Source organism: Engystomops pustulosus, chromosome 8 (genome assembly GCF_040894005.1).
Source record: "Engystomops pustulosus chromosome 8, aEngPut4.maternal, whole genome shotgun sequence".
Taxonomy (NCBI): domain Eukaryota; kingdom Metazoa; phylum Chordata; class Amphibia; order Anura; family Leptodactylidae; genus Engystomops; species Engystomops pustulosus.
Window position 1 is genome coordinate 75,251,703 of NC_092418.1, and position 144,179 is coordinate 75,395,881.

The following is a 144,179-nucleotide window of genomic DNA, read 5'->3' on the forward strand; positions in this document are numbered from 1 at the left end:
TCTCCCAAATGAAAAAAAGTCTGCTTAAAACTTTGCAAAACAAACAAGAGAGAGCAAGTGCCTGGTGATCATAACTGTAAGCTGCGATATTAATGAAGATCCGACATGCTTCTGTAAGTGCCGACTGTGACCCCCAGCTCTGTGACGCCGACCGCTGTGACAGGGCGGCTGCATTAGCATACAGCGCGCCGCCCCGTCAGCGCGTACTAAGCCTCTTCTAATGACTGTGAGAGGCGGACTGCTGCGCATGCGCGGTGGTCCCAGGAAGCGGCTCTCTGCGCGCTGACGGGGAAAAAAAACACCTCACACAGTGCGGCCCCCGTATATCCGGCGTATAAGACGACCCCCCACTGTAGCCATTATTTTAAGGGGTTAAAAAGTAGTCTTATACGCCAGTATATACAGTAATTGGATCGGTATCTGACTGTCACTAGGTCTTAATTTCAGGGGAGGCCTTATATTTGCTAACCTACTCAAAACGGCAGTATGTCTTATTTTCGGGGAGACACTGTATATGTGGGTATTTAGTGCCACAATTTGGTGCTCAATCCCTACACAGCCATGGATATATTATATGTATATGTTATAGTTATCAACCAGCTGGCACATGGCACAAGATGTAAAAAGAAATAGATATATATATTTTTTTTTTATAACAACGAACAAGCATGATCAGAGCATGAATAGGCATTGAAGCATATTTCACACATACACATGCATCCATTTATTTATTTATCTATTTATTTATTTGTAGGAATGCATATACTTTTATGATATTCTGCACCAGAGTGTCTCATGTGATGTACGATCATTCCCTTATTTTTATACTAATGTAAATGTCTGTTTTTGTCATTTATTTTTGTGATAATCTATTTTGCATCCTGCACCTGATCATTTATGGACCTATATCTAAAAGGGTTGTATTATATAGATCCCCGAACATATAACGCCCGAAAGGATACGTCTCACCCTGCTGGGTCTAGACTGAGCAATAAGATGGACATGCTGCTCATCCTACGATAATGCGGATCCACTATACAGAGGCTCTGACGTGTTTCAGAGAGTGAAAATGAGGCTCTGTTTGTTAGTATAAAACAAAGCCGATTTTACTATTTGTTGTACGTACATTGGTTTTTAACCTGATGAAGGCATTGGCTCAATGCCTAAACGCATTGTTTTATATACCTTTGTAACAAAAATGATGCATTTTGTGTTATTGTATTCACTAAGAAGAACACTTTTATGACCCATGTATTACTGCACACTATTCACTGACAGGACCAACTTTATTATCAAGGTATGATTTATGATAATTTATGATTTTTCTGGAGCTTAATACTATACAGAGACTGGACCTTCAAGAACTTCCTGGGTGATGCAGTGAATGCTAATATTTCTGTCTGGTTTTCCAACTATTGCTGTATAATCCTCTATAATCATTAAGAATATCCCTGCACTATAGCAGCCTATGAGTAGCCTAACACATATCTTCAGAGTGGTTTTAATAAGGACAGTTATGTCCACCTGTTCATAATAACAGGGGCTTCCTCTACAGACCTAAGTGCCCTGAAAAGGGCAATTGCTGTTCAAAAGTCCTTCCCTATATGAATGACCCTATGACGAACAGCAATCTCTTCTTAGCTGTGTCTTGTGTGTAATGGTGTCCCTGCTCTTATATTGCAGGGTCACATGTCCAGTCTGGTCAATCACAGGCATGCCTACAGATGACATGCTTGTGATTGCCAAATAGCTGTAAGTAGCTGGGCACTTTTCTCCAAAAACATACAAGGATCCTGAACAGCAGAGCTTGTTCCGTCTTCTGGTCCGTGGGTGCTGAACCTGCCAAATTGTGCAGAACCTTTAATAGATGTGTAATGGTAAATTATCTTCCAATTATTACAGAAAATTTGAAATAAAGTGGCCAACCCCTTTAACAGAAAACAAATTCAATATGTAATGAAATGTATTTATATTAAAAATTTGCCACCCATGTTATTATGAGATAAAGAAAAAATAGAATGTCATGCAATGACAGCTACTAATGGGAAAATAAGTATTGACTTCCATTATCTACAAGTGTGTTACCAACATTATCCATTGGCAGCCTTGCCTCACAAACAAAAACTGAAGAAAAATTAAACAGCAGCTTGAATGTGTCACAAAATGTTCTTGTATTCAGCAAGAAATTACATGAATTACCAACCAGCACTTGAGTTTCCTCTTAAGATATTTAAAAAGGATAAAGTCTAGAGATGAGCGAGCACTAAAATGCTCGGGTACTCGTTATTCGAGACAAACTTTTCCCGATGCTCGAGTGCTCGTCTCGAATAACGAGCCCCATTGAAGTCAATGGGAGACTCGAGCATTTTTCAAGGGGACCAAGGCTCTGCACAGGGAAGCTTGGCCAAACACCTGGGAACCTCAGAAAAGGATGGAAACACCACGGAAATGGACAGGAAACAGCAGGGGCAGCATGCATGGATGCCTCTGAGGCTGCTTAATCACACCATTATGCCAAAATTATGGGCAACAGCATGGCCATGACAGAGTGACAGAATGAAGCAAGATAGCATCTAAAACATCCAATAATTGACCCTGACACTATAGGGGACGGCATGCAGAGGCAGCGGCAGCAGCTGTAGGCTAGAGAGTGGCATGGCGACATACCCTAAATGGACTCAGGCTTCAAACCAATGGGTGGCAGAGAGGAACCAAAGGAGGTGAGCAAGAAGCGCTCAAATAATATCGGTACATGATAAAAGTTTGCCAGTATATTTTGTGGATTACACAGCAGGGTGGCGACAAAGTTAACATGGAAGCCATGAAAACAACCCAAAATTCTGCCTGACACAGCTCGTTTGATAAGGGGACCATGTATGGAGGCAGTGAACTAGTAGTAGATTAAAGGTGCTGCAGTTAAAACTATGTTAGTTGGATCTTGGCATGGAGCTGGCGCTCCGCTGCCAGGCGAGCTTTCGCCAATCCAAGCCCCTGTCTCTAGGCTACTCCCCAAACAGCACTTCTAAGAACCTTTTGTATAAGATCAAGTGTAGTAGCGTTCTTATAAGTTTGGGATATGGCGGGTGAGGGGAATGTAAACAGATGCGCAAGAAGCGCTGAAATAATATCGGTAAATGATAAAAGTTTGACAGTATATTTTGTGGATTACACAGCAGGGTGGCGACAAAGTTAACAAGTTTGATGTGGAATGCCCTGTAATAGCTCTTGGGCGGTGTGCCTTTTATCGCCTAGGCTCAGCAGTTTGAGCACCGCCTGCTGTCGCTTAGCGACGGCACTGCTGCTGTGCCTAGAGCTACCGACTGATGGCGGCATGCCCACGGATGGTAGTTCGGAGGAGGAGGTGGAGGAGGGGTGGGAGGAGGAGGAGGTATACTAGGCCTTTGAGACCTGGACCGAGGTAGGCCCCGCAATCCTCTGCGTCGGCAGTATATGACCAGCCCCAGGGTCAGACTCGGTCCCAGCCTGCACCAAGTTAAGTGTAGTAGCGTTCTTATAAGTTTGGGATATGGCGGGTGAGGGGAATGTAAACAGATGCGCAAGAAGCGCATGATGCGCATGGAGCTGGCGCTCCGCTGCCAGGCGAGCTTTCGCCAATCCAAGCCCCTGTCTCTAGGCTACTCCCCAAACAGCACTTCTAAGAGAACCTTTTGTATAAGATCAAGTGTAGTAGCGTTCTTATAAGTTTAGGATATGGCGGGTGAGGGGAATGTAAACAGATGCGCAAGAAGCGCTGAAATAATATTGGTAAATGATAAAAGTTTGCCAGTATATTTTGTGGATAACACAGCAGGGTGGCGACAAAGTTAACAACTTTGATGTGGAATCCATGAAAACAACCCAAATTTCTGCCTGACACACCTCGTTTGATAAGGGGACGATGTATGGAGGCAGCTATATGGACGACTTTTGGAGGTAGCAATGGAGACAACGTGTGGAGGCTGCTATGGAGACAATTTAATTTGGATAGTGCCTGTATGTGGCAGTCCAAAAAAGTTTTCAAACCAGAGGAGCAGGTAGGTGGCCCTCCAGAAAAATGAAATAGATTGAGTGCCTGTATGTGGCAGTCCAAAAAAGTTTTCAAACCAGAGGAGCAGGTAGGTGGCCCTCCAGAAAAATGAAATAGATTGAGTGCCTGTATGTGGCAGTCTAAAAAAGTTTTCAAACCAGAGGAGCAGGTAGGTGGCCCTCCAGAAAAATGAAATAGATTGAGTGCCTGTATGTGGCAGTCCAAAAAAGTTTTCAAACCAGAGGAGCAGGTAGGTGGCCCTCCAGAAAAATGAAATAGATTGAGTGCCTGTATGTGGCAGTCCAAAAAGGTTTTCAAACCAGAGGAGCAGGTAGGTGGCCCTCCAGAAAAATGAAATAGATTGAGTGCCTGTATGTGGCAGTCCAAAAAAGTTTTCAAACCAGAGGAGCAGGTATGTGGCCCTCCAGAAAAATGAAATAGATTGAGTGCCTGTATGTGGCAGTCCAAAAAAGTTTTCAAACCAGAGGAGCAGGTAGGTGGCCCTCCAGAAAAATGAAATAGATTGAGTGCCTGTATGTGGCAGTCCAAAAAAGTTTTCAAACCAGAGGAGCAGGTAGGTGGCCCTCCAGAAAAATGAAATAGATTGAGTGCCTGTATGTGGCACTCCCAAAAATTGTTTAAAACAGAGGACCGGGTAGGTGGCCCTCCAGAAAAATTAAATGCATAAAGTACTATAGCTAGAGCCAGTGGGCCCTGTCAAAAAATAGCCAGTTTCCTCTGCTTTAGTGTACAAAGAGGAGGAGAAGGAGGAAAATGAGGAGGAGGAGGAGTGGATAAATTATTCAGGTTGAGCTTCCTTCACCTGGTGGAGATTGGAAATTATGAGAAATCCAGGCTTTATTCATCTTAATAAGCGTCAGCCTGTCAGCGCTGTCAGTCGACAGGCGTGTACGCTTATCGGTGATGATGCCACCAGCTGCACTGAAAACCCGCTCGGACAAGACGCTAGCGGCAGGGCAGGCAAGAACCTCCAAGGCGTACAGCGCCAGTTCGTGCCACATGTCCAGCTTTGAAACCCAGTAGTTGTAGGGAGCTGTGTGATCATTTAGGACGATGGTATGGTCAGCTACGTACTCCCTCACCATCTTTCTGTAAAGATCAGCCCTACTCTGCCGAGACTGGGGACAGGTGACAGTGTCTTGCTGGGGTGACATAAAGCTGGCAAAAGCCTTGTAAAGCGTACCCTTGCCAGTGCTGGACAAGCTGCCTGCTCGCCTACTCTCCCTCGCTACTTGTCCCGCAGAACTACGCACTCTGCCGCTAGCGCTGTCAGAAGGGAAATACTGTTTCAGCTTGTGCACCAGGGCCTGCTGGTATTCATGCATTCTCACACTCCTTTCCTCTCCAGGGATGAGAGTGGAAAGATTTTGCTTGTACCGTGGGTCCAGGAGAGTGAATACCCAGTAATCGGTGCTGGAATAAATTCTTTGAACGCGAGGGTCACGGGATAGGCAGCCTAGCATGAAATCTGCCATATGCGCCAGAGTACCAACGCGTAAGAATTCACTCCCCTCACTGGCCTGACTGTCCATTTCCTCCTCCTCCAACTCCTCCAACTCCTCTTCTTCTGCCCATACACGCTGAACAGTGGAGGACTCAACAATGGTCCCCTCTTGTGTCTCGCCAACATTCTCCTCCTCTTCCTCCTCATCCTCCTCCACCTCCACCTCCTCCGATATGCGCTGAGAAACAGACCTAAGGGTGCTTTGGCTATCAACAAGGGAATCTTCTTCCGACTTCATGCTGATCAGAGAGTTTTTCAACAGGCCAAGCAGCGGGATGGTGAGGCTGATGATGGCGGCATCGCCACTGACCATCTGTGTTGACTCCTCGAAGTTACTCAGCACCTGACAGATATCAGACATCCACGTCCACTCCTCATTGTAGACTTGAGGAAGCTGACTGACCTGACTACCAGTTCTGGTGGAAGTTGACATCTGGCAGTCTACAATCGCTCTGCGCTGCTGGTAAACTCTGGATAACATGGTTAATGTTGAATTCCACCTCGTGGGCACGTCGCACAACAGTCGGTGAGCGGGCAGTTGGAGGCGGCGCTGTGCTGCCCTGAGAGTGGCAGCATCTGTGCTGGACTTCCTGAAATGCGCACAGATGCGGCGCACCTTCGTGAGCAAATCAGACAGATTGGGGTATGTCTTGAGGAAACGCTGAACTATCAGATTTAACACATGGGCCAGGCATGGCACATGTGTCAGTCTGCCGAGTTGCAGAGCCGCCACCAGGTTACGGCTGTTGTCACACACAACCATGCCTGGCTTCAGGTTCAGCGGTGCCAGCCACAGATCAGTCTGCGCCGTGATGCCCTGTAATAGCTCTTGGGCGGTGTGCCTTTTATCGCCTAGGCTCAGCAGTTTGAGCACCGCCTGCTGTCGCTTAGCGACGGCACTGCTGCTGTGCCTAGAGCTACCGACTGATGGCGGCATGCCCACGGATGGTAGTTCGGAGGAGGAGGTGGAGGAGGGGTGGGAGGAGGAGGAGGCATAGTAGGCCTGAAAGACCTGGACCGAGGTAGGCCCCGCAATCCTCGGCGTCGGCAGTATATGACCAGCCGCAGGGTCAGACTCGGTCCCAGCCTCCACCAAGTTAACCCAATGTGCCGTCAGCGATATATAGTGGTCCTGCCCGGCAGCACTCGTCCACGTGTCTGTGGTCAGGTGGACCTTGTCAGAAACGGCGTTGGTCAGGGCATGGATGATGTTGTCTGACACGTGCTGGTGCAGGGCTGGGACGGCACATCGGGAAAAGTAGTGGCGGCTGGGGACCGAATACCGAGGGGCGGCCGCCGCCATGAGGTTGCGAAAGGCCTTGGTCTCTACTAGCCTATAGGGCAGCATCTCCAGGCTAAGCAATCTGGAGATGTGGACATTAAGGGCTTGGGCGTGCGGGTGGGTTGCACTATATTTCCGTTTCCGCTCCAGCGTCTGGGGTATGGAGAGCTGAACGCTGGTGGATGCTGTGGAGGATCGTGGAGGCGACGATGGGGTTTTTGTGCCAGGGTCCTGGGCAGTGCACGGCCGGAGGTGAACGGGCTTGGTGCCACTGAGTGGGGTGTTTAGCATTCATATGCCTGCGCATACTGGTGGTAGTTAAGCTAGTAGTGGTGGAACCCCTGCTGATCCTGGTTTGGCAAAGGTTGCACACCACAGTCCGTCGGTCATCCGGTGTTTCCTTAAAGAACCTCCAGACTTCTGAAAATCTAGCCCTCGCCGCGGGAGCCCTTGCCACGGGAGCTTCACTACGTGACACATTTGGCGCTGATGCACCTGCTCTGGCCCCACCACTGCCTCTTCCAACCTGTTCTGGTCGAGGACTCTCCTCCGTCTCAGAAGCACTGTGTTCACCCGGCCTCTCAACCCAGCTTCGGTCTGTCACCTCATCATCCTCCGATCCCTCAGTCTGCTCCCCCCTCAGACTTCCTGCCCTGACAACAACTTCACCACTGTCTGACAACCGTGTCTCCTCATCGTCGGACACCTCTTTACACACTTCTTCCACTACGTCAAGAAGGTCATCATCACCCACAGACTGCGACTGGTGGAAAACCTGGGCATCGGAAAATTGCTCAGCAGCAACCGGACAAGTGGTTTGTGACTGTGGGAAGGGTCCAGAAAACAGTTCCTCAGAGTATGCCAGTTCAAATGCCATATTTTCCTGGGAGGGGGCAGACTGGGGGGGAGGAGGCTGAGGTGCAGGAGCTGGAGGAGTGCCGATTTCGGTGACATGGGTGGACTGCGTGGAAGACTGACTGGTGGACAAATTGCTCGAAGCATTGTCGGCAATCCATGACATCACCTGTTTGCACTGTTCTGGCCTCAACAGTGCTCTACCACGAGTCCCAGTAACTTCAGACATGAACCTAGGGAGTGTAGCTCTGCGGCGTTCCCCTGCTCCCTCATCAGCAGGTGGTGTCTCACCCCGCCCAGGATCACGGCCTCTGACCCCTGCAGTAGTTGGACGCCCACGTCCCCGCCCTCGTCCTCTACCCCTAGCCCTCGGGTTAAACATTTTGAAAATGAAAGTTATAACTTTAATTTTTTTTTAACTTTTTTTTGTTTTTTTTTGTGTTTTTTAGTTTTTTTTTGTGTTTTTTAGTTTTTAAAGCCAAACAATGCTATCCTATTGCTATGGCTATTTTCTAGCCAAGTATGAAAGCACACTGCTATGCCAGATGAGATGACGCTGAGTTATGAAAAAATAAACGTAAAATAAAAAGGAAATGGCAGACTGTGCCTAATTGAAATCCAACCCCTAATAAATTTTCCCACTTCGGTCTTTGCGATGGATATGTGCGTCACTAAGCGCTAAACACAGCGGTCGCAAGTCTCACTCCAAATTCCTGACAATTGGCTAGTATATGCACTGCAGCAAGGACAGCCACCAGCAGATCAACCAGAAATAAAATATATATAACGCTATTGTAGGCGTAAGTAAGTCGTTTGGATTCTCCTTTGGCTATTTTCTAGCCAAGTATGAAAGCACACTGATGAGATGACGCTGAGTTATGAAAAAATAAACGTAAAATAAAAAGAAACTGCCAGACTGTGCCTAATTGAAATCAAACCCCTAATAAATTTTCCCACTTCGGTCTTTGCGATGGATATGTGCGTCACTAAGCGCTAAACACAGCGGTCGCAAGTCTCACTCCAAATTCCTGACAATTGGCTAGTATATGCACTGCAGCAAGGACAGCCACCAGCAGATCAACCAGAAATAAAATATATATAACGCTATTATAGGCGTAAGTAAGCCGTTTGGATTCTCCTTTGGCTATTTTCTAGCCAAGTAGGAAAGCACACTGATGAGATGACGCTGAGTTATGATAAAATAAACGTAAAATAAAAAGAAACTGCCAGACTGTGCCTATATGAAATCAAACCCCTAATAAATTTTCCCACTTCGGTCTTTGCGATGGATATGTGCGTCACTAAGCGCTAAACACAGCGGTCGCAAGTCTCACTCCAAATTCCTGACAATTGGCTAGTATATGCACTGCAGCAAGGACAGCCACCAGCAGATCAACCAGAAATAAAATATATATAACGCTATTGTAGGCGTAAGTAAGCCGTTTGGATTCTCCTTTGGCTATTTTCTAGCCAAGTATGAAAGCACACTGATGAGATGATGCTGAGTTATGAAAAAATAAACGTAAAATAAAAAGAAACTGCCAGACTGTGCCTAATTGAAATCAAACCCCTAATAATTTTTCCCACTTCGGTCTTTGCGATGGATATGTGCGTCACTAAGCGCTAAACACAGCGGTCGCAAGTCTCACTCCAAATTCCTGACAATTGGCTAGTATATGCACTGCAGCAAGGACAGCCACCAGCAGATCAACCAGAAATAAAATATATATAACGCTATTGTAGGCGTAAGTAAGCCGTTTGGATTCTCCTTTGGCTATTTTCTAGCCAAGTATGAAAGCACACTGATGAGATGACGCTGAGTTATGAAAAAATAAATGTAAAATAAAAATAAACTGGCAGACTGTGCCTAATTGAAATCCAACCCCTAATAAATTTTCCCACTTCGGTCTTTGCGATGGATATGTGCGTCACTAAGCGCTAAACACAGCGGTCACAAGTCTCACTCCAAATTCCTGACAATTGGCTAGTATATGCACTGCAGCAAGGACAGCCACCAGCAGATCAACCAGAAATAAAATATATATAACGCTATTGTAGGCGTAAGTAAGCCGTTTGGATTCTCCTTTGGCTATTTTCTAGCCAAGTATGAAAGCACACTGATGAGATGACGCTGAGTTATGAAAAAATAAACGTAAAATAAAAAGAAACTGGCAGACTGTGCCTAATTGAAATCAAACCCCTAATAAATTTTCCCACTTCGGTCTTTGCGATGGATATGTGCGTCACTAAGCGCTAAACACAGCGGTCGCAAGTCTCACTCCAAATTCCTGACAATTGGCTAGTATATGCACTGCAGCAAGGACAGCCACCAGCAGATCAACCAGAAATAAAATATATATAACGCTATTGTAGGCGTAAGTAAGCCGTTTGGATTCTCCTTTGGCTATTTTCTAGCCAAGTATGAAAGCACACTGATGAGATGACGCTGAGTTATGATAAAATAAACGTAAAATAAAAAGAAACTGGCAGACTGTGCCTAATTGAAATCAAACCCCTAATAAATTTTCCCACTTTGGTGTTTGAGGTGGATATGTGTGTCACTAAGAGCTAAACACAACGGTAGCAAGTCCCCCTGCAAATTCCTCACAATATGGTACTAGCTGCAAATAAAAAAAAAAAAAGGATAACGTTATTGTAGCCCTAAGAAGGGCTGTTGGGTTCTTTTAGAATCACTCCTGCCTAACACTATTCTAATAGAACACCCTAACGCTTTCCCTGACCAGCAGCAGCTCTCTCCCTAGCGGCATCCAGACACAGAATGATCCGAGCAGCGCGGGCAGCGGCTAGTCTATCCCAGGGTCACCTGATCTGGCCAGCCAACCACTGCTATCGACGTGTAAGGGTACCACGTCATGCTGGGTGGAGTGCAGAGTCTCCTGGCTTGTGATTGGCTCTGTTTCTGGCCGCCAAAAAGCAAAACGGCGGGAGCTGCCATTTTCTCGAGCGGGCGAAGTATTCGTCCGAGCAACGAGCAGTTTCGAGTACGCTAATGCTCGAACGAGCATCAAGCTCGGACGAGTATGTTCGCTCATCTCTAATAAAGTCCTTCTAATGGAAATGAAACATATTTTTTTTCAAAAAATGTCCTGTGCTTTATTTATTAGTAACTTTAGTATGTAGATTCAATCTGCCAGCAAATTTTTAAGTTTTGACTCAGAAGAGTATATTTTGACATGAAAGCAGCAATCTCCCAAACGCTCCTATACTTCATGGAGTTCATTATTTGACATACGGTTGTAGATCTAGCTCTGCACAATACCTGATGGTACCATGATTTGTGAAAATCATCTTTATGATTTCTGCAAATTGGAGCTTTTAGATGTCAAAACCATTCCCCTTGTTATTGCACAACTTCCCCTCTTCTAATTTTATGGGGTTTTTTTTAGCACTTAGCACTTCTAGCGATTATTGTCAGTTAAAGGGGTTGGCCTAATATGTGTGTGTGTCTAAGATATTAAGTCATTTACCAATACACAGCTATTAAGAGTTTTGAATTGCTTTCTTGATATAAAATGGCCGCAGATGGACACATAAGATTAATAATCCTCCATGAACAATCGCCATTGCCAGGACCTTACGATAGTATTTATGCCTAGTACTGGCAGGGCGATTTATCATGGACAGATAAGTTCACATCACCTTCCATCATTTTATGGTTTTATGTCTGGCTGATGAGGTAAAATACAGGAGGCTTCACTTTACATTTTAAGAAAGTTGTGCAGCGGTATTCTAGTAATTTCAATTTACTTCTATGGGAATTACAGAAACAACAGAGTACAGTAACCTTTCCACAACTCTGACCGTAGATAGGGCACTATGTATCATCCCAGCTCCTTCTGCTCTATAACATGCTTCCTACAAATAAGACACTATAAACAATCTGTCCAGCTCCTCCTGCTCTATAACATGATGTCTGCAGACAGTGCATTATATACAATCTACTGAACACTATCTGCTCTATAACATGTCACATTTACACAGGAAACTACGTACAATTTGCTAAGCACCTCCTGCTCGATAACATGCTGTCTGCAAATAGGGATCTATGTACAATCTGCTTAGCTCATTATGCTCTATAACATTCTGCCTGCAAATAGGGATCTTTGTACAATCTGCTTAGCTCCTCCTGCTCTATAACATGCTGTCTACAGATAAACACTAAGTATAACCTCCTCAGCTTCTGCTCCACAACATGCTGCCCGCAGATAGGGCACTATGTACAGTGTGCTCAGCTTATCCTGCTCTATAGCATGCTGTCTTATTATTTTTCTTAACCACTGAAAGCTGCATACAATGTTAAATTACTATGCACAATGATAAACTTTTATTCTAAACTAACCTACCATTTGGGCAGCGAGAATGTTTTATCGGTGAATGGTCCATATTGCATCACTTGCAGTGCTGGTAAATAAAGGAATGGTCCCTCAGATGCACTGCCAGATATAAAGTGCATTTGAGGGGGAATTTTTTTTTTTCATGGTTTGACACAGAGTTCATTAGTAGTGATGATCAGGCTAGATAGAATTCAAAAAGTTTAAAAACCCTCTTTGGGTCCAGGTTACATTTATAAAGGTGCCAGCGGCATTGCTCCCCACCAGCAACAAATACTGGCGTTAACGGGGGAAGGATGAGTCTTTACCTGGTTCGGATCTATGTAACACTATTCATTATGGCAAATGAAAATCTTAGTACTACAGCATTTTTTGACATTCTATAAAATTGTTCTCTTGCCATCATGACAATGTTTGTGTATATTTGTGTGCATTTTGAAGATCTATGCCCCCGTAGCATCCAGATCCTACTGAATAAACTGGAATACCAAGGCTAAATTCACATGACCATGTGCCCGCCGTACCGTAGCACGGCAGGTACACGTCAGCGCCCGGGAGTGCTCAACCCCCGCCTCTCTCCATAGAGAAACATGGCGTAAGTGTAATGCTCTTGTTAGTGGATTTGAATCTCAAAAGCCAAATTCCAAAATTGTGAGAAAAAAATCCTTAAAGGTCAATCTTGACATTAAAGAAGTATAGGTCAGCCTTATCAAAATACTCTTGATTTGAAACACGGATGTGATATTCAGTGGTCCGCATGTAGTGTATTTTAAGTCTAGAAAAAAAATGGTGACCTTTAGAGAAGTTTTTACATCTCCAGCTAATACCAGAATGATTATAAGTTATGATGATACACATTCGGAAGATGGCCAGCAGAGAGGCATTGTAGAATCGTCAATTGATGTCCAGTGGTAAGTGGTGAAGTCTGAGAGTATTGGTAAGTGGCCGCGTGTGTAATAGCTTAGCTCTTAGGAAAGACACAGCTGGGAAATTAAGCTGTAAGTGGGCGATTTCTGTAATAAATGCCAGACAAGAGCCGTGTACTAGGACTTATTTATATGGCAGAATGCAGTCAATGTTACTACTTTTATTTGAGGAACATTTTAAAAGCTGGAACATTTGATTACAAACATTAAATTATGACAATTCGGAGTTGTAAATATGCACGCCGTGGTTAAGTAATAAAGGCCTGGATTTCTCAAACTGGCTGCGCCAGTTTTCTGTCTGCACATGAAAGAAAGATGAATTGGCCTGCAATTTGGTTAGTCACAGTTTGCGACACATTTAATACAGGGACTCAAAAAACGCTGTATATTTAAGGTGCACCTAAAAAAAGATGGTGCACACTTTGCGGGCAGTACCTTGCATCTCCTTGCCATAGGACATCATGTTACCGGTAAAGCATGCATGCAAGTTATGGTTCCAGCTTGGTGAAATAGAAGAGGAGGCCTCCAAACTCAGAAAAATAGGGGGCAGAATACAAAACTGTAATACTGTTTAGGCAACACTGCATAATACTAGTAGTGTAAATTTAATAATGAGTCCCATATATGACTGCTGGACTGTACACACCAATATATTGACTCAATTAATCATTTGTATATCTCCTACACATACTATTATAAGGAGTCACCAAGAGGTCATGCAAGCTGTAACCAACCTCCTGGAGCCCCTTCTGCCATGAACATGGGCTTCCTCTTCACAGCAAATTTCTGCCAAGACCAGGAGTCTCTCAAAAAGTAGCTGTTCTTCTAGAGCCCAGACTAGGTCTGGGTGGTAATTCATTCATGGTGATTCATTCATAAATATTACCAAGGAAGTTTTTTTGATGGCAAATAGGTTGTTTATGTCGACTTCTCTACGGTCCCATAATGGATTTTAGTTCCAATAATTTAGCAGAAATGCTGTGTGCCTGATACAGCATAAAGGACAACTGTAAAGTTATAATGATTTTACCAAATTCTCATATGTGATTCTCACTATAAAAACAAACAGAACAATGCCAATATTGTGCTGCTCACCCTTTTCTTTCCAAAGTTTTGCCACTTTCTGTACTTAAAGTGTTTGATAAAAAAGTGGGCTTGGGCGGAGACTAATGTCTTCCTGTACCTGCCCTGAAGTCGAGTCCAATTCAATCTGCCCACAGATCCCATGATGCTTTGTGTTCTCCCACAAGTAAATCCACTGAACACTGCGCAGTGTACATACAGGCAAAGCGTTTTCGTCACAGGAAATCTATCTCTTGGTAGTGGTATTTTCCAGGTTGGTTATCGGCGCCAATAACTCCGCTTTAATTGTATTTTATAAAAATTTCTATTATGAATTTTTATTTATTGAATTTGGGTACATTAATTATTGGTTCTTCTATATGCTATGTTTCGTCCAATAGATTTGTATATATTTGTAATTATCCATGATATTGTATATGTACATATATAAGCTTTAACAAGTTAGAAAATTTTATGAATGAACTCCGCTACTACAATGTTTATGTTTACATCCCTGACGCCATAGTGACATACCGCATCTCGCGCCAACAATGACAACTTATAAACCCCGTGTGTTACTAGACATTTTTAAAGCTATATGTAACTGAAGAAGAGCCTAGTACAGGCTCGAAACGCATTTTACACAAGCTAATTAATAAAGGAATCGAAAGACCATCACTGTTATTGGAGCCGATAACCAACCTGGAAAATACCACTACCAAGAGCATGAGGTAAAGAGAGATACAGAGAAAGTTCTGCAGAATCCCAGACTGGGACAAAGGAACTGATAGGGGACAGAGGAGATCTTGTTCCTCACTATTCTGTGTAGGACACATCTGTATCCACACACAGTTGAACACACTCAGCTCTGCTACACAGAGAAAGCACAGTCACTTCCCTGTGAGTCTCTTGTGAGACCATAGATTTGTTTATCAGACAGACTACAGGGTTTGTCAGCACAGGCAGAAGAAGGAGCTACTTCAGCACTGAGATAATCTGAGGTGTATAGCAAAGAAACTGCTCGATATAGGTAAACAAACAGTGGCAAGGCAGTGATGGTTGGCAATGAAAGAGGTAAGCATAAGTTTTTCTTATTATTCATAAGTTTTTCTGTATAGTTTTTTAAAGACTGGACAACCTCTTTAAATAAAAAAGTGGAGTATTTGTCTTTGAGTGGAAGTTCTACATGTACGAAATACTGTATGGCGGATACAAAGTTGATGGAAAGATAGAGTTCAAAAGATACTTTTATTCTAATGTTTTTATTGTTAAATACATAAAAAATCTGTTGTTAATCCCAGCTGTTGCAGTGAAGAATAGCAAAATAAATACATTGATAATATTAAAATTAATACAATTTAAATATAAATTCATTGATTTACATATTATAAATATAACAATAAACATAATATCTAAAAGTAGCTTAGAGCAGTAAGTCACTTCAATAAACAACACATTACCCATTTAAAGGGAACCAGCCACATACTTTTACCCCACTAAACTAGCAGTTCCCTCAGGTGGGTGATAGCATATTCTATCTAGCATTGCCTCCTTTATGTGAAATCTCAGGAAAAAAATCTCCTCCAAAGTCTTGTGAAATTTAGCTTATTTTCCCAGATATAAGTTAGGCTCAGAGCCTGAAGGGGTCATTAATTTAGATGCCTATATCGTCAGCATCCACAGCAGCTAGAACCATGGTTCTGATATTGTAGTAAAGACATCGGATTAAAGATAAGAATTTGATCTTTCAAACCACAACTGACCTGTGAGCTACAGAACCAGAGATAAAGGCAGTTAAGGAAAAACTGTGGAATTGGATGTTTATCTGCAGCTCACATTTCCAACTATGTCTTTACCTGTCCATTTCTCTGGTTCCCTACATTATGGCACCACAAAAGAAAATTATTTTCTTTAGTCTGACACAAGAACCATGGTTTTAGCTTCAACAGACCCAAAGATATAAGCCTCTAAAGTGACACTCCTTAGACTGATTCATCTCTGGCAAAGGCTGACTCTTTTCTGCTCAGTGTCACATGACTCCGGGGGTGTTTTTTTTTATAGGTGAACAGTAGTGCCCCATTTAACGGTACTGCTAGTTTAGTGAGGTAAAATAGGTGACAGGTTACATTTAAGACAACAAGACAATGGCACCGGTAGTAACCTTATCAGTAAATAGCATTATTCCTAATCTGTCCTGTTAAACAGAATATACATAATCTGACATCCTAGGGTTTATTCACTCCAGTTCTTAGCCCTGGAAAACAAATAACATGCCACCAAGATACAAACAGATATAGGGTAGGGTATGAAGAAACATACATAGTGTATGTAAGCCGTTGCCATGAAGACTTGTGGAAAAACCTAAAGTAGTAGAATATTTTCAGAGCTATTTCTAAAGTGTATTATTTTAAATGCATGTAACCATACTAACACTTTACTAATACTAATACTTTAAATATTTCTTTGTAGAGCTATTCCTGGTATCACCTTGAAGAATGAACCACCATGCTTTGTTTCTGAGGTCGTCCACTTGATTTGAATGAACTCTACCATTTTATGACACGACTGGGACATAACTCTCCAACTATATTTAAACCTTGTGTAAAACTAATATTGGATTTTGTGAAGGTCACCGGATTTTACTTCTCAACTTTTTAAAAGGTCAAATAGATACACTTAAGACACGACGTGAGAAAGAACTGAAATATAACTTGTGTTATGTGTGAATATGTATTCTCTGGGGGCCGAAATGACACTTTATATGTAATCTCCAATTTTTCACTGTTAGCTGTATGGTCCTAAACTAATCTACAGTATGACAGCTAAGACAGCTCTAGTGTGACACAATTGGGACCTGCTATGTTTAAACCACACGTCAAAAAATATTGCCTTTCAGAAGGTCACTGGGCCATACCTCCCAGTATTTCAGAAGGTCACAAAGGGATACATAGGACTTGATGTAATAAAGACCCAAGACTTACTCTACGCAGCTTCAAAGCACATAAAGCTAAGACACATACAAATGCAAAGCTAAACTCTACATAGCTTATTATTCAATTTACTGTAGCTCCTATCCAACTAATATGAGAAAATGTTCATGAGGTGCAATGGAGTGGAAGAACTTGAGGTTACTGGAACCCAATCCAAAAAGTTTGCCCCACAATGTGCCATTAATGATGTTGCTGCTTCCTTATCTGATCTTATGGCTTGGAACCTACCTCTAACCCCCATGACAGTGGATGTGCGTTGATCATGACTTTTTATTGAACTAATTCCGGAGACGATAGACTTGTGGCTGCACATTCCTCATAGCCATTAAATCACAAGTCTTTTGAGCGGATACGTATAATTAGGAGACCTGCTTACCTCTTCTGAATAATGCATTACTGGGGAATTTTAAACAAGGATGACTAAGTGGATTCAGATAACATCACTGGCTTAGAAGAGGAGCATATAATTATCCAACATGCCTTTTTGTTGGAGTTTGACCCAAAATCAAACTTCAAAACCTGTTCTTGCTATAATATTAGCTTATTCTGCAATGGGCCTATAGAAACGTGCTCATATAGTACTTTAAATGGTTCACTTTCATTGTAGTTTTGGGGTTTTTTAAGGACTAAATTGAGTGGGCATCTTAAAGAAAAAACATTGAAAATTGAAAGTAATATTTATCTAAAGTTAGATGCTAGATATTGAGTGGAGCTCTGATAACTTAAAGGATTTATCAGCTAATAATTTCTATTGTTTACTTCATTACACTTTCTGCCTTAATTCTTCACTGTTTTCTAGATCTCTGCTTGCTGTCATTCCACAGAAACTTCATTGTTTACTTCCTGTGTATAGACACCAGAATTGTATAACTTTTCATTACACAAACAATGCCAATTAAAGGAACCCTACGATGAGGAATCTACCACCAAGTAGATATGATGGTAGATTCCTCCTGCCTGCCTCTGCCCTAATCTGTAATTTACTAATCCTGGAACCTAGCCTAAACATTATTTTAGTAATATGTAAATTAATTGCAGAACCACTGTTCCATTGTAATGGGGAACAATGCACCTTCATCCTCATGAATGCTGGGGATCCCATTCATCTTACCTATCTGATTGTTATCCACTATCCTCTGGATAAATCATTATGTGTATTTCCAGAATATCATATTCTCGTACGTTGTGATCCATAGAAAGTTGTTGCCATTGTTATGACCTGTAATACTGAAACAGTGGGCTCCAACTGATATGAATAGGACTAGTAGAATTTGTATAAAACTGTTTAAGAGGTATTCCGATCTGGGCATTGACATTTAATTTAATTCATCTACCAGGTGCCTCAATAATGCATGTGTGGCCACTGCTGCCAGGGTGCAGGAGTGGTTGTATCCAAGTACATTAGGGCCACATCTATAGGAAATCACACAGGTAATTTTTTTCAATAACATCCAATTGTATGTAAGGAATTGTATTTGTATAGCAGATGAAGTAAACTGAATGCCTAGATGGGAATACCACTTTATGTTATGTAACCATTAAGTGGTCCATTCAGCAGCTAACAACAGTAGTCATAGTATATCAGCCAATACATTCTTTTGAACTATATGGTACTTTTTTATGCCTATGATTTGTTAAGGAAGCATACAAAGGTTTGTTTTCTGTATTTCATTTCCAATAGAAAAAATGTAGCATGTTCCTAAAGATGCAGTATTAGCAATAGGGCTGTTATATACGTATATATGGAGCACCATATAATCTGAATGGCAGATCATGGCAGTTTGAAGCTTTCAACCAAAGCAACTACCCATAGTTCAGTCTTGGATTTCTTCTACTTGTTCCACAGTTAAAAAAAAATACAAGATTCTGATATATTGTTGGTCTGTGAACATACCATTATGATTAGTACACAAAGGAATGCAGCAAAATTAGCAGAAGTTATATTGTTCATTGTTTGCATTTAGCTATTGACTTCTGCACGCCCATTTAGTAGTTCATGTGTGATCAAAGTCTTACAATTTAATGTACACAAAGGTGTCATAACCCTGCCGTAGATTTCCAGGCTTTTATACACACTTCCTCCAATATTTAGTGGTAATGCTCCTCACATTCTAGAGGTTTGTTCGATATGTAGTTGATGGGGTCGATGGGTTGGAAGAGCAATATAAACTGCTCTTCCAACCCTGTTCTTCAAAACAGACTGAACTATTGTAGCTTTCCATGTATTCATAGAGTCCTCAGCTTTAGTACCCTTGCAGTTGGTTCCTTGGCACTGGAGTACATTATATAGGAGCCATTGTTGGTTTTAAATGCTTCCCAATCTCGACAGCCATAGGTAGGCAAGTAGTGGACAGCCACAAATCCCTCATAGCCCTGCCACCTGGAAATAAAGAAATGGGAATTAATTCTTGTGGTAATAAGCATTGTAATAACATGCCCACTATGTAATGACCATTGCTTGAATGGCCACACAGTTTTCTCGTCCAATTACTGGACACAATGTAATATAATCAAATTGTGGTAAACAGGTAATATTGTAGCTGCAAAATGGGATTTCCACAAGGTTCTTCAAAAATGAACATTCTTATAGGATTACATTTGATGGGTGTGTTTACAGTATTGTAACTTGGTGCACCTCCTTTAAATACTTAGGTTGGTCAGATACTTTAGATGAATGTTGGCCCATCCTATTGTTTTACTGGACTAGCAAACTAGGTTCTTCTGACTCTACTCCCAAATGTGGATGATAGGGGAGATAATTATTGGGCAGCTGGATTTCAACTGTCCCATCCATTTCTTCCAAATTTTGGCTAGGCTGAGTGTGCCTAGCTGTCCAACAAGCACATTCACCCTACAGTTATGGGGCTTTTCAACAGTGCAGAAGATCTGGTTATCTCTTCATATAAGGTTGGTGGCACTACCAAACAGAGAAGTCGGGGAGTCAACAGATGATACTTATTCAATAATACTTTAACTGGAGTTCATAACTTTGCTTACCTGTAAATAACACTGTTGACAGAGAATGAATTACCATCGTAAGAATTGGCCACCACAAGGAAATAGTCTTCGCCAACTGTGAAAAACTCCCAGTCAACAGCACTGAAAAAAGAGCAGATCTATTTATGGTACAAGATACAACAGGCAGCAGCGGTGGATAGTTCAATAGAGAAGACAGATAAGGCAATAAAAGGGAGAAGATTACACACGAAAAAAAACTCAAAGGAAATCTACCAAATCTATCAAAATCAAGTATGCATAAACCAGGACACTTACTCATATATGCATGCACTGTGACTGTGGTAATCTTCTTATATTTGTCATCCATGGCCTCCTTCCTTCTAAAATAAAATAATGCTAATGAGCCGGAAGGTGTACTGGTGTCCCTTTGCACCTCCATGCTTCAGATTCACAGCATGGTACTGTGTACAAGGAGCACTTCCCCTTCCAACTGTGTGCTGAAACTTCCTCTGCTACATCAGGCAGAGGGAGGGGGAAGTGACGAGCAGGAGTCACATGAGTGAGACAGTGTGACAGCCTGTGAAGCTGCAGTACAGAGTGGCTCTGTGAACTGCCCAAGTAGCCTTTTAGACTCATTAGTATAATTTTAAATATTGATTTTAGAAACAAACACCTTTGAGGAGGTTCACCAAAAATATAACATTCCTAAAGGCGAATTCCTCAGTTATAAAAAAATAGAATCATACTTAAAATCAGTGCAGGGAATAAATATAAAGGGGGAATTTCAATAGCATTCAAATAACAAACTAACCTATATGCTAAAGTGGGAACTGGACATAGGGAAGACTTTCCCTTTAAAAGTTTGGCTTTCTTCATTAAACAAAGTACTAAAAAGCCTAAACTGTCTGAATCACACCTAAGGTTGTTATAAGATTATTTCAAGATGGTATTTGGCCCCTAACAGGCTAGCAAATATTTATGATAACTATTTCAGCTTATGCTGGAGAGGGTGTGGAGAATCAGCTGCTTTTCTCCATTTATTATGGAGCTGACCATCTATTAAAAGTTTCTGGAGGCAGATAGCAAGCTTGTTTGAAGGACTCTGTAAAAAGAAGCTGCCCATTGTCCCTGAGCTGCTACTCCTTAATATTGGGGAGGAAAACATTTTTATAGATAAGAAACACAGGGAAATTTTCTTTAGGCTGTGTGCAACAGCCAGAACGGAAATTTTAAGGAAATGGAAAAGCGACAGCATACCCTCGATTGAAGATGTTATTTTGGGGATGAATAAACTAAAAGAATGTGAATTTTTTTATGTGCAATGGTGACGTAATAAGTAAAAAGATGCCATTAAAATGCTGGGATTTATGGTCTAGACATCTGTGACGAGGCTGTTCTAAACACTAGAGGAACATTTTATAGACCCTTTTTCTTTTTTTCTCAGCTCTTTTCTTTTTTTTTTCTTTTTTTATATTGCAGTCTTAAAGTATTGATTGACTTGTATGAAATATGTTTTTTTTCTTCTTTACACGTGATTTCTTCTGTTTTGTAAATAGAAATATAAATAAAATTTAAAAGGAAAAAAACATAAGAAGATCACCACAGTCACAGTCACTATGAGTAAGTGTCCCTTGTTTATTATGATATATTTCCTTTAAAATGGGTTAAAATTTAGCCAAGAGTATAATATCAGGCTTCTGGATGAGGGATTTATGTTTCTGGCCTGTGCGGTGCAGGGTGCATGTATTGTGTGAAGCCCAGCCATACTCTAAAGCCACTAGGACAGTGATGGCGAACCTTTTAGAGACCGAGTGCCCAGACTACAACAAAGACCCGCTTATCGCAAAGTGCCAACACAGAAATGTAATTTGTCAGTTTTCATTCATACCAGCACTCTGAGGACACCAATAAAGCAGAAAATAGTCCCAGGTCGAGCTGTCACTTTAAAATAGCTCTGTGCACAGCAAGTCCTGGGCTGTCTGGGACTACAGGAATATAACTGGAGTCATCTCTAGTGATGGCCTGAGTGCCCACAGAAAGGGCTCCGAGTGCCACCTCTGGCACCAGTGCCATAGGTTAGCCATCACTGCACTAGGATATAATGGTGGTCCCTAAATCCCCAGATTAGAAACAGACTTATATTCCACATATTGGTTCATCTACCTACTAGGAAAGGCTATGATGAACAACTACTACTGAACACATTGGAAAGGCATAAAAGGGTCTTCAATTAATAGGGGCATCACAGGATGTCCTGAGCGGGAAGTTTTCACCTAGAAACATGCTTTTGGTGGCATATTCAAGAAATAAATACATTTTCCTACATCTGACATCAATCAACATAACACAGTTTGTTCCGTAATTTTAGTAATGAAAGCTATTTACTAGCACTTGTCATGGTAAAATCACCCATGTAAACCAAATATTGGAATGTGAGGTAGTGTGGAAATTGGATATTAAATATAACATTCCATGTCAGACTAATTTCTGACAGGCACAAACCCTTTACGATAATCCTAGAACCAAGAGCGTAACAGATCGCCAGGCTGACACCACTTGAAACATCGCTCATTATACATAATAATTTAACAATCCAGTATGGAGCAACCAACAAACAATGGATAACGTGACATTCCCAAAAGAAATTGGATTAAAGGGGATTCCCACTAAGCTGGGAACCAATGTGAGTGGCTTATGTAGCCCAAACAGAATATTACCTGTAAGTAAGGATATCTTGGTACTTGAGAAACAGTTGTGCAGTGATGTTTAGCTCATAAATGGTGGAGACAATGGCGTATTCTTCCGTTTTCTGCATTTTTATACCAACTGTGTAATTGTGGCTGTTTGCCACAGCCAGAAAGAATCTGTCCTTTATTCGGAAAAACTCCCAGTCTGATGCTCCAAAGGTCTGAAAAGTCATAAGAAAGATGCCTTTAGTATAGGCCACCACAGGGTATATAATAAAGGAATGACACGCTCTGGTTTTCATATCCTTCCATAATTGTACAAACCTCTTCTTTACTCCAGTGAAGTAAAGGTCTTAAAGGGAACCTGTCAGCAGGTTTTACTCCATAAAACTATTACCCTACCCTTGTAGAGTATGAAATATACATGATAGAATTCCATCTTGTATGAGAAATATCACCATTTTACCTAAAAAATCTCCTCTAAAGTCATAGATAAATAAGCAGACACAAGTCATATTTTAAAACTAAATATCTAAAGTACACCTGCACTGACAATATGTCCACTATGGTTACTGGCACCATGTATTCTGGTTATACTTTATCTGGAGAACACATCTGGCTATCCTGTCTATAGAATGTTTTCAACTGCCAATCCTTTAGCGCAGACACACAAGTCTGATGCAAACTGAAAGATGAGACCAAAAAGCATTTTTTTAGGCACTACAGAACTGAATATCTGAAATGACACTCCCCTGCAGCCTCTAAACTTGGCTCATCTCAGGAAAAATATCTCAGACTCATCTTCTCACATGACTTTGGATAAGATTTATTATAAATAAATGGGTGAGATTTCACATAGAAGAGAGAATTATTGAAAGAAGGCTGATGTTTTGATCTCCCTATATTCTGGGAGATTCTTTATTACACAGAAAAATACCTATGATTTGATGCATCAATAGAATTTCATGAACTTCATGGACTTTATAATCAGAAGCCATACGTATCAGCTGTTAAGCTGCTGGAGATAAGCTTATAATGATAAAATAGTCCTGTGGGGACTTATTTAAAGGGGTATTCCCATGAAGACAAGATTCTTAAATGTTTTCAGGATAACAAAATAACACATTCTCTAATTCACTGTTATTAACGAAAAACACAGCATTTCACGGATATAATACAAACCTGTCTCTATTAGTCCTAGTGTACACAATTTCACTTGCCCCTGGACCCGACCCTGAACCCTGAGTTTAGGGACGGGAGGACATATTGCTCTCCTGTCTGACGCTGCACTGAGCTCCTCTCTGCCTCTAGCCCCCACCCTTGCATTCCCAGACAAGCTCACACAGACACTGACTTCCTGCCGGCATACAACAGCAGCTCCGTGAGGAGAGTAACAAGCTACAGGCAGATAAGATCTTTATGCAGGGGAGGGGGAGGGAGGCATATTGTAGATCTGACAGTATGTAATGGCTGTGATAGCAGAGAGGAGAATTTCATGTGTAATACCATCTCATTGTCTCTTATCTCTGATCAATCTCATCTCTCTTTCCAAATGTCAGATACTAGTAAATGTTTAGAAGCTAAATGAAAGTGTATATAACCCTATCAAAAAGTTCAAAGACAAAGGGATGCAATAATGACCCAAGTAAACAAATCAAAACATCTTTATTAAATTGAAACAACATACATGGAATAAAAACATCTAAAAAATGTAACCCATTGAACACTGTGCTCCCGAGAGTACTGAGCAGGGCCACAGTGATGCTCCCCTCCAGACCGCCTGTAAATACTTAAGTAAAATAGTGAAAGATACAAACAAGAGAACAAGCTAACTCAAAAGGTAATAAGGGTATACACGGATCCCAAAACAGTGTATATAACCCTGTAACCCGATAATCTAAGCACATTGCCAGCACACAGAATCTCATAGCACAGAGGGATCACAAAGTGTCTGTTTACAGAATCTCTGGAATCTTACACATACCATCACTGACTTATAGGAGCTTAAACAGCAATAAACTGAATCCACATTACATGTTTCTTTTAAAATTATACCAAGGGAAATTTTAATGAGGTCCCTTAAAAAATGAAGTGTACAAATTAATGTTTACTACATATACATGCAATAAATGTGGAAGATTTTTAAACCCAGGCTCAGACGGGCCCTCATCTGGACTAGTGAATCCACTGGTTCCACTGCTGAATTCTGTTTTTGCAGGGTCCGTTGACATAGGAGGCCCCTGCCAGCATTTACAATTGTGCTCAATGTAGTCGAAATTGTCCCCTCACTGCAGCTAACACAATCAATAGCATCAGCGCCATTAAGACACATATTCTATTGACCCTGTGAGTGTAATGCGGCCAGGAACCCTTCCCATCGTCACTGAGCCTTGATGAACACGTCATCATGCAGCAGTACATCCGGCTCCTGTCAAGATGCTGAAGCGGTAAGCAGACTGATGGAGGATGTGGGAGCACAAGTGAGTCATTTTTTTTATAGCTACACTTCAGGGATCAAAGAGAGGGGCTGGGAGCCCATGATGTATAATGCAATGGGAGGAGGGGCACAGTCTTGAAAGTTCAAAAAGGTGACCCAGTATGTATAATGTACTGAAGAGGGGTGGGAGGCGCACTATAAGTAACACAATGAGGACAGGGGACAATATGGAAAATGCAATTTAGGCGGAACAGTATTAAAAATTTGTGAGGGGGACCTAGTATGAAAAATGTATTGGAGGTAGTATAAATAATGCAATAGGGGGGGGGGGCATATGAAGAATGTTACAGAAAGCAGTATAAATAAGGCAATGGGTCAAGGGCAGTATGGAAAATGTGAGAGGGTAAGGGGTTAAGTATTTAAAATGCAAAGGTGGGGGGACATTATATAAATATAAAACAATAGGCGGAGTTAAAGGGAACCACTTAGCAGGGAATACCACAGTAAACGACTATGAACTTGTGCACGTCACCCCCTCTCCTTTTTGTTCTTGTGCTGTCCCATTTTGGAGAAACTATACTTTTAATCCGTGTGGTAAGGAGCAAGATAAAGTCAGGGAAGCGGGAAACTGAACGCCAAAGTCTAACTCATTGGGGGTCATTTACTAAGGGCCCGATTCGCGTTTTCCCGACGTGTTACCCGAATATTTCCGATTTGCGCCGATTGTACCTGAACTGCCGCGGGATTTTGGCGCACGTGATCGGATTGTGGCGCATCGGCGCTGGCATGCACGCGACGGAAATCGGGGGGCGTGGCCGAACGAAAACCTGGCGTATTCAGAAAAACCGCCGCATTTAAAAACCAAAAATGTGTCGCTTGGGAAGCGCTTACCTTCACCTGGTCCAGCTCGGTGTATTCCGGCGCGTTGAGATGATTTTCAGCGAAGCACCGCCACCTGGTGGACGGCGGAGGAACTACCTTCATAAATCCCGTCCGGACCCGAATCCTGTTCAGAGAACGCACCGCTGGATCGCGAATGGGCCGGGTAAGTAAATCTGCCCCATTGTGATTGACGTCCTGTAGTCTAGCATGCATGTCATATGGAGGAATCATAAGGAAATTTGGGCAGAGATGTCAATCACAATGGAGTGGGTGCTGAGTGTCAGGCTTCTGGGGTAGTGAACCCCCTGGACCATCGCAGACGATGACACAAGCCGACGACTTGTCTGCAGTGGCAACGAAGGTTGAGGTACAAAGTTTGCAGGCAATCTCGTGGTCGAGGACAGGCAGGAGGTCAAGACAGGCGGCAAAGGTTCAGGGTCTGAGACGGAGCAGGAGGTCAGAGCTGGCAGCGGAGGAGCATAATCAGGAACAGGTCTGGGTCACAACAGGAGGTCAATACACGGGAACAGGTCACAGGAAACAGCTTTCTCTTAGGCAAAGATCCGGCTGGGACGCTGGGAGAACCCGGCTTTTAAGCAATACCCGGAAGTTGCCAGCGCCAATCAGCGTTGCGCTGGCCTTTTAAATTTACTAGTGCTGGGATGCGTGGGCAGGAGCGTGGAAAGGTGAGTGACAATGGGGAGAGTGGGCGCCATGAAGAGGGGCCTGTTTAGTCACCTCCATGACTTTATCAGGCTCATTTCCACATGCTGCTAACCATTCTGGAAAAGCATTTGAAAACAGGATTACTGTTGTAATCTTTTCTGACAAGACCCTTTAATAATTAGGGGGCTCTATATAATAATATGAGGAAACTTTATGGAAATGTATAATTGGAGGCACGTTGTATAAATGTATAATATACAAAAAGTTATAAGGATATTTTGTATAATATAATTAAAAAAATGATTTCATTAAAGACCATATCTTATGTACTCAATTGGGGGAGGCACAATATTTAATTTAATAGGAGAATTAGTATTGTTTATTCAGGGCCTGTAGAATAGTAACATAATGGGGAGTTGCAATGTAATTTTTGACATATGCAGGGGGCACAGAGCATTTTTTAGGGGATATATTTGATACATTGGGGGACATGGTGTGATCAATTTTGTTTTGGGGGGGAAATATTTTTTAGGAGCACAGTGTGGGACATTTCTGTTATCCAGGGGACACCACTACACTGTAAGTAATTGTGGTATTTGTAGTGGCACTGTGGGGGGGATATGCTTCCGGGAGTTGAAGAAGATGGTGTGAATTTCTAAAGCCATCAGTCATGGCGCTTCTGGACACACAGGAGATGAAATGCACCTGTGAGGTACTAGAGGGTGCGTGTGTCAGATCACTCACTAACCTTCTAGTGTGAGACATCTCTTTGCATGTGTAGTGCTTTATCCATAGATTGAGTGAGACAAGTCTGACTTATCAAGATTTTGTAATTGGTAAACCAAAGCCCATCCACCAGAAGGAGTCCAAGAAACCAGGGATTATGAGCTGTGCACTGGGAGAGAGGGAAGGATAAAAGCATTACTTTATTATCTCACCGCTTCCCCCATCAGTGCCTAGACATTCCCTGATCCCTAACTCAAGCGATATAGGTAATATTTCTATGTAGAAGTACAGTGAACCCACAGAATCGATTTCACTGGTTGGCACCAGGCACCCCAGTCCAACCCTGTTTGAACCTTTTACTTTTCAAATAATTCTGGGATGTGGCCATTTTCCATACATTTAATTATAATATACGCACCATTATGCAGTCTATTTAAAGTCATACTAGTATTATAAAGTATGGTAAAATATAACTCATTAATGTCATCTAAGATATCCACAGAAAGTCCTACATGAAGTTATCCTCATGATTCAAGCCCTGTACTAGATCAGGGTATAATAGAGGACCAAGATCCTAAACACAATGATTCCCTTTCAATCAAGTATTTCCATCAAAAAATACAAAAACAAAACAAAAAACAAAACAAAAAAGGCAGTCAAGTTCTTAAAATGACCTTTGTCTAGAAAAAGACCTCGACAATGTACTAAATAAAGAGACCAGGGAGGTTGAATGATTGGTCAATGTGATTTGTGAATTTATCAGTGAGTCTGCGATCCTGAAATTCTGCCTCCGGTTTGATTGTTGGGATAATAGTAACCATTTCATATTTATATGAATTAAATCATTTCTATTATTTTATGTTGCTCGTACACTATATAATTGGTTTTTACAATATGATGCTGGGTGATCTGCATACCATTTTGCGACTCTCTTTTCTGGGACACATGATCGGATATCGCCAGGGCCGCCATCCGGGAAGTGGGGGTTAGTGTGACTGTGTTCAGGGGGCCCCAAGGAGAAGGGGCACCAATTCACAGAAAACCCTCTTCCGTTCCAGGGTCCAGGGATCTCTATGTGCACACGGGGCTGGGATTATCATTCAGTGGGGAGTTAGAGCCCACAAAATTTTCCATTCACTGGCCCCAAGTGGTGATCCGATTCTTTTAGGAATGTTATTATATTAGCTATCAATGTACTGGTTACAATATGTATTTGTATATGCTGTTATTCTTATTGACATTGCATGATGAAGACATCCTTGAGATAGAAAAGATGTGGCATTGTCTTTGGAACAGCAGAATTCTGACACAAACCATCCTATCAGTGCAGAACCCACTTCAACTAAAGTGGAGATGCGGTTTGCATAGAATATTAGCCTATAGACATTTACATCTGACATTACCCTTCACCTTCTTACAAATGGAAGTTTGCTGCTGCCATTGAGAATGGAGTTTTCATGTAATTCTTCAGTTTACTGCAGTTTTTGATGAAGTGTTTATAATGTTGATTCTTACTGAGGACATCTTATCAGACTGTCACTCCCATCATGTTGCCTCCAGTAGACACCTGTCATAAGCCCTGCCATACACAGTGTCACAGCGAGCAGCATGGATTTCGGCTGGGTACACAGGAGGCTACATGTAATTCTTCCTGCTTTAGGCTACATGTTCCTATTTTCTGAGGTTACTGACCTGATATTTAACTATTTCAGATGCTTCGTTAATGTGATATGACAGAGTAAAGGATGTTTTATACAAAAAAAAAGGTTAAATATTTCACAAAATATAGATAAAGTATATTTATAAGATAATTGCAAGGGACTAATTGTGTAGTTGTATCATATATGTATCCAACAGAGGTCTGTAAATGGCAATGTGATGGCTGGGCAGCCCTGTGGTTTAATCTGCAGGGAGTTGTTTGTTACTATTTTGCATGTTAGCATTTTACATCTTTATATTACTTTTATGTTTTTGCATTGTATTATTTAGAAATCTATAGGCAAAAGTAATTTCTTCCAATCCATTCTACAGATGAGTCATTCAATACCTTTCATCTTGGCTAGATATATCATGTTATAGGCCATTTATAGGGCATACATTGTATTTTTCGACTTTTAAACCACCAAACTTCTTTTCAAAAGTCGAGGGTCGTCTTATATGCGGGGAGAGCGGGGCACCTTATTTAAGCAAGATTCAATAAGGTTCCCCTGCAGCAAACACCCACCCTAATATTGATCGTGGGTGTTAACTCTTTCATTGGCTTTGCTGGTATGGGCTAGTCAGTAGTGCTGTATAGGGACAGGGTAAGTACAAAACTCACCTTTCCCTGCTCCCTGAAAGAAGTGGCCGCTGTCTTCTTTACTGCTGTTAATGACAGCTGTAAAAGCTGGCTCTGAAGCCGGCAGACGTGATGATGTCTTCATGTCGGCCAGCTTCAGAGCCGGTGCGTACAGCCGTCGTTCACAGCAGTAGAGAAGATGACGGCCACAGTGAATCTGTATACTATGAGGGGCATTCTGACAGCTGTTGGGGGCATTGTGGCTACTGAGGGGGGGGGGGGGAACCGTGGCTACTGTAGCTAAAAGGCCATACAGTCTTCAGAATGGTAGTAATGGTCATGTCAACTAATCTCGAAAAAATGACACAGTTACACAGTTCTTTACAGTGAAGTATGAAAAAGTTATTAGCGCCAGAAGATGGTGAAAATTAGGTTGCATTTTTTTATTATTACCATGTGTGCATTGGAAGAGGGGTAGTCTTATACGGCAAGTATATCCCAAACTCTTTATTTTAACTGGAAAATTTGGGGGTCGTCTTATACGCTGGAAAATATGGTCATTTCAATTTATAAAAACATTTGGTCTTTCAACACAACATTGTTTTCCAATATTTAATCATGAAGAGATATGTTATTTGATTGGCCACCCAACAGGTATTTCATTGGAGCCTTTAACCAAGTAGGAGCCTTCCATCAAGTAAAAAGTAATGGATTGCATAGCATCGATATGCTCACTCTTGAATACTGAGCTGTTTTTGTTGCTGTCTGGCACCAGATTGAAAAATAATGATCCAGTAAAAAAATTCATTTGCCAAAAGTAGAGGTTTGCAAGAGTTAACAATTACAATTTCCTTCATATCCATCCAATGGAGTTGTGCAGCGACCACACTGAGACCAAAACTGTTCTAATTCCTCATGGCAACCAATCAGAGCTCAGCTTTCAACATTCAAAAAAAGGATCACTGATTGCTTGCCTTGAGCAACTAGAACAGTTTTGCTCTCATACAATTCTGATAAATCTCCCCCTATGTTACATAACATGCTTTTTATACTTTTAAATACCAGACTTCATTATGGACTTCTATTTCCTTACATAATCCCCATATAGGTATATGATTTTAGAGAACATGCAAGACACTAGCTTTGAAGAATAATAGACTAATAGCTGTGGACCCTTCTGATTCCTATCCTGCATTTACATTTCATTGAATAGACATCTGAAGTAGTTTCAACTCATCAAGAGACCAGCCAAGCAATTACGTCTATAAAACCCTTTCTTGTGGGCATATAGCCGAGGGACTCATTAGGTACAGGCAGATATATCTACGTTTAATGTATTGTGCATGGGCAGAAGGTCAAAAGCATAACCATAACAACACAAGTCAATATGTGTTGTTACATGTGCAATACCAAATACAGGACATGAGCAGGAATGGTATAACAAAAATAATACACAGAGGTAAGTTATGTGATATATCAAATAGAAGAACGATATTCAGTTTACCCTTACTCGCAAAAAAGAATGGAAAAAAAACGGCGCAAGGAGGATACAGGTTAAAAAGATCCAAAAAAATAACCAGTAAATGTTAGTACAAAATTGATTAATCCTCCGCCTCTACGTTCATCCACTCCACATTTAGGAAAAAAGTTGCAGTACCTTTCCAACCAGAGATTTTTGGTACTCACGGGGAAAGTCCTTAGTCCATACCCAATGTCCTCAGCGTTGCATGCCTAGGGCATGAAAAATCCTCATACAGGGTAAAGTAGGCTACCTTACCCTGTATGAGGATTCAGCACTGAAGCTACAAGCTACCTTGAGAATCCCCAGGAGGGACGCCGTGCCGAGCTACCATACCCTGTATGAGGATTTTTCATGCCCTAGGCATGCAACGCTGCGGACATTGGGTATGGACTAAGGACTGTCCTCGAGAGTACCAAAAATCTCTGGTTGGAAAGGTACTGCACCTTTTTTCCTAAATGTGGAGTGGATGAACGTAGAGGCGGAGGATTAATCAATTATGTGATATATCAGCCTACAGGCGTCATATTACAGGAGGGATTATGATATAGTAGTAAGTGCTACCATTATGACTCAATGGATGTCTCCCTGGAGTTACAATTTTGAGGCTTTTTGTCCAATTCACTTCCCTTTTCACTTCATTCAACCTTCCCCGACAATCCAGATGTGGTAGACAGAATTTTTTAAAGGGGACCTTTCAGCAGAAATTGACCTAATGAATCACTACCAAACAGGTTAACACCTTCCAAACCATGTTTTATTCATGACCCAATGTGGTGGCATTGTTCAGAAAATCAACTTTGATGTGAAATGTAAATTGGTTGTATAAAGTCAAGGAGTTGCTGAGTTTAGCACTGAAGTCAAGCTCTCCTCAACTCTGAATTCTCCCTGTAATTGATGGCCCTGCATCAAGGTGCTTCAGTAACCAGCTCTCCTGAAGTCTGGTGCTTGATGTCGAACACAGGGAGAGCTTGACTTCAGTAGTAATCTTTCCGCCCCATGACAAATTTACATCTCATTCCTAATTTAATTTCCTGGATAATGCAATAACATTGGGTCTTGAATGAAACATGATCTGGAATGTGTTATTATTCTTTACAATATACTAGTAGTGATTTATTGGGACAGGTTCCCTTTAAAAAGTTGGTTGAAATTGTAGATGAAAATTGACTCCAATCCCCCAGTAATGCAGGGAAAAGCTTAGAAACCAGTTATGCCATATTTTCAAAAATTCGCTTTTTTACTAGTTTTTTTACCACCATATTATTGCATCAGAATTTTCACAAATGTAACAAAAGATGGGTGTATAGTGTCACGGTGGTCACAGAAGTGCCAGTGAGGCTACTATCTAGTTCTGTATTTCACTTGACAAACTATTAGCAGGCTAAAAATAATCCTCTGTTATATTAATAGAAGACCTCTGTACTTCTGGCTTTCTTCTGGTTATCAGTCACCCAACTTATTCAGGACACCACATCAATATAAGGTTCACATCTGCACTTGAGGATCCATTAGGAGTCTCCAATTTAGATAATTCACACACTCCAATAGAAGCCCAACTTATCTGACTTTAATCATGGGGTCTTTTGATCACCTTATGATGTCTTTTATGGCATGCCTGGTGTCCATTATGGCATCCCTGGCAGATATATCAATATCCTAAGATAAAGCTATGCTTTTTCAGATTCATTTCTTCTCTTCAGTATTATACTGACCCACAGGAACATGACAGACATATACTGTATTAGCTTTGTACAAAATTACTACTTAAAGAAAATCTACCATTTGTTTTTTATGGATTGTGAACCAAACATACCTTGAGAATGCTATAGTGACACTGATGCAAAAACATATCTTGTTTCATCCCTGAACTGAGTTGGTTTGCTCAAAAAACAATTATAAAATTCAGGACCTTGGAAAAGCTGAGTGCCTACATAAACACATTACACACAGAGCAGACAGGACTAATCAACCTGAGCTGGATGACTCATAGACAGCAACTGGGGGATGGTGCAGCGATTGATTACTTCTGCCTGTCAGGGACAATACAGTGATGGCATATTCTCGGGCTTATGCTGGGCAGGACAAGGCAGAAGAAGTACATAATTAGGGTCAAGAGAAGCCCTGGGGCAGCCACAACAACGACAGAGCCTCATTATCATTATTTTTTAATTGTTTTTTCAGCAAAACCACTTGGTTCAGGGATTAAACAAGATATGTTTCTGCATCAGTGTAGCTAAAGCATTCTCAATGTATGTTTGGTTCATAATGCATAAAAGCAAATGGTAGATCTCCCTTAAGATCTTAGTGTAAAAGATTATAAGATCTTCAGACTTCCAGTTAGAGGGCAACTATAGAGACTAGGAATGGCCATTTTTGTTACCATCAAATAATACCAATTTTAATACTGTTTTTTCCCCTGAAAGCTCCAATTGAAGTGTGTCATTTCTAGTTAAACTTTATTTAACTGAGAAGTTTTACTGCTCCACTAATCTCTTTCTGACACCCAATTAATATTGATCTCCTTAGAGTAGCTGAAGAATATATGAAGCATAGGGGACATCTTTTATTGTAAGACTCCTTGATGTAAACTGGGTTAAAATCAAGTCACATAAAGTGCTTAGTACTAGGTGTTAAGCTGTATTTATGGTAGCCCTGCTAATTCTCTAATTACAACCAATAAACTTCATAGATAGTCTGCATGTCCTATTTCTTTCTATTACTGGCAGCACATTCACTCCGGCTCATAATTGAGATGGAAGGAGATTAGACATAATTTGCATTTACAATCCTATGCTTTGCATTTGCCAAAGTGAACATAACAATAACAAGAATTAGATTGTGCGTTAAAATTGTGAATATTGCAGAATGATAGATGGTTGTTCCCCTGGTGTCCCAGTTCTGATTATAATTAAAGAGTCTGTACAGAAAAAGCCCTGTCTTAGGACGTGTGGAACACTTGGACAGATGTTTCTAAGATATATAAGAGTTAGCGCTAATGATAATAGGACAGCTCTCGTTTAAGTTCAGATTCCTCTAAATACCAAAAAAAATTACAATAAAACGGAAAACAGAGAAAACTGAAAATGAGATCATTAAATCAATATCATCACTTGTGACAGGGGGCGGTAGACGTGTTGATAAGCAGCTGTAGGATAATCCTGTCAAACTCATTTGTACAGGCACGTCATGGATTGTGATCAGTAATGCTATGAAAAGTTTAAGGATCCTGTAACACTAATAATTTTGGTCACAGAGCTTCAGCTGCTAGCGATAGAGATTATCCAGAATGTAGGGTTTTCACACATCTTCTTCACGCAGTTTCATAAGGCAACACCAGTGATGAATCACACACTGGAGGAAAGTTAATCATTTAGTTTTACCTAATGGGGGAAGTGTTATGCACAGTTCTGATTTGCATAATTTAAAAAGTTGATTTACGAAGGAAGGAGGCAGTGGATAACAAATACAGGCAGTCCCCGGGTTACGTACAAGATACGTGTCACGGGTGCTCCCGCGATCCCTGTCTCGCATCCGTGCTCCTCCGTGTGCCCCCGCTGCAGCCCGGCGAGCTCACTCACCTCTCCCGGATCCTGCTCTTCCCCGGACAGCCGTGCACGCGTGTCTCCTACCGAAAATGTAAAGGGTCAGCGCACCGCTGATTGGTGCGCTGGCTGAACACCTCACCTTTAAAAATCCTGCCTCTTCCTGTGTCCCCTGCCGGATCTTTTTGCCTTGCAACCTAAGAGAAAGCTTCCTGGTGATTATTCCTGCGTTCCTGTGTATTCCTGCATTCCTGTGTGTCTCCGCACCTGAGTCCTGTGTTGCCGTGTTACCCGAGTTCCTCCGTGTTGCTGTGTTCCGTGTGCCTGTGTTCCCGTTCCCACCTGCCTGGACCTCCCGTTGCTGACCCCGGACTTGGACTTGACCTTGCATCTCTGCCGCCTGCCCTGACCCTGAGCCTGGACCTGTCCTCGAGACTGTCTTCCGCTAAGGTACCTCGACCTTGGCTGCCACCGGGGGCTAGTCGCACCTGGCAACGACCTGGTGGTATCCTGCCGCAGCAAGTCCAACACGCTTTGCGGCGGGCTCTGGTGAAAACCAGGTGCCACTTAGACTTCGGTCCCAGGTGTCAGCTAGTTCCATCTCCTGCAGTGGTCCAGAGGATCCACTGATCCTGACAATAGGGTCCATAGGTTTGTTCTTAAGTTGAATTTGTATGTAAGTCGAAACTGTATATTTTATTATTGTAGTTCTAGACAATTTTTTTTTTTGCCCCAGTTACAATCAATTCAAATTTTTTTGCTGTAATAGGACCAAGGATTATCAATAAATCTTCATTACAGACACCTTACAGCTGATAATTGCAGTCTGGGACTATAGTAATTGCATCCAGAGAGCTTCACCAGAGGTCACAGTGGGCAGAGGGGTCCGTCTTTAACTAGGGGTCGCCTGTAAGTCAGGTGTTCTTAAGTAGAGGACCGCCTGTATAAGGACATAACCACAGTCACCATGCCTGGATCTATGAGTAAGTGTCCCTGGTTCATTTTCATGGCAGATTTTCTGGAGGTCATCTCCAACCAAGCAATGCTTGATTCTGTACAAAGTATTGTAGGTAATCTACAACAGAACAGTTCAAGGCGGGGCGTAGATTGGGGCGTGTGGGTACCCAAAGTGGTTGCATTAGCCATAGTTGCGCCAGCTGCTGACACAGGTTATAGTGCAATTTCACATAGGGCATGGCGTAGAATTGATCCATCTGCATGGTTGTGGGCTGGATATTCTAATTGCCTGAAGTCTCTTAGTATATCCAGAGAGAACAAAGGGCCAGGGGAACATCAAGTGACGCCAGTGCTTGACAAATACCCCACCAAAAATTGATTATCAGGCCAAATATGAAGTTTATTGCCCAGAATCCATATTCATAGGCTGTTTCTTCCCTGGATAGGTACAGGCAGTCCCTGGGTTACATACAAAATAAGTTTAATTTGTATGTAAGTCAGAACTTTATATTTTATAATTGTAACCTCAGCCAAAATTTTTGGGGTCTCTATGACTATTTAATTTTAAAAATTTTGGATTGTGCTAAGAACCAGAATTAACAAAAAAACTTAATTACAGACACATTTAATAATTGTTACAGCTATTTATTGTAGCCTGGGGCTAAAGTACAGTAAATTACCAATATCTAGAGCGCCCCTTGTAACTTGGGGTCATCTGTAAGTCGTGTGTTCTTAAGTAATGGACCACCTGTATTAGTTCCATGATAGTCTTAATTATCATTATTATATAAAATTAATAGCAGTTAGAATTTTAAAAAATTAAAAAAAAAAAAACATCCAAGCCTTTATTCTCTATGATGCCACCTGCCTAACAGGGATAGGAATGATCCCACTCTGCTTTACAAAAAGCTAATTATTTTGTAAACAGCTTAATAGTTCCTCCTTTTGACTCCAGTAGCGACTATTTAGCTAGTAAAAGCACTAGAGTATAAAATCTGAGTGCATTTGATGGCAATACACAAATGCCATATCCCAGAATAGACAGAATCATAGATGCATTTGTTGACATGATTTGGCCATTTTCTTGCAGTTTCTCTTCTTGTACAAGTAATAAAAAAAAGCTTTTAAAACCGACAAAAAACCTTTTCTCTAAAAACATAAAAAGTTTCATTTGATGGTGTGGAAAGAAGATAGAAGTACATTTTTGTTCCCTGTTCTATCTGACCCACATGCTACCCCATTCAAAGCCAATACACAATTACCAAAGCAACTACTAATAGCCGGCATGACAACAGTTCATAGGAGAGAACATGACATCCCTGACCTCTCTCTGAATACTGACATTTACTTCCCATTTACATCTTATTTTGAAAGGCTTCTACAGTGAACACTGGGGTAAGTTCACCTTTAAATAGATTCACGTCTCTGATGTGAACATACTAGCTTTTAACTCCGTCTTTCAACACTGTAAACATATAACAGAAGTGATTTAATGGGATGCATTAGTTGTAAAAGTGCCCTTCTAATACGCAGTTAGAAATGCCACGTTGCCTAAATTTAGACCCAAAATAATCATTTTTAATATTACTCTCCTGGAATATTTTTTTCTCAGAGCTCTCCATTTGACAAAAGTAAAAATTTACAACTGAATGCTGCTACTCACTTACTTGTTATGAAGTCCAATCTTCAACAAAAAATCGGAGCAGAAGTGTTGTAGTTGCTCATGGCAACCAATCAGAGCTCAGCTTTTATTTTCCCACATATGTTTATAAAATTAAAGCTGACCTCTGATTGATTTCCATGGGCAACTAGAACACTTTTAACATAGACATTTCTGAAAAATATTTCCCCTGATGAGCCTGTTTTTACAGGCAAAATATGCCATGTTGGGATGCATGCACCTTTTGGCCTAAGCACCTTACTAAATCTATTTTTTGGGCACTGTAGGGCACATTAACTTACCCGCCTGACGGAGTTCTGTCCGACAATAATGCACTGTGCCGCGATTCACTAAGATTGTATGCCCATTATCGTGCATTTGTCGCTTCCCTGCTCAGGTCCGACAGAGTTCACCATCTTTTTCGTGATACATGTAAGTGCATTGTCTTGCGACACAATTTGAAAGTTAAATCCCGTGCTCAGTCCGAATCAGTCGTATCGTCCGACGGCACATCCCCCAATTTGTGAAGCATGGAAGCCAGCGCAGCTGCGCCAAAAAACGATCTTGAGTTTCAAAATGTCAAATACCTGTGAAAGCCATGCAATCCCCGAAAACGGCGAACAGTCCAACAAAAGTGCGATCTGCGACCTTTAGTAAATGAGCCCCTATGTTCCATTTTTCACTAACTCTTGTATTGGGGGATTTAGATGAAAAAGGACAGTGCACCCATTTAGGGACAGGTTCCAGTTGGGGGGTAATTATTTAGGATAACCACTCTGAGTTGAGGAATTTAGAAAATAATAGAGCACATTCCATATCATAGGGTCTATTAATACTTACCATTTAATTATACTATATACCCTATTGAGCCATTTGGCATATCTATCTCTATACCCCCATGTCTCCTTGTCCTATTTAGCTATCTTTCTACCTGTTTATATCAACATTTCACCTGATAACCTCTGAGAAGATCTCCCGGGTCATCACGAACAGACATTAAAAGGTATGAGGTTACATTATCCTATCTTGTCTGCTATTGTGTTACACTAAGTTCATATTTGTCCTTAGCTGATAGCCAAGCTTATAGTCTTAGGTTATTCGAATAATTCATGTTGTATGTATATATGATGATGATCGGTCATCTTTATCTTGATCGATTAAAAGTTATATTTTAAGTGATATCTCCTTGTTGTTATGAATTTCTAGTGGAGTAACCAGGAATCCACTTTACCTGGTTTTCTGTGCAGACCTTTAAAGGGGATATTCAGTTTACAGCTTGCCTTATACGTCACTCCTGTTGTCCAGCGCCACCAACCGTCAGTGGCGTGCAGCTGTTTGTTTACAGAGACAGGCACACCTACCTGTCCAATGCAGTATCAGGTGTGCAGAAGTAGTCGGACTACAGTGCCTGCCTCTGTAAACAAACAGCGCTGAAAGGTGGCACTGAACAACAGGAGGGACAGAGGTGGTAAGCATACATTTGTTTTTTTTAAAAGCTTGACAGTCCCTTGACACTCTACTAGGAACACCCACATTCAGGTAAAGTTTAAAGTTTTACAACCCCTGCACAGACAAGTTACATTTCTGGTGTTGGCATTGAAAAATTTTGGACAGTTGTTGCAACTATCATGTAGAAGAAGAAAAAGAGTTGGAACTCACCATTTGTAAAATTTGTTCTTTATCTCATCATCATAAAAACACGTTGGCTGCAGGAGGAAAGTGTAAAGCAGGAACCACTAAAGGTGACGGCCCGTTTTGTGCTCTGCAGAATCTTCTTCTACATGAATTTGCAACATTTATTCTACGAACTATTGAGTTAGAGCACCTCCATATTTTCTACTATAATATATAAACCTCTTACTATGTCTCCCATGAACTATTGTGTGGTGTACCTTGGACTATAGCTGACGTAGTGTGCCCCTCACATTTCCTTTCTTTTTGCTAGTTGTTGCAACTATGTTGCCTGAAGAGACCCCTCAAATTTAAATATCTTGAATGAATAGAATGTATTGATTTCCCCTGTGCTGTCATCTCACAACTTGCATTTGCTTTTATCCAGGCTTTCTGCCAGGAGATGGAGGAGGCTGGAGTATGGTGTTGTAATATTTTGGAAAGAAAATGAGGATAATAAAAAGTGTGATAAAAGCAACAAACATATTGCAACACAAATGGCAAATGATGTCCCTCCAGTGAAAATACTGCACATATAAATATCTATCTAAAACTGTAAATACCACAAATATAATTATGTACCTGCAATGAATGTAAAAGACACATAAATATATTCCAGCAATGAATATACCAAACACACAGATACTATACTATGTCTATGGCCTCAGTGGTATATGACACAAGTCTCCTGTGTCTAGTGACCAGCTGCAGCAATAACATGGATATATGGGAGGTTAGAACCATAGATCTGATAGGGACCATCAGAGCAGCCGGAGATACCAGGTGGGTTATAGCATGTTTTTGATATATCATGCAAAAAAGTACTTTACATATTGTTGTTATTACTGTTCTTTAATATTCGCCAAAAACTTACCATTACCGACTGGAAAAGTCTAAAGGTTCCTCCTAGCCAGATGTAGATATGAGATTGGATGTTGGTAGATGTGCCATTAAATGTGTTTGCTACAACCAAAAATGAGTAGGGTCCAATACTGAAGAATTCCCAGTCATAAGCACCTGAGGTAGGGATGGTCTGATTCATCTCAAATAGCCCGTTGCTTGAGTTCCACTTGTATATAACACTGTTGATATTGTGGTTGTTGCCTGTTGTAATGGAAAGATCAACAGAATAGATTGTTACTTGTAGTTTTTGTATATTATTTGCATACATGTACTGATATACAGGTATAGTATAGTATTTTAGAGACAACACACTTTTAGAGCATTTTGATTGCACACATAAAGGGAGTTGAAGCTATGTCTGAAAGGTCATGCTCACGGGTGTATTAAAAATCAGTCTTGTATGTAGGTTGGCATGAGGCCTTTACTGTTTGTTGGACACCGTAAGGCATAAGGATTTTCTATGTAATACTACATGCTCTAGTTAAGGAGATCCATTGGGCATGAAAGCTGTAATGCAGGCTCAATGCCAGTGTCAAGTCCTTATGGTCACTAGGGGTCCCAGTTGGCATACATCGAGCAATCAGACCTCACTCACTGTCTTATGGATAGGGCATTTATTTTTATGTGAAAAATCCCCTTTAATTCAGTTTTATTACATTTCCACAAAGAAAATTTTATTCTCCTATTACCTTCCCTATGATTGGCAACAGCCAAGAAAGTCTCTCCATCTATGTGGAAGGCCTCCCAGTCGCGAGCGCTGAATGTGGGTATTGTCTGATACTGAAGAAATTTCATTTTCTTTGTGTTCCATTTGTAAATGACTGACAGCTCCTCCCCGTCATCATTCTTCTCAAAGTTAGCCAATGCTAAGAATATCTTAATAAAAAGAAGGCAAAGAAAGGTATTTGGTCTGAGAATTGAATTATTATACAGAATAATCTGTCAGTCTTTCCTTTTCAAATAGCCAAGCAAATTCAAGCCGAAGCTACTGCCTATCTGTTATCATCACCTTAGTATGACTCCAGTGATATGTAGCTTAATGAAATCCTGCTAATTGGAGAAATATTGAAATCTCGCTTCTTGAAGGCCGGTCTGTAGGTCACGATCAGGGTTTGTTTAATCGTGCATTGTACAGATGCTAATAGGTTTCAAGATTTAGAGAGATACTTAAGAGAATGAGTTATTTCATAAGGCAAAGTTATTATAGATCATTAGCAGGACAAAGCAATGCAAGGTTAACACAAGACAAAAAGAAAACCGTGTTAAGGACTTGGAAATAAGTCATTGGCTGCTGTACTTAAGTCGTTTAGGCTCATTAGCATACAAGTAGTCCACGGGTTTGTACCTAAAGGGGATGTCCGCTTTCAGCAAATACAGTAATTGATATGGTTTGTGGAGGAAAATGTGTATAATTTTCCAATATACTTTTTGTATCAATTCCTTATGGTTCCGATATCTCTGCTTGCTGTCCTGCCATAGAAAGCTTTTATGTTTACTTCCAGTGGATAAAAAAATCTGTCCATAGTCATGTGATGGACATGCAGGTGCAGGAGCCATTATTATCACACGGCTCTGACAACGCTCTGTTATAATGACGGTCTGTGCACCTGTGTGACGGCACATGACCATGGACAGATTTCTATCCATTGGAAGTAAACATAGAAGCTTTCTAGAGCAGGACACCATGCAGAGATATAGGAAACTTTGAAGAATTGATACAGAAAGTATTTTGAAAAAATGTATAACTTTTCCTCACACAAAGCATATCAATTATTTGCTGAAAGTGGACAACCCCTTTAAATTGCATTTGTGTGTAACTTGGAACTGGTATGTTTTGTAAGTGTAAATCCAGACACAGTAAGTCTTTGTCCCTATTGGATTTTTGGAATTGGATTTCAAGGGAAAAGGATAAACAATAAAGCTTAATTGTGGGCACCTTTCAAAACCATTGTCTTAACCATTGCAACCTGGGTTCAGCAAATTACCAGCATCTGGAGAGCTTCACCTGCGTCACAGCTGGCAGAGAGGTCCGTTTGTAACTAGGGGTCGTCAGTTATTTAGGTGTTCTTAAGGGTTTATTCACATAATACTAGACCTAGTTTTGATATCTTTTAAGATCTGCCACAACCAACTAAATAGCACTGAAACAACGCTCATTACATTAATCATATGCCATAACTCTTGTGCACGTGTTAGTGAAGTTTGAGTTGTGTTTACCTAGGGTTCAGCGAGCTTTACTTTCGAAGACCTGTGTGTACAAAGCCGTATGTAGTTAACGCTACAAAGCCTAGTATTTGCTCTTAAGAGGAATGTCTAGTGCTGGAACCAAGCTAAGGAAAATATGCTGAGAATCAGGTTATCAGCCTTCCCTTACTATCCATTGTCTAGTTCTATTTATTTCCCTTGTTTTATTCTCTTTTTTTTTAACAAAAATTAAAAGTGTATTTTATCCTGTTACAGCAAGATGCTAACAATTTTGTGTTTTGGATAAATATTATTCATTTATTTTAATATGTAAGATTCCTTTAAGACACGATTCTACACATGAGTGAAACAACAGTCACAACAACCTGACAGGAAGAGGTGGGAAGAGAAGAACCACATAAAACACTCCTGCTGGAAACCATTCATCATAAGCCAAAAAAACAGCAGAACACGTGTTGGAAATGTCAGATGCAATACCACAACAAAAGGTAATGTTTCAATCTATCATCCAGAACTACTTCTATGCATCCTTAAAGGCTCATTCTCACGAGCAGAGTGCATGGTGACACAGCGCAGAGGTCAGCCTGAAAGGTTTCATTAAATCTGCATATCCCTGGGTTTTATTATAATGCAGTAGGCTACCTGTTAGTGTTTGCTGAAATAATAACTAGATCTTAAATGCAATTTACAATAGTCCCCAAGGACCATGTGAATGCTGGAAAACAATTGATCTCTTATTCATCTCTCTTATGGTGCTTATTTTTTACATTAAAAATAACAGACCATTATATATTACAGTATTATAGTCATTATATATTATATATTATATATTACAGTATTATAGTCAAGAAAACATGACCCAAAAGATATATAAACTACTCAAGCAATGTTAGGGATATTTGGCTGGTGTGTGAAATGTCAAACTGTTCAATGTTTCACTGCATTTTGCATAAATGGTGTTTGATCCATAAATCACCCAATAAATGTAGAATTGTTATTTAAACAGTCCTCCTCATCATGCTATTCACATTTTGACATCATAAGACCAACATGACACCTAACATAGCCACAGAGAATCACCAGCAGGTTGTAAGGGTGCGGTCACATGTACCGCTTTGACTCCATTTAGAAATGAAATCATAGCATACTGGGGCGTCCCGCAACTCGATCGCATATTAGTTTCTATGGGAAGGCTTGTGCTCTGTAACCAGCACCTGGTGTCATGCATTTAAACAATACAAGACACCAGGTGCTGGTTACCGATCATACGCATTTCCATGGAAAACGCATGCAAACGGCCCGTGGCAGGCCCCTGTTTACTTTTAATCCGTTTCTAAACAGAGTCAAAGTGGTACATGTTACTGCACCCTACCAGAGATACAGAGCAATAGTGCTGATCAAGCTGAAACTGATGCTTAAACGGGTGTTCCCATTTTGGCAAATTAATGTTATTGTTTGTATTATGAAAAATCTCTGCTTGCTGTTATTCTATCGAAAGCTTATATGTTATACTATATATATTTCCAGTGGACAGAAATCTTACCGTGGTCACACAGGTGCACGGCTCGTTAGCATCACAGAGAGTAATCAGAGCTGTGTGATATAACGAGCCGTGCACCTGTGTGACCATGGTCAGATTTCTGTTCACTGAAACAATAAAGCTTTCTATAGAATGAAAACAAGCAGATATCTAGAAAACTGTGAGGAATTGATACAGGTATATTGTAAAATTGTACAAGTTTTTATTATTCAAACAATAACATTCATTTTCTAAAATGGGAACACCACTTTAAGTAAGGCTACATTCACACGATGTATGCCCGCCGTACCGTAGTACGGCGGGCATACATCGGCGCTGCGGAGAGGAGCAGGAAGATACCGCGCACGGCGCCGTATCACGGGAAAAGATAGGACATGTCCTATCTTTTCCCGGGCTACGGAGCGGTACGGTGCCGCACGTGTGCTGCAATGTACCGCTCCCGTACAAGGCTGTGAGTCCATAGAAGTGTATGGGGGACGTATATTGGGCGTATATACGTCGGCCGTATATACGTCCCCCATACATGTGTGTGAATGTAGCCTTATTGAAATGCAACTTTATTACTCCCGGCTACTTTGAAAAAAATCGGCACTTCAGAGAAAAAGGGGTCGGTTATTAACGGTAGCCCTTTGTACATTGGTCCCATTAACTTTATGATACAAGTTTTTTCTGTCTTACAACTTTTCAATTTAAAAAAAAAGAATTATTTGTCTTTGTATTTGTATTTTGATGTGTTTTTATCCATCCACTGAAGGAGCTATATCAGGCCTTGCTTTATACAGAATGGATCGTTGTACTCTGTATACCTGTGTTTATAATGTAGCTCTGAATAATACCATATTATTGTGTATTACTATCATTCCACACTATATAGGTGAAATAATAGTCTAAATAACTCCAAAGTCTGCCATCTGAGTGAGAAGCACTTGGCACTTTTCCATTATCACTTATAGAGCAGAACCTCTTTATGATGTCCATATGTCTTAATAATGCACATAGATTATCATTGCCCTGAAATGTTATGGGCCCAGTAACAGGCTAATGCAGTTACTGGCTGCTTGTTTATTCCAATAGCAATATTTTATTTCCAGGAAAAAATCCATACGCTGTTGTCTGACCCTGCAGAAAGACTAATTATATCAGATATGGCATTTTTCCAATGTGTTTGATAATATAGACATTTCCTTAGGGCCATTAAAGTGTTCAATATGTTTAACACCAAGATAAACAATGTGATGCCTGAGTCTTGTTCAGATGAATAAAAATAGAATGTTTACCTTGCATGTAATTATTAATGCAATTAATTAACCCATTGGGTCAGGACTGGATTTGTTGTGTAGGATCATTTAGTATATAGAAGAAAGGAAGTGGGTATCATTGGTGACATTGGGGTTGCCCCCCACAAGGGTGGCAAATCAGTGTAAGTTGAAGCATTATTATGCAGTATTGGGCAAAATAGAGCAGACAGTATAGCCCTGTGATTCCTCAGTGACATTGACCAGGCATATTAGTACATGATCTTTACTATGGTGAGGACTTTGCCTTCAGCAAAACCTAAAGGTAAAGGAAACAATTGGCTAATTATCTGATCTTTCATAGGGGTCTTTGAAGAATATACATAAACCAGGAAGAATATGTTATTAAACTCTATCATGTAGGTCTAAAGCTTACTCAACCTTTCAACACATCTCAACTCAGTCATGAGTCTAGTGTGTATACAAATAATACTATTTTATTGTCATTTTATGCATAATTTTAGCAGTTTTGCCCTTTGAAGTCTGTCTGTAATTATCTCTCTGTCAATGGACACTGGCTGTCAGTCTACTTTTTACAACACATCTTGGTTGTCTTACTGTACACCAATACTCGCAAAATGTGAATGTAATTTATACATCTGGTAGGACACTGTTTACAATCTGTTCAGCTCCCCCCTTTTATAACTTATTGCCTGCACATAGGATACCTTGTATAATCTGTAAAGCACCTCCTGTTCTATATCATACTGCCTGCTGATATGACACTATGCATCAATCTGTTCTGCTCCCCCTGCTCTATTACATGCTACTTGCAGATAATGACGTATGTACCTTCTGCTCTGCTGCTCTTGCTATAGTACATGTTATGTGCAAATAGGACACTATGTACCATCCGCTCTGCTCCTTCGGCTCGATTACATGCTGCCTGCAAATAGGTAACTATGTACTAAAGAGAAATCCAAAAAGGAATCCAGCATTCAGGCAAAAAGTGAAAGTATAAAATCCGCACTTTATTGAAAAAGGGTTAAAAACATAATACTCATAAGTCACATAATCTTACGCGTTTCGGACCGTACATGGTCCTTAGTCGTACATGCTTAGGTCCCCCCAGTTCTATAACATGCTGCCTGAAGATAGGTCACTAATTATCAATCTGCAAAGCTCCTCCTGCTCTATGCCATGCTGCCTGCCAACACTTTGGAAACTTTTAATGATCTGTCCAGCACCTATTGCTAATGATGTGTCGTTCGGCTCTGAGATGGCTCACTTAACCCCTTTTAACAATCGGGGTAAAAAAAAGTGGAGTGGTGTGGGGTGACTGACCGGCCTGCAGCTCCCTATTACATGTTTAATAGAGAGCCGTTTATGAGCCAGAAGAGTCGGCTTCGTGAGTGGAGCCTAATGAGCCAGCTCACTAAGAAGAGCCATAATTCCCATCACTAACTCATGCTATATAACAGTGATGGCGAACCTTTTAGCGACCGAGTGCCCAAACTGCAACCCAAACCGTCCTTATTTATCGCGAGGTGCCAACTAAAAATTAAAGCAGTAACTTATTGCTCCCTGTTCTTCAACTCTCAATCACATTGGCCTCCTGAGGACAGCAACACAGGAGAAAGATGGAAAATTTGCATCATTTTAGCTTCTTTCCAGTGTCCCTCTTTACACTCATTATCAGTGTACAGAGGGACAATGGGGCCAACAGGAGGTCCTCCAAAGATAATTTGGCCCTGTCTACTCATTCTCCCTCTTCCTACAGTTTAAGTAGAGAAGCAAGTATCAAAATATGTCTGAAAGCAGCATCTTTTAAGTGGCTTGCAACTGCAATAAGATTCTTTGAATCCTGTCTGTTGTGCTGAGGCGATGGCCCAAGTGCCCACAGAAAGGGCTCTGAGTGCCGCCTCTGGCACCCGTGCCATAGGTTCGCCACCACTGCTATATAACATGCTGCCTACAGATAAGATATTATTTGTAATCTGTTCCCCTCCTCTTGCTCTATAACATTCTGTCTATAGAAAAGACCATTTGAATGACCTGTCCAGTTCCTCCTGCTCCATAACATGCAGTCTGCGGACAGGACACTTTTTCAAATCTTTTACCCTTCTCCTGCTCTATAACATTCTTTCTTCAGTAAGGACACTATTTACAATCTGTTCAGCTCCCACCTGCTCTATAAGCAGCTGCCTGCAGAAAAGAACTCTTCAAGTGGCATATTGAAATTCTGTGAAGTGCTTGATCTAATGTAGCTTTATTTGGAGTTGTGCAAAATCTTGATTCTCAGGGGCTGATTTTTCTTCACAGAACTAGGTTTTTGAGAGTTATTTCTGATGCTGCCTGTAAACCATATCCATGCATAATAATCCCATGGAGCTGCATGTTGTTACAGCGTTATATATACCATTCTGCCTGGTTTTCACTGTCACAGACTTTGTTGTAAAGTCCTTGCTTATTCCGACACTATCCAAGGCACCTATGTTAATCCACTAGATTCTCTCTCGTTTTCCCTGCCGCCATGAAGAAGACGGTGACTTCCCAGCTGGTAGAACATAAGCCCCTGACACAGCTGTTTATATATAACATGGTAATTTATTCACAGCATGTCCTTGCCTGTACTTCATACCTCCTGGGGTGTTTCATAATCGCACCAAAATCTTTTCATCATTTCTCTTGCTTTATGTTCAAACAACATAAAACAAACTGTACAGTGCAAATCTGCTCTGCACCTCGCTCTATCAAAACATGTTCCTTCGCTAAGATAAGGCGAACATGACAAAGCCACATCTGCAAATGCTGTAACGTACAGTCTTTAACAAACGCCAACATCCCCATTACATATTGGTTCTATCTGGGACAGAATCTTGTCTAAACCAACTGGGAGTAAATTCTTTTATAATTTAAAAGCCAGATATTTGCCCAGGATAATGCGATGCACGGAGCGGACGTCCTAGGGATACAAAGGCGTCTAATTCCGTACGGGTTCCTGTTTTCTTACTGTACCTTTGGAATGTCTTTAAACTCACCTTCAAAACTGTTAAAGTTTGGTCATTATTATTCACAGATTTAAGAGAAAAGTTGATAATATTAAAGATGAAAGATACCAGAGAAGGTAATATTTATATTCTGTATGCAGATTAAGGATATTCGCAGGGACATGCGGTACAGCAGTCTCCCAATCCATTAATTAGAATGCTGGGGTTTAAAGGCAGGTTCACGGTGAATACTGAATGTGATATACTCATTAGTCACTTTCCTATGGACTGTAATGTTATGGCACATTGAATGAGGGCAGTAAGAATGGCAAATGCAGAGTGCCGGTCATACCACCCCCTAGACCTGAGTATAAGGGGGCTATAAGCAGGAGGAGCTGAGCAGATTGTACATAGCATAGTATCTTCAGGCATGATGTTATAGAGCACGAGGAGCTGAGCAGATTGTACATAGTATAGTATCTTCAGGCATGATGTTATAGAGCACGAGGAGCTGAGCAGATTGTACATAGTATAATATCTTCAGGCATGATGTTATAGAGCACGAGGAGCTGAGCAGATTGTACATAGTATAGTATCTTCAGGCATGATGTTATAGAGCACGAGGAGCTGAGCAGATTGTACATAGTATAGTATCTTCAGGCATGATGTTATAGAGCACGAGGAGCTGAGCAGATTGTACATAGTATAATATCTTCAGGCATGATGTTATAGAGCACGAGGAGCTGAGCAGATTGTACATAGTATAGTATCTTCAGGCATGATGTTATTGAGCACGAGGAGCTGAGCAGATTATACATAGTATAATATCTTCAGGCATGATGTTATAGAGCACGAGGAGCTGAGCAGATAGTACATAGTATAGTATCTTCAGGCATGATGTTATAGAGCACGAGGAGCTGAGCAGATAGTACATAGTATAGTATCTTCAGGCATGATGTTATAGAGCACGAGGAGCTGAGCAGATTGTACATAGTATAGTATATTCAGGCATGATGTTATAGAGCACGTGGAGCTGAGCAGATTGTACATAGTATAGTATCTTCAGGCATGATGTTATAGAGCACGAGGAGCTGAGCAGATTGTACATAGTATAATATCTTCAGGCATGATGTTATAGAGCACGTGGAGCTGAGCAGATTGTACATAGTATAGTATCTTCAGGCATGATGTTATAGAGCACGAGGAGCTGAGCAGATAGTACATAGTATAGTATCTTCAGGCATGATGTTATAGAGCACGAGGAGCTGAGCAGATTGTACATAGTATAGTATCTTCAGGCATAATGTTATAGAGCACGTGGAGCTGAGCAGATTGTACATAGTATAGTATCTTCAGGCATGATGTTATAGAGCACGTGGAGCTGAGCAGATTGTACATAGTATAATATCTTCAGGCATGATGTTATAGAGCACGAGGAGCTGAGCAGATTGTACATAATGTCCTACCTGCAGGCAGAATTTGAAGGAGCAGAAGGAGCTGAGCAGATTTATCACATTTATCATGCAAAGTCCGACAGAAGTGTGTCGCACGCCCCATGTTAAAGGTGCACCAAAAACATTAGTGCACTCTGTCGAGGCAGTGCAGGGGGTGCCAGATTCATGAAGAATGGGTGCCACAAATCATGAATCTGACGCCACCTGCACACTACACAGGCAACACGCAGTTTCCCCAGTGTCTTATCTGCAGGAAGCATGTTATAGAGCAGGAAGAGCTGAGCAGGTTGTACATAATGGGGCAAATTTACTTACCCGGTCCATTCGCGATCCAGCGGCGCGTTCTCTGCGGTGGATTCGGGTCTTCCGGTGATTCACTAAGGCAGTTCCTCCGACGTCCACCAGGTGCCGCTGCTGCGCTGAAGTACGCCGAGGTCCGCATCCGTTGCTGGGTGCAGGTTAGCGCGTGTCCAGCGACATTTTTTTTTTTAAATGCACCGGTTTCTCTGAATTTGTCGGGTTTTCGTTCAGCCACGCCCCCCGGATTTCCGCCGCGTGCACACCGGCGCCGATGCGCCATAATCCGATCCCGTGTGCCTAAAACCTGGGTTAATCCAGGGAAAATCAGTGCAAAGCGGAAATATTCGTGTAAACCGCCCTAAAAACGCGATTCGGGCCCTTAGTAAATGACCCCCAATGTTCTAAATTTTAAAGAAGAGAAGAAACTGAGCAGATTCTTCATGGTGTTCTATCTGCCGACAGCATGTTACAGAGCAGGAGGAGCAGAACAGATTGTACAGAATGTCCTATTGGTTGGAAGCGTATTATAGAGCAGAAGGAGCTAAGCAGATTGTGTTTAGTGTCCTATCTGTAGGCAAAATATTATGGAGCAGGTGGAGCTGAGCAGATTATACATAATGTCCTACCTCCAGGCAGAATTTTATAGAACAGAAGGAGCTGGGCAGAATGTAAACAGTGTCGTATCCTTTGGCAGCAAATTATAGAGCAGGAGGAGCTAAGCATATTATGTATAGTGTCCTATACCTAGGCAACATATTATAGAGCAGGGGGAGCTGAGCAGATTGTGTATACTTTCCTATCTGTAGGCAACATGTTATAGAGCAGAGCAGGGGGGAGCTAAGAAGATTGTACATAGAGTCCTATCTGTAGGAAACATGTTATAGAGCAGGAGGAGCTGAGCAGATTGTACATAGCGTTTGTAATAAAGTACGATGAGCCAAATAGATGGAAATATAGTTTTATGTAAAAGTTCCAGTAGACCTGTCTTTCTATTCATGCCTTTCTGCTCATTTTAGAGGCCAATTCTTTAGTTCTTGGCATATGCATAATATATGTATGGTATCTGATGGATTGTTTCCTCTGAGATGTTTGTAGGTTTTGTTTCGCTGCTCAATGTGCTAAATTTCCTTTATTCATTCATCTGTGTCAGACAATAGTTTTGAATCTTAACTCCATTATACAAAGTATTTCATGTCATATAGATGTGGCTTATTACCTAATATGATGCAAGCTACCTTTTGTTATAATGTAATATTGATGTGCCAAATAGTAACCGTATATTTCTCCATTATAGGTTATAACCCAGGTAAATGGTTGGGCGCATGGTTACATAATATGCTCACCCTTTTTTCTATGGTGAAGTACTTCCAGGCTTGTGCTTGGTAGGTGGAGAAATACTGATGAATGACAAACTTTCCATTGGTCCACCTGTACAGGGCCGATCCGGGCTGATTGTTCTTGTTAGCCATGACAGCAAAGTAACCCACATTTGGAATAAGGAAGATCTCTAACCCCATGGATTCTGAAGCAGTGGCGAGGTTCTGGTACTCCTCCACATAGTCGAGCTTCTCCTTCCCTGGAAAGAGTTAAACACACAGCACATTACTGCAGATACAATGCACACGCAGGAGGTGGTTTATTGTGACCTTTCATTAAATTGTGGAACATATTAGAAATTGCCGCATTCCTTCAACTACAGCAATATTTTAACTAGTTCTGTCTGGCTCATTGAAACTCATTGTTTTTCCTATAATGCGTCTTGTAAATTGTAAGTTCAGGATGGTCAGAATAGACATGAAGACAACTATATAATATGCACAGTTTTGGTACGTATATTTTATCATAAAGGGAGCCTTCCATCAGGTTTTACCCCATTAAAGTACAAGCCCCGCCATCAGGCAGGATATGAAATGTCCTTTTCAATTTTGTGAAATCTCATCCATTTATCTATAAAATATCTCCACCAAATTCATGTGTCAATAAGCACAGATGAGTAATGTTTTGCCTGAGATTAGTCACTTTTAGTGGCTGGAGGAGGGAGTGACTTCATACCCCTTTATCTTCGGTTCTATAGTACCTAGCCATGCTTTTGGTGTCATATTAAAGATTACAACTCAACTTTAGGATCACATTAGGCTTGCGGTTCAGTGAGTTGCAGAGGATATTTCATACCCTGAGGATGCTCCTAGTTCAGTGACATAAAAGCCAGTGACAGTGTGTATTTCATGTACTGTATTATGATATGTAATAGCCAATCCTTCTGGAATTCTGGCACCATTTTATTTTCCATTCTACAAGAAGTGTGAACCCCTTTGTTTTGTTTTTTTTTGTTTGTTTGTTTTTTTACATACAGGATAGGTTCTGTAGGTTTGTTCTTAACTTGAATTTGTATGTAAGTCGGAACTGTATATTTTATAATTGTAGTCCCAGACAAAATTTTTTTGGTCTCTGTGACAATTTGATATTAAAAATGTTGGATTGTCATAAGAAGCAGGAATAACAATAAAGCTTAATTACAGACACCTGTGATAACTGGTATAGCTGTTTATTGTAGCCTAAGGCTAAAGTACAGTCAATTACCGACATCCAGAGGTCTGTTTGTAACTAGAAGTCGTCTGTAAGTTGGGTGTTCTTAAGTAGGGGACCGCCTGTATATGGCAGCCTAAATATAAAACTGGATGCAGTCAGCTTCACCAAAATTCCCTTGTGTGGTCGTCAATCCCTGTAAAGAACTTCTCTGCTATGTTAATCCTTACTATACATATGTATGTGTGGTGGGGGACGTCTGTATTGTATAATTCACTAAAATATGAGTTTTCCTTGAATACTCCATTTGTACCCAGCAAACTACAGTACGTATCACAGTCTCCATAGATTAAAGCAGTAATCTTTTTATGCCCTATCCATAATATAAAAAATATTATTAACCTCTGAATGTAAAAAAGTCTGATTAACTTCAATGGTTCAGCTAATTTTAAAGAAACGCTTTAATTCCATCATTCTGCCATAACAAGTAAGCTGCAGAACATAATGTGATTTCCATTAAGATTACATGAATTACATCCAGCTTGCGGTGAATGTTATACCCATTTCCCCCTATCACTGCTGCAGAAGGGAACAATGACCATCCCAAACAATTGAGAGAAGGCAGCCGCCAACAATCCGAATATTTATGGGTTTATTTATAGATGTTTCAGAAAATCCTTAACAACAAACATAAGTGAAGGTCCAGAGTGAAATCACTAAATCATATTAGGAAGTAGAATTAGCAAAAATCTGTATTATTGTGCTATGGGGCCAAGGACTTATCAGCATAGACAATGGGGGGGGGGGGGAATGTATTCATTTTTGGTGGTCTGTTGACTTTAGTGGTGTTTTTCAGTCTGATTTTACATTTGGGTCACCATGAATGTGTTTATCTTTACATATTTGTTGTTCTTCTAAAATCAACTTTTATCATTCAAAAAATGGGGGGTTGTTCCAGAGCCCCTCAATGCTCTAGCTTCACAGGTTGTTATAATGAGCGAAGCAGGTCTCCTCCCCACTTGCACTTCCTGCTGCTGCTAAACTACACAGACAGAGGGAGGAGGGAGAGGGCAGGAGGAGGGTAAGACCTGTTCTGCTCATTTTAACAGCCTATGAATCTGCAGCACCATGGGTCTTTGGTAACTCTCACAGAGCCCTTCAGGCTCATTATTATAATTTGAAATGCTGGATGTAGAAGAAAGGGGGGCATGGATAACAAATATAAAGATAATAAAGATTAGCATATTCACGGTGCCTGGATCCATGAGTAATTGTGCCTTTTTATCCATGCTTGATTTTGATATTTGGTTACAGAAACGTCATTTCATATTCTGAAAGGGGTAAATCTGATGAAACAGGTGCAAAGAAAAAAACTGAAGGATTGTTCGACAAAAAATAGGAGCAAAGAAGAAAACTGAGGAATCGTTTGTCAAAAACAGGCGCGCTGGCGAGGCGGCACCAAGCGCGGCGGTTGTCAATTTCGATTAGGGCCTAATCTGGTTTGAGGGAAAACCCCTTTAAGCCCTAGATTTAGTAGAATTTATCACAATGGTTTACATGTAATAATTACACATGACAACTAAAATACGTATAATCTAAATATACAAACTTAATTGCGTTCCTACTTTCCAATACTGGTATCCACTCAATTCCATTGCAGAGGAATAAACCCTTGAGAGATGTATCCATCCAGAATTGGGATATTTCACTGTTGGAGCATGGGGGCTTTGGACCCAATGTCACCTTCATATCAGCTTCTAAAAAGACCAATTTAAAAACTATAAGTCTCTATGAAAATAACCCAACTATAGGGAGCCAGTCACCAATTATGACCATACAAAGCTGCAGACAGGGTAGTGATAAGTAGGAGCCCTGGGGATCTGTGTAAGTGAAATAATTGTATTGCAGCAATGTAACTGGACTTGGGGCACTGTGGGAATCACATGCAATGTAATATTGTGGCATTGAACTCCACAGTTGCTCTCATCTGTTCTAAATGAATTCCCAGTACTCCCAGTCCAGCCAGTATCCTGGATTATCAGGAATATATATGCAATTTTCATAGTCCTGCTGCTACTAACTAAACACAGTTACACAGTTCTCCATAGGCCAGTATCATACACTTTCCTTTGCTTTGTATGGTCAACACTGTCAACTTATTCCCTGCAAACAACACTAATAATAATGCCTATCCAATTTTACTAAGTCATTTATCTTCCTTCTACATGCCCACATTGTATATAAGACTTTACTATATAAGCATAGTGAATGAAATTTTAAGCATCACAGGGTCCACAAGGTGCACTTTGCTGCTGCATAATTTGGACACATACTTGTACAGATAAAACTCAGCAGTAGTTATGTCTCTGTGGATATACCCGAAAGCCCAACATTTCCACTATTTCTATAATAAATCTCAATTTATACATGAATCATAAGTTATATGAGAAATACATTAAACATGCAATTAGCAAATGAAACAGAACATCAAAAACAAAATTCACATTGCTGTAAATCCCTTATATCACTACATAATCTCTGCATATACAACTCAGGTACAGACCTATATGTCTCTATAGTTGGACCCTATGTAGGCAAGTTCTAGACTCATTTATACTTACCTCTGCCCTCTGTAGCTTACATATACTGTAGCAGCCAACGCTTTTATTTTCAGATCGGCCTTCAACTTGTCTACAAAAGTAGGGTTTTGTTTCAACAAGGACAATAAATTACTTAAAGAGGTTGTCTGGTCCCCACCAGTTATCTCCTATCTTGCTGATCAGTGGGTGTCCCTGCTAAGTACTTGACTACTTCCATCAGTGAATGGAGCAGGAGCAACCTGCATGCTCAACCTGCTGCTCCTTTCATTTGGAGTAATAATAATAATAATTCTTTATTTATATAGCGCACACAGATTATGCAGCGCTGCACAAAGCATGCCAAATTAGTCCCTGTCCTCAATGGGGCTCACAATCTAATCAACCTACCAGAGTACAAGATGTCAGCTATCTTATAAAGATTATCAATTTTCAAGTGTATAATGGATAAGCTATGGAATATTTTGGTGGTCAGTGGGTGTCCCAGTGTAGGCACCCCACAGACAGAGGGTGCTGCTGATCCATTCATCTCTATAACACAGCTGAGTGCAGTACTCCCATCATTTGGGACACAACTAATGTATGTTCTCTTGATCCTGTGGGGTCCCATCAATCAGTAGGTTATCCACTATCCAGTTGCTAGGGGATTACTTGTTGTGACCGGACACCCCTTTAAATTTGAATTTGACACAGGAAATGTTGAAACATCCAGATATTGGGCACAGCAGTTGCAGGTCCACTCATCACTACTAGTCAGGCATCTCTGAGCATTTATCGTGCTGTCAGTGTTTGCATATATAAATAAATGCTAATACAAATATTACTTTGATGATTATTTGCAAATAGATCTTTGTGAAATGATTATCTCCAGGTGTAAGATATTCAGCATGTATTCCATGATGTAAAAATGTACATAGATTTCTCATCCAGAGATTTATGGGCAGGGTAAATACTAGAGCCTTCATTATTTTAATTTCCAATTTGGAGGAGCAAACACTCTAATGTAATTCACTTAATCCTATAACCTAAATACCTGCTTATAGTTTTAATATTGTAGTAGCCAGAAGCCATGTTGATAATTGTATGCAAATAGCAAAAGATCAAAGAATATTGGATTATTGCCACAATACAATAGTTACATGTCCACTAACCATAGGGGTACGTCAGCTGGATTTCACTTCCTTCGGTCTCAAGAGGTATCGCTTTCAGCACCTCAGGTACGGACAGCTCTGCGAGCCTGGGCCTGGTGTTAGGGCAGATAGAGGATGTTGCATCAGATCCTGGCAGAAGAACAAGTTGCCTCAATAAGCCCTAAAATATATATAAAAAAAAAACATTATCAAGGATGAAACTTTACCTAGTTACTGGGAATTAGATACAACTTTCAATAAATTATCCAAAAAAAAAAGAAAAGTTCAAATAGGAACATAAAATGTGTCTGCTGAAATTTCTATAGCGCTGCTTGTTTTAGACATGAAAGCCGGGATCTGATTCAAACTCTGGCCCCATTTTATGATATTAAGATGTTTCAGAATTACATTTTCATTCCCTAAAGAATTCAGATTGAATTGAATTATTTCTCAGCTGGAAATTCTTAACTTTGTTGGAACTAGGGATAAATTAAAACTGCAAATGTAAATCAAAAAATGTGGCTGCCACACTAAAATAATCTCAGATATCTTGCTGAGAGCTCAAATACCGGCTGTACAAAAATGTATACATCCATTTCTGATTTAAGGTATCAGCAAATAACTAATAACTGCAGGGTATTAGAAGACATTACAACTATTACATCATAGACATTCATCAGTGAATTCTCCACAATTACACCCACTTACCTTTCTATTATGTGCAGGAGGCTATGGAACATATATTGGGGAAATTATATTAAGGCCAGCTGTGCTTGGTCTGCAGAAACAGACTGAGCACAGTGTTGTGGACGGGAGTCCTTGCATTATAGTGAAATATGATGCAAGGAGTGCCAACCAAACAGTGGTATTGTATAATTTCGGCTTTGTGGTTTAGTCAGCCAGATGGGACTCCTTGCATCATGTTTCACTATGATAAAGGGACTCTTGTCCACTGCACTGTGCTTGTACCGTGGGATCTGACCCGCACAAGGGTCCTTTTCCATGGGCTGATCCAGTTCATGTGCAGGGGACTAGGACTGTGTGTCAAGTTTTGATCTCCCGTACACTGGTGTATGACACTCCAAAATTTTTTAGAGGTACACGTCTTATTAAATTTTTCACATCTCCTCCGTGGTCATACGTGAATCAGAGGATTGATTGGAGTTTGACATTTGTTTTTCAAATTGGTTTAAAGGATAAATTATAGTGAATTTTTTAGGCCAATGGGATTATAGATTGCTGAATCCATGATCCAACTACTATACAGAAAATGTGTGGGCATAAATAAAGATAAGATAAAAAAAGTTAACAATTTTGTTAATAAACTTATTTATTTTAACTTTATTTTACTGACAAGTTGCTCTTGGGGCTCAATATGTTTCTTACTTTCCATGCCCTGTTTACAATTTTGATGTTTTCTAAAATGGTTTGGTGCCAGAACACAGGTGTAGCAGCACACCACCGGTCGGAGAAGAAGGGGGTTAGCACTCCTCACCCCTCCCTTTTCCATGGAAAGCCATGTGGCCACGTCGCAAATCTGGTTCGGTCACAGAGCGGTGATACACTGTTTGCTCATCACACCATGATCAGGCGCCATACACCTCTATGAGGGCCATGATCTAGCCGCAAATTGAAGGCCAGGGCCAAGAAGCTTGGTTCTGGTACTGTATGTAGGCATAAAATGTCAAACCATCTGATACAAAATCAAAATAAACCTTAACCATTTTAGGTCATAAAGAATTACCCGATGTATTTATATTCATAAACTTCCTCTGCTTTAGTGAGATTACATCAGACAAAGAGGGAAGTGGAATACAGTGCAACAGCCTATGAAGCTAAAGCACTGAGAGACTCTGGTAACACATACCAGAGCCCTTCTGGCTCATTAGCATACTCATAAAAGTGGATTTTAGAAGGAAGGAGGCCATGGATAAAAAATATAAGATTACCACAGTCACAATGCCAGGATCTATGAGTAAGACTTAGAAGGTAGGAGGGACATCACCTTTGGTCCCATACCCGGAGAGGTCATTCCATGCCCCAGTAGCCTCTGCCAAAATTTAACATATAGTTAAATAAAGTGTAGTTCAGGTTAAGTTTCAGGGGATGTCTTCTCTTTTTCCATGAACAAAAATCCCCAAAAAATGATATTTATTCCAATAATTCATATCTTCATCTTTGGGAACATCATAATAACTCTCCAATCCCTAAATTCCATTCTGAATTTCTTGTGACTCTATTGCCTTTAGAATCTTTGGGCCCAATTTCTCATATTTAGTTTTATATCTTTCTTTAACGAGCCTCTCTTGTCCGTGTACTGTAGCTGTTTGTAGCGCATTTAGTAAAGGCTTTGCGATGGTTTTCTGACATACGTTGCACGTTCTTTTAGGTTATAAATGCTTGGACAGGTATTTAAGAAGTGGACAGGTATTTAAGTGCCACTGTTATGTTGTACATGACCGTTTTGTGGCACGGCTGCACTAGTCATCAAGCTACACAAATTAGGGTGCGTTCTGGCGCTCAGTCGGACCGAGCGCTGTATTTAACATGCAAAGTCTGTCGCAAGCCTGTCGCATGTTAAAGGTGCACCACAAAAAAGTTAGTGAACTCTGTCGGGACAGTGCAGGGAAGTGGCAGATTCATGAGTCCATGTTCTTAATGAATTAATCGCCCCCAGCATTATACATGGTGCAGTCTTCTTCGTAAATATGCCCCATTGTATTTGTCAGCTTTTTTCTCTTTCTCCTTCAGCTGACAAGATGGAGGGGTACAGATTTCAAACAGCATTAACTTCTGGACTGTTGCACCTAAAAATAAATTGTGTTTCTAGGTGCCACAGATGTGGATATATAATTTGTAGTCAGAATTAGGATCTGTACATGAAAATGACACTTCATACTGTAACTTTAATAGTAAATAACTTCACTTTTGTGACATCTAGGAACACAATTATGGTGAGATATGAATATATCTTCTATGTGTTATTTTTAAAATTACACCAGAACTCTATGTCATGGTTCAGAAGATATAGCTGTTTGCAGTGGACCCCTTTTTTGCTTAAACGTTGCAAAATATCAAAAAATATTCCTCTTTATATGACGCCAAATCTGTGGTGCCACCGTTCAGAAGATTTAGGCATTTGTAACTAGCGCTTATTTCTAGGATTGACAAGCTTGTTAAGTATCCCTAGTAAAAGGTTAAAACTTACAGAAAAGAAACCTTTCTGTCGTCTTCTGCTTCCAACATATATCCGGGAGTCAGTGGTGTTCAGGGACGCTGGGAACGCTTTGTCTAGGACACTAAACATAAAAATAATTGCTTTGTTATAAACACAATAGTAGATAAACAGCTTCTTCAAGCATTACAAAGACCCAAGATTAGGCAAAAAATAATATAGAATTATGTACAGCGGATGCTTATGACAAAATATTACAAGTTCATTGTTAAATTACATTGTCTGCTACATGAGGAAGAAGTCATGCACATTAAAACAAGCAGCGTCTAAGCTCAGCTTATATCTTATTCCTGGCAATCTTATTTCCCCAGAGAGCTTAAATTCTAATTTAGACACACACTGGCAAGTGGCTGGAGTCATTAATGAGCTGCGAGACGCAACAGATTTATTTGAAACTAATTTTTATTGTTTGTGTGGGTAAAATGTAGCTGCTGTTTTGCTTCACTGTAATTATTTCCCTACAATTGTGCACATAATTCATTTTAACTGGTCAATAAAGAAACACGTCTGAAAATAAAAAACATCCAGCGAGTAAAGCTGACAAATGCATGAATGTGTGCCTCAAAGATCCCATATAATATGACTTCTCTATTACTTCATTATAGGCCATGCCTATTTTTAGCATCCTCACGTATACAGAAATGGATTGCAGAAAAAAATATATATATGGAAAATAGAAAAAAAAGAGTGCTGATGCTCACCCACAAAACAAGAGCCGGAGGAAAGGCACTTGGTCTGGGTCCAAGGTAGATATGTAGATATGTACTGTAGTTGTCCGCACTGGTAAAAGGTAAAAAAGTTCAGCAAAAGTTTATTAAGTTCAGTGATACATAAAAAAACTAAAAAAACATCATTCCAAAATGAATGCGGTTTAAGGTGATGGTTTTTTTTGTTTTTATGCATGCAGTTTAGAGGGATGTTTTTTGTTTTTTTATGTATCACTGAACTTAATAAACTTTTGCTGAACTTTTTTACCTTTTACCAGTGCGGACAAAGTAGATATTAATATTAATGTTGAGATATTAAAATCTGTTAAATGCTACCAGGACTCTTTTTGTCACCAGTTCCAATTTTTGAAAACAATGAAATCAATTTTTACCTGGGTTTTTTGGGGATATTCTTAATTTCTACTTCTACGGAGGGCTTAAAAGATATCTACTATTAAAATGAATCATTATAAACCCTGGACTCTCATTTCATAGATCCAGGCACCATGACTGTGGCAATCTTCTTATATTTGTTATCCATGACCTCCTTCCTTCTAAAATCAACTATTAAAATGATGCTTATGAGCCAGATAGGTTCAGGGAGAGGAGTGTTACCAGAGCCCCACCGTGCTGTAGCTTGTTGTTGTTACACTGTGCAGGAGCCCCCCTGTTTTCTCGGCACTTCTCACACAGTGGGGGGGGGGGGCTGCACAGTGCAACAGCCTAAGTGTAACACAGCAGACAGCTGCTTTATACAGAGAGGGCTGATTCTGGGAGCCCTTGATGACCACTGGACGTAATTTTATGTGCATCTCCATATTTGCATCCTTTAATCAGTGCTCCTGCTCAGCACAAGCTTTCTTCAGCCTTCACTGTTCCTAGTAATTAGTGTCAATAATTTAGTTACTATCAGGTAGGAGTTTCTGGGGTGGAGCACACAGCCTGGGACTCCCAATTTGACAGAAGAAAATTTAATAAGAAAATCTAGTGCAGAAATTAATGAGTGCCTACTAATATGTGCCTTGAGTGGAGCAGCAGCTATTAAAGGGAACCTGCCAGCCTAAATTGATGTAATAAAAAACTACCATGATTTTGGCAAACAGGTTAACAACTTCTAGATCATGTTTCCTTTATGGCCCTGAGTTTGACATCATCCAAAAAACTTTAGAACTGAAGTCAAGTTCTCCTCACTAATTGATGCCCTGCATCCAGGGACATCCACAACCTGCCTTCCTGAAGCTTGGAAAATTGTGTCAATCAAAGTAGAGGGGACAGTCTAAGGTGGGGAAAGCTTGACTTCAGTACTAAATTCTCCGCCTCCTTGACTTTATACAAACAGTTTACATCTCACATGTTATTCTGCTTCACAACATACTAGCAGCGGTGTGATGGGAAGATTTCTACAGGTTCCCTTTAAGGAGTTCTCTTTAAGACGTTGGTAATAATACTAGGTCTTATCGAGAAAACCTATGAATACTCTGTACCTCTGCTATATATATTGATTGACTGACAGCCATTAGCAACCAAAAACCATCAGTCAGTGTGAAGACAAGTGAAGAGGATTTCGGATTTACAGTCTACCTCTATGAGTCCTGGAAAATTCTATGCAGATTCTTGCCAAAATATACTGAATCACATAAGGGGTATAAATATATATCCTCTGACTTAAGGTCAAAAAATGTGCAAGCATTTGACAGAATGGCTGAATCTCTGCAACTGCTTTTCATTACCGACCCTTCTGTGCTGTCACTGGATAACTTAGTATATTATCCTGACGATATACATTGATGTAATGTCACAAAGAGAAAGTTACAAAATTAGAAATTCCTATACAGGTCACCTACTTAAGGACACCCAACTTACAGATGACCCCTAGCTACAGACGGACCCCTCTGTCACCTGTGACCTCTGGTGAAGTCTCTGGATGGTTTACTTTAGTCCCAGGCTGCAATGATCAGCTGTAAGATGTCTGTACTGAAGCTTTATTGATAATCCTTGGTCGCATTACAGCAAAAAAGTTTGAAAATCCAACTTTTCAATTTTTTTTGGTCTGGCGTATCAATGATAAAATATACACTTCCGACTTACATACAAATTCAACTTAAGTACAAACCCAAGGAACCTATCTTGTACGTTAGCCGGGGACTGCCTGTATTTAGCAGATAATCTCAAGCCTCTGTGGTAACATGTGGCACATTGGGGCTTATTTATCAGGGTTTCTGTGCCAGAACGCTGATGTAGAAGCCCTGAAATAATTGCAAATGCTAGTTTTACATTTCCTCTTTACACCAGCATGAAGAACAGGGCCGACGCCAGCACTGGGCATACTTGTGCAGGTGCCGGGACCCAGGGCTGCTCGGGGGGCCCACATGAGGCTGTACATAAGCAATCCATGGGGGTAAAAGGGGCTGTATCTAATGAATACATAGGTGGTGAGGGGTGCTTTATATAAAATAACCATGAGAAGGCTATGTATAAAATAACCATGAGTTTGGTATGATAAAGTAGGGAGTATTTTAGGAAACATGAGACTGCTTTAGATTATGAATTTTTATTGGTGCCACGTGAGTTCACTGCAAAGCAGCCCACTTAAGCTCTGTCGCCCAGGGGCCTACTGAAACCTGGAGCCAACCCTGGAGAATAGGGGTGTTGACCTGTGATAGAATGGTCGAGCACAGGGCGTTTTTGTGCAACTTGCTGCAGCCAGCTAACCACCAACCAGATACATCAAGAGGCCTAAGCATCTTGGTATACAGTATTCGACTGTGCCAGAAGGGCGTCGTGGCTATGACACACCAGCACATGATCGCTGGAGTATAATAAATAACCCCCATTGTGCCTATTCAATAGATGCTGTTATAACGATCGGATAATCAGGACCAATTATAATTGTTGAGGCATTTATATGTTCTCTGCAAGTCTTATATGGGGATTGTGAACACACAGATTATTTACAATTTTTGGGGGTAGATACAGCATAGAATCAAGATAAAAACAATAAGGAAATATACTACAGATCCTGTATTTCATAGAAGAACATTCATTTAGGGGATGGTGTAAATTCCTGTATTTATGTATATGGAGAGTAATGGAAATAGATAAATGTATGGAGCTATATTTGTAGGCCCTTATAGAAGACCATGAGACGCATGTTCTCCGCCTGTCCTGTATGTACTATTTATATCTCTTGTTTTAAAATAGATCAGAATCAATTTTTTATATAATGGATTTTTAATTAGCGCCACAACAATTTTTATTTCTATATGCTGTTCTGGAGCTGCTATTTTGTGGACATGTAGGGCGCTAGCTACCCTTACATTATTGATCCACCCCAGCCATTGAGAATCAATGGCTCAGTATGTGCTCTTTATTCTATGAATACAGGCAGTCCCCGGGATACATACAAGATAGGGTCTGGAGGTTTGTTCTTAAGTTGAATTTGTATGTAAGTCGAAACTGTATATTTTATAATTAAAGTTCTAGACAAAATTTTTTCTTTTGCCCCAGTGACAATTGGAGTTTCAAAATTTTTGCTGTAATTGGACCAAGAATTATCAATAAAGCTTCATTACAGACACCTTACAGCTGATCATTGCAGTCTGGGACTATAGTAAAGTTTCCAGAGAGCTTCACCAGAGGTCACAGTGGGCAGAGGGGTCTGTCTGTAACTATGGGTTGTCTGTAAGTCGGGTGTCCTTAAGTAGGGGACCGCCTGTAATATGATGAGTACAAGTCTCTCTGTTATAGGGTCAATATGGATAGCCAGTTTTGAGGCATTAAGCCCTTGTGGCTAATATCAAAATAGTAATAAATGGCATTCCTCATATTTGTGGGGGTTTATGCCAACCGGTATTATCTGGTTAATATAGCAATAACCCTGGGACTGTTAAAAATTGAAAATTCTTTTGTGAATTGAGCTTAAACTTCAATCTTAGAGACAATGTAGACTTCAGAAAGGTAGGAAAAATGCAAAGAGTGGCTGTGGTGATAATCATATTATGAATTAATATGCAGAATTTGAGCAAGACCCAATTCACACATGTGTTAGGGATTTCTGTTACACTGCCGGTTTTAAGAGAGCGTAATGTACACTAAAAAATAAAATGAGAGGTGAACTTGATTTTCCATTCACCTGCCGCTCCCCATATATTTCAATAGACTTTCTTCTACTTAGTGGTACCTATTAATAATGTAAGGTTAAAAAGAACCTGTAGGTATTTTTTTGATAATATTATTTAAGAGGGTTTAGAGATGATACTAAACCTTATCCAACCTTATCCAACCCGTGCTATGAGATATTCATCAAATATAATTTAATAATAGAAAAACTATAAAAATATAGCAGGGTTCCAGTGCCCCCCCCCGCGCCAAAATTAATAAATGCCCCTCTCATAAAGTTAAAATCTATAGAATGAGACAGCCTAGAGGTGCTTGTAGTGATCTTATTATATTAATAATCTGTGTTTAATAGTAATGGATAAAACAATAATGAGAACATCGATAACAAATCACAGAGAAGCCGGAATCAGCAGGAATTTTAGGTGAAAATGTAAGAAATATTTTGCAAGAAACACTTGACAGATCTGATATATATTTTGATAAACCAGAGGAACTCACACTTCTATTGGGATACTGCAGTCAATGGAGAGAGAGACAGAAATCCCAGACACGGCTAGAACTAGTGTGTGCCAGCGATCATTGGCCAGGAAGATGCCACGGAAGGTTACTTTGCTTTGCCACTCTTCAGATCCTTCCACATTCCAGAACAAGAAGTGAAGTTTGTTTTCTGAGTATCTCAAGCCAAGAAGGACATTTCCTCTTCCCTCTGTTATTATGGTGAAAACGTATTCATTTTTCTAAAACAAAAAAGCAACAAAAAAATGGTAAAAAAAAAACAACATGGAAAATCTTTGGTGCAGCTCACTTTGTAAATTTTGGCCATTTAGTGAACGATCACATTGTTTTCGTACTAAGAACAGTATTAACCTTGTGGCAGGATTCAGATTTATGGTTATAGTTTAGAAAACCTATTTTTAGTCTTTTTAGGGTGCTGATGCACAGTGTGGCCGGTTGTCTCCAATTAAGGCATATTGACGATAATTCATTACAAACCTATTATTTAGTAACTGTATTATGTACTGTTAACATGATGCTGTCACTAAATAATAATTTTGTAATGAATTATCTGCAAAATTTTTTAATTGGATGTGGACGGATGCATGTTGGCTGCTCCACGGCTGCACCATGTATTTCCACCCTTAACCTCATGACTTTCTGTTTCCATATAAAATGTTATGTCAGCATTTTTAGAACAACTACTTTGCTGCTTAATCTCTTAAATATCTTTTAGCAATTTGATTTGGTTTTTTTTTCATGGCAGAGCTGAAAATCTCCTGCAGTCAATCTGCCAGTAGAGGGAGCTAACAGTACTATATTATTGATACCCTTTTCCCTTAAAGGGAACCTACCATTCAGATTAACCCACCCAAAATAAATACTTCATTAAAAATTGTATTTAAAAAGGAATGCCCTTATACATTTCCATGGCTGCAATGTTAAAAGATTTGTTTGTATACTTATTTGCAACTTACCGGAGGTGAGTCCAGGTGTAGTAAGTGAGTCCTGCAAATTCATTGTTCCCTGCCTCCCTGTTCCTGATTGACAGGTTTCTGCAACCACCGTGCTGACAATATGGGACTAGTACTAAGGGACCGCCTGCCAATATTCAACTACTGACCTATGCAGCTCCTTTTATTTTCCCAAAGGCAATTATCAGGGGTAGAAAATGCTACACAATGCCTTGCTGAGACCTTGAGACAGACAGGTCTATGAGGCTGAAGAAAATTCCTGAGAGTTGGGTTATGAGCAGGTTAGAGACAGCACCCCACATTTATTAAAGCGCTTGCGCCAGTTTTCTGTCTGACTTTGCACTGAAAAGCATGTGCAAACTTCATGCACATGTATTTATATGTATTAAGTGTTTGTGCCAGTTTTGTGTCACTAATGTCACAAAATTCTGTGGGGCGTTATGGTTACGATCCAGACAGAATTTTGTCAAACGCTCTGTGTTAAAGGTGCACCAAAAAATAAGGTGGTGCACTCTTCCCGAGAAGTGCAGGATGCATCATTTTAATCCAGACCATGCGCCAGTATTCTGCACATTACTGGGGCAAACTACACAGGTAGGGTTGTCCAGAAAATATTATTTGGATATTCCTTTTTTCCAGAATTCTGGAGAAAGCAAGGCTTTTAAATCTCCATGCAACTACAGAGTTGATCTCATTAAAGGGGTTGTCCAGGATTTATACATGGCTTTGTGGGTTATTAAAACAATAAACATTTTATACTTCTCCTTCAGTGCTCGTGTTCACCTGGATGGGAGCACCGGCCTCTGTAAGCAAACAGGGACCCGAAAGTGATGTACTAAGCCACAGGTGCATGGAAGCACTGGAGGAGGTAAGTAAAATATGTTTATCGTTTTAATTACCCCCCCCCCTCCAAAAACCATAGATATAGCTTTTTTACAACAACCCCTTTAAGGTGACATTTCCAAGCTCTTGACAAAAGTACCAATGTGTCCCCTCATCACATTACTTGGAGAGTTGTAAATCATGTTTCTGGTTTATTGAAGAATTATAGCAGTTTGGAAATGTGAGCATGGTTTTGCCCAATCTTGCAATCTTACTCCAATAAGGGGTGGAGTGTGTTACAGTTAATAAGACATCAGATGTATTTTTAAACTTTGTACAAATTTGCTAAATTTTGCTCAAATTATAGTAGTGCCATCATGTAAAAACTGGTAGGGCATTTATGGTACCTTGGGTGGAAGGCTGGGGATCTTTATGGTGACAACAATAGAGAACTCTTCTGGGAAGAGGTGGCAGTTTTTGAACAGACGTGATGATGGAAAACTAAGCACGTGTGGTGATGCAGAAAGACGAAACCCACGGGCTCCCTGAGACTGGACCATCCGTACCCCAGGTAAGGACTTGCTGGGGGAGATGACTTCTGACAACAAATCCAGTGGCCGAAGGTCTATGGAGAGATTAAGGTAAATCCATAAATTATTTATATTTTTTCAATGATCCAGAACTACAAAAATAATTAGAAATAGTATAGTGCAGTGTAAAATAAGAAAATTCTTATTAATAATATTAACAACAATAATTATTATTATAATAACTGCTAACTTGTACAGATCTGTAATACAGTGGTCTTACTCCAAAAATAAAATGAAGTAGTCTACCTTTATAGGGATTTTTACAGATTAGGAAGAAGATTTCTTTTTTACCTCGAAACAGTGTATGCAGGGCAGGTACATGTACAATAGAAATTAATGGTTCAGTAAAAAAATGGATGGCACTCTGCAAATTTACCGCCGCATATACGCCTCCCATAGTTGACTATGGCACCCCGGCTCAGTACGGTGATCACAATTTGTGCTCGTCGTAACATGCCGTGGCTTCAAAAAAGATGCTCTATGTTTGACTGTAAGAACATTTGTGTGCCACTATTCTCTGTGAAGAGAAGAGGGGGGCGAGCAGCTCTCGCTTATCCTCCTCTCCAGCGCGCCTGACGTTCATGTGAATCTTAGGGAGAGATTTATAACTGCTTGTACGCCAATTTTCTGACCTGCTCTGATCTGGCGTAGTTCTGCCTGCCGGCCACACCGCCTATTGAATACATCAAGACATCTAAGCCTCTTGATGTATCCAGCGTGACAAGGGGAGCAATGGCCGCTACCATAAGCCGGGGTCCCTGCACCGGTGTATGATAAATCTCTTTCTTAAAATGTATCCTTCTTTTTAATGGACAGGAAAAAACTGTTGCAACCAGTTTGTTAACTATAGAAAGACTGATCGAAGATGGCTGTCAAATGGATGCAAATCAGGCATGAAAAGAGGATGTGAATATCCATCTTTCACAGTCAAGAATCAGCTGGATCTTGGGCATTTATCCTAACGGTACCCAGTAATTTTGTATCAGGTGCTGGCAAATGGTTTGACAAAATGTGCTCTTCCCCCACTTCTCCCATCATGTCAGATATATCGAGAGGATCCGACCCCCTGATAAATCTGTCCAGCAGCTGGCAGGCCGTGTGTGGCCTAGACTTGCACTATAACTTGTCCAGGCTATAGTATAGCAAGTGCACAGGCAAAGGACAGAAACGCAAATACGTCAGCCCACACTGGGGGGAAATCATCACAATTCCTGGCCGTGCGCAAGGAGTTGTGATTATTTCAAGGCTTTTAGCCAGATAACTGGCATACCTGGGTAAGCAGCCTTTATACATCTTACCCTGTGAGGCCATGTAGATCGAATGCTTCTGTTATCTCTCTTTTTGTTTAAATTTCCTTTTGTTCTTGATTATGTAAATGTGTACATTTACTGTCTTTGTTGATTGTAATGAACTATGTAAAGGTGATTATTAAAGGAATTGATCACCCCTTCACCTAAGTTGCCCATATGCCTTTGGATAATGGATTAGTCAATATATATTCATACAATTTTATTTAATCTTATAAAAAAGATTTTATGGATACAATTATATGAATATATTTTGACTAACCCAGTGTTTGAAGTCTGGTGAAGTTTGAAGACTTTTAAGTAGGGTATATGTTATTTGTCAGTCACTAAGGCAATCAATATCTAGGAATATTACATATAGATGCAATGAATGGACTACGTTTACACTTTCTCCTCCTGGTTGGATACATTCCATTAATGTTTGTACCTGGTTGAAAATACCTGAATGATAATCAAGTGATTCAGCAGTCCTGCTGGTGTGCAGACTCTTCGTGCTTCTTTGTTTACATGCCTGAGCTCAGCTACATAAGATGATGTAGCAGGAGAGCTATGACTCATCCTGCTCACTCCCCTACTCTCTTCCTGCCTCTGTCACTGAGGACAGAAAGTAAGGAAAAAGAGGGAGACGTCGTAAGAACTGCTTAGAACAGTAAGAGAGAGAAAGCTGTGTATATATGGAGGGGGGAGCATGGTAAGGGCAGGGAAAGGCTGAAGTTATCAAAGGAGGCAATAACACAGGTACAAATTCATGAAGAGACATGTCTAATGGAAGAGATTTATCGAAAAGGGGCCAACTCCTTTAATAATAATTACCTGGGATTTTACAAATCTGATAAAACATTAGGAAGCCTTCCGACATACACATGTGCACTGACACACATTTAAAGATATTAGCGGGCAGATGCTGAGGTATTCTCACAGTAACATAGCACAGATAAAAGTGAATCACAGCACTTATTATGTTAGCTGTCCATCATGAGTGACAAATGAAAGGCGTCTTCAGCTGATCAAATAAACCACATTCAGGCAAAGATCTGACAGCTGCAAACCGGCCAAACAAAAACAAGTAGTTGTGCTGGAGACAGCGGTTCCCCAGCCGTAGCCAGCTGCGCAGAGACCAGGCATCAGACACAGGCTCGTGCTACACCTGATGGAGCCGCCTTATCAGCTCCGAGCAGCGGCGCACCATGAAGTCATACAATACAAGATACTGACTTTCATCTAAATAATATTTGGAAGTCGTGCATACTGATGGCTTGTAGTCCTACATACAAACACAATGCTGGTTATTTATAAAGTATGTGGCAAGGTAGGTGCCCGTGCTGCAATCGCTTCAGTTTGTGAATACGGTGGCTTTACATAGATAGCACCTTGGTCTGCATCTGCAATTTTATTTTCTCATAACAGGACAAGACAGAAGATATTTTGGGTAATTATTGAAGCTTATGTGGTAATGAGACCGAAAAAGAAAAAAGTTTCCGAAAATAAAATCTCATAGCGAATTAAAATATAACAGGTGACAAATTAAGTTGTGATAACCACTGATATTCAGCCTTAACATATAACTAATAAATACCCCTTCCAAAAGAGTAAGAAGGATACCTGTTTCTTCAGCTCTGATGCCCTGACCAGGGGTTACAAAAGAATCATCTGGGAAAATAAAACATAGATGGTATAGGTACCTGCAAATAAATCCATGATAATGCAGCAACAAATATCTTATGTACATAAGACCAAAGGCTTATTCAGTCTATGTCACATGTGGCTGATATCTGTACAGATAAGACATTTGTAGTGGACTTTAATATGGGTGTTTTAGGTAGCAGCCCATGGTCCAATGCTTCAAGGGGCCCATGCCCACCCAAACTGCCACAAAAGCTTGATACTGCCCATTAGACATAATAAAGATAGGGACTTCCAGCCATAAAACACACATGTATACAAAAGACCATTGAGGACCTTTAAAGGTCCTCCAAAGGTCCTCAAACTGCAGATCTGAAACTGGACAGCAGTGGCCTCCCTTCACAAATAACATGTCCCAGCAGCAGCCACCCTTCATTAATAAAATGTCCAGCAGGGGCTTCCCTTCACTAATACCATGTCCAACAGCAGCCATCACCCCAGCGCAGAGTTTGCCAGCCAGGACTCCAGGCCTCTTGCAGTCCCAGACAGACCAGGACCGTAAAAGGAAGCTACAATGATAATTCAAACTTCTTCTCCTTATTTCTACTGTATTGGTGTCCTCAGGTGCCTATATAATTTAAACATGTGACAGAGCAGGGAGTAATAAGTTACTGCTTAAATTGTTGCAATGGCATCTAAAAGGTTTGCCAACACTGGTCTAGGGGGTTCTAAACCTTCAGTCATGTGCCAATTCATTAAGCCCTTGCACCACAAACTTACATTCCACTGAAAAATATAGCACCATGCTAGCCCCACCCTGCGCCAAAATTAATAAATGCCCCTCATAGAGTCTAAAATTCATGATAACAGAATCCATGATTCCATCAGCAATCCTTGATGACAACTTACAAGCCTTCTTCCAGAAATTTCTGTATGCTACATTCTACCTTTACTCTCTATTGTATCCACCAAAGTGAAGGTCTGTTCCAATTTCTTGTGACATTTCAAGTTAGAGTAGGGCAGGTTTGCCATTTAACCACATACAGGAAAGTATTGATCTTTCTTGGAAAATCAATATCATACTGTTTTTCAGAGTTCTATTGTAGAAGTTATGTCAGGAATACCTGGTATTGTACCCTTTTAGCGGTATCAATAAAACTAATCTGCACTAAAACAACTCAATTCCAATATTCTAGAAAAAAATTATTAAATAGAAGAGGCGTCACATCTGCAAAGGCTTTAATGTTACATGTTGAGGGATGTCCATACATAGCAGATTTCCTGCTGTCATTTTTATTTGTCTTTGCTTGTGTTTTCAGAAGTTATCTACAGGCGGTCCTCTACTTAAGAACACTCGACTTACAGACGACCCATAGTTACAAACGGACCTCTGGATATTGGTAATTTATTGTACTTTAGTCCTAGGCTACAATAAACAGCTGTAACAGTTATCAGTGGTGTCTGTAATGAAGCTTTAGTGTTAATATTGATTCTTATGACAACCCAACATTTTTAAAACCCAATTGTCACTGAGGCCAAAAAAGTTCTGGCTGGGATTACAATGATAAAATAAACAGTTTCGACTTACATACAAATTCAATTTAAGAACAAACCTACAGACCCTATCTTGTATGTAACCCGGGGACTGCCTGTATGGCAATTTAGAATTATGAATTGATATGTTATATGTCAGTCTGGAGTGAGATGCACCTCATTTATTAGGAGACACTTTTATCTCTTGTCCACTCTGCATCATAACCTTAAAGGGGTTGGCCTCTTTAGCACATGTATTTTTGTAATGTGTGTGTAAGTGTAGGGGGCAGGATATCAGGTTCAGAAAATAGCTGCAGATAGAGGGTCCTGTGATCTCTAACTGTCCATTAGTAATCGCCCTGCCAGGACCTTGATCTTATATTCATGAATATGATCATAAGGACCTGGTAGGGCGATTGTTCATGGATATGTAGAGATCACACGATCCTCTGCGGCCATTTTCTGAACAGGAATGCCTGGCTGATGAGGTAAAAGACAAGAGGCTTCACTTTACATATCAAGTAAGCAGAGCTGAACTATTAATAGATGTATATAAAGGAATCTTCAAATATTAGAAATAATAATTTGTTTATCACAGCACTATTCCATCTGTACCTGGGGGTGTGTGCCATCCGGGCCTGGCGATTTATCTATTTTAGTGGGGATGAGGCACTGCTGTACCTCTTTCTGGGTTAAGCAGCTGACATTTAATGGAGGATTTACATTATTCCTGATTATGGGTTTTGCTGGGTAAAGACAGTTGAGAAGGTTACATTCAATATATTGACCCTTCCCTAATCTCCCTCCACCATGACCCACAGGTTATTACTCAGGGGGCCCATACTTTCCAATTTTAGTTTTTTACTATTTATATATTTGTAAAATAATATGGGATTATTAATTTGGGAGTCAATGGGTTCTTGAAAATAAAAATGGACAACACTCTCTCCAGGAGTTCTCCAATTACCGCAGCGTGGACAAAGTGAGGTCCAGGCCCTTACGTTTAATGTTGTTATTGCGGACTATTGACAAAGACATCATTATTACTGTCCTTTATCTCATTAGCGGGTTCTGTTGTCACAATGACAAGTAAGTAAAATCGGGGGATTCAATTATTAGTGATCTGCCAAACTGCCTTGTTAAATGTACAAATTCTAGACTTAAAGGAGCTAAAATGGGGTTATTTATGAAAAAAACGCTTAATAGTAAGAAATAAGGTACAATTCGTAAGAAAATCTCACTGCCTATACCCAATTTCCAGTTTTTGAGTAAAAGTATGTTCAACTGCAAACATCTGTAAGGGTTATTGTTACGTTCGGTATTTATGACATATCTACAGGACCCCTGGGACTCAAACCTATATCTGGAACTGGGATCCACAGACCCTCTTTCGGCAATATGGTGTTCTTGTAAAGCTGAATGTAGAGTTTGCCTTGCTTGTGTAGCCACTCTCCATTCAAGTCTTTGAGAGAATGAAAATAGCCAAGTCTAACGTTGAGATATTTTCATCACTCCCATAGACACGAATGGAGAGAAGCTACACATGGGTGGCAAACTCTCCATTCGGCCAGGCGGTGGGAAAGAAGGTCAGTAGTTCCCTGTTCTTGAGATATGGGTCCCATCTCTGAGATCCTGTGGATATGTCATAAATATTCAATTTATTGTGAATTTAAGTAATGGGAATATCCTTGTAAGGTCATCTCTGACCTTTATAATATGTCTTTTTATACCTTGTTATACTGAGTGCCTTGTATGTATGTTGTGGTAAAGTGGTCTTCCAATAAATGCATGTACATGCTCAGCTACCTACCTGCTGCTTTGTTCCTGCCCCATTGGCCTGCACTTCCTAGCCTAGTAATGACTGCCACTCATCATGGCTGCAGCCAATCATTGACTTCAATGGGGATTATCTACACAAAATCTGCTCTGGTAGTAGGTACTGAGATAAAAGAAGGATACCTTTGCTGTTAGAGAGGTTATACTACAAAAGTTGGGATTCACAGGTGTCCATGTGTAACGGGAGAGGCAAATCATAACCAGGCTAAGTTTGTATAACCTCGGATTACAAGAGGAAAAAGAGATCACAAGCAAGTACAATCAGGGACAACATCAGCCAGGGGTACTTGGATTTAATTGATGTTTAGACTGTGGAGAAGACAACATATGATGGTATCATGTGGGCTCCATAAAGTAATATTATTTGAGCGGTGTATAGCAGCCATAAGGGGACTCTTTGCAGTGGTTTTAATAATTTGTTCCATTTAGTTATGCTTTTTGGTCAGTGTATAATGATAGCTTCAGCATCAATATCATGTACGTGAGGTGGTCTGCTTGCCCTGCATCTCTCATGAATTTGAAAACACAAGTAACAGAGCGTGACTTAACTCTTTACAGACCTGGATAGTATCTCATTTCATAGACTTATCAAGCTGTATACAGTTCTTTTTTATCTGTGCAATGACTTTCAGATTGATTGAGCAGCACAAATTTAAAGGAAATCTACCTCCAGGATGAAGGATTGTTAACCAAGCACACTTACATGCTGGTTTGTCCCCGTTTGGCAAGACCTGCTTTTCTTTTAGCTTCTCATGCCCTGTTTTATTTGCATAATTTTTAAGGGATAGCGTTTCATGTATGGATATTAAACTAATTGAAGAGATGTGAATTTGAATTGTTACTAAATTGAATATTTTATGGAAATGATCTTTGCCCATTTATTACAAAATACACAATGAACAAGAAGCAATCATTATGGGGCAGACTGGCAGGGTCCAGGCTTGGCTGGATTCAGGGGTCCAGGCATGGCAGGCTTGTCTGGATACAGGAGTCCAGGCATGAAAGGCTAGGCTGGATACAGGGGTCCAGGCATGGCAGGCTTGGCTGGATATGGGTGTTCAGGCATGGCAGGCTTGGCTGGATACAGGGGTCCAGGCATGGCAGGCTTGGCTGGATATGGGGGTCCAGGCATGGCAGGCTTGGCTGGATATGGGGGTCCAGGCATGGCAGGCTTGGCTGGATATGGGGGTCCAGGCATGGCAGGCTTGGCTGGATATGGGGGTCCAGGCATGGCAGGCTTGGCTGGATATGGGGGTCCAGGCATGGCAGGCTTGGCTGGATACAGGGGTCCAGGCATGGCAGGCTTGGCTGGATATGGGGGTCCAGGCATGGCAGGCTTGGCTGGATATGGGGGTCCAGGCATGGCAGGCTTGGCTGGATATGGGGGTCCAGGCATGGCAGGCTTGGCTGGATACAGAAGTCCAGGCATGGCGGGCTAAGCCGGATACAGGGGTCCAGGCACGGCAGGCTTGGCTGGATACAGGGGTCCTGGCATGGCAGGCTTGGCTGGATACAGGGGTCCAGGCACAGAAGGCTCAGCTGGATACAGGGGTCCAAGCAAGGCGAGCTTGACAAGAGACATGAGAGGTGGCAGACAAACTTCCCCAATACTGGTTCACAGCCAGACCTCTGATCCATGTACCAGTCAGTCAGTATAATCCACCCTGAGGCACCTGAGACCTGGCACTGCCATCTATTACAATACAAGCAATTTGGGTGTTAAAACTAAAGTCAGCTGTGTCTATTTATTAGCTGAGGTTAAAGTAGACAACCATTGTGATATACCTTTAACTTTGGCTTGTAAAATAATTATATAGTGAAATATTAGTGCTTTTTCTGATACTGCCAAAGCCTGCTTAAATATTTTTCGTTGACCCACTTTCAATTTCCCAACTAAGTCACAGTAAAAAGATAAAAATAGCAAGTATCATTCTAAAGAGACTTCTTTAATATCAGGACCATGTAGCTTCATTTTAACCGTTTGATGAATTTCACTTAGTACATAAAGTCCTGAAACTTTGCTTGGTCTCGGCTTATGTCACCTTGATATACCAGGATGCATCTTCCTTGATCACACCATAGTTTGAAGTTTTGAAGTGTTTATTTTTCAATGTTTTATTACAGATTTTTTTCCTTTTCTCCATTTTTTTCCTGTCTCATTTTGCCAGGTTCCCCCAGGGGTCTTTTTCAGTTCTATTTCTGGAGGCGGCTGGTAGAGTTTTTCTAGACATCAAGAGAAAATACCTCTTAAAAGCAGAATTCTATGAAATGACTGATCTTCCACGAGGCTGGCATGGAAATATCTACTTTTTCTCAGAGGGTTCATGAGGGCTTCATGGAACATCTGAGAAATTTCTTTAGCTTTTGCCTTCAGAGCCCTAATGCAGCTAAGAGAATTGAAGTGTCGTTTGGTTATGATTCTTTCCTTCTGACAAAGCTTCCTCTCCGTACTTCACTTTTGTGTATGAATGCAAACACTGCACAAATTATCATATTTTTCAAGAAATGGTTGTCACAAGTGTGTTTTTTGCCAAATTAATGATCTATATACTTATTAAAAATCTGGTGCATGCTATATAACATTACAGCAATCCCTCCACCAAGAAATTTTTAAAGGTATAATATGACCCATGATCCCATTTCCGCATCTGAATGGAGCATAGGTCTTGCTTGCATAATACCACTGCATTAACTGTCTTTGGGACTGTCACTCATGGTTCTCATGGTTGTGGAGGGTCCTAGTGGCCAGACCCCCATGTATCAGTATAAATCATCTTCGAACCCTACCATCACTAAAACAAGGGTCTTGGTTTCCAATCAAAGCTGATGAAACCAAAATTGAACTTTTTGGCCACAGTGCCAAACAATATGTTTGACATAAAAGCAACTCATCCCCCTGAACACACCATCTCCACTGTCACACATGGTGGTGGCAGCATGATGGTTTGGGCTTTTCTTCAGCAGGGAAAGGGAGGATGGAGGGAGCCAAATACAGGACCATTCTGGAAGAAAACCTGTTGGAGTCCCAATGATTGCAAACATAAAGCAGAATCTACAATGGAAGGTTCACAAATAAACGTATCGAGGTGGCCAATCACAGTCCAGACCTGAATCCAATCGAGAATCTGTAGAAAAATTGCTGTTCAAAAATATACTCTATCTAACCTCAATGAGCACGAAATGTTTTCCAAGGAAGAATGGGCAAGAATTTCAGTCTCTTGAAGTGCAAAACTGTTAGAGAACTGATACCCCAAGTGACTTGTAATCGCAGTAAAAGGTGGCGCTACAAAGTATTAACTTAACCCCTTAATGACCTGGCCCTTTTTTAATTTTTGTGTTTCTATTTTTCAGTCGCCACCTTTAAAATTCTATAACTTTTTTATTTTTCCATGAAAAGAGCTGTAGGAAGGCTTGCTTTCTGCATAACAAATTGCACTTCATAGTGACGGTATTTAATATTCCATGCCATATTCTAGGAAGCAGGAAAAAAAAATTCCATATGCAGTAAAATTGGTGAAATAATGCATTTGATCCATTTTCTTGTGTACTTGTATTTTACAGCTTTCACTGTGCACCCCAAATGACATGTCTCCTTTATTCTTTGGGTCAGTGCAATCACGGGGATAACAAATTTATATACCGTATATATTTTAGTACAAGCTGAGTTTTTCAGCACAAAAAATGTGCTGAAAAATCTCACCTCAGCTTGTACTTGAGTCACGAAAAGAAACAAACAGTGTACTCACCTTCCGACGCCCCCCTGGCAGGTCCTCTTCTATACAACGATACTCCAGCATCAGCTCCATGTCCCCGCGTCGTAAGGATCGTAATGTCAGCTGATCGCTGACATACAATTATGTGCACTGGAATCAGCACACACTATGTTGTCAGCGAGCGGCTAACGTCATAGTGCCTGCGTCAGACGGCACGGGGACACGGAGCCAATGCCGGAGCATCGCTGTATACAAGAGGACCTGCCAGGGGGGGCATCGGAAGTTGAGTACACTTTGTTTTTTTCCTACAGGTATTATATTGGGGGCAGGGGCTGCCGGCTATACACTGGGGGCTGGCAGACTATATACTACAGGGGGTGGCCAGGGGCGTAACTAGGAGAGGCAGGGCCCCATAGCAGACTTTGGAATGGGCCCCCCTCACTTCCCGCTTAAAAATATACATATTACACTAACATATACACACACATTTATATACCTTTAAAGATAAACATACATTTCTTCACTCATTCACACACATTTATACACTGACACACATACGCACACATATAGAGCATATATACACATACAAAGCCATATACAGACGTACAGCATATATACACATATACAGTATATACAGATCCCAGATACAAACACATCACATATATGCTATATACATATTATGCTGTACAATGTGCATATATAATGGTGCAAATCCTTAGTCGGATGATGGGACCCCCTGACACTGCAGACCCCATAGCGGCTGCTATGGCTGCTACTACTGTAGTTACTTCCTGTGGGTGACAGTCTGTAAACTACAGGGGCTGGCAGGTTATAAACTACAGGGACTGCAGTCTATATACTACAGGGGGCTGGCAGGCTATATACTACAGGGGCTGGATGGCTATAAACTACAGGGGCTGCAGGCTATATACTACAGGGGGCTGGCAGGCTATACACTACAGGGGGCTTGCTGGCTATATACTACAGGGGCTGGCTGGCAATATACTACAGGAGGCTGCATGTCTATATACAACATGGCTATTTCCCGTTACGGGGTTGAACGCTGGGAATAACCGATATATATCTATATATATATATATATATATATAGATATATATATATATACATATATATTAGGTATTTTCACATCCCAAAATGTCCAATTTAACATGTTTATAATTTTTACTGTTTATTTATATTTATATCAGTTCCAGGGTGATTAGAATTTTTTGTTTTTTAATACATTAATTTTTGTACCTTTTTATTATTTTTTTTCTTACTAATTTTGAGATTTTTTACATTATTGTTTTTGTACTTTAACCCTAGGTTGTCTGATCCTACCATATAGTGCCATACAACAGGATTATGTATAAGGATTTTACATGCCCCACTTTTCAGTTTATTATAATTGCATTTTGCTGGCAGTTAGACTTGCTTTAAAATACCATCCATTTTTTATAGGCAATGAAGCTAACTATGTATGGGTTGTAGTCCTGCCCTACTCACAATTTTTCAATGACTTCTCAATGATATTACATAACACAAATGTAGGCTGAGTCTCTCTATAGTGGACAGGGTATGCTCAGAGATAAACATTCAAAGGATTCTTAATGAGAAATTTCCTGCACAGCGGTAACTTGAAAAGAAAACCTGTTAAAAGGCACATTATCAGATTTACCAAAAATGGTTACTATCTTCCATGTGCCCTTACAATGTCTGGCTGTGACATGCTTGGAAGTGTCTTCAACTGTGATCTTGGAATGACTTTGACACTATTTCAATCATAAACACTTGTAAGAAAACACAGATTAACAGAAATTCATAGAATAATACCGTCCTTATCTTTTTGGCATAGTATCAGTTAAGCAGGGCACTTATGTCTTTAGGCCGCATAACTTGGGGACATTTAAGCAGCTGTGTGTGAAGTATTACAAAGCAGCAGCATGTACAAAGCAGCTCATTTACAACTTCTGAGACTGACAAATCTCCTTCTCTGATGTCATGCTAAGGAACGATTCTTGTGGTCTTGCGGCCTTGAGTAATACAACATATTTAAGGAACGTTCCTAGTTATTCCATAAAAGGAAAAGCTTGGAGTTTTGTGCAATAGGTACGTTCTTGTATACAACAGTTCTCTAATCTCAGGAGAATTGACACATTAGAATATCCATACACCTCACATACAGTGCGGGGCAATTATCAATTTGGGCACGGGATGGTGCAGGAAGCTTGCTATAATGGATTAACGATTTGGCGCACGAATCAAACTGTTCAGAACTGTTGCCACATTCATGAAGGTGAAATAGAACTCCTTAGGCCAGTTTTTAGCTGCTCTTATTGTGCACCAAAAACTGCGGCACAAAACCTGTCGGAAAAATAGAATTGCAGAAAAGTGTTGAATTCACAAGCGGCGGCACAATTATGCGCCCAAAAAGATAACAAGTCGTGAGTGTCAAAAAAGCACCAAATTTGTGCCACCGACACTTCATAAATAAGGTGCAAAATTCTGCCACTTTTCAATGTGAAAGTTGATAATAAATGCCTCCCACTTTATCCAGACTTTTCATTGAATTGTCTGGAATATACTCATAATAGACCAAAGTAGACTTCATAACCTTATAAAGAGAATGCATCACTTGTGATAATCACTGGAGCATAGGCTAGATGGGATATTGGGAATTATTTAAAAAAAATGATATTCTGAATATTGTCAGAAAGGATAAAATATGGAGCCAGTGACACAGAAGACTGAAAGCCTTGGTTATAATCATAAACCCTTAGATCCCATTAAATCTCTATGTGTCCTATTAAAATGCTAAAGGTTCTCAGATTTAAGTGTCTTTCCTTCTATTTAAACAAAAAAAAAAGACTGAAATCCTTTCACAAAGCAGGATGAATTGGGGCATAACTATTCACAGCAGTATTGTGGTTGGCTGCTTCATAAACACTGTGAGAGGAATAATTATTTTACACTGAAGTAGTTATTGCTTTATTGGCAGACACTGTAATAGGTGACATAATGCTGACACTAAAGTTCGGCCGGCAGACAGGAAGTCCTTGCATCATAGTTTTGCATGATGCAGGGACTCCTATCCTATGCAATGCTTACAATTCCTGGGATCAGACCAACATAAGGGTATGTTTGCAACCAGCCTAAAATCCACTACAAAACAAGGAGGAGTAGACTCCCCATTATGCCACCTAAAGAGGGGCTGTACATCAGAGAGACCCCAAGGCAAAAAATTCCTTGGTGCCATAGAAATGGAAAATCTCCCATGGAAGACTGCATGAGGAGATATAGGCACACACCAGCTGCAGCTGCCCCTTCCCTGGGACTCACCACATGCTGCTGGCACAGAGCCAGGTAATGTGAATAAAATAAATAAAGTACTGAAATGATTCAGAATGCACAGTATTTTCATAATTATGAACCAACCTTCAGGATAGGTCATTGGTATATTATTGGAAGGGTCTGACATTCAGAGCTAGAAGCAGAAGGCTCAGTCCACTGTATAGTGGCCATGCCAGGAAACTACAACTAAGCTCCTATGGAAGTGAATGGCACAGGCACTATACCATCTAGTTATGGCTCTGTCCCCTGCATAAGTTCCAGTAACAGACAAAACCTTTAAACTTTTAACCTTTTAAAAGTTGGGGATCGTTATTCATATTGAGCTTAATTTAGTGCAAGATGTTTTGGTTTTCTGAGGGATTGGCTCAGCTACAGACCAGGTCTGGCTCACATATAGATCAGGCGGTTATATAGACTGAAGATTGATGGGAAGCATAATGTAGTAGTTAATCTACAGCTTGCTATGTAATATTTTCTTGTGTTTTAATTTCAATCTTGGTTATCATGTGGCTTCATTATCCTGGACCAACCAATGACTTATTAATGTTGCCCAGACTGCTGCACATATTGCTAGACAGTTGGTCATTGCTTTATGTAGATATAATATGCCGCCTGACTGGGTCTGCTCTTCGTCTCTTCATGGCAGACAATCAGCTCTTATTTGCAGATAGTGGTTTTTAGTGCTTTATGAGAAAGGTTGAAGGACATCAGGGCCCCTTAGTTGCCAGGTTGCACACTTTGTGAGTGACACTTGATAGACATCTTTTCGTACGGCACAACTGCTCCAACATGCGCAGCGCCAGCACAGATGTTTCCTTTGTAACTGCATCTAGTCTATTTCTAGGCTGCAATCCAGAGACTGGAGACTATAAATGTAAACCTTTAATGATGCTTTGCGCGTCCATCTTTTCTATCATGCTCACTTGACGTCCCGAAAACATCACAACATCCTGGTAGGCAATAACTCAAATGTAGAGAGGAAGCACTAGAGGACGTCAGTGAACGTGGACTGAAATATCTGACAAATTCCAAATTAAAGGTGATGCTACACTTTAGATTGACATCAACCAAACATTAACTCTTTGTGTGGAGACTCCCCTTGGAAAGATGGATTGTTACATGCCTAATATTTTTACTTTTAGAAGATATGAGTCTGGTGGTGGCTTCTTCTCCTTTACCCATCCAAAAACTTAAAGGAAATCTACCATCAAAATCAACCTACTCTTATTGTTCTCATGTTTGTTATCCGTGGCCTCCTTCCTTCTAAAATTAACTTTTAAAATCATGCTGAACCAGAAGTGTGAGACAGTGTAACAGCCTGTGAATTTGCAGTGGGGCTCTGGTAACACCCCCAACCCTTCTAGCTCAATAGCATAATTTTAAAAGTTAATTTTAAAGAAGGGAGGCCATAGATAACAAATATAAGAAGATTATCACAGTCACGGTGCCCAGATCTATGAGTAAGTGTTTATCATGCTAAATTTGATGGTGGAAAATTTCTGTAAATAAATCTAGCACCCATCTGTATGATGGGGTCAGCATGAACAGCTGTTAGCTGATGGCTTCAGTGGCCGCAGTGCTTACATGCCATTTATTCTGACTTAATGAGACCACTTCATGGGCTTCTTCAAAAATCTAAAAGTCCCTTTAAGGGAAGAGATAAAAAAACACAACTGAATATCTAGAATATGTACAATTTGCACATTTCACTACAGTTATGTGCAATTATATGCACAATTTAAGAATATGAAGGAAAGCAGCAGTAGAAAAAAAATTGTTAAAGGGGTTGTTTGGGCTTTAATTTGTGGCATGTGGAGCAGCCAGAAGCTGGAGCAGATCCACTTTCATATAGAGACTGGCGGAGAAGGTGGGCACAGTGCTGGACCACTATGCCAGAGAGGGGTAAACATAATTTATTTCTTGTTTTCACAGCCCCCATGCCACTCTTTAAAAAAAATAAGGACGTGACAACCCCTTTAAAGTCTCATTTACTTGCTAAAGGAGTATTACTGCCTGACAAGCACTTTAAGAATCAGAAATATTCACAGCTTTCACCTCTTTGAAGTACTGGATTCTTGCATTACTGTTGTGTATTTGGCTCCCTACACAATGCTCTTTGGACGTGGCTGCATCCCTGACTACAATACTGTTTGGCTGTATAATAGTTTTGTGCCTATTACAGAACAACACCATCTGGTGAGTCTTTTTACTCTACCTTTTTGCTATTTTGCAATGTTCTCTACTTATTAACCATCCGAGTGCCTTCTCTCTAATTCTCTTATGCCACTTGTGGACATAAAATATGTAATGCTAGCAGATGGATATCATGGATTGTAAACACAAGAAACATTTATTTAACTTGCGGAGGTCCCAGACCTTCTGTTACTGAACTGTACTAGCAGAAAAAACTAGGATAGGGGAAATGTCCAAGGATGTGCCCCTGGTGCTGGTAAAGAGGAACTTATTTCCAGTTTGTATTTTTAGAGTGTTATTAAATATAATACATGTCAAAGAGTATGTAAATCATATCATCCAAATTAGTGATCATACTTCTATAAAAATGCAGAAAGTAAATATTTCAGCTTGTACTGACACTCATACAATCTAAAAATAAAAAGTAGAAGAGACTAAATTGTACCCTATGTAGAAACATGACATATTACATGACATTTAACATGACTATAATGTCACAATGAATATTCTTGGTGAGGAGGGCATCAAGTTCACAGGAAAAGCCTTAGAGCTAAGGTGTATAGGTCGGTATTATAGGAAGACAAGAATAAACCAGGCCCTGGAGGATATTTTTTTCCAATCACATTATAAGTTTTTCAAATGACGTCTAAAACATAATATCATATTAAAAAAAGGAACAAAAAACACCCACGCAGAATATCAATCATAGAACAAAATCCTTAGAGAGTCTTTCACAACTTTTTTGGGGGGGAAGGGGGAGGTAAAATGTGCTAAAATATCAAAATATTAAAAGTGGCCAAAATTTATGTTCTTGAATACTGGGTGGCAGCAAAAATAAAATAATTTTTTATGCTTTTTTTTTGTAAACGTAAAATTATAGCAATTTCCTGGTGGTTTTACCGTTTTCCCACACAAACAAAAAAATGCCTACCTTTGCGGTATTTTTTTAAATAAGTTCCTGATTAAACAATGAATATGTAAAAGTATGCTATGCTATTTTATACATTTTTATGACACTTTTCACATGAAAAAGTAATGTATATAAGAAAGACTTTGACTCTACTCCTATATCCATCCGTCTATGGCTGAAAACACTGCGCACCTGCACACACAGTAATTTAGTATTCTTAAAAACCTATAAAAACACTCAAACACCTGCAGTTTTCTGAAATTGTTACAGTTTTTATGTCTTTCTTTTGTGATACTTTTGATGTTGTTTTTGAACCGAAGCCAAAAATGGATATAAAAGCGAGAAGATTCCGGCTTTCAATTATATTTTTTTCTTCAATATAATTGGATCTGAATTTGGCTCCAAAATTGCCACAAAATATAAAGTATAAAAAAAATAATCCTCAGAGAGACTATTCACATCTACATAAGCGTATAGATGATTATATTCTCATATAGAGACTATTGGGATTATTTCAATTGATGCCATATGAGAAATGGATTCATACTAAATTTATGAAAAAAAAATTTGAATGTCATTAATCTTAATATATTTGGACAAATGATCTGTTTTTAAGGAACAGAAAGGATGTTGAAGTCAAGCAGTAAACAGACAACATAAAAATCTGGATTCACTAATTCATCCTCGTACCAGGGTGCTTTTTAATTTTTCCAAATACAGTTAAAAGTTTGGATTTTTGGAATTATCATGCTCTATTAAGAACATATCATTAGCGCAATGCATCCAACACTGCAGGGTGGGGATAATACCTTGTGGCATTTTAGGAAAAGGAGACGTGCATGCCTCATACCTCACAGAGGGTGACCTCTATTTATCACTACAGGACGCCCCTAGTATAGAGTAGAAGGCTGTCAGCAGGTAGCATCACACTGATAATACAATACTCAGCACTTAGGAATAACAATGCAATTCCAACAGGGAGCTGCACAATCATATGAATATATTGTACTTTACTTCAGAGCACGTTTGGCAAGTTGGAGGCTTCCAACTACAGTAAATCATTAACAATTGATGACAGCTTAACACTGATCTCTAAGAAATCCAATAAAGTCATGAAGCCATGTAAATGTTCTTAAAGCAATAGCTTTAGTAAACCTATGAAAATAAAAGAGGGATTTGTTCTGTCACCAAATTTTACAATACAAACTGCATTCGATTTCTACATCTTACAGACATGATGAGGCTGGTAGAGCGGCTGCATAGTTTTCTTCTCACCGAAAAGTCAATAATTACATTGTTGTAGCAGAAGGAAAACTAATATAAAAATAATAATACAGTCATTCTGATAGGGGTGACCAGGTCTTAGAGATCTAGTGACTTATGTATGTTGTATGAATTGACATATCTGGTAGCATTTGATGACTGCTTGTATCAGACATAGATTTTAATTCCTAGCACAAAGACAGCAAAGAGGTGGCAAATTCAATTTATAAAGAGTTGTTTCAATGCAAAACAAGCCCAATATCATTAAGGGACTGGAAATTTCAGAAATTGAAACTGTGTAGAAAGTGCACCTAGGTTACCCTATTCATCCACTGGATAGGTGATAAGTGTAAAATAAGTTTGTATCTGATTGCCAAAGCTGGGCTTAATGTCCCCTGTCTCACTCGGTATTAAGACTTTGTCCTGGAGGAGTTGAACATAGTGGAAGTTCAGTATTTATCCTGCCACTTCATAAAAAGTATATGGCACTGGCAAAGATAGGAAACACCTGTACTGCGCTGTCTGCACACATCCCATGGAGATTGAAAAAGCCAAATTTAGCATGCTCCTTAGCCACACAATTCAACTTGTCCAAACTCAGGCTTTTGGCCTTTGGGGAACAGGGAAGTTGGGACCCCAGTTTCTACACTGTAATAGATTAAGATGGTGCATAGAAGTAGTGGTAGTACTACATGTGTGCCAAATATAAATTATTTTCCACGTACACCGATAATAAATGAGACAGAAGTTCCAGATAGTAATCGTTTACCCTAGAAATGGGGTCAGTAAGCTATAATAAATTCCCCTCAATATTCCTGGCTTACCTGTATATGTAAAATGTCAGGATCAGGTTGAAGCTTATTAGTACAGTATTGGGCAGCTAAAGGGACATTAAATGTATCCTTAGGTGCTCAGAACTAATGTACATTTACTAATGTAATGGAAAAGGAGAAATAAACGGATTTATCCGAGATGTGTACAGATCAGCAGGAAGCCATTATCCAAATTTCATTAGGTATTTCTTGTTATATTAGGATTAGATCATGTTAACACACACAAGTGATAATTTACAAACCCCCTACATTAGATTTATATGACCATATACTATTACCCACGCTAAATTCACATTGCATTTTTCCCTCCTTCAAAAAGAAACATCATGATTTCCCAACGTATCCTTACAAAGGAGGGGTACAACATACATACTATATGCACTATATGCTCATATAGCAGGGTATGCCATCAAATTTGGCTTCTCCCCCGTCTGAAAATGGTAGTAGCCAGTGACTCGCTGCTACCCACATTCAGAGTTTCTCTGAAATGATGTAACTGTAACTTATATAGGCAGTTATATCACTAGGGTAACAACCAAAGAATGCTCTCAATGGAGGCTGGGGATAGATGCCATACAGTTGCATCCGTCTCCCATAGGCTATGTTGTTTTGAAGTAGGAAACAGGATGAAAAAAACACATGTAAATGCAATGTATATTGGGCAGATGGAGGTTAAAAGGATGCCTCCATCTGCCAGTATCAGTCTATGGATACTTTTAGCAATTACATCGACAGCTTTCATAAAAAGCTTTCATAAAAAGTATGTAAAAGTGTGGTGGAAATAGATTGGAGCTTGGTAGGAAGGGGTAAGGCATTGGTTCTATAACTGGGGGGGGGGGGGGTTATGGTAGACTGCCTTTCCCTTTTAGAATTTAACAGGTCAATTAATAAAGCCAATCAGCATTCCCAGCAAGAAATGCTATATTGTAACTGTAATTTATAAGTCTATTTGTCCATATCATATTATTTGTAACCTGGATATAAGCCGGCTATACTGCACTAGTCACCAGCACTGTACTTGAGTTATGAAGCGCTTCAGTCTTCCCACACAACAGGTTAATGTATACCCAAGTCTGGGAATTGTCACTATACTTTTCATTGCATGCATTCTGCTAAATAATAATAATCTTTATTTATGTAGTCCCATCATATTCCATATCGCTTCACAAATCATATGAGACATATACAAATATAATATTACATTACCGAGTACAAATAGTCATATGGAACAATAGGAGTGAGGGCCCTGCTCACAATAGCTTACAGTCTATGAGGATGAGGGGGGACACAAGAGCTTACAGTCTATGAGGATGGGTGGGGGGACACAAGAGCTTGCAGTCTATGAGGATGAGGGGGGACACAAGAGCTTACAGTCTATGAGAATGTAGGGGTCACACAAGAGCTTACAGTCTATGAGGATGAGGGGGTGACATAAGATATATAAGAGCTTGTATAATGTATAATTCTTTATAAGGGAAGAGTGTAAAATAATTAATAAATAAAAATGCTGCTGCTTGAAACAGACATCAGCCGCCATCTTATATACAAGGTCCAAGGTGAAAGTGACCACAGAGAAGCCTGGAGCTTGGTATGTATCTATATATGTTTTCCGGATAACAGACATTGTAAGGACACAGATTGGGTTAGTAAAGAGAGAGTTGACATTTCATGCAGTTAGCGAGTGTGATAGGCTTGTCTAAAGAGATGGGTTTTAAGTAGACGTTTGAAGCTTTGGAGGGCGGGTATTAGTCTGAGAGTCCAGGGAAGGTAATTCCAGAGAACTGGTGCTGCTTGGGAGAAGTCCTGGAGATCTGCATGAGAGGTTTGAATTAAGGTAGAGATTAATCTCATATCACTGGCAAATCAAAGAGCACGGATTGGGCAATAGACTGGGATGAGAGAGGAGAGGTAGAGAGGTGCAGCATTATGCAGAGCTTTGGTGGTTATTATTTTTAAAATGAAGGAGACTGGAGGCATCTGTGTAGCGTTTGGTCTGAGATAAAAGCCTGGCTGCTGCATTAAAAATAGATTGTAGAGGAGAAAGTTTAGTAAGTGGAAGACCGATAAGCAGGGAGTTACAGTAGTCTAGTTGAGAGTGAATCGGAACAAGAAGCATTTTAGAGGTTTCAATTATCAGAAATGGGCGGATTCTGGAGATGTTTATGAAATACATGCGGAAAGAGCGAGCAAGTGATTGAAAAATACTACTTCCTTGATGCTTTCAACCCTTTTATAGCAAAGGTCTGCAATGGAAATTTGCAGCATAAATTGACATTACATATTATGTATATAGGATTTTTTAAAATCTCATTGGTTGTGCTGCACTTCTCATTTTGCCATCAGCCTAAGGCTAAATTTTCCCACTGGCGTATGCTTGCGTGGCCATATCCTCCTCTCCATAACAATGCAACCGGTCGTACGTATGGTGATGCTTCATCTTTTTTCCATGCACTGTACAGTGCCACGCGTGAGTGCGCACTGTGCCACCGGGTGCCATAGCCGGCTATAGGCACGGTTAGGTTTATTACAATTATTTTTGCAGGTTTTTTCTTCCATTTTTAGCCCAGGCCACACACTGCAATCACCAAAATTTCACCTTATGTGTGTGCCTGACCTTGTTACACAACCCCTTTAGGTTACATAGGAAGATGAAGGAATAGGAAGAAAAATGTCAGCACATTGTAACAATATGCATAATATCTGTTTCATTTACCAAAATACATATCGCCTGCAGTGATTCTTCATCTTGAAATCTCTATGATGTGGGAAATAGACAGTCACACCCTTCTGAATTTATAGTTCGATTTCACATTACTTTATTAATCCAGAATTTAATGACACATTTTTGTTGCTAAAACTGCTTGATTTATTTTCAGAAATAGTAAGGTTGTTTGTACTTGTTTCATAATATCTACAGCAGTGCAGTGGGTATTACTAATACCTATCGTGAAATGTATTTTGTAACACAAAAACCCAAATGTGAGAATGACACCATATGGATTGTATCTGAATTTCATTATATAAATAACTTGATGTGTTATTCCAACTGGCATGCAGAATATTGAATAGTTATTGTCTATTAGAAATAAATAGAAACTGCAGGAGAGATTTCACAGAAATTATTCATCAATAAGTCCATTGTAACTTATTGACAGCGAGTAAGTCCCATGCAAACCACCATAAGAGTAGCCTTAGTGACATGTATCTATTTGGGTGAGCCAGGGCAGGTTTGCTAATAATGTCACAGTGGCTGATGCTGTATGGTAAATCACATAATTAGAATAACTTTATATCTCTATTATTTGGGTTCGTTTACGCCAGAAAATTCTAAATTTGCTGTATTTTGTTGCAACCAACAACATACCAATTTTTACACACCTTGCCACAAAACCATGACAGTTTTATGCCAAACATGTCTAAAAAGGACCCAAAACATTTCATAAATGAGAGTGTATGACATACAAAGAATATTTCCCCCTGTGGGTACAAGCTCTACCAAAGTTGTTTTCTCCCCAACAATGAATTGATCATGAGTGTCTTGTGCACATGCCCCCAAAACCCCTCTATACAAGATGTTCAAGGAAAGGCTATCTTTCATATTCATGAGCTCATGTTTATAGATTGTAAGCTCCTACAAACAGGGACCACATTCATACTGATTCAACTGATGTTGTTGTGCTGTAATATCTTATATTGTTTGTATGTACCCATTAATCTGAAAACATCTGCAAAATATGATGGCACCATATACATTTATTATTATCATTATTAAGAGTTACCATCCAATGTTAACGGACAAGTTTCTTGTTATTATTAAGGTTAAAGGTAGCCGAGGCCCAAGCCTTCTAGGGGACCCATGGCCACCCAAACCACCTATACTCAGAAATCCTCATACATCTCAATACAAATGTACACAAGAGCCGTTTCAGGACCTTTGTAGATGCTCTAAAGGTCCTGAACCCGCAGCTTGAAAGCAGGCACAAGAAGAAGAAGCTTCATTCTAGTACCATGTGTAGGAAGTGAATTCCAGACTTGAGGGGCTGCAATATTCATACAGCCCAGGGCCCATGGCAGACCTAATCTGACCCCAAAGGTTATAAATCATTGAAAGGAGGAAACAAGCACCACCCATCATCGAAATTGTGCTATATGTGGTATCTCTGTGTTATTCATTGGATGGACTAAGTCGTGGTCCTCGGCCTTGCAACTGAGTCCGAATTTCGGCATGTGCTGCTTAATTTTTTGTTATTTAGCTTTCTTTCTCTCATTGAGTGAGTCTGCCCACTGAACTGCAAGCCTCAGAATAAGAGGGAGTTTAAATGGTCACTTACTTTCCTTACTAACTTATCTTAAATTAATAGTACAAGCAAATAAAGAAATCTAACCAGATACAACTTTTTATCCTCTTTCTCTGTTTAACTAGCTTCTCCACATCCCCATGTAAACGGACATTCACGCAAATAGTTTGCTGAATTTCATGTTGGTCTCTCAAGATAGATGTGTCCAAAGAGGTCCATGGAAAGTTGTGGGATTAGGTACAAAGTACATAAACAAGAAAACCCCCTTTCACTGATGAAGGATTCTAGAGCTAATAATGGGTTTCTCTTTCACCCCATGTGCTTTCTTACATAAATACTGCTCAGTGCTTTTCTATAATGTCTCCTTTGACTGCATTTAGACACACAACAAGAGGACAATTTAGAAGCTAATTCAAGGAATTCTTCAATACGTGACCTGTAAGTAATACTTAGGAAAGCAGTAAGGAACTTTGTTCCATGCAAAAATACAATAGTGCAACCTTTGTATTATAATTGCTAGAAATTACAAAGTTTACCAAATTAAAATACTCTTCGAAAAACCACAAAAATGACAACAAATCTAGCTGGATCTCAAATAAGACCTTTCAGAGAGACACAGTTCAGCAGCATTTCCGCTCATTCTGTCTGTGCTGAATGTAAAATGATAAACTTTCCATGATCCTTTTGCTAGTTCTCATAATTATCATATATTGTATTTCCCAGGCAGATGTGCAGTAGACCGATTCACATGTGTGAAGACTATTATTATCCCTCAACTTTAAGGGGAAAGTATCAAGTGCCTAAGTTTTGCTCACATTGCAACGAATAGCAATTCTCTGACAAGTTTGGCTCTGACTTTTCTGTGGAATTACCCAGAATGAGCTGTCACTGAATTCCCTATAATAAGGCAATGAAAAGGAGCTGTCTAAGGACTGAAGGTCCTCCGGGTAAATAGGTCTCATGAAGTTAGAGAGTAGTTACAAAAGTTAACTAAGTGCCAAATGTTAGATACACGGTTAAGAATACTGTTTGAATATGCGCTTATTAATATTTTAAGGCTTAGCTATTACATGCTAAAGATTTTTCTATGGTCGAGGTGTCGTCCTTAAAACAATCTGCGTAGAGCCCATTTTATCAAGTTGATATTCCTGACTTTTATTAATATAACGCTGCTTTTAGCACCCTAGTGGTGTTAGAATGTCTCCACTTAGCAAGCACAAGTAGCGCGCAGTTGTCAAAATGTAACATTAAAAATCATAGCAATCACATTGTTTAAAGGTGATGTAAATGGTAAAAAGGTCAAATATGTATCACGTTGAAAAAATAGAATCTGAAGTCCTTACCTGTGCATGGTGTCCATGATTTCAGACCGATGGTTAGGCTTATCTGAGTACCACCAAAGACAACCCAAAGACAGGCCAGCAGCAAGGCAGACATCAGTGGAGTTTCTCAAACTTGGGGTCCATGTAGAATTTTCACAAATTTCTGTCACTGACTAAGCCAACACTCTAGTTCGGGGCTAGCACCCAAGTCTTCATGGCCCATCAAATTTGGTGCATTTGATGGTTAAATGGACTTCATCATCATTTGACAGTTCTACTGTTCTTTTATAGAATGACATACAATCTTGACATTGTGCTAGATTAAAGCTGCAGGATTATGCCTTAGAACAGAGAATCATCCCTGCATTCACCTCCTTTTTCTGTGGTCTAGAGCTGACAAACTAATGTGCAGCGTAGGTGTTACAGAGACAGCTGTTTGATCAGGATACAACAGGTGAGCTTCTCCGCGTCTGAGGGATGAGCAGGTGAGTTTCCAGGCACAAGCCAAACATCCAGACATTTAAATGAGTTCCCAGTCATTTTCTCCTCTCTAGGATCTTTTCATCTTTTGCCCAGCCCTCTCCAGGTGAAGGAATTTCCCACTGTAAATGACTCTGCCCTTACAAAGAATATATTACCAACAAAGGCGGAGCAAGAGAGAAGCAGTGCACCTGAGTGTGTGCTCACTGTAAGTGTCTCAGGTGGAATGTACATGTTTCATGGCCAGCATTATACAGCACTGCCAAGGGATATCACATAGGAGCAGGCGAGATGTGAGGACTCCTTTAAGGGAACATGAAATGTGCAGATGATGTTTAAACATAAAAATAATAAAATAAACCTATTTAGGCTTTGAGTGTGATCAACACATAAATACACCGCGAACCTAAACCTAATTTAATCTAATCCTCATTTAGAGTTGCATTTCTATGTGCATAGTCTCCCACTTCTTATTTTTCTTCTTATTGCTCACCATACAGTGATTTAGGTGATTATTAGGGGAAGAAGAAATTTTTGATATTAGAGCTACAAATATCACAAAAGTGTGGATTTTTCTAGAAGTGGCACACCACCCCAGTTATACTCAGTTTTCTTTTACCAGTTTCGACAAACTGAACTCAAATAGTTCAATCTGTAATATGTCACTTAAGGGGGATATTGCTTGTGCGCAGAGGCCCTGATAACTATCCCGCCAGATGTCATTCACTTTTCACAGATCCCTTTAAATTTAGCAAGATTGTGTAACTTTTTAAAAGGTTTACCTTTAATAAATTTAACTCCCATCCCTTTTCTAGGCTAGCCATGCCCATTTCCCAACCATTTTTCACATTTTTGTCCACAGTTAAGTGAGTGGCATAAATGTGTAAAATGTCTCAAATGGTTTGCAGAAAATGAGCCCATTTTTGATGCCACATTTGATGTGCGAGATAAACGTCCCTCTTTTCTAGGTTTACCTAAGACCTTTGGGGTAGCATGCTACTTATAGTGACCCATATTACAATTTTTTGTGTGTGTGCACTTAATAAAACATATTTACATGGTCACCGATAAATATTCATTCATTTGTTTTACCATCATTTGCTTTCCTCATAAGTAATAGGAAATTAATTTACAGCCAGGTCATTAACATACATCTGTCTCCAGCTAAGTATCTCATCTAGAAAGATCAATTTAAAAATGAATATTTAGAATGGAAATGTAAAGAATAGGACATCTTTCTTCCTGTGACCATGGAAATGGAATAACATGCTAGTGAATATTATGGATAGAACCCTCTAGATTCTGCATATTGAGTCTACTATAAGCATCTAATTTGAATACACAATGCCAACTCATGTCACCTAAGGAGTTAATACTGTATCAAAGCGAGCAGGATATATACTGACTGCAAGGAAGATGAAAAGCTCGGATATATTTGTTGACCCACTGAGCCATGAAGTCCTACACTAGTAACTTAAGAAATGCCGACATTTCCATTGCTATCCGACCACGCACTTCTCAGGTCAAACATTAACAGCTCATGAGATTTACTCATAGATGTATTAGACTCTGTTTCAGGTCAGCATGGTCACTTAAAGGAAATGGCTCATGGGTTATAGTAGTGTTGATGGGAAAACGTGTTCATAGAAAATGAAAATAGTGGATAGAAATAAGGGACAGCCAATGGCTATATCCAGTAATTCCATAAAGTTGAATAGAGCGGAATAGAGAGATGGACCCTTGTTCTTGTAATCCTAAAATATCCACTGAAATCTTTCCTATCCTTGGAATGACAATGATAAATTATACATTATTGTTATAATAATTAGAACTCAACTAGCTGCACCACAGCTATGATGCTGCACACAGGTTAACTATTTGGGCATAGTACAGAATTTTTATAAACCCAGATTTTATGTCACTCCCCTTATTATTATATTCCATTCTTCTGCCATGATATATCATTTTTAGTATGAGTACAGTATTTTTCGGACTATAAGGCGCACCGGAGTATAAGGTGCACCATCAATAAATGCCTGCTAAAATGTCTAGGTTCATATATAAGGCGCATCGGATTTTAAGGCGCACCTGATTATAAGTGAATGACCAGCAGGTGGCAGACCTGTGCACAGTTCAAGGCAGCTGTTGTCTGTAAGTACAATTCATATATAAGGCACACTGGACTATAAGGCACACCTTTGATTTCTGAGAAAATCAAAGGATTTTTTGTGTGCCTTAAAGTCTGAAAAATACGGTACTTTTCCTTGCAGTTTGTCTCTCTGTATATATGGTAGCAATGGTGACATGGCAGCCCTTAGTTTGAATTATCTTTTATATGCACCAGAAGTTTGTCGAAACATGGTGAGCAGATTTGCATTTGTAGACACAAAAAAGGTTTTTCACTGTTCATGTTAAGTTAGAAACTATTGTCTTTAACTGCATTGTTAATTTGCTGAATAATTCATTTAATAATTAATGATTTACACTCTGATCAACACCCCAGGTATAATTGGCAAGAACCAAAAATATAGTTGTAAGGCCCATATTGCTCATAAGTTCATTAATAAATGATATTAAAGTTTATATATATATATTGCTGTTATATTCTTTTGAGGATGACACTGAGGAAAGTAATGATATGCAGTCAATGGAAGATATTGAAAGGTCCTAGACACATCAAGCATTTGGTAATCTATATGACACAGTTATGTGTCCAAGTATAAAATATGTGCATGCAATATAAGTCCCAGGAGGGTCAATAGTAGAGAAGGGCCTAGGTGTACTTGTGGATTATAAGCTAAATGACAGACAAGGCTGTTTAATTCAAAATTGCAATATATATATATAAATATATATATTTAAAAGTGAGTAGAACAAAGTGATAACAAGCACATCAAACATTAAAGGAAATCTAGCATCATAATCAATCATGATAAACCAGGGACAAAAGATTCAGGAACTGTAAGTGTTGTAATATTCTTATATTTGTCATCAATGATTGCCTTCCTTCTAAAATAAACTTTCAAAATTATGCCCCTCAATGCTACAGATTCACAGGCTGTTACAATGAGTAAAGCAGGTCTTTCCTTCCCCTGCACGCAGATGGAGGAGGATAGACATGTTCTGCGCATTGTAACAACCTGTGAATTTGCAGCACTGAGGGGCTCTGGAAACACCCAAGTAGCATAATTTTAAAAGTATATCTTAGAAGAAAGGAAGCCATGGATAACAAATATAAGAAGATTACCATAGCCATGTTGCCTGGATCTATGAGTAAGTGTCCCTGGTTTATCCATGCTTGATGGCAGATTTCCTTTAATAATGGGCTTGGAGAAGCTCTGCTGTAATAAAAGATAATGGGGGAAATTTATTTATCTGTCAAGGACAGAATTATGTCGTAGTTTGCACTAAAAATCTGTCTGTACCACATTTATAAAGGGTTTTAGACAGTTTTCTGGCTCTCCTACCACTAGCTCGACAAAAGGGGCTTAAGGGGCATGGTCTCGCACCAAAAAGGCCCATGCGCCAAAAATACTGCTGACCAGACAGAATTGTGTCCTAACTTGTGTCTGGCATAAAGAAAGACAACTAATAGGAGGTGCAGAGTACGACAAGACAGTCTTATACTAGGTCAGATTTATTTTCCAGCATAAGACACTTATATAAATCTGGTGCAGAATAAGTCAGCTGCTACACATCTCATTGTCAGCAATGTATTTTAATGACTTTAAATACAAGGGCAATAAAGGGCATATATCATACATACATTATTCCATACCTCTAGGATTAACCTGAGATGTTTCTTGAGGGTAAATTTTAAAGTCAGGTTTTCTGGGAACTGCATATCACACAATATTTGGTACTTAACTATCTTCGCCTCTCATTACTGAAGTTTCTAAAAAAGAATTAATAGAGACCTGGGATTGGAGTGAGTGATGCGCCAAACTGCAAACTTCCTCCAAAGTGAATAGTATAGAGACAGAGAGAAAACAGAAAGGAGCGCTCTCCTAGTGCATTACGCGATGATATTTGATAAAAAAGCAAAATCTTTGTCCAATGGGACTCTCACCTGATCGATGATCAGTATACAGCATATAGGATTTAAATCACGGGTATCCGGCAGCTCAGCGTGTGTGGTTATCCCGTCCTCCGTGTTCCAGGGTCATCCGGGGAAGGTTTCTTAATGTACCGATTCTACTGATGCTCCATATACACGTCAATTCGAGTGCTCAAGGATGTTCCAGACTCCCGATACATGTGATTGATATTGGATTTTATTGATTAAAAGATCAATATATTACAACGCGTTTCGGTCCGGACCTTTGTCAGGCAATCAATAAAATCCGATATCAATCACATGTATCGGGAGTCCGGAACATCCTTGAGCGCTCGAATTGACGTGTATATGGAGCATCAGTAGAATCGGTACATTAAAAAAGAATTAAGCTTTTTAAAGAGTCACCTCAATTGACAAAAAGACTTACAACAGATAATTAGGCCAACCACTCCCACTTTCTGTTATCCACTTTGTGGAAGAGGTTGAAACCTTTTTTGTGTGTCCAAAAAGTTGCAAATCCCATTTTTTTACCTTTTTATGTCAGCATTGTGACATTCAGAGCGGATAAATTTCACTGTAGTATATTCTTCCCAACCATAATTATAAATAAAATTAGAACACCCGACTTACAGATGACCCCTAGTTACAAACAGATATCTAGTAATCCTTAATTTACTGTACTTTAATCCTAGGCTACAATTAACAGCTCCAACAGTTATCAAAGGTGTATAAAGCACTGAAGCTTTATTGTTAATCCTGGTTCTTATGACAACCAAACATAAAATCCAATTGTCACAGAGACTAAAAAAATATGTCTGGAGCTACAATTATAAAATATACAGTTGGCACTTACATACAAATTCAACTCAAGAACAAACCTAAAGAATCTTGTATGTAACCCCAGGACTGCCTGTATAAATAATACAACTCTCTGGATTTACAGGCGGTCCCCTACTTAAGGACACCCGACTTACAGACAACCCATAGTTAGACAGACCCCTCTGACCTCTGATGAAGCTTTCTGAATGTTTAACTATAGTCCCAGATTGCAATAATCAGCTGTAAGGTGTCTGTAATGAAGATTTATTGATAATCCTTGGTCTCATTACAGCAAAAAATGTTTAAACTCCAATTGTCACTGGGGCCAAAGTTTTTTTTTGTCTGGATCTACAATTATAAAATATACAGTTTCGACTTACATACAAATTCAACTTAAGAACAAACCTCCAGACCCTATCTTGTACGTAACCCGGGGACTGCCTGTATACAGTTTTCAGATATACATAAAACCATCACCACAGGTCACTAAGCCAAATTCTTCTTTTAAATCTTTCATTGATTTCCATTTGCTGTCTAGCTAGAATATATCCCATCTTGTTAGTTTTGCACTGTCTGTGTCTTCTAACAAAATGAAGCAGGTCCCAGTAGCAGTGAGATGGCAACAGATAATGGGGGGATATATCAAGCTGACTGCACCAGAATTCTGGGGTAAAAAAATGTGAAATGCCTTGCGCCACATATATTAAGGGTTTTAGACCATTTTTAGACACTTTTGCAACACACCTGAAAAAGAGATGTGACCCCGGGAAAAGGGCACGTGGTGTAGTGAGGAAAAAATCTGTGCACCAAAAAATTAGGTTGGAGTGCCAAAAAATGAATTATTGTAGCACAGCTTACTAGACCAACTAATAGGAGATGGCAAGTACGACTCCACAGTCCTATAAAGCACTAGATTTATCCTCCAGCATCTGACACAGGGATTGATCTGGCACAGTAGAAGACTGGTCTAGCTCTTCCTGGCACAGATCTATTCTGCAATACATTAATACATCTCCCCCAATGTCTCTCAATTATTTATCAATCTGCTAAAGGTGTTATTGGCTTAGCGGTTATGTCGCTGTCTGCTATTGTGATTTTTTCCATCGCCCATTGACCCTACTGTTCTGTTCAATGTTATCAGCACTTCTACCACAAGCTTCAGAGAAACGTCTTCTGTGCTGCACAAGGCGCATGTAGTTTTTAGAGATGCTCTTACTGGCAATGGTAAGTAATCCGTCAGGGGTGACGCCACCCAACACTGTGTGCCGCTGCCAGCACCCCGGCTCTGCTGTGTTATCTGCCAAAGTGTGAAGCTGCCATGAGTGTCGTGGGCAGCTCTCGGCCCAGGACCTGCCCGGGAATGCCAGGTGCTGGCGCCAGCCCTGGTACTGGTCATAAACTTCTAAAACCCTTGATAAATGTGGCACAGAGTTTTTTTTGTCAACTTATGACAAAATTCTGTCGTAAAAATCTCATCCAATGTGTATTATAAAGAAAAATCAAAATGGGATATGTGAACCATGTCCAGTGCTTCCAGTTGTGTCTTCTGCAACCATTTCCTACTGTTAACACCAGGCATCTGGCCTCAAACATCCCCCAATGTCATCAACTGTATATTGAAATATAGCAACTTTGTCTTGTCTGCCAAGGTGCTAAAATCAGGTGCCAAAAAAGAACAACTAGTGACAAAAATAATGAATGTTCCCCTCTATGTCTATCCTATTTATCATGGAAAATATTTTTAATTGCACCACCAGCACAGGTATTGGGGGGGGGGGGGTAACTCTTATTCTTATAATTCTTTAATCATAACACATTGAGGGATATTAATATGCACATTTAGACCATGTCTAAAAATGTCCACACCTCTTGCTGAATTTTGGTTTTAATTTGGGCCAACAGGTTTTTTTATTAGTGCTTCGCCAAATTTAATATTGGCAGTGCGCCACAATTATGATTTCAATGCTAAAATATGCCAATTAACATGTGCCACACAATATGAACAGGCACAGAAAATACACCCCCAATTGTGTCGGAGTAACACCAAAATTCCTTAATTAACTGAGCTGCCACTTTAATTACAAGCCGATGCTGGAATGCTTAGTGTCCACGAAAGTAAATACGATCAAGAGAAGGAACAAACAAAAGTGACTTGAGGAGAAAAGAGGAAGGTTTCCTTTCCTTTCTAATGACTTCAGAGTGGATGTTTTTGTGCTTATTGCACAGAGATCCTGAGAGTTTAGAGATACAGAATATCAGTCTTTAAGCGCTTGGGTTCTTAGTTCTTAGTTCTCAATACTTTAATAAGGAGTTTCTTGTTAAAATCTACTGGCTGTAGTGATGGCTGATCCACTGATGCTTGTCCCAGTAATGATTGTTCTTGTGAAATTTGCCTGCATGAAAATATAACAAAGATGTAAATCTAAGTTCCCACTGCCTAACTATTAGACTGCATTAATACATTTCAATGGAACATATAAACATCAAAAACATCAAATGAGAAGGTCAATATACAATCTTATAGAACCTAAAATAATCACCAATTTATAAAAATATACATTTATTTATTAGAAATATAGTAAGTTACCATATATACTCGAGTATAAGCCTAGTTTTTCAGCACAAAAAGTGTGCTGAAAACCCCTAACTCGGCTTATACTCGAGTCAAGGAAAAAACAAAAAGTGAACTTACCTTCTGACGCTCCCCGGCATCCATCACGGCTCCGACATCGGGTCCTGGTCCGTCACAGTCTTCGTGACGTCAGCCGCATCGGCACACATTATGATGTCAGCTTGGGGCTGATGTCATGGTTCCTGCGATGGACCAGGAGGGGCAGGCAGCCTATATACTCCAGGGGGCTGGCAGGATATATACTCCAGGAGGCTGGCAGGCTATATACTTAGGGGGCAGTGACCAATGCATTTCCCACCCTCGGCTTATACTCGAGTCAATGGGGCAGATTTATCAAGTGTCTGAAAGTCAGAATATTTCTAGTTGCCCATGGAAACCAATCAAAGCTCAGCTTTCATTTTACCAGCGCTCATGATTATTTTAAAGGGGAGCTGTGATTGGTTGCCATGGGCAACTAGAAATATTCTGACTTTCAGACACTTGATAAATCTGCCCCAATATGTTTTTCCAGGTTTTTTGTGTCAAAATTAGGGGTCACGGCTTATACTTGGGTTGGCTTATACTCAAGTATATACGGTATATTACTTATAGAAGGATTATACTAGCGTGTACATACAATAAACCTCACGACAAAGCTGTTAGAGCGAAACACATGTGGATGTGTACTCGTGTCCTTTCGATGATCTCAGTTAAACCCTTACAGAGATAAGGGTTAAACCCTAATCAGAGCCTTACCAGTTAAACCCTTACTGGTGAATTCAGAGCTATTTAGATGTTCTCAGGTGGCACCCCTGGATTATCATAGGATGGTTTAATGAACTGCTTATCAGGCTCAACAGTATGGACTGATCTTTACTATGCATAAGTGATATTTATACCTGATATATTCAGTACTTTCAGATATTGAGGTAGGGATATCCAGAAGGTCTATGTTTTTGGTTTCTATATTGCTTTATTGTTCCGTTTTTTTGTAACTACCCAGTTGTATATTTCTTTCATTATTTTGATGAAATGATTGTGTTCATTATTTGTTTTACTATGTTTATAAAAATCTGCCTAATTTTTTACAGTTGAATCCAGACAATATTTTTACAGCTTCAAGAGCTGCCAGACAACGCATAAGTGACACCTCACAATCTCCAAGACGCAGAGAGAAAATCAAGGAAATTATATGTGTACACCAAGGTACATGTTATTAATAGAAACAGTAAGTGGAGCTGATGGTGTTCCTATTTGAGAATACAAAATATTGACTAGGAAGAGGGTTACCTTGTTTGGGACTGTTGACTTTCAGGCTCCATATCTCACCATCCACTACACTTTAGCTTTGAATGTTAAATACCATCATTATATAGACAATCACCTTGGCTATCCAGTACATAAATCTGACTTGCAACTATTTAGCATATGCAAAGTTATCCAAATTATTCTCATATATCTGCAGACTTTTGGCATGTTTACTGTTTTACTACTAGAAATAGTTTTGTAGGATTTTGAAAATGGATTTTGTAAATTTTGGCCAAATGCTTCAGGGTATTCTTGTGAACAAATCAAAATCTGATCTCAGTTCCCTTCCCTTCTATACATTCCCGATGCTGGTGCATACTAGTCGTCCCACTTGGATATATACAGTTTCTTCAACTCTAACCACAAGTATACAATTGAGCTGCAGTCTGGGGACTGTGGGGGCTAACCCAGGTAGAGCCGATTCTAGCTTTTTTGCTGCCTGAGATGAAACTTGAAATTGCTGCGTCCCCCCCCCCCACCTGATGATGCTACCTTACACACCAGTAATCAGTCGTCCCTTATCTGTCCCTTATATTTGGCTATTTACAAGGTTTAATACTTCTATCTTGTGTATTTACTACTATTACCATATGGGGAGGACTCACCGATTTATCTTGTGCTGTCTGAGTGGTCTGTTAGAGGTCTCTGGATAGCTTTACACATCATGGGGGTGTACATGTACTTGTCTAAATACAACTTGCAATTTACTGATATTATCTATAAATGGGCTGTACTTGTTTTTTACATGTTTGCACTTTTTTGCACTTTTTGCACACTGTATATATTCATATATTAATATTGTTCTGCACTATTTGCACATTGTGGTTGTTTACCAACTGAGATTGAGAACAATTTGACAGTCTGTTGTATATATATTAACGCCCGATGTCCACCAGGTGTCGCTGCTGCGCTGAAGTCCACCGGAGTTTGGCGGAGTTCACCATCCTATCCTGAGTGCAGGTAAGCGCGTGTCAAGCAACACATTTTTTTAAAAAAATACCTCGGGTTTTTCCAAATCCGTTGGGTTTTTTCGATGGCCACGCCCCCGATTTCCGTCGCATGCATGCCGGCGCCGATGCGTCACAATCCGATTCCGTGCACAAAAAACCCGGGGGAATTAGGCGCAAACCGGTAATTTTCGGGAAACCCGACAACAAAGAGCGATTCGGGCCCTTAGTAAATGACCCCCATCTATTTTTATTAGGAATGTTTGGGTATACACATGGCAGACCATATTTATCTATCTAGTCATTTGTATGGATACTTTTCATATATTTGTATTATAATTCCATTTTTAGTTATATGAGCTGATATCTAACTTTTTACGCATATGACCTAGTCTACCTATATATTATCATCACTTATATCTTTAGTTTATCATTTCTTTTTATTCTGGGTATTTCGCCCTGCACGTTTTTGTGGTAGCTGGACAGTACTTTTATCAAGTGTCCTATTTTTATACTCCTTTTTTGAGTTGCCGCTTCATCCATAATGCATTGAATCTCTCTTTAATATAATTGATATTTGCGCCATTTTTGTTATTTTATTGTTATTTGTTACTTTTGTTATTTTTTTGCTTTAAACTTATTGCCATTTATTTTTTCACACTGTAACTAGAGGGCACACTAAATATTATTTCTGTCCAATCTTATCCTGTACTTTTTTAATGGTTTTTATTATCTTTTGTGGTGACCAACAATAACATTTTGTGTTCTCATTGGATATATGCATCCTTCTTTTGCTGGATGCATTTCAGCTATTACATTATGTCCTGATAATGGTACAGTGCATAAGTAGTCAGTCAGTGACACCGACATTAATGACATCTAGTACCTAACAGGTGAAGATCTGCTCCATCAGGAAGAGGACTTCTTTATGATTTCTCCAGGCCATGGTTTTTCTCTGCTGGATTCATAATCAAACGTCTTCATCTATAAGCAGCACAACTCTACACTGCGACCTTGAAAATACCACAGTCACAGTATAATGGAGCAAGTTCCCAATATAAATCATCCTCACAACCTGTCTGAACAAACTACAGGCAGTCCCCGGGTTACATACAAGATAGGGTCCGGAGGTTTGTTCTTAAATTGAATTTGTATGTAAGTCGAAATTGTATATTTTATAATTGAAGTCCTAGACAAATTTTTTTCTTTTGCCCCAGTGACAATTGAAGTTTCAAAATTTTTGCTGTAATTGGACCAAGAATTATCAATAAAGCTTCATTACAGACACCTTACAGCTGATCATTGCAGTCTGGGACTATAGTAAAGCATCCAGAGAGCTTCACCCCAGGTCACAGTGGACAGAGGGGTCCATCTGTAACTATGGGTTGTCTGTAAGTCGGGTGTCCTTAAGTAGGGGACCGCCTTGTATTCCCCACATAACACATCCTTTATATAGTCACCCGATTAAATTATAGTAAATACAGCAACCGTAATTTATTAGGTGTCCTATTTTAGCCTCTCCCAGTATACACAACCCTCCCCCTGTATACACAGCCCTCCTGTATACACAACCTGCCTGTATACACAGCCTCCCCCTGTATACACAACCTCCCTGTATACACAGCCCTTCTGTATAGACTGCCTCCCCATATACTCAGCCTCCCCCCTGTGTGCACAGCATCCCACTATATACACAGCCCCCCTATATACACAGCCTCCCCCTGTAAACACAGCCTCCCCCATATACACAGCCCTCCCTATATACACAGTCTCCCCTGTATACACAGCCCCCCTATATACACAGCCATGACACCCCAAAAAAATAAAATAAACATTGTACTCACTTTCGGGCTCCAGCTTGGAACTCCCCTGTAGGTCCTCTCCTGTCAGCTGCCACATCACCTATATAGTGACACAGGCAAGCGTGCTTGATGATGTCATCACGCACGCCAGTCTGTGACCTGCAGATTGGTGCACTCAGTCACATGTTAAAACAGCAATAAAACTGACTATAATTGCAAAGTAAGGGGTTAAAAATGATCTTTAACCACCATGAGGGGATTGAAATTTGAGAACATTATTGCATGGAAAACCCCCTTTAAGTTATAGAACAATCCACTAGAATTGTATGTTGTTATCACCCATAAATGTAGCTTAATCATTTTATACGTTTAGACCTTTCAGCAGGTAGTAGCAATGCACCCACTTACACCCCCTCCTATGTGGTGTAGTTTTCATATTAAATTTGCGTTCTTTTGAAAATTCGCAGTTGATAAATGTGCTGTTGCACACTCTGTGGTGTATTTTTTCTGCCATTGCGTGACTTTAGAGTTGCATTTTTTTCTCACTAAAAAAACCTGCAAAAATTATGTTTGCGCAAAAATTTGCAACAATTATACGCCAAGAAGCTACACAATACTAATGATAAATCTACCCCTTTGCTTTCATGTGATTTTACAGTGTGACTTAGGTCATGTTGCTATCAAATTATAGCGTTCCTCAACCTTCCTACCCTCCCCTCCAACCACAAGAGGCACTTCCAAGAAGTTCTTATTATTCCTAGATACTTAACAAAAGGATTCCTTGGAGTCCAAACAGAGACAAAAGTATCATAGGTATTAGGCAATGTGGTCCACAATACACTGGATATTCCTAACTTCATGGACCTACTGGGTTTACTTTGTTGGAGATGGAAACAGCTAAGATAAATATTGTCTAAGCATTTCTTCTAAATCATTATGAACCACTAGCAATTATTCAGTTTATTCTGTAAAAGGATTGCATTATGTTCTAATCACATTCACCCTTTAATCAACATGTTGCCACTTTACAGGAAAACCTATTTGAACACTGTTATTTTAAGGACATCTAAATCCTTCTAAGAGCAGACTGACTTGCTTCTGTGGTCCATCTAAACCTATCACCAGAGATCCCTATCTGCAGCTTCTAGTTAAGCACTTTGATACCACTCAAAACAAGAGGGACCAGGATGACTACAGTCCAGACTTCTGAGGAGGACTTGAAACTTGTAATCTGTACTTAATGGCATTGTTACATCATTTAGCTGTTCTAAACTCACGTAAACATAAAGATTATACGGGGAAAACAGTAATCATTAGAAGGAATGTGAATTAGAAGAAGACCTCTCACTACTCTGGGTTGGTTTCTTTTAGAGTTCCTCTATTATTCTTCCAAGAAATTTATTTTAAAAAAGTTTGCCCTTACCATTCTAAAAGTAGTGTGCCCCTGTGCAGCCTGATACTATCATCACTGATAGGACAGTTTCAGAGACCGCCAACAGATAACATCCAGTTGCCAATGTGTTCAATATTTTTAGGAATAATAACACAGAAACATCACAGAACAAATTAGAAGAAAAAAATGCTTCAATTTATTTTTTTTGTGTGGAACTAAAGTATTCAGTAAAATACACATTTTTTGCATTGACCATGAATTAATGTAGGCTTCAATATTTTGAGCAGAAACATTACATGGCTTATAAGTTTTATAAAGTAGATGCTATTTAGGATACTAAAATTACTTTCTTCCAGGCCATGACCGGCTGTCATAGGAACCAATCTAGTTCTAGTCCCATTCTAGTTTTTGTCACAGATCCACCTTCACCTTCAGCTCTTTCTCTGCCATTCTTTCAGGCAACTCGCTGGCTCTGTGCTGAGTCAAAGATGGGACTGGTATAGCTATTAAATGGAGCAGCCAGCCCTCTACAGGTTATTTTAATTTCATTAATAACTACTTTAATAAATAAGAAAAATTCTATAGCTACATGAAAAAGACATTGGGCCACATTTACTAAAGCCCCAGCACCAGTTTTCTGTCGGACTTTGCATGTTCTTTTATGTGCAAACTGCTTGCAAAGGTATTTAAGAAGTGTCACATATGTGTCACACACGACCCCTTTGTGTTGTGGCTGCACTATGCCTGACACAAATTTCTGAACTGAAATGTGTGTTCTGGTGCACAGCCGGATCATGTGACAAATTTTAAATGCAGAGTCCTATGTTAAAGGTGCACCAAAAAAAGTCAGAACATTGCAGGGGTCTCCAGATCCATGAAGAACAGATGCCAGAATTCCTGAATCTGGCACACCCTGCACACTTCACAGGCTAACTGCACATGGTGCAGAATGCACTGTTTTTAATAAATATACCCCCTTATTTTTCAGGTAGGTGAAAATTCCATTCTTTTCTGAGGATCAGCCATAAAGGCCCATTTTCATGTCATGTTTTGCCCAACTGTAAAGAATGGGTCCATTAAAGTGCTTGTCCGAGAATATGAATTATTTAATCTGACTGGAGGGGGCTATAAAAATAAAAAAGAACTTACCTCTCTCTCCCCAATCGCAGCCTTCTGTTTGTATTCTGCACTCCTGCTACTGCACTGAAACTCATGTATACAAACAGAGACCAGCAGTGACAAGCAGCCCTGTGGGAGAACAGGAGGGGGGAGTAAGTTTTTTTCATCATTTAAAAGCTCTCCTAACCATATATGAAATAATTCATATTCCCTGACAATCCCTTTAAGACTATGGAGCACAAATGTTTGGCCCAAATTCTTGACTGAAGTTATTCCTTTACATTTTTCCTTCCTTTGGGATATAAATCTGGGAATAGAATTAAAGGGGGTCATAGTCCGCAATAGTCATGTGACTATGACATTGTTTCAAGGTTATTAAAAGTGAAATACTGTATTTCAAGAATTATTTACAGTATTTGGACTGTCAGATTAAAACAATCCCAAAGGTCGCTTAATGGACTTTTCAGTGGAAGTATCATTAGCCTTAAGCACCTTATAACAGTTACACAGAAGCTGTCCAAAGACCATCTTTAATGTTCGATGGTGCCCCACAATTATATATGATATTTAGTGGCCTGCATGAAGATTGTATTAGGACAGTGGTGGTGAACCTATGGCACGGGTGCCAGAGGTGGCACTCGGAGCACTCTCTGTGGGCACCCAGGCCATCACCCCAGAACAGAGTTTCCACACAGTCCCTGGCCACCCAGGACATGCCATGATCAGGTCTGTTTTAAGGATACACATCCTTAACAGCCTGGGACTACAGGAGAATCAAGGAGGTGCAGACAAGGGCGCGTTATTATTGGAGCTCCTGCTTTGGGCCCCGCTATTCTTCCTGTTCAGGGGACCCTGGAAGGAAGCTACAATGATAATCTGAATTTCACCTCTTTCTCTTAACTGTATTTCATAGCTCCCAACCGTCCCGATTTTGACGGGACTTTCCCGTTTTTCGTACCTCTGCCCCGCGTCACGGGCAGCTATGAGATTGTCACGGATTTTCCCCCCAGGTCCCGCTGTGTCCCGGCGCTGTGTCCGCATAGTAAATACTTTGAAAGTCTGAACTCACAGTACAGAATGGCTTCTACAGACATCGGGAGGGAATCCTTTTCAGAGAAGTGTCGGGCTTAGTGGAGAGAGCAGGGACCACGTCATCAGCTTCAGATCAGCATCTGTCCATATATGGTCACTGCATCTCCTAGGGTTCCCCAGAGCAGACATCGGGCAGGGAATCCTTTTCAGAGAAGTGTCGGCTTAGTGGAGAGAGCAGGGACCATGTCATCAGGTCAGATCTCTGTCCATATATGGTCACTGCATCTCCTAGGGTTCCCCAGAGCAGACATCGGGAGGGAATCCTTTTCAGAGAAGTGTCGGGCTTAGCAGAGAGAGCAGGGACCACGTCATCAGGTCTGATCAGCATCTGCCCATATATGGTCTCCAGGGCTTCCCCAGACACAAGCTCTTTATTTAATTAAATTACATAAAGATTTGCCCAGGCTGAGATTCGAACCTGGGACCCTCTGCACCATAGACAGGAGCTTAACTAACTGAGCTATAAGCCAAGTGATACAGAGCTGAGGATTTCTGGTAACTAAGACATGTTATCAGCCAGTGTTACATTGTGATACAGACTAATGCACTGATATATAGAGAGGGATCTTCTCAGAGATTATTATTGTAATTATTGAGACTATTATTATTATAAATTTTATTATTTTTATTATTATGGAGATGATTATTAATAATGGTAAAAATAATAATAATCATCTCAATAATAATAATAATAATAATCTCCATAATAATAATAATAGTCTCAATAATTACAATAATCTGATAAGATCCCTCCCTATATACCAAGGCAGTATATAGTCATAGTTCTTAGTTACCAAAATTCTCCACCTTGTTAATCACTGAGATTATAGCTCAGTGGGTTGAGGCGCTGTGTCATTATTGTACATGGACAATGCAGGTTCTGGGTTCAAATCCCAATGAGGATAATTTTTTTTTTTTTTTTATTGAGATGATTTTTATTATTTTAATATGGCTAAAATTTGGGGCATGGCCAGGGAGTGATTGGGGGTGTGGCTTAGGGGGATCTTTCCTTTTCCCAAATGTTGGGAGGTATGGTATTTGTGTCCTATGGACGTCAATACAATTAAAGCCATTGCAAAACAGGTAGCCACATGTTGCTGCTTAAATTGCCATGTTGGCACTTTGCATATTTAAATAAGTAGGTTTGGTTGTGGTTTGAGCACTCGGTCTCTAAAAGGCTTGCTATTACTGTATTAGGAAGTGTACTTCGTTTTTATACTATTTCTTCATTTTTGCACCAATGATGTATGCAGCAGGGTCACCATCAGGGGTCATATAGCTTCTTCCTGTTATAAGCTGAAAAGTTCAGCTTGTTAAAAACATAGCTCTGCTTAGAAAGATTTCCTGCACAGCTTATGTAACTTTCCCATTCTCTTTACTGCTGCATTATTAGTAAAAGCTTGTCAGAAAATGTTACATGGTGTAAGAACAAGACTTTGCTCTATAGGGATACTAAGCCCACACATACCATTGATAAACCCTATTAAAATAGCCGAGTACCTGTATGGCGGTGCGTCACAATCCATTTAACAAAATGCACTTGACCCCGGCAAAATGAGCACAATTGCTTGTCATTTAGGCCAATTTTTGGAGACTATTTGTACAAAAGCGCTAGTGCACAACTTATAAATGTACAATGTAAGCAACTGGTAATTCTACTGTTGTGTATTAATGCCACTATACTTTTTTTTATTATATGAATTCCCATTAGGAACTTTAAAAATAAATTACCATAAATGTAATGATATGATAAAGTAAAATAATAATATCTTGTTCAAAAGCTATTGGCAGTGACAAAATGAATACAACCCTCAGGGGTGCTGTTACCGGTCATCTAGAATAAAATGTCTTAGAGGCAAGATCCTTGTTGATGCAATTTAGATTGACTCTAAAGACAACTACCTGGACCACGTACATCAATATCTAACCAATTATAGAGCATTGAAACATGCGTAGAGAAGTCATCCAAGTCACAGTCTCCTATGACACCATCCTAGAGCAGGATCATGGCTGGATAAGTGAGAGGCCTAAGATATTTAAGGGCTCTTTAATGAATTTGACATTGGTTTACAGGGTAGCTACGGTACCTAGGGGGCTTTAGTTTTCTTCCTCTGGATGAGCATTAGTAAATGCCCTTCTATAGCTCTTCTATATCCCAACATCTAAGGAGGTAGATATGATTAATACAAAACTACAAGTCATTATGGCCGAGTCAGCGGGTAACAAGGGGTTATATATATCTAGTATCTATCTTGTCAACATATATCTTGTGAAATGTCCCATTATCCTGTCCATGATTACAGACCTGCATCTTCTTACCTCTAAGCTGCTTCTCCGGCCTCTAATTTCCCGCATCCTACTTCAGTCCTTTTTAAAAGCAATGTACATTTGGCTTGTATCCAATGTTCACTGCCACAATTTTATTTTATTACTATACAAGTGAGCCCTCTGACCGTAATCCTATGAATCCAATTTCATTTCTCAAAAAAAAAAAACCCAAGGAATACATTGGATTCAAATCAATGTATAAAATACATACAGTACATGTTTTTTCTTTTTGGTGCTTCTTGGTTTGATAAGTTAGGATTTTGTTTGACAAAGTGGAGTACAGTATTTTTACAGGGTATCATCCCACTATAAGCACTTATCCCACTGCCCACAGGAGGGGAGATTAGTATTTGATCTCTGGGGGTCCTGTGGTCTGCAGAATGTGAAACCACAAGTCACTGGGGCACATTTATTTACCCGGTCCTGTCACAATCCCCGATCCGGGCGGTCCGACGATGATGAAGTCCGGCGCAATTCACCAAGATCGTGCGCCCACAATCCTGCATGTGTCACTTCCCCGCTTAGGTCCGCCGGAGTTCACCATCTTCTTCTTGGTGTATGTGAGTGCATGGCTTGCGACACAATTTGAGATGTTAAATGCCGCGCATTGTCCAAATCCGTTGGATCGTCCGACGGGCCGCCCCCCGATTTGGTGTGAAAGCCGGCGCCAATGCACCAAAATCCGATCGCGTGCGACAAAAACCCCAGCTAAATGCTGCGCAAAACAGAAAAATTGCGCGGACCCTTAGTAAATGTGCTCCACTGCCTGGTCTAACATGAATAGAAGCTGAAAAACCTACGGTACTTCACCAGTATTCTATTCACTTATATAACACCTCTGTTCTTGTGGAGTTTCATGGATAAGGATGATGTCACCTGTTAACTGAATATTGAATAATTGTCCATGGTGGGAAATCTGCTTCTACTGTGCATCCAAGATTCCCTCCATTTTTCTGGCGGAAAAAATCATGAAAATATACCATGTTCCTGATATGAATTTGTCATATATCAACTAGAACTACAATGATATGATAAGGTATCTTATGATCTTTATGATTTCTATCTATTATTTACTTTCTGAGAAATTCCCATTTTAATCTGTATGCTAATGAGGCAGTTGGTGCAACAAGGTAGAACCTTTAGCAACCAGGGCATTGCTATTCCTACCTGGGCCACTACCCTTTCCATTACTTTAGATATGCAGGAGATTTGTCTTGTGAGAAGCATGGGGTGATACAGTAAGAACAGGGACATGATTGAGTTGCAAATAGCTGTTCCTCGGATGCTGAAGTCAGGTGAAGTTGGGTGCACCAACTGCCTGAATAGCATATTGATGAATGTAAGAATGTCTAGAAAATGGCTTAATGTACAGATATAATAAAGATATGCTGGAAATCAAAGTGTATTTCTCATACCAGCAGATTGTAACACTTAGTGGAGCTAAAACTCTCCCTTTAGGCAATCTCTTTAAAAATTGTACAAGTTTGGAAAAATCTTTCCAAAACTTTCCAATTTGATTATGTAAGGTATTGTAGTATTCATTTTTAACAGTCTGCACTAAAAATACCAAAGGGAACCCCTGTACGGTAGTAACATTGGGGCAGATTTATCAAACTGTCTAATGGTAACCAATTACAGCTCAGCTTTCATTTTACCGGTGCTCATAAATATTTTAAAGGGGAGCTGTGATTGGTTGCCATGGGCATCTGACAACATTCTGGCTTTTAGACAGCTTGAAAAATCTGCCCCATTGTATCAGGTTTTACCTCATCCTGTTCCTTTAACAAGAAGATGATTATAAATTTGGCCATTATTGGACGGCTTATTTTGGATGCTGACTGCTTCCAATTTACGTGCAAGTTACCTACTGTAACATGCCCTATGGTATATTTCTAAAAATTTTAAAGTTTTCTATATTTAGCACAACTACATTATGTATTGGGCAGGGGTTTAGACTTAGGTAGGTAAGGCATGTAACATGGTTCTTATCTAACAAGGCATTCTGTCTTTGCCAACGGATTTAGGTATGAGGATAGTAAATGAAAACTTTACCAATAAAATTAAAATAGATTCCTGGTGAATATTTCAGTAAATTTCTTTTCTCTATATGTAGATGTTACAATGTAACAGCCAAAGGCTAATGATGTGTCCACTTTTGTGTTCAGTGTTTGCCGGCATAACCAGTTCCAACAAACAATCAAGAGGCCTGAACGACATTATCAAAGAGCATGAAGGGGAGGAGAGGCAGGATAGAGCTGTCTCCTGCACTGCCTTTTCCCCTAGTCTTATCCTGTGTTTTATACACATCAAACAGAAGCACATCCTTTGTTCCCCAAGGGACCTGTGTTGGTAAATAAAGGCCTCTGACAAAGACCTGAAGATAAATAGAGTTGAGATCTGTGCCGCCAAGCTCGGCACTACTCTATGTAATTATATTGCTCTCTTAGATCGGCGCAGCCTCGCAGGGAAGACAACTTTGAAGATTAACCCATATTCAGCCTCTTACTGAGGTGCAGCTGTACTTGACAGCAAAATGTAGACAAAGGGATAACACAGGGTTCAAATTACCATGTTAGATGTGCAACTAACCCCTAATCCTCATCTCTAAAAAAAAGTCTTCTTGTTCCACAGAAACCTTGTAACTGTCTGTACAGTTGATTTTAAAATTAGATATTATGATCCGATTCCTGTAAAGCTCTATTCTGAAATCCAGAACCGGGATAAACTGATAGTCCACAATGTTATTACCCAAGTTTTGTAACCAAAATGTAAACTAGACTGAAAATATAAAAATAATGACACTATACTGTATTCAGACAAGGAGAATGTGTCAGTCTCTGAGACCCCAGCTGGATCACCTATGTGTCACCACAGCCTGGGCAAAAGTATGATAAGATGGCAGCTACACTGGCCATGTTGAGTGTCTGATCCTTACTGATCTGATTAGATGACCTATGAAAAGGAAACTTTTTACCAAGATCCTTAAAAACCTGGAGGCTAGATGTTTTATTTCCCATGTTTAATGTTTTAGACCAAGGCCATATAGAGGGATTTCTTTTGCATAGACTGTAAGCTCTTGTGAGCAGGGCCCTCACTCCTATTGTTCCATATGACTATTTGTACTCTGCAATGTAATATTATATTATATGCCCCCTATGGAATATGATGGTGCTACATAAATAAAGATCAGTATTATTATTACATACATGAATGAGTTATGTGTTTTATGGACATAAGGACATATTTGACACTTGAGGACCTATGTCTAGTGTGTCCAGTTATAGAAGAGTAATATTTGTTCTTTTTAACTTGACCAGCCTGCTGCTGCAATACCACAATGATAGTTTCATAAAATTTAAAACAAGAGTAACAAACACATGACATAGAAATCACAAACCGGCGAATGAATATAGCAATGATTTTAGACACTGTACATAATTCACATTGGCTTAGACATTGCACAGAAACATTAATAAAAAAGAAAACAACAAATAAACATACTAATACTTTATTTATATTTTTTTCCCACCCCTTACCCTCACCCCATACGACTGATGACCCCTGTTTAGTTTCACAAACTATTGGACAGGTGGCTCAGTTATCCATAGTGTATGGAAGTGGAAGAATGGGGTGTACAGCTGTTTAAGGGGGTGGGAACACATAGATTAATATTCTTTAGGAGTCGGAAAGAAGGATGCCAATGTCTTAGTGCAGTTATTTTACTGTATAAAAAAGTATGGTACAAGGACAAGGGGTTCAATGTTTTATATGAGTTAGTTGCACAGGGGTGTCATAGCGTATATTAGTGGAGGTATATTGGTGTCATAATATATAAACAAAAGCGCAGAGATGGCAATTGTCTACAGAAGTTAGGTGCACAGGGGTGTCATAATGTATAGTAGAGGCATAGTGAACTTATAGTATATGGCAGAGAGGTTAATAGTCTATAGGAGAGAAGGCATAGGGGTTTCATAATGAATATTAGTGAAGCGAAGTGGGGTGATAGTATAGAGCAGGGGTCCCCAATCTACGGCCCGCAGACCACTCGCGGCCCGCGGACGGTTTCTATCCGGCCCCCATCCCATCCAGCGCTTGGAGAATCAATGATAAGGTCGCGGACGATGATTAGGCCATGGCCTTCAGCAGTCGGGCAGGGGCTTCCTGAATAGTGCTCGATGCGGCCCCTCGAGCACTATTGTTGCAGGTGGAGCGATGTGGCTGGAAGACAAACCCGGCGCACATCGCTCCTTGAACCTAGATGCGCGGCCGCCCCGCACCCCTTCCTGTCTGGCAGCAGCCAGAAGAAAGAAGACGCGGGAGCCAGAGGTGAGTATAGGATTTTTTTTTTTTTTTTCAAAAAAACAGCAGTAGAAAGATTGTGGCGGCCCTAATATATGAAATAATGAATTATAGCAAATAATAATGGAGGGGCAGCATAGGGAATAATTATGAGGGGCAGGATAGGAAATAATTATTTATGAGGGGGCAGCATAGGGAATAATTAATTATGAGAGGCAGCATTGGAAATAATTAATTATTAGGGGCAGCATTGGAAATAATAATTAGGGGCAGCATAGGAAATAATTAATGGGGGAGCAGCATAGGACATAATTAATTATGAGGGGAAGCATAGGAAATAATTAATGGTGGGGGGCAGTATAGGAAATAATTAATGGTGGGGGCAGCATAGGAAATAATTAATGTTAGGGGGGCAGCATAGGAAATAATTAATTATGAGGGGCAGTCTAGTAATTAATGGGGGGGAGGGCAGCATATTTAATAATTAATTGACCCAATTAATTCATTAATTGGGCCAATAAATAAAATAGTTAATAGTGCAGTATATAAAATAGTGCAGTATATAAAATAATTAATTGAGGGGGGCCCAGTGTATTACAGATGCGGTCACATGTACCGCTAGCGCTGTGTTTTCAAGGAATTTCTTATATTTTTTTTATTTTTAAACTTCAATCCGGCCCTCCAAAGGTCTGAGAGGGACAATGAACGGTCCCCTATGTAAAAAGTTTGGGGACCCCTGGAATAGAGGACTGGGAACACAGGTAATAATACATTTCTTGAAAATTAGAACTTTCTTTGATAAATGGGCTCATAAGGTGATGGTGCCTCAAAATTAGAAATCATCAAGTGTGTGGACAAGTGGTACTTCTTACTGGTCTCTTCTTCTGGTCAAACATGTTATAGCCATCATGTAACATCACTAGTAGCCCACTAAATACATCCACTAGCCCATTTACATGATTGGCCTACTGAAATATCTACCCTTAGACTTAAAGGCCAATCGTCCCATGCTTGTAGCTTGAGGAAAGGTTGGGCCATGGCTCTTGTCTCTTTTACTGCATATTTTGTATCATGTCAACGTTTTGCAAACATTACTTCAAACAGTAACAATGTTTTAACATTTCTTAGGTATTATAACAGATTTCAACGTTATCATATCTGATTCATATATAGTATAAATTAACCTTCCCTTATAAAAAAAAAGATACATTACATAACATTATACAAAGCAGAACCACACAGGAAAGGCTTAGACCTTGTAATAGCACATACCAACACCCACTAAAACCACCATTTGGGCTTGGTTAACTGGCATTTATTCATTAATCACACAAGCAGAGTCATCAGTTCTAAGTATATTTGAATCAAATATTTATTTCTGTTCAAGCCCTAACTGTAAGCCCTGTAGGTTTACAGTTTAAGCCCTAAGTAGCCAATTAGGCAGACTTATTGGCAGGCATTTATCAATTTGGGGGCAGGAAGTGTGCTATGATTTATTGAGTAGGGTGTTAGTTTGTGGCACAAGGGATTAATGAATAGGTGCATGAACAAAATGGATGAGATCAATCTCCCCGTTCATGAAGGTGAAATAGAACTCCATAGACAGCTAAAGCTGGTCTAACTGTGCGCCAGAAATTGTGCCACAAACCAAGTCGGAAAATTAGATGTGCCGGAGAAGTGTCGAATTCAAAAGCGGCATCACAATTTTTCCAAAAAAAAGAACCAGTCGTGAGTGTCGGAAAAGTAACAATATTGTATCGCCGACACTTCATAAATAAAAAACAACAAGTGCAGCAAGGGAAAAAAACTATTTCCACCAGTTTTCCGTTGGAAAGTAAATAATAAATGCCCCACTTTGTTAATGGTGTGTTGTCCTGAGCCAACCTCAGCCTGTTTCTCACTATTTTTTACCTCTCCCTCTAATGCTTGACGAACTTCCTCAGCCCCACACCCACAGCTATATTCGTTACAGGAGGTCCCGGGCTTTAGCTTCTTTTCCAGGGGCCCGGTTGTGGTTGCGTTACCCCCTGGTCTGTTGGTTTTGCACAGCTGGGTTCACATATATAAATCAGTTGTGTCCAGCCAGTTGTTTTTCACCTAAGCCGATCACATTATTTTGCACTTGGTGCAGTGGTCCCTCATCCACAGTCTAAGAGAAAAAGCAGGAAATCATCAAAAGTCGTGTCATGGACGCTACAAACAATACCATGGAAAATTGTGGGATCGGACTTGGCATCATTTTTGTAAATGGCATTTGATGTTAAATGTTCCCTGCATTAGAAAAATTACAGCTCTTTGCATCAGAGTGTATATATATTCTTCTTAATCCATTCGCACAAAAAAATGATGTCACAAATTAATTGCCGTGAAACATCCTTTATTGGAACAGAAAATTTGGATGTGCTTTCACAGTGGACTATTCTATGGGACTGACCTACCTGGCATTTAATGAGTTACATTCTGTGCTTCCAAGGGAAAAGAACTTCCACACAATAATGGCTGAGAGAGCTGCATCTTCCAATCATCTTGTAATAGGTGCCTTTGTGTAATGAATTCCAAGGAATGAAGAGTCCTCTCTGAGTTTCTGTGCTTCCTGCAGAGTGAATTGATGTTCCTCTTGATATGGCATGGCATGTACACTCTTTCCTGCTGCTCTTGTATAACGGGTCTCCAGCGCCGACAGGGAAATAAAGTGAAGGAGGTCAAAATGTACCTCCACTATCTAGAACACATCCTATACTTGAGGGGTTTCAGTGCTGTTTTCATCTAGATAATGGGAAATAAATTGAATTTTACTCAAAATAAGTAACAAACCTAATAAACAGAGGTAAACGGGGATGAAGCTTGTAAACCTAGAAACAAACAGACCCGCAAGTCAAGAGAAACATCACGCAGTGTATATATATATGGTGAGCACACTCTGTACACATGTTTACTTGAAACTTTTATCATTTATTTCCCACATACTAAAATTTATAAAATGTTCTATATTCTGCAATGTTCACCCTGGCCACTAAGCCAAATAATAGACTCAGGAATAGACAATAACAACTTGATAGAAAGCACCATTATTACTTCCACTACAGACAAGAGATGAGTCACAGCTTAGCTACACATCATATACGCACAGAGCATGCCTAGAAAACTCTCCAGAGAGGCCTCCAGTCTATTTATGTCTATGGCCATGACGTTGCAGTAAAGCATATCTCTAAATGCTGTTAAAGCATAGAGGAATATGAGACAAGATGGCAGCACCCATAATAATGTAGAGAAAATAAATTAAAAAAAAAAATCAAGAAAAAAAATGCATTTTGCTTTTACACACTGATACATTTCCTTCAAAAGAGTTGTCCAACCACCAATATTTTGTTTTTAGAATAAAAGTATAAAGTTTAAAGTAAGCAATACCTTAGCAATCCTCCATTTTCCTGCTTTGAGGGCCACAATCATGATCACTACATACTGAGATATGTAACCATCTCATAATCACTGGCTGTAGAAGTGTCCACCATGGTATTGTCAGGAAACTGCTCCATGAAGTGATTGGCCGCATGGTTGGGCATCAATGCTGGAGCCCCGGTCACTCCACTGTGGGTGCAATGTTTTGATGGCTAATGTCACCCATTAGAGTAGGGGCACTAAAAAGTGGCCAAAGTGAAGCAGCTAGTAGGATTATACTTGACAAAAATGTGTATAGATTGAAGAGCTCAGTTCGAGCAAAAAGCATGGTTCTGAAAAAATATACTTTTATGCAACTATATATTTTATGCTAATAAATCGCCTTTTTGCCATCACCGGGGTCAACCATTACTCGACCAATATACTCAGTACCGGAAGCCATTTTCCACTTCGGAGAAGGAATTGCTTCACGAACATGGCACCCCTCTCTCCGTTATATTTTCCATTAAAATGTGTATAAAAAACATTTTACATAATATTCACAGTCCATGCTTTTTTTTCATAAGGCTGATGACCTTTAGTCATTAGTTTCTTTCTTTATATTACGTGCTGTACACAATGGTGTCCATGATACCTCCGTAAGTATATCCCTAAAAGAATTTGGGAAAACACAGATGCTGGGAGTACTTGGAGGGCTGGGAATATTTACATGCTGTCAAGTTCTATGTTTCACTGTCAGATTCTGGTTTAACCTTTACTCTTCTCCTCTGGCTACATCCAGACTGAAGATCCAATCTCACGGGTGATGTTCCCTCCAGCTCCTAGCAGTGATCCCTGTCTGTCAATGTCAAGGTCATCCTGGTTTCCTCACGTAATATTGTCAGCACAGTTGGGGCACATTACAAGAACATTGCAAGTTCTAACACAAACTTGTCTGTGTCTCCATTATCCCTGTGTGCATGTGGTGAAGACTAACACAATTACCATCCTTAAATAGAAGTGGTGCAGACAGAAAATCCTCCATTTACTACACATTCATGTCATTTTTTTACAGAAATGGAATATAGTACAGTTTATATCCCGCTCTATAGCAATAATATCTGGACATTAGCAGCAGTGGCCATATATAGAACACAAGCATCATCTCTGTCAAGATAATTACAGTAATCACAAGTTCCATGTGCTTTTCATCAAATAAGCTTAATGCATCCATTATCAATGTTAAAGAGTTTACGGAACAAGAAAACAGGAAACATCAGCTCCACAGATACATCTTGTACTTGCACATCCCAAATGTGCAATTAAATATCAGGTTCAGACACTCCCTACTTTCAATTATCAATTTACCACTCTCTGTATTTTTCTTGAAATATGCTTATTTTTGTTTAATTACGGATTATTACAAACCCCTTAAGGCTCCTTCACAAACCGATCATTTTTTGCAGTTTGTGCCAGTTTTCAAAGACATTTTTTTGAAACTTCAAATAGATATTTTTCAGGTTTTTTCCATCCAATATAGAAGAATATGAAAATTAAGACATGAAACAACATAAAAAAACGAGTAATGTTATTTTTTATTTTAAGTTCTGGTTGCACTAGAAAATGGTATTTAAACAAAACCAAAAGTCAAAATGACAAAAGAATATTATATATTTCTTTGAACTTTGTTACTAAATACAAGTAGTCAGCAGATTAGGTTATGTAGGTTTATGCTTTAAGTTAATTTTAAAAATACATTTTTAATCAACTTTTAAAATTATGCTAACCAGAGAGTTCTAGGGGCCCCTCCATTCTATAGTTACACTGTCTCCTCCTTCTCCTCTGCTCTCCCCGCACTTCACCGCTTCCTCTGTCTGCTGTAATCTCAAACTGTGGGATAGGGAAGTGTTCATTGCACAATGTAACAGCCTCGTGTTTGATGTCCAAAGCAGGAGTGGAGTGAAAATAGAGCTGGAAGAGCTTCTCTCCATGATATGTTCTCACCCGTTATGACCCGCATCTGCTTTTGGCTCCATAAACTGCATCTGAAAAACTGAATGTGTGAATGCACCCTGAGAGTTCTTCTGACTCTTTAGCATAATTGTAAAAGTTGATTTTAGAAGGAAGGAGGTCATTGATAAAAACATAAGCTTACAGTCACAGCACCTAAATCTATGAGTATGTTCTCCTGGTTTATCATGCTTGATTTTGATGGTCGATTTCCTTCACGTTAAATATGTATGTAAGCTGGAACAGGTACATTTTGTAAATGGAACTCCAGACTAATGTCTTTTTAACTGTGACAACTAGATTTTCAACATTTTGGGTTCTCATGGGAACTAGGATTAAGGCTACATTCACATCATGTTTTATGGATAAGTGCAGCATGTCTGGTGCAAAAGTTGCAGACATGAACTCTGAGCATATACATAAACTTATACAGGCAGACAGAGGCCTCTTTTTACCTGCATATGCTCAGAATGGAAAGACAAGATGTAAGGGAAGCTACATTTTTCTATCTTTTTCCCTCTTTCCGAGTCTACACACTCGGTAAAGGCCATTGGAGTCAAAGGGGGAAGGATACAAAGTATTGCATCCACACGTGGCCTCTGCTGATTGTGCACTCAGGGATTTCCCCAGGATAGGGAAACATCCTGAACATCAGCAGCAGCTAATCACTGGCTGGCTGGGGGTTCACACCTCCTCCTGCCTTGAGGAGGGAGGGTGCAACACAAGGTTGTATACCACTGTATGTGGTGGGATACGTCCTGTCTCTCCATTGTAAGGACATATTGGGAATCTGCCAACATATCTTTATAGCAAAAGGCTAAAACAAGATATAAATATAGCCTAACAATAAAGTTTAATTGCAGACACATTTGATAGATCTTACAGTCTGGGGCTAAAATTCAGTGAATTACCAGCATCTGGAGAGCTTCACCAGAGCAGAGAGGTCCGTTTGTAACTAGAAGTCATCTGCCCTCATGCACATGTATATATTGTTCACAGGTGAGCTAGCAGTAGATTTTGTGGCTACTCACATCCACGTATATTTTTAAGGGATCATACACATGTTTCCACAGCCCTGTGTATGAGTCTAGTGCGGGTGCAGGGCAGGTCCTATTCTGTGTCATGTTTGCGGCTATAACCTTCCATAGAAGTCTTAGGGTGCGGACACATGAACTATGAAGATACTGAAGCAAAAACAGAGTTTGTGGCCATAGGAAAAAAAGTTTGCGTGAACGTAGCCGGTCTGTATTCTATTTTTGTTTTGCATTGTGAACTATGGGAGAGTAATATCGATTTTAGGGTTTGACAACCGCAAATTGCTATCTCCTGGGTAAAGACTAATTCACATGATTTTAGCACAGATGTTTTCTCCACACTTGACCACATGTGTTGCAGTCAATCTTGGTCACCGCAAGATATTTTGTGATTATGAGAGAGAGGCACTGAGGATATTACAGGATTACAATGTTAGCACTACTGTGTATCTCTTCCAGCAGCCTCAAGCTACACCGTCCTGGGGTTACTGGATGTCACTGCTGCTTATGCAGCTGCAAAAAAGGATTTCATGAAATCAGCTTTTGGTGGAGTGGAGAAAGATTTTCATTCATGTTCAAAGCTACTCTCGTCTCCCTTGTGTCATTGGCCACCAGGATAGTGTGGGAAAGTCCTGGTTTGAACTTGCAGCGAGTTCCACAAAGATCACTAGAATCACCGTCGCTTCTAGAATACTATGTACAGCACATGTGTTGCTAATATTTGTTTAGGATTCAAAAAAGGCTGAAGAAACATAATGAAAGGGAATGCTTCTTATCTATTGATACCCTTCAGACCTGATGTGATCCTGAGCTGCCTTTTGTGTACAGAAAATGTGTGTTTGTAAAGAAGAATGTGACTTGACTCTAAAGACGCGATATGCCGTCATATGCGGCACAAACCTGTTCATTTTGGAAGATTAAACCTCTTCAATATGCCCACATGTCGATTCACAGCTTGTTATAGTAGCTAAAATTAATAATTTCAAATTATACAATAGTACAGCATAAGCATATGAGCTGATGTGTGGACTGTATAGTGGACAATTGGGTAATATATATGGAGTACATGTGTGTAGTGTATGTATAGCATAAGTTTACAGGGCTGGCGTTACGGGGAGGGGGTCAACTGGGCAATTGACCAAGGTCCCCAAGGGGGCCCCTGGATGTCTGAGGTATGGGACTTCAGTTTTATCACAGGTTTGTGTAATTTGCAGCCTCTGCATCTGCACTGGCAGCTGCAATACTGAATCCTGTACAATGATCTCCATTATTATTAACAGAATCTGGACATTATTATTAACGGAAACCACTAGGAAGCCTTGTTCTGCTGAGGGAAAACAAATGACTGTATATACTTGAGTATAAGCCGACCCGAGTATAAGCTGAGGCACCTAATTTTACCACAAAATACTGGGAAAATGTATTAACTCGAGTATAAATGCAGCCGCTACTCACTAATAAAATGGCCATGAGTATTCCCTCATCAATAAAATGTTCAGTAGTCTCCACTCATGAATGAAATGCCCACATTAACCCCTGCAAATAATATAATGTCCAGCAGAGTGCCCCCCATAAATGTAATGTCCAGCAGGGTGCCCCCATAAATGTAATGTCCAGCAGGGTGCCCCTTAGAAAAATAAACTTAGTACTCACCCTCCAGGGCTGCCCCTCGGCTTCTTCTTCTCCCAGGCTGGACTTCTATGCGATCACACAGACTATGACATAAGCAGGCGCCCGTGGTTTCTGTGCCAGCAGACCGCATAGGTGTGTATCTGTCGGCCCGGCCGGGAATAGGTGTTGCGGGAGGAAGCAGTAACTTTATTTTTTATATGCCTGAGTATAAGCTGAGTGGAGCTTTTTTGCAGAGCAAAAATTGTGCTGAAAATCTTGGTTTTTACTCAAGTATGCACGGTAATTGTACTTACCCCACTCCAGCTCCCGGCTCCAGTTATGCTGTAATGTTGTATGTTAATGGGTTGCGCTGTGGGCAGAACACTATTTGGAACTTGATGATATCCGCCAGCCCAGGCACCATCCATTGTGCACATCTCAACAGAAAATAGTAGAAAATGTTGTGGATCTTTTCCCAAAGTTTAGACTGGACTAAGAGGGCATTGCTTCTCTGTGTATTGTACATGCACAATGCAGAGGCAGGAGAGACTGATACTTGGAAATTGGACGCACGATCTTAGTGAATCACGGCAGACCCAAATCCTCGTCGGACAACGCACGGCGGGGATCGCGACGGGACGGGTAAGTAAATGTGCCCTATTGTTTCCATAGATAACATGGCCACAGCTGCTATGATGGACCTTTAATATAGATTGCACACACTTAGGGACATGTGTATAGCCCTTGGAAACTGACCTGTATGTTCTTCTAATCCCAAGGACTGCACACCTTGCACATGCCAGGATTCCTTGTGTCATACAGAAATATGATGTAAGGACTCCCTGTCTGCCAGCCGAACTGTAGGACCGCTACTATAGTGCAGCCAGCATATTTCTGTATAATACAAGGACTCCCATTCTGTTTAATGTTTTAAATCTGTGAGATCGGTCCAACATACGGGTCCAACATACGGGTCTGAAAACGTTTGATAGCAGCCCGCCTTGTAAAGGAGTCACATGATAATTGGTATCAGAAATATGGGAACAAATGCGAAGCCTTAAATAGTGAGACATTTTAAAAAGTTAGAATTAATGGTTCAAACTATAGATTTCAATCAAATTATCTATAGTTTGATGTTAGCGCTTTGCTGATCTGAGCGATAGGTAAATATTTAAGAAAATATTAATATTTCCTGTCTTTTTTGCCTGCATTTAGACTAAAATGAAATTATAGTAATTTTATTTTTCTGTTGTTATTATTCCCTCTTTCATAAATTGCATCCTGGACTTCAGAGACTGTATTATGGGGATAATTACTACAGCAATTTACTATGAATTCAATCCAACCCTTGGAACTGAATGTGAAAGTGATTTATAAATCAAATTAATATTTTAGGTTTGTGCAGAATTTATGGGTAATATGAAATTGACTAATTTGGGGAAATGTATCAATATCCATGCTGCTTGCCCCAATTTATTTTTAGACTAACAAACAAAGTGTTTGCTGCATCGGCAGTGGCGTAACTCGGAGAGACAGGGCCCCCTAGCAGGCTACTGGATGGGGCCCCCCTTCCCACTTAAGAAATATACATATTAGTATATTCACACATGCGAGTTATAATCACAAATAAATACACACATGTGCATATACACACACATACAAAGCCATGTGCAACATACTCACATACAGTGTATACAGACACCATATATACATCACAGTATATGTTATATACATATTATGCTGGACATGGGCAGTACAATATAGATCTAATGGTGCACATCCTCCATTCTTTATTGTGTCAGGTCAGATAATGGGGCCCCCTGATACTGCGGGCCCCATAGCGGCTGCTATAGCTGCTACCGCTGTAGTTACGCCCCTGTGCATCGGGGAGTGACGATCTGTCTCCATGACAGTCCAGAGTCAAATCTGTTACAATGTTCCGGAGGTATTAACCAAATGGGGATGGTCTTCAAATAAAGTAAAAAAATAATCAAAAACTGATTATAAATAATAATTAATAATAGTAATTGTACATTATAATGAGGTCTCCCCTCAGTCGTCTTGTTTCTAAACTTTATAACCCAAAATTGTCCTTGTATTCTAGTCCCCCCATTCCCCTAAGAATCTCGGTTGCTCTCCTCTGCACCCGTTCCAGCTCTACTATATCCTTCATACACTGGTGCCCAAAACTGTACACAATATTCCATGTGTGGTCTGACCAGTGATTTGTATAAGGGCAAAGCTATGTCTTTATCATGAGAATCTATTCCTCTCTTGATGCATCCCATAATTTTATTTGCTTAAAGGGGTATTCTCATCTGGGCATTCACATTCAGTTTCATTAATCTTCCATATATAAACATTTCTTCAATTGTATGTTATTAAAAAAAATGTTCCTGTGTGAAGATAATTTCTTGTAAATGTAGCCATGCAGTCCCTTAGAAACGAGATAGCTTCCCCGGATACGACCACATCACACTCTGGCAGACATGCACTATAGAGTCCTGCAGGACCATTAGGATTCAGCAATCATTACCACAGGAGGGCTGTGGGACCTGCAGTAACTCCCAGATATTTCATATACAAAAACGTTTTGTTTATTTGTGCAATCCCTCCAGCAGAGGTGGTCGTATCCGAGGAAGCTATTTCTACATTTATGGGAAATTATCTTCACACAGGAACACTTTTTTTTAATAACATCTAATTGAAGAAATGTTCATTAATGGCAGATTAATCAAACTGAATGTGACGGCCCGGACGAGAATACGCCTGGCTCTTAATCACTAAAGTTTAGTTCACTATCCACCAATACCCCCAAGTCTTTTTCTGCATCAGTTTTATCAACAAATTTGTTTATCACATACTTATCATTTTTACTTTGCTCGACCCAAGTGCATAACTTTACATCTACCTACATTAAACCATTAAACCTCATCTGCCATTAATCAGCCCAAGCCTCCAGTTTCCACAAATCCCTCTTTAAAGGGGTTATCCAGGTTTTAAAAATTACTGAGGGCAGTGCTGGGGCGGGCTATTTAAACATAATAAACATGTACTCACCTCGTCGGGCGCTGCCGATGTTCCGCGCCGCGGCCGGTCTTCTCTGTGCGCCGGTTTCATTACAAAGGCGCACAGTGGATGTTTATTATTTTTAAATAGCCCTCCCCAGCCTGGCCCTCACTAGTTTTTAAAACCTGGATAACCCCTTTAATGTTATTGTCAAGGTGCAGTCACACGTCGCGTTTACTGCATGCGTTTAAAAATGCATTGCTACAACTGAAGGGAGATTTGCCTAATTAAACAGCTGTTAACACCTGCGTTTACAAAACGCATGCGTTAACTACGATGTTAACGCATGCGTTAACAATGCGGTGACAACCGCACCTTCAGAACTCGCAAATTGTTCTGATGGGATCTGGTTTCAGGTTTCTTACTGGAGTGTGTCTTTGAACTTGTTTTGTCTGCAGCTGCGGTTTGAGTGATGGAGCCAGTGCTGGTAGTGCCCATTGCTGCTTTATATTCTGCCCAGCCCCTTCATTAGGGGATGGTTATTCAGTCTTACCTGTGTATCTAGTCCTCTTTGCTGTTCTGTGTTTTGACTTCTGCTTTGCCTACTGACCATTCTATTTGCTATATGATTCTGTACCTTTGCCTCCATCCTGGTTTTGACTCGGTTTGTTTGACTCCGCTTGTCCGTCTTATCTTTGGTTTGTCCCACAGTGTTGTTGTCTCTCCCGGTGTGACCTGTCTTAGACCTGTGTTAGTATTCTGTGCTCCAGTGTGAACACTGGTCTATCTCAGTATTCCTGTTACCTGTCAGCTCCACCATCCAGCAGCTGCCAGACGAAGTAAGTTTTCCCTCGGTCGTGTTGTAGGATCGCTCGGGGACCGTCATGTTCCTGATAGTGGGTTCACCCTTGTCAGGGCGGGTTATCTGCTTTAGGCAGGGCCTTAGCCCAGAGGGACATCGCGGGGTGAGTTCGCCGCCACTTACCTAGTCTGACAGCTAGCACCAAGCCTGGTTGTGGTTGCGCAGTGGCTGGACAGGTGCTGACAGTTATGCTATCCTCTGTATGATTTACCTTACAGAGCTTGGTATCATCTGCAAATATTGAAACCCTCTAAGAGTTCATTAATAAAAATATTTAAAATAAGTGGCTCCAATACTGTCAACCCAATCTGACAATGTGCCATTAATGATGACTTTTTTGTTTTCCATCTCTAAGCCATTTGCTTACACAGCCTCCCCCAGGTCCAATCTAGAACTTACCTCCTTGTAGAAGCTGATCAGATTAGTCTAACAGGACCAAGCCCTTATAAACCCATGCTGATGCTGCATTATAAAGTTATATACAATGAGATACTCTAGGGTAGCATCTCTAATAACCCCCTAAAATATTTTCCCAACAACCAATGTTAGACTTACAGGCCTATACTTTTCAGAATCGCTTTCTGACCCTTTAATATCCCACGTTTGCTATGCACCAACTCTGTGGAACAAAACCTGTGCTTTATGAATCTTCAAATATTAGAAATAATGGTCTGTCTATCACAGTACATATTTCATGCAGAATCCAGGGGTGTTTGCCATCTGGCAAAAGAAGAAAGGAAGCTGCAACAAGCTATAAAAAATAATAAATCCTTTATTTTGGTATCAATACACAAACATATACATAACGTATGCAATATAGTATACAAAGGGGACACAAGTGGCCCAGATGGAATGAGGGTCAACCACAGAGTACAAAAGCCACCCTCCTCAGAAAGCCCCCGATTCATTGCCCTCCCTCCTAGGATCGCCCACTGATCGATCTTCACTATGCCTTCAGGTGAGTGTACTTGATATATGCGGATTCATTGAAGCCGGAAGGTACCTCCGGTCTTCACTTTGGCTGCATTTACTATTTGATATTTGTACCCCCGTTTGCTTTACCTGCTTTTAAATTAGATTTTACTTTTTGGAGACATCAGATATTTATAGATCACGGGGCTTTCTGAGGAGGGTGGCTTTTGTACTCTGTGGTTGCCCCTCATTCCATCTGGGCCACTTGTGTCCCCTTTGTATACTATATCGCATACGTTATGTATATAATTGTGTATTGACACCAAAATAAAGGATATATTATTTTTTATAGCTTGTTGCAGCTTCCTTTCTTCTTTTGGTTGTTGGATTGTTTAAGGGCTGCATGGTATCTCTTGTGGATAACAGGGGTGTTTCGAGTTTTGGTTGTGTTTTTGCCATCTGGGCCTGGTGAGCTGTATAAGGTCATTGATCAGGGGTTCAGGGGAATAAACATTTTTATATATGGATATATTTGGACTTTTGGGACATGGAGATATCTAACATTTTTATGATATTTGATATCAGTTGTAGGGAAAGGGAGGTGATCTAAACTTTTAGGTTTTTCACTTTTTGTTTTACTACTTTTTAGACCCCTTAGGGTTCTTTAACCCATAGGAAGTCTGATTGATCCTACCATATACTGCCATATTCTAGTATACTGTAGCAGTATATGGTGTTTTTATACATCTGTTTTTTACAGATCTTCTGAAATGACATGCCCTGTGAAGGCGATGGATCGTCACTCCCTGATGAAGTCATGGAGAGCAACAAACACAGCCAGAGGCATGTAACTGGTCAACACCTGCAATCGGTGCCAACACTGATTGGTGGTGTTAACGATGGGTGTTTGCTGCAATATACACCCCTTGCCACGTGTTTATATTCTATTATGCCAGTTTGTGGCAAGGGTTAAGATCTGCTAGAGAGCAAATATATGACCAAAAATCTATATATTATAAAATTACATTTTACTGTTTATTATAATATAAATAGTATATGCCCAAATGTGGGAACAAGTCCAGATATTCAAAGACATATCTTACAGATGTCTTCTACTCTACTTTCTTATAAAATTTGGGTTCAACACTTACAAAAACCAAGGTGAGACCTGACCCCTGCACCATCCAATCAAAATGTTTATTACAATTAAAGAAATGTGTTTAAGTTTAACAATAGTCTTACAAAACAAGATCTCAAACCTTGAGTGAAAGACTAAGGCCCCTTCCACACTTGCGTTGCAGATCACGTCAGAGTTTGATCAGGGTGGTCAGTGAAAAACTGACATTTTTCATCAGAGTTCAATCAGTTTGTTCAGTGTCTCAGTTTTTCATGTGCATTTTCAATGCAATTTCAATGCGTTCAAGGTCTCAGGACAGAGCTCTATCTTTTCTATGGCAATTGATGCGTGAAAAACGCATTGCACTTGCATTGGACTTGCATGTGTCTCAGGGGCCTTAGATTGATGAACATCCAAATCATTGTGACTAAATAGGATAAGACGTAGACCAATAATTCTAAATTCTATGATCCTTTTACAGTAGGCTCCATTAAATAAATTCAGAATACATTGATCTTGCATTTATCTATTGCTCTACTTACTTTACTTATCCCTTCTTTCCTTTTACTGTCTGGCCAAATTGATGTTATTTGGTAATGAGACTTATCCTGCTTCCATCTTGATATGGATGGCCTAAGGCTAAAGCACATCCTCCCTCACCTATACTCAGAGATTTCTTATCACGACACATGGCCTCTCCCTTTACATTGTGAGAGCGGCCAAGAACTTGAAATTCTAATGAAATTGCTGTATGTTAAGTCAGAGGCAACACCCATGCCCCATTCTCATTTTGGCAAACGTGTATGTTTTCTCATTTTATGGGGGTATAATTTGCTGCACAGTTAAAATATATGAGATGTAATCTACGTCAATATGTCATGCACTTTTGCTTTGATGGTTTTATCCTTAGTTCACCTGGGCAGCCATTTTTAAATAGTATATTAGTTTATGATGTATTTTTTTCATATATATGTATATACTGTATATACTTATATTTTAACCCATATGCCTATTTTCGCCATATCAATTATTAAATTGTTTTAATTCTTAAGTCAGAATAAAGGATGGAGCGATAGTCAAGCCTAAGTGTCACGGGTGTTCCCGCTCACCCATGCTCCTTGCTGCCCGCGTGCGCAGCACCAGCGCCAGTCACCTGTCCCCGTTCCGGATCCCCGCCCGTGGGCCGTGCGCGCTGGTCCATATCTCCTAGGGCGCGCGCGCACCGGCTTCGGGAAATTTAAAGGGCCAGAGCACCGTTAATAGGCACTGGCCATTTTCCCTGAAGGCTATTTAACCCTGCATCTTCCATCACACCCTGCCAGATCTTTGTGCCTATGCCATTGAGAAAGCTTCCCTGTGACATTCCTGAGTGTTCCTGTGTGTTCCTGCTCCTGAGACCCGTGTTCTTGCGTTGTTGTGTGTTCCTGCTCCTGAGTCCCGTGTTCCTGTTTCTGCGTTCCTATGTGTTCCTGCGTTTCCTGTGTATTCCTGCGTTCTTGTTTGTTCCTGCGTTTCTGTGTATTCCTGTGTTCCTGTGTGTTCCTGCGTGTTCCTGTGTTCCTGTGTGTTCCTGCGTTCCTCTGTTCCCATGTTCCTACATTCCAGTGTTTCTGCATTCCTGTGTCCCTGTGTTCCCGTTGCTGACCCCTGCATTTGACTTGACTTTGCATCTCTGACGCCTGCCCTGACCCTGTGCCTGAACCTGACCACAAGACTGCCTTCTGGTAAGGTACCTCGACCTTGGCTGCCACCACGGGCTAGTCGCACCTGTGGGACGTCCTGGTGGCACCCTGCCGCAGCAAGACCATTCCGCTTTGCGGTGGGCTCTGGTGAAGACCAGGTGCCACCTAGATTCTGGTCCCAGGTGTCGGCTAGTACCACCTCCTGCGGTGGTCCAGAGGATCCACTGACCCCGAGTCCTGACACTAAGTATACCTTATCAGAAAACAGAAATCCCTATGATCAACTATTCCTGTTTCTAAGCTGGCCATAGACTTTCAATACTTGTTGGCCAAAAGAATTTTTTGGGACAGAGGCATCCATCAATTGTGGCGCAGGGTTCGTGTTTTCGACGCCCAAATTTTGCGGTAATTTACACTGGAATGCTAGATGCCGCAAAGGGTTAATAAATTGGCGCAGGACAGAAAAGGTTCTGAGTTGTTTCCACATTCATGAAGGTGAAATAGAACTTGCTAGACCAGCTTTTAGTTTGTCTGTTTTTGCGCAAAAAAATGTCGGGAACCTAGAAGTGCAGGAAAAGTGTCAAGCAGCGCCCAAATGGAGTGATAAAAAAGGCGTAATTGTCGGAAAAGGAGAAATATTTTGGCATTGACACATATAGCACACAAGATGCAGCAATAATGGATGCCCCCTATGTTTCCTAACCTCCTTACTCGCATACACTGCATCCTAGCCACAAAGTAAATAGCAAATTCAGCATCTTAGCAGTTCGACACAACAACTAAAAGAAAAAAATTGTCTGTGGGGGTAGGGGCTGGCACATTGTGTTTCCCCCACCCAATCCATGATAAATCCCTATTATATGTTCTCTCATTCTAAGGCGCATGAGGCCTTAGTTTTATTTTCCCCTTTTCTGCTGGCACTTAGTAGTAGTGCCCCCTTTCATTAGTTACCCCCACCTACCTTGTCACCTCCAACATTTCTCATGTTTAATGCACCCTTTCTTAGCGAGCAGACCCATTTTTCCCTATTTTTAGTAAGCCCCCCTTATTGCCACACCTCGTAGTGAGTCTCCCACTTATTGTTCCCCTTCTTAGGCTTCATACACATGGCCGAGTGTCCACAAAGCAAATTGGGCCAGGAATAGGACCTGCTCTATTAATTGCATCATGGTCACCCTACTCTGTGGCTGGTTGTAATACACCTTGATGTTTCTGTGCAGTGGGACTTAATGAGTCCCCCTTATTGTCAGTCTTCTTAGTCAGTCCACCATTTTGGTTCCCCCTTATTGTCTCCCTTCTTATTAATGTGGGGGTCTGTGTGTATATGTATACATATGCAACATCCCCCACTGGGGCCTAGCCGTTGAGGTGAGGCCTGGAGACAGCCGGGGCCCGCGGTACCGGAGTGGCTGGCGGTTGCGGCCTAAGCACGCTATTGTCACGGTGCTTGGTACGGGGGAACCGGAGGGCTGTCCTACAGCCTGGCAGGTCTCCAGCAGGGTGGTGTTGGCAAGAAATGATGAGGGAGAGGCTGCTATAGCGGATCTCCCTGGGGCAACCCCTTAATGTCCCGAGTGTGAGTCTCTGGGTGATGGACAGGGTGCCGGTATTGAAGGCAGCCGTATTAGCAGGGACCAGACGGAGACAGAAGTTGAAGAAAACAACTTACAGTTCTTTATTTGAACCGGCAGGAACCGCAGCAACGTGCCTTTAACAGGTAGATGGAGTGCTGAGATGCTTTTGGAGGGAGCCTCAGGAGATAGTTCACCAGCCTGGATGTATAGGGCAGGCTGGGAGGCAGCTGTGTCCTGGTAGGAAGCTTCAGCTTGTCCTGTAGGGCTTCAGGTATCACCTTTAAAGGTAAGATGATACCCCTTTCCTCACTATACTAACTCTAGTCTTATACTCCACTCTTCAGAGGCAGGGGCTAGGCTCTTCCTGCTCTGGTATGGGCTAGACAGAGATTGCTCACTCACTCACTGATCTCTAGGATAAAAGATCTCCCCCTCTTCTCATCTCTTGAGAGAGACTTCTCTCAGAGTGTTCTCTAGAACATTCCTGGCCAGGGGTTTTATTACTTCCCCTTGGTCAGGTGGTGGCTGCTCCTCCAATCACATCTCAGCTTACAGAACACAGGATGTAACACAGATCATTGGATAATAGCATCTTGCATCATACAAAATACTTAACTTCTGCCTTGCCAGGCAGGATTCACCACTGCAATTTCCCCTATGTCCTATCAGGACCATGTAGTGTGATGTGGTTACATGCAGGTGGGACGTATTCTCAAACATCGGCGAGGGTGTTGCACATATCTATATATAATTTACACATTCATGCCCTTCATGATTAAAGGGGTTCTCCAGGTTTGTATTTTTTGACCAGTGGATTGAGGAGGCTGTAAAGACAAGAAAGCAGTTTTACTTACCTCCTCTGGTGCTGTGGTCCAGCACTGTGCCCCTATCACCCCTGGTCTGTATGTATATAAGGATACAGCAGTGACGTCACGACCACAGCACTCCCTGTGCAGTGGCCTGAATAAGTGTTACATGGACCACAGCCAGGACTTACAGACCAGAAGTGATGGGGGCAGGGCCGGCTCCAGGTTTCAGTAGGCCCCTGGGCGACAGAACCTCAGGGGGCCCCTTTGCAGTGAACTCACGTGGCAGCATTTAAAATTCAGAAAGTAAAACAGTCTCCTGTTACCTAAAATATTCCCTAATTTATTATCCCAAACAGCCGTATCATCTTCAGGGCAGTTTTGAGGTCATTTAACCAACAGGACAAGCCTATAACTTTGTTCCCCAAGTAATAAAACTGAAGCTTCAACTCATCTGCTGCGGAACCTCATAATACACCCCTCAAATTCTGCGGAACCTCATTAAAACACCCCTCAGCTGCTGCGGAACCTCATAATACACCCCTCAGCTGCTGCGGAACCTCATAATACACCCTTCAGGTGCTGCAGAACCTCATAATACCCACCTCAGCTGCTCCAGAACCTCATAATACAGATCACTGCTGCTGCCTAACATCATAATACACACTTCAGCTGCTTCAATACATCATAATAACAGTTCAGCTGCTGCAGAACCTCCTAATACGCAATTTTGCTGCTGCAGAATCTCATAATACACATCACTGCTGAAACAGAAGCCTCTCTCCTTCTCATGTACATACAAACCAACAGGCATTCACACATGCAGCAAGACATATATACAGGCAGTCACACATGCAGCAAGACATATATACAGGCAGTCACACATGCAGGCAAGTATAGCTACATGCAGACAGATACATACATACAGACAGATACAGGCAGACCGATACATGCAGACAGATACATACAGACTGATACATACAGACAAGCATTGAGGCAAACACACACACTGACAGACAGATACATGAAAACAGATACACATGCAGGGAAACACATCATCACACATACCATACACTCACCATATGTATCAGTAATACACAGCCATACATGTGACATACCATTACACCCTATGGTGTCTGCAGCAGCCCTCGTATCACATTGAGGAGTCTTCAGGCTTCTCCTCCTCCATCTCTTCGTCCCTATCTCTAAGCTGCCAAATCTCTGCTATACTGCAGCTCCGTGTGAAAAGGAGATGGAGGAAGGGTGGGTTAACCCATTATGTGCTGTATCTCACAGGCTGCTCACAAGCCTTTAACTGTCCTGTGCCTTGTCCTAGTGAGGGAGGAACAGTGCAGGGCACAGGACACTTCCTCAGTCAAAACAGGAAGTGAAGATGTGCACAGCGTGTGTGGGCCCCCGGCAGCTCTGTGGGCCCCGGCACTTGCCCAGGTATGCCGGGTGCTGGAGCCGGGCTTGGATGGGGGGCACAGAGCTGGACCTTGAATTACATGTAAGGACACAATTCATGTGCAGTGGGGAGGAGTCTACTGATCGCATGTATACAATGCACATTCCTGATTGCAACTAATTCACTGTAAATGCAGATGTGGAGAAACTCCCATGCAATGTGTTGGAATTGTCTTTGTAAATGTAATTCATGTGCAGAGTGTGAACACAAGGCCGCATTCTGGTGATGTGTTTGCAATTCAAATGCATCAAACGCATTGTGTTCTATGTAAGTAGCAAAATGGGGCACATTTGCTTACCCGGTCCTGTCGCGATCCCCAAGGTGCGATTTCCGACGCGGATGAAGTTCGGAGCGATTCACTAAAATCGTGCACCCGATATCTTGCATGTGTCTCTTCCCTGCTCAGGTCCGCCGGAGTTGACCTTCTTCTTTTTGGTGTATGTGAGTGCATTGTCTTGCAACACAATTTGAATTTTAAATCCCGTGCTTTGTCCAAATCAGTCGGATTGTCCAACGGCCAACCCCGACGGGTGTCGCATGAAAGGCAGCGCGATTGCGCCAAAATCCAATCACATGCGTTCAAAATCCTTGTTAAATGCGGCGCAAATCGGAAATAGTCAGGAAACCCGACGGAAATGTGGTGTGCGGACCCTTGGTAAATCTGCCCCAATGTGTTTTGTCTTTTCACAATTAAGAGGTTGTCGGATAGGACCTAACTTGTTTATCGTGGGGATCTCCGTGATGACCGGAGCAGCCAATTGCGCATGTGCAGGCTGCCCCATTCAGCTCTATGGAGCTGACGGAGATAGTTGAGCGCCATACTTGCTACATGGGACAACCCCCCTCTAATAGTGATGACTAATAATGTCACACAAATGCTGCTACTAAGAAAATGTATTTACATGTGATGAAGTATTTTGCCCATGCATTTGTAAATGAATCATGTGAACACAGACTAAAGCGGTTGAGAAATCATTATAGAGACTCCTCCTGGGTCCTGCACTGCTCTCTTCTAGTAACTTGCTGAGGATTATAAGCAGAGACGTTAGCTTGATGGCTCCATTAGGGGGCGTAAGCACTGGGAGTGCCTAGGACAGCAAAAACACTAATAGGGCCCTGATAATAGTATCTTCGAATTCACCTAATAATGCAAATGTTAGTAGCTCAGTGAAATCGATCGACATGAGCTTAATTGCAGTTACCCAGTCCAGCCACTACACTGATCATCTGGTACTGGACCTGCTCTCCGTGTTTGTTCTAGAACTGGAGCTATAAGTAACTTAAAGGGTTGTCAATATCAGTTTTCCAAGGAGTCTTGTTAACAAATACTGGAGTTTGACTAACACCTAATGAAAGCAGTGTACTCAGCTGCGATATTGAATTACAATACAGGCCAGGCACACACTTATTTGCAAAAACAGGTAAATAACAAATATCCAATTTTTATGCAAACAAAATACTTCTGCCCCACGTCAGAAGTTTTGATTGATGGGGGTGCAGGTGCTGAGACCCTCAACAATAACTTGAACAAAGAAATAGGACACACAATACATAGCTGAGCATTCCTGTCCCACCATTGTGTGGGGTCATAGTGATGACCCACTGATCAACATTTTGGAGATGTCACAGACAAGACAGAAGTATGTTGAAATAGATAGATACCCAAGGCTGGTGAACAGAATACTTCATGATTACAGCATTTCCATATTTAAATCGAAAATTGGACAGAACTGAAATAGGAATAAATTATTTAAGGTAACCAACCACCTAAAAACATTTTTAAAAAATTAATACTCACTCCTCCTCCTCACCTTGATCCTGAGGCCGTCTGTCGCTAGTCTTCACACACGAGGATTAATTAGAAAAGAAACGTATAATTATCAGCACATAGAGCTCCGGGTGCCCCTGGCTGCTAAAAATGCATGCCCTTGCACCTCCCCCTATCATGCTGGGATTATGGGAGAGCGAGATGACATCATGCTATGAGAGGGAAGTGAGGGGGCGTGCATAATTAGCAGCCCAGAGCGCCGAACATCCTGTCCCCGTGCTCCGTGCTGCTAATTATAACTTTCTTTTCTAGGTGATATGGCGGATAAATATCAGCGACAGACAGCGTCGGGATTAAGGTGAAAAGGCTTAGCGGTTAGTATTAATAGGCTTTTTATGTTTTTGAGGTGGTTGGTTCCCTTTAAGCTCTGTTATTATTGCTAATGAAATTCTCATAATTAAAAAAGTTATCTTTACAGTTTCCTTCTCCATTGCATCACCCCAGTTTGCGCTGGTTACAGCACTGTACACGCATAGATTGTTTATGCTATTAGTGAGGAAGTAGATAATGAACACTTTTCATATCCTTTGCATCTAATTTTCCCCATAATGATTAATATTGTGGAGTGTTTCCTCTCCTAGTAATAAACCAGCTCGCCTGTAAATTATTAGCCTAAAATACAAGTGTGTTCTTTGTTTTATAGCCCCTGACGAAGAAATAATTATCAGGCAGAGACTGGAATGAGGCAGAGCTAGAGACTCTTGCCTCGTTACTTAATTAGTATTATTATAATTATTATTAAGAATAACATCAACTGACAAGGCACCTGCGTCTGTGCCCTGATTAGAGGGTGGAGTGGAGTTGGCTGCTGCCTGTCAGCGCTCTGGGGACAAAATTTTATTAGCTAAATATTCTTTCAGTAGCCGATGTGTTAAATATCCCTCAATCCATTATTACAATAGACATAAATGTTCACATATCATTGAAATAGACCTTTTGTTATGATCTAAGGGAATAATAACTTCCCACACATAACACAGGTATTGCCGGAATTATCTATGATCACATTCACACAAGGCAGGAGACCCAAGATAGTTCAGTTTATTGTAAGAAAGGTTGTTTGTTAGATACTACAGTGGTAAATGACTGTTCTCATTAAAAGATATTGGTGACGGATCTAATATGAAAGTAAATCTACCATGCATTAATAACTTTATGCTGGGTACCACCCGGAAGCATGAATATGGACTCCTCCAGAAGTTTACTTACAAACTTTTAAACTTTTATCTTTATTTTTATCTATATGTAAGTGAAACACAAGTGCTTCGGGAGGGGTGTCAACTGAGCTCCTGGCTCTAATACTCCTCCTAAGCTCTCGTAACCGTCTCCCTGCACTCTCCACTCTCTCCCCCTCCCACTGTTCCGCAATCTTGAGTATGTTAGTGCTGCCACAAGATTTTGTCACACAGTGGGAGCAGGGAGGGATCAGGGAGGTGTTTACAAATGCTTTGCAGGGGCATGTAAGAGCCAGAGCCTGGAAGGGCTCTGGTGGCACCCCCGAAAATAAAAGTTGATTCTATTTAAGAACTGGAGTAATGGAGAAAGGATTCTAATAAATATATGTCCGTATTGGGACAAATCGGTATCGGTTGAAAAATAAAAAACTATTCACCTTTCTGACGCTCCCCCTCAGCCCCGCTACTTGATGCAGTCAGTCCAGCCGGCAGTGACAGCTCTGTGCTTCCCAGAGTCACACAGACTATGATGTTGGCATGCGGCTGATACAGTGGGTGGCTATATATGGGGGGGCTGGCAGTATACTGAGGGGGTCAGGCTGGCTGTATACAGGGGGGGGGCAGCTGGATGTATACAGGGGGGGCAGGCTGGCTGTATACAGGGGGAGGCAGGTTGGCTGTGTACAGTGCGGGGCTGTATATGGGGGGGCTGGCTGTATACTGAGGGGGGTCAGGCTGGCTGTATACAGGGGGCTGGCTGGCTGTATATGGGGAGGCTATATACTGTGGGAGGGCGCAGGCTGGCTATATACTGGGGGGTGCCTGGCTATATACTAGGGGAACTGGCTGGCTATATACTAGGTGGCTATCAGGCTATATACAGTGGGGAGCTGGCTGTATACTGGGTGGCTGACTGGCTGGCTATATACAGGGGGGCTGGCTGAATACTGGGGAGGGGCTGGCTGGCTAAATACAGGAGGGACTGGCTGGCTATAAACTGGGGAGGCTGTCAGTATACTAGGGAGGGGATGGCTAAATACTGGGGGAGTGGAAAGCTATATACTGGCTATATAGAGGGGATTGACTGGCTATACACTGGGGGGCTGGCTGGCTATATACTGTGGAGGAGCTGGCTGGCTATATACAGGAGGGGGGAAGTATGCTAGGGAGGGGCTGGCGAAATACCTGGGGGGACTGGCAAGCTATATACTGCGGGGAGTGGCTATATACAGGAGACTGACTGGCTATATACTGGGGGGCTGGCTATATACTGGGTGGGCTGGCTATATACTGGGGAAACTGGCTGGCTATATACTGGGGGGCTGTCTGGCTATATACAGGGGGGAGCTGGTTGTATGCTGGGGGGATTGGCTGGCTATATTCTGGGAGGGTAGGCTGGCTCTATAATGGGAGGACTGGCTATATACCGGGGGTTAACTGGCTATATACTGGGGGGTTAGCTGTATACTGGGGGGCTGGCTGACTATATACTGGGGGAGCTGGCAGGCTATATACTAGGGGAGTTATATACTGGGGGGGCTGGCTGGTTATATACTGGGGGTGGCTGGCTATATACAGCAGACTGGCTGGCAGTGTTATATGGCATAATAGTAGTTATATTCTTGTACATAGTGGCCAGTATTATAGTAGCTATATTCCTGTACATAGGGGAAGTATTATAGTAACTATATTCCCGTACCTAGGGGGCAATATTATAGTAGTTATATTCTTGTAAATAGTGGGCAGTATTATAGTAGTTATATTCTTGTTCGAAGGAGGCAGTATTATAGTAGTTATATTCTTGTACATAGGGGACAGTATTATAGTAGTTATATTCTTGTACGTAGGGGGCAGTATTATAGTAGTTATATTCCTGTACATAGGGGGCAGTATTATAGTAGCTATATTCCTGTACATAGGGGAAGTATTATAGTAACTATATTCCCGTACCTATGGGGCAGTATTATAGTAGTTATATTCTTGTACGTAGGGGGCAGTATTATAGTAGTTGTATTCATGTACATAGGGGACAGTATTACAGTAGTTATATTCTTGTACATAGGTACAGTATATTAGTAGTTATATTCATGTACACATGGGGCAGTATTATAGTAGTTATATTCCTGTACAGGGGGGGCAGTATTATAGTAGTTATATTCTTGTACATAGGGGGCAGTATTATAGTAGTTATATTCTTGTACATAGGTACAGTATATTAGTAGTTATATTCATGTACACAGGGGGCAGTATTATAGTAGTTATATTCTTGTACATAGGGGGCAGTATTATAGTAGTTATATTCTTGTACATAGGGGGCAGTATTATAGTAGTTATATTCTTGTACATAGGGGGCAGTATTATAGTAGTTATATTCATGTACACAGGGGGCAGTATTATAGTAGTTATATTCTTGTACACAGGGGGCAGTATTATAGTAGTTATATTCCTGTACATAGGGGGCAGTATTATAGTAGTTATATTCTTGTACATAGGGGGCAGTATTTTAGTAGTTATATTCTCCTATATAGGGGGCAATATTATAGTAGTTACATTCTTGTTTATCAGATAATGTATTGTAGTTTATTTTCTATATATAAGGCAGTATTAAGTTGTATTCTTTTAAAAAAGAAACATTATTCCTGTATAAGGGAGGCTGTATGAGTCTCTTTCTCTGTGCTGTACATGTTCATTTGGAGTTTAGTCACTCCCCCCATATCACATGGCCACACCTACTTGTTTTAACCCTATGCACAGAATGGGGCCACTTTTACAATTTTTTCCACAGACACTTTAAATCCCCAGTCTGCCCTTGACTGTATCCATCCCCAGCCTTTGCTGAGCATACACTCTATGAGGTCCCTGATGATGTAACTATCCATATAAGAACAGTTACGTCACTGGGAAAACACCCTGTACATCGCATCCACTTTCAGGAGGGAGGGGACGATGCATCCTTCTTTATGAGCATAGAGTGGGATACATCTTAGCCTTTCCTTGTAAGGGTATGTCTAGAATCCACCAACATATCCTAACAACAGAAGTCGATAGCGTGATGTGAACTTAGCCTAACAGTGGGAACTAGTGTCAACATTTCACAGTTTAAAGTCCAAATATAGTATAATGTGATCCTCCAAACCAGGTGTGCTTGTCCTTTCTTGGATAGTTTTGGATTCCTTTGTGGAATTCTTCAAAAATGAGTCATGTCACATAGATGTGACATCATAACCCCTCAGAAGTTATATTTTACAGGCATGAAGTTACTAGCCTCATCAATTGTTAGGCTATGTCCACCGGTTTTATATAATGTGTCATATAGAAACTAGCATTTCCACCAAGCTCTTAACTTCCCTACACCAGTTCAAATTATGTTCAGGTGTAATTGCCAAAGACTTGCAGGACATATGTACATCAATGTGAAGTAAAATTCATTTATTAATGAAGCCCAATATTTAAAGAATATTATAATAAAGACACAGCATTTCGATATAATGAAAAAACATGGACATATTAGTGATAGTAAGCAAGAGTGATCCATGGATGTCTACGGCTGAGGATGATACTTTGATTCTATGGAATACACACATTGCACAGGATGGTATTCCTTGCATCATGCAGAAATATGATGCAAGGACTCCCTGTTTGCCAGTGGAACTGCAACTGGGTGCATTTCCATGGTTTGTTTAGGTTTGCTTAGTATCTTAGTAACACACTTGATCGGTTACCAGACCTCATTGAATTGCATGCAGTCCTTTGAAGTTTGAAGGCAAGGATAATTTTTCGGAGGTGCTTTGTTGCCATCAAAAATACCAGCAAAAATGACTTAAAAGTGGATGTCAAGAGAATCTTAAATTAGCTGAAGCTGCTATTCCCATGGGCCACTATCAGCTCCCCTGCTAAATTGGAATTGAGTAGTGGGATACTAACTCTGGTGAGGGGTTGTACCTGGTGGTATCACTTTTGGAAGGTGTGGTGCCCTGAGGTCTGACCTCAGTTCAACACTTTTCTATTTTTCTGTCCCTGTGGCACAAGAAGCTGAACAAATGAATGGGGTCTTACCAGTAGGGGGTTCCTGAAACTAGCTAAAGCCAGGAGCACCCAAACATAAGTGGTATTTGGGAGTGTCATTAGATGACTAATGATGTTAGTTAAATTACAATGGTCATTCGGAGAGGATGTGCAGATTCTATGTTTTAACTACTGTAGCCATGTCCCCCAGCAGCTAAACCTTTTGCCGGATCAGTCTAATCCTAATTACCATCCCATGTAATACCTTGCTGGAAGAAACAACTATTCTTTCCATCATTGGTCTTAACCATATAACCTAAAGGGATATTTCTCTGCAGGAAGAAACCCTTGAGATTTGAAAAGATCTGTCAGATTAATATAAATCTTCCCTCTGGTGGGTCTTCCTATACCTGCAGATGAAATCTATAGGTTTACAGAATATACAAGTAAATTCTAAGGAGGGAAATTTACTATCTATCTATAGCCTCATATGAGAAAGGTATGCTACATTAATAAAACGCTGCTGATTGTGTGGCGTTGGCTCTTGGACAACCTCTGGTCGGAGAGGATGGCCGTGTACATTTTACATTGCCGGTTGCATTGAAAAACTCATTTACTTTGAGGATTCAGTTTTCACTCATCACTTATTATCTGATTTTTTAATTCAGAAGATAATTTACGGCTGTAATACAATATGCTGTGTTATATTTACTGTACATAGTACAGTATAGGATTTAGTGTGCTCCCTCTCAATGCTATGCAATGTTATGAAATTACAGACACTTTAGGGCTATCAACTAAACTTTGTTTTATCTATTCAGCACTTATCTGGCAGAATAACACAAGAAATAAAGTAATTGAAAAGTCATCTGTATTAGAACACTGGACGTTATTATCAGAAATGTGAAGAAACTATCATTAAGTACTGAGAACTAAAAACTAACAACTTACTTTAAAGGAAATCTAACATTAATATCAAGCATGATAAACCAGGGACACTTTTAAAATGATGCTAATGAGTCTGAAGAGCTCTGGGCTCTGTTACAGTGTACAAGGGGCACTTCCCCCCTCCTACCATCTGCTGAAACTCAGCTGGTGTGAGATTACAACAGGTAAAGGATATGTGCTGAGGGAGCAGGGGCGAGACAGTGTAACAGCCTGTGAAGCTGCAGCACGGAGGGGCTCTGAAACCGCCCCCAAGTTCCATGGATAACAAATATAAGAAGATTACCAAAGTCACTGTGACTGGATTTAAGAGTGAGTGTTCTGGTTTATCATGCTTGATTTTGATGGCAGATTTCCTTTAAAGGGGTTATCCGGGTTTAAATTTTTTTTTATGGCCGGGCTGGGGAGGGCTAGTTAAACATAATAAACATGTACTTACCCCCTCCGGCGCCGCCGTTGTCCCGCGCCGCGGCCCCTTCGATCCGTGCCCCTGTTTGTTTACAGGGGCACGGAAGCCGCGCACAGGGAGCTTCCGGTCCACGATGTGGACGGCTCCTCCCATGCGTCCCTATCTCTCAGCGTTGTAAGCGCTGAGAGATGGTGCGCATGGGAGCTTCCGGCCGGCCGGAAGCTCCCTGTGCGCCGGTGTAATGAAACCGGCGCACAGAGAAGACGGGCCGCGGCGCGGGACAACGGCGGCGCCGGAGGGGGTAAGTACATGTTTATTATGTTTAACTAGCCCTCCCCAGCCCGGCCATAAAAAAAAATTTAAACCCGGATAACCCCTTTAAAGGAAATCTGCCATCAAAATCAAGCATGATAAACCAGAACACTCACTCTTAAAGCCGGCCGGAAGCTCCCATGCGCACCATCTCTCAGCGCTTACAACGCTGAGAGATAGGGACGCATGGGAGGAGCCGTCCACATCGTGGACCGGAAGCTCCCTGTGCGCGGCTTCCGTGCCCCTGTAAACAAACAGGGGCACGGATCGAAGGGACCGCGGCGCGGGACAACGGCGGCGCCGGAGGGGGTAAGTACATGTTTATTATGTTTAACTAGCCCTCCCCAGCCCGGACATAAAAAAAAATTTAAACCCGGATAACCCCTTTAAGATTCATATTCTTACATATTTTGGAGGATGTGAATACAATTGGAATACACATAGAGAAAGAAAGTATGAAACATTTAATATCTAGCAGAATATATAGCATTGCATGTAACCATTTGCATTCATTTTTTTCCAGGTTCTGAATGCCATCACAAAATTCAATACAACAATTCTTACCCCACCAATTCTCTCCAACCTACTGTACCTTTCAATGGTTGTCAGGTCTCTACTGATCTCTACATTCTGTTTTTTAAACACGAGAAGTGCTACTCGACCAATAACTGGCCACAGTGAAGCTCCGCCTCAGTGTAGTAGTATTTCCTGTGTGTCAGAGGAGAACAGGAAGCAGAGGCCAGCATGGTTCCTGGTAAGCATCGTAAAGGAATTGATGTAGGATCAGTTAGGATGATTTTGGTGTGAAGTGTGAAATCTCATAATTTTACTGATTCTATAAAACCCCTTTAATAAAATCAATTATAATTCTATGTATTTCTTCTGTCAGTCCTTCTGTAGCAGCAGTCTAAAACTACTGGCACCCCCACCCTCCTACTAATAAGAAGGACCGCCGTACAGGCAAGAAAATATAGCTGAAAATAAAGAGCTGTAGCAGCCAAGGCAGATTACTTCACCTTAGTGGCTAATTCTGAAGTATCCCATCATTAAGAACATTAAAGTATTTTTTTTTTGGAACCACAAGTATGTAATCCATGTGCTAAACCTGTAATAGGGGGATAATACATTTCATCCTCTTAAAATACTGTTGCATTATTTTAAATGTGCCTTTACCCTGGAACAAAATAATTAGAGTATTTTACTCCTTACTATATTTCATGTTTTAAATAAATGTTAGAATCAGACAATACTCTTAAAAAAATAAGTCTGCCCTATATTTTCTTTAGTTTTTATGTCCTATTGAGGGCATACGATAAAGTAGAATAGTAGAATATGGTGAATATCCAAGTTTTGTGTTGATGTTGGCCTTTGATGTTTGAGCTGAATTGACAACACTTAGTTTAGTGCAGGCTGCTGCTACTCCTGGGTCCCATCAAGTCAGTAAATGTTAGAATGGCGTGAGTATTGAGTATATGTTGGATTTTGATGTGCTTCCCTTTAAGGCAGTGAGTGACGATAACATTAAAAAGAATAACATGTTCATTTCATTGGACCATGTGCTTTATGAGTAAATTTTTCCCATTTTAAGGCCCAGTTATTAAAACACAGTAAAAGTGCTTAGAAAAGTTTTACCTCTGTACATTAAGGTATCTGAGCCATTTAAAGGACTGAAGGTAGATGCTTATACTCCGCTCCCCTTCCTGTCCCATCCCGATTGCCAATAACCTTCTTTATTCATCTTTTAGGCTGGATTTCAGAGAAAAATACGTTTTTTTTAAACTATTCAAATGAGCGCCTCAAAGCTCTAATGATTTGTAATTTATGCACTCCCACACCGTGCTAAGAAATGTCACCAACTCTCCCTCTGCTATTCTCATGGTGTGCGCGATCATAGCAGAATGTAGGGGGATAATACTATGATCCAGCATAGCGCAATAATAGCAGAGGGAGAGCCAGTGACATGTCAAATGCCAATCTGCCGGGAGGCGTGCATAAATTACTTATCGGTGGAGCCATTAGGCGCACTGTAAAGCATCTCAGGCTTATTTGCATAGGTTATAAAGCATTTTTTCTATGAAATACGGCCATTCTAAAAAATAAGAAAAGATCAGGATGGGATAAGCACCTACCATCAAGTTATCTTTAAGCTTTTCAGCATACATTCATGGGTGGAGGTGGGCTATTGACACACTGAATAAGTGCCTACAATTGCTTTATGTATTGGTGTTCCCGATTTGTGCTCAAGCACTCCATTGTACTGTGCCCATCCTACCATCGGCATTAAATTTTACTGACTTTCCATGTCTTTTTGACCTATGGGACTGTCCAATGTTTTTTGGTTTTTATATAACGTTGTCTTTGGCTAGTTTCCAACTTTTTTTTTGCCTACAAGTTTGCACCTGCTGTCTGAAGCCTTGGACCACAAAGGAAATCAGAGATCAGAGAACTTGCTATTAGCATATTCATAACAAAGAGGTCCATCCAAACTTTATGTCAAAGAATACTTTTCAACAGGGTTGAAAAATTTGTAACAGGGTTAATCAATTAATCCTTGAATTAAATAAAGCTCAATAAAGTATTTTTATATATTTTAAAACTATTGGAAGCATAAAGGATTTTCACTATTTTACATAGACAGTAAAAGCACTAAAAACTATACAATAGGGTCTGACTGCAGTAAGCAATTGATGACTGAGAGAGCTCCGGTCTTTAAAGGAAACCTACTACCACGGATCTACCTATTAAGGTAGATCGGGTGGTAGGTGCCTCTATTGTACG

The 144,179-nt window shown here is 40.5% G+C and overlaps 1 protein-coding gene across 1 annotated transcript; it reads right to left on the minus strand.

The window, feature by feature from the left end:
* Positions 1 to 15,331: 15,331 nt before the first annotated feature.
* Positions 15,332 to 91,619, minus strand: TSPEAR (thrombospondin type laminin G domain and EAR repeats). The gene is made up of 12 exons (XM_072121275.1): positions 91,031 to 91,619; positions 66,645 to 66,862; positions 64,445 to 64,683; positions 59,094 to 59,184; positions 55,907 to 56,066; positions 53,784 to 53,915; positions 50,976 to 51,208; positions 40,598 to 40,784; positions 39,880 to 40,109; positions 22,695 to 22,885; positions 20,017 to 20,118; positions 15,332 to 19,399 (listed from the first exon to the last, which is right to left on the minus strand). Exons 1-12 carry the CDS (start codon positions 91,122 to 91,124, stop codon positions 19,246 to 19,248), a joined length of 2,031 nt encoding a protein of 676 aa, XP_071977376.1. The 5' UTR covers positions 91,125 to 91,619; the 3' UTR covers positions 15,332 to 19,245.
* Positions 91,620 to 144,179: the final 52,560 nt, after the last annotated feature.

Excerpts from the sequence above, each read along its gene's own strand:
- TSPEAR (XM_072121275.1), bottom strand. The coding sequence starts at position 91,124 with ATGTCTGCCTTGCTGCTGGCCTGTCTTTGGGTTGTCTTTGGTGGTACT. Across the intron at positions 64,684-66,644 it reads TCCCCAGCCTTCCACCCAAG|AAAAATGAATACGTTTTCAC; the intron begins GTACCATAAATG and ends TTTTTGTTTTAG. Across the intron at positions 20,119-22,694 it reads CAAGATATCCTTACTTACAG|TGCTGTTGACTGGGAGTTTT; the intron begins GTAATATTCTGT and ends CTCTTTTTTCAG.